The 132,393-nt window shown below is 57.3% G+C and overlaps 2 protein-coding genes across 6 annotated transcripts; one reads left to right on the top strand and one right to left on the bottom strand.

The window, feature by feature from the left end:
• The first annotated feature begins 20,712 nt into the window (after positions 1-20,712).
• TBATA (thymus, brain and testes associated) lies at positions 20,713-32,954 on the top strand. 4 transcript variants are annotated; one of them, XM_070057795.2, is made up of 9 exons: positions 20,713-20,827; positions 22,069-22,304; positions 23,832-23,987; positions 24,808-24,887; positions 26,036-26,203; positions 27,955-28,036; positions 28,768-28,915; positions 30,389-30,441; positions 31,416-32,954. In XM_070057795.2, the coding sequence occupies exons 1-9, from the start codon at positions 20,781-20,783 to the stop codon at positions 31,499-31,501; spliced, it is 1,056 nt and encodes a 351-aa protein (XP_069913896.1). In that variant the 5' UTR covers positions 20,713-20,780; the 3' UTR covers positions 31,502-32,954. The 4 variants fall into 4 exon arrangements, with proteins under 4 accessions (XP_069913896.1, XP_002718609.1, XP_089169528.1 ...); XM_002718563.5 differs by having other exon boundaries at positions 26,033-26,203; XM_089313402.1 differs by lacking the exon at positions 26,036-26,203.
• Positions 32,955-40,941: 7,987 nt separating this feature from the next.
• On the bottom strand, positions 40,942-115,453 carry ADAMTS14 (ADAM metallopeptidase with thrombospondin type 1 motif 14). 2 transcript variants are annotated; one of them, XM_089314114.1, is made up of 22 exons: positions 115,136-115,453; positions 113,221-113,642; positions 89,734-89,893; positions 84,883-85,055; positions 69,061-69,144; positions 68,295-68,442; positions 66,688-66,793; positions 65,079-65,222; positions 63,793-63,925; positions 61,451-61,564; positions 59,378-59,526; positions 57,513-57,688; positions 55,357-55,490; positions 54,971-55,094; positions 53,976-54,053; positions 52,101-52,264; positions 50,194-50,362; positions 49,623-49,755; positions 47,631-47,838; positions 45,061-45,190; positions 44,561-44,671; positions 40,942-42,851 (listed from the first exon to the last, which is right to left on the bottom strand). In XM_089314114.1, exons 1-22 carry the CDS (start codon positions 115,218-115,220, stop codon positions 42,379-42,381), a joined length of 3,618 nt encoding a protein of 1,205 aa, XP_089170240.1. In that variant the 5' UTR covers positions 115,221-115,453; the 3' UTR covers positions 40,942-42,378. The 2 variants fall into 2 exon arrangements, 1 of the variants encoding a protein (XP_089170240.1); XR_016221680.1 differs by lacking the exons at positions 40,942-42,851; positions 44,561-44,671; positions 45,061-45,190; positions 47,631-47,838 and having other exon boundaries at positions 49,624-49,755; positions 52,101-52,220.
• Between the last annotated feature and the right edge of the window lie 16,940 nt (positions 115,454-132,393).

The raw sequence follows: 132,393 nt of genomic DNA, 5'->3' as shown, positions 1-132,393 counted from the left end.
AAACCATCTTTCTGGTCACAGTTGCCCCTTGGAGCCCCGGAGAGAGCCGATCTGATCCAGAGCGACGCCCAGAGATGGGTCTCTAAGCAGGGATTGGAGATTTTAATAAAGAACTTGGTTTTTCCACTTAAGCAACAGGAAACTCATTTAGTGCAAACACCATGTCCTTCTCCCATCCTCTCCCTCAATAAATGGAGAGCGGAGACTACAGGTGTTGGGCAAAAAAGCTCTCTCCTCTGCAATGTAGGGAATCACCTAACATTCCCGGCCCAGATCTACCTTTCACCTTCAGACGAAAAAATTAAAAGTCAAATAAGTGTCCCATGACTCGCACATGTAGTCATGACACCAAGTTAGTGCAAGTGGAAGGCAGCATAATTATGTATAACTAATTGGGCCAGCGCCGCGGCTCACTAAGCTAATCCTCCACCTTGCGGCACCGGCACACCGGGTTCTAGTCCCGGTTGGGGCGCTGGATTCTGTCCCGGTTGCCCCTCTTCCAGGCCAGCCCTCTGCTGTGGCCAGGGAGTGCAGTGGAGGATGGCCCAAGTGCTTGGGCCCTGCACCCCATGGGAGACCAGGATAAGTACCTGGCTCCTGCCATCGGATCAGCACGGTGCGCCGGCCGGGGCGGCCATTGGAGGGTGAACCAATGGCAAAGGAAGACCTTTCTCTCTGTCTCTCACTGTCCACTCTGCCTGTCAAAAAAAAAAAAGAAAAAAAAAACCAACTAACTGATCAGCAACCTGCCCACCACTTTTTTTTTTTTTTTTTAATAGTTTTAGGGCCTGGCATTGTGGTGTAACATGTCAAGCCACTGCCTGCAACACCAGCATCTCTCACGGTGCCAATTCGTGTCCCAGCTGCTGCAGTTCGGTCCAGTTCTCGGTTGATGGCCTGGGAAAAGCAGTGGAAGATGGACCAAGTACTTGGATCCCTGCCACCTACGTTGGAGACTCGGATGAAGTCCTGGCTCCTGGCTTCAGCCTGGCTCAGCCCTAGCAGGTGCAGCCACTAAGGGAGTCAGTCAGAGGATGGAAACTCTCTCTCTCTCTTAGACTTCCCTCTCTGTAACTTTGACTTTCAAATAAATAAATAAGTCTTAAAAAGAAAAGTGAACCTTGGAACATTTCAATCAGAAACAATACAACAAGGAACCCCTTGCAGAGTTGTCATGAGGGTGAAATTAGGGTGTCAGGATCCTCGCCTTCTGCTTTTGGGGTGAGGTTTTTTGTTATCACAGCTGCCCTCCTCTGCACAGCCCATCAGCCTGTCCCAGTTCCTCTGCCCTTCCTCACCCCCACCCCCAGTCCCAGCCATCTCTATCATCCAGAGCCTCAGAGTCAGATACTGACACCCCTGGACCCTTCCCCCTCTTAATGCTGTCCCCAGGCAGAGGAGCAACCTCCGTTTATAGGAACAGAGTGTTCATTAGGACACTACTCATCAGAAGTTGCCCTGGGCTCCCCTCGCCCCACGCCCCACCTCTGCCTTGTATCTTCTTCGGATCCCAAATCTGTTTAGCTGCCACTTCCAGTCCCTCAGTGTGGAGCTGTGCACCCCCCGATGCTTGGAGGGTGGGTCATGTCTGATTCCTGCCCATGTGCACCCCGTACATGGACGGCATGCCATCTGTTCTCTCTTCCTAGATGCACAACCCTTTTCAACCCTACAGAGAACTGTAATAGGCATCTTTACACACAAGGCCCTATTTGCGTCTTGACTTGCAAAGATCAGGTGACTCACATCAGCCCCAACCTGTCAACAGGGGCCCCAAGGCCAGAGAAGGCGGTGTTCCTGCCAAAGACACCCAAGTGGGATGGGGTGGGGCTCCGTGTTGAAGCCAGGGCTTCACAGGGAGAGGCTCAGACGAGCTTGTTGATGAATTAGAATCAAAGGTAGACCCAGAGGGGCCTTCAGCTATTTTCCAAGTCGGCCCCAGAAAAGGAGGCTCACAGTAGGGCAAGACTCCTGGCAACACCCGGACTGTTGAGTGAGCCTGGGCTTGCAACTCCGTGAGTCCATGAGGCTGGCCGGGGAGACAGACAGACAGGCAGATGGGCAGACACTGACCCTGGACCGCACTGCCCCCGTGCCCACATTCCCTCGGACTGCAGAGTAACACCAGGAAGGACTGAGCCGGCTGGTGGGAGGCGGAGGTGGGGTGGCCTGGAGCCTCGATACCTCTGTGTTTTCCCAAGAGCAGCTTGGCATCTCCTGGGAGCCTGCCAGAAAAGCAGGTTCTCGGAGCCTCACAGCAGAGCTCCTGCGCCGGGATGTGCACGCGAACAAGCCCCCGGGGCGGGGTATGCGCAGGAGGGGGTTTGCAGGTCCTTCCTTCAATGCGCTTCTCTGCCTGCCCGGAAAGCACAACGTGCTATTAGATTGTGTGTGTTTGTCCGAGACGGTTTAAGGAAGCCGCTGAAGAAACTGTGGGGGGAGGGTGTTTGGGGGTCCCAGTGCTCCCCAGTTGTCCTTTGGTCCCATCGACAAAAGATTGGGAGGGACTGGAAATGCACCGGGGAGCCAGCTGAGCCAGCCAGCCGGAGAGGAGCTGGAATTCCTGCCGATGACAGAGGCTGGGAGGGGTGGGCCCTGTAGTGAAGAGGGCCTGAGGCTTCCCTAGCGGCTTCTTTTGTTCAGGCTGGGAGAATCTCATGGAATGCTTGCCTCTGCTGATGGTTAAAACAATTCATGCTGGCAAATATGGTTCTGACTAAAATAGCCAAGTCTGTGACGTCCCTCCGCCTGGTTGTGAGCATATACTCTGTATTCTAAAGAGCAGGGGCACACTCCCCCACACTTCCACCCCTGTTTCTTGAGCACCCAGGGGTCTTCTTAGGAAGCTCGCTTCAGGACAGGACTGTACACAGACAGTGCAGCCTTTGCACTTGACCCGTGGAGAAGCAGCCCATAGAAAAGCTCCCTGCAGGAAACCAGCAAGCAGTTGGTGGAGTCCTGAACACCCAGGGAGGGCCCGGAGACCAGCAGTCAGCTCCAGCAGCCGGCGGGGTGGCCACAGCACAGCCAGCTACAATGAGAAGGAGAGGCCGAGAGCCAGCCAGCCACGGGAGCACGCACCCCCAGCCCGGAGCAAGTGCACAGACACGGCCACGCCGGAATGAGAAGCGAGGGGCAGTGGGGCCACTGAGTTACGTTGATTGAGTGGGTTCCCTGGCCTTGCGCAGGCACCAGTCCAATCAAAACCAGAGTAACAAAACCCTCAGAGAACCAAGAGCAATTTCCCAAGGAAGCCCCACCTTTCTCAAAGAAGCTCTCCGTGGGCTGCACACTCACTCCTAGCGAAACATCAGAAACAGAGACTTTATCAGAAGACAAACTTCCTCTGGCACAAGGATGCCTGCTGTGACCTGCAGGGACACTGCAGGCAGGCAGAGGGGCCTTTACCCAAAAATCAATGCGTGGCTTTCAGCAAGTTCTTTCTCCAGGCCTTAAAATCTTTCATTTGCATATTGTAAGAAATGCATTTCCGCGATTGAAATAATTTGGGAAAAAATGGCACTGTGATTACACCGCATATTTTAGAGTGCAAGGCGCTCTGGACCAGCCTGGATTTTCCTCTAGATCTGCCATCATCGCACTTGCCTCCTCCTTCACCAGCGTCTACATGTGCTTTTCCGTCCTGCCAGCCAGACAGGCAGATGGGAGAGGCAGGCTCAGGCCCCGTGGTTACTGGTTCTCCACTGTGCGGCAACACAGTCCTTTAAACTTAAGCCCCTCTCTCTGCAGCGTACACACTTGAACAGCTCAGGGAAGTAAAATGAGAAGGCACTGCTTGTGGCAATGCACCGTGCCTGCCGGCGGCTCACACCTCATTCTGGTCTTCCTGCTCGCATTTCTGTTCCGCCATTTCAACTGAAGGTAGCAGATTTTGCTATTGCATTTCTGTCTTCTTCCATTTCAACTCATCCTATTTCTCTGTCTCAGCCCTGGAAGGTTTGTCAGGTGTGGTGTGGAGGAATTGAAGCAAGGCCAGTGCGCAGAGTCCTGTCTCCCCCCAAGGTATGTTAACCGTCTGAGCCTGGGCTTCCTCTGTCGTACAACAAGGGTTAATAGCATCTATCCTGTGACTGTTGGGACAATTGCCAGAGGTAGATACATGTACTCAACACATACGGGCCTGACCCACAGTGCACCCCGAGATCTGCTAGTCTACCCCACTCCATCTGCATCCAGGACGTGCTCAGATGAGATTCTAATCTGAGCTTGGATCGGTTCCGCCCGCCCAGCCCAGTTCTCACCTTATTGCTGAAGGTCTGGCTTCCATCCCCATCATGATCAGATCTGGACAAGTTGATTACTCCTGCCAACATGCCCCCGCCTCTTACAGCACCCCATGTCTCTCCAAAGCTTGTCTGAGAGCTACAGATCTACTGTGTTCCTGCACCATGCATTGCCGACAGATGGGCAACTCCCAAACCAACTGGATCCAACACAGCCCTGTTAATGACAGCAGTCTTGGGCCAGTGTTGCAGTACAATGGGTTAAACCACTGGCTGGGACACCAGGTTCCCATATGAGCTCTGGTCCACTCCTGGCTGCCCCACTTCCAATCCAGCTTCCTGCTAATGTGCCTGGCAAAGCAGTGGAAGATGACCCAAGTGCTTGGGTCCCTGCACCCCTGTGAGAGACCTGGGCAGTGTTCCTGGCTCATGGATTTGGCCTGGCCCAGCCCTAGCCATTGTGTCTATTTGGTGAATGAACCAGTGGATGGAAGATCTCTCTCTCTCTCTCTCTCCCCCCCCCCCTTCCTATCTCTGTAACTCTGCATTTCAAGTAAATAATTTTTTTTAAATAAAATAACTGTTTTTTCTAACTCCTTTGACTACCCTGGAATCAGATTCTTAGAAACTGTAAGGGAGTGAAACTGTGAGACCTTGTGAAGGTCTGATAAACTGACGGTAAACAGCTTAGCAAGAGAAAAACCATACAATTTATGACGTGCATATGCGCCAGTGTCCCATATGTCTGAGGTTTGAAGGAGGGCCAGATAATTGAAGGGATGACAGCATCCTACAGAAAGGAACAGGAACCTGGCCTTTGGGGATGACAGTGATGTTATGGGAGGGTGAGGGAGAGAAAGTACAGAGGAGAAGTCTCAGGTAATAAGCTGTCCCAGAGCGGCCCTTAGAAGCGCAGGGCCCAGCCAGTGACAAAGTCTGGGGTGTCCACCGCCAGCCTCTTGTCCTGCCACAGTGAGTGGCCCTGGCTGATGGGGTTCCCCAGGGAGGGGAGTTGTGATGACCCTGTGACATGACAGCTGACTTCCTCTTGGAAGCCTCTATCTTTAGACAGATAAGGGAGGCTCAAAGGAAGCTGCTTCCTTGCTTTGGGGTGAGAGAGCGGGGCAGCAGCAGGTCAGAGGAATTTTGGTTCTTTATTTTAAGGCCTCGGCACACCCAAGCGCCATGCTTGGGGCATTGGTTTCTGAGTCCCAACAGAACCCACCTGCACATGTAATTCTTCTTATAACGCCATATTGTACTCTAACTTTAACAGCAAATGTCAGGGCCGACATTGTGGCGTAGCTGGTAAAGCCTCCCCTTGCAGTGTCGGCATCCCATATGGGCGCCAGTTCGAGTCCCGACTGCTCCACTTCCAATCCAGCTCTCTGCTGTGGCCTGGGAAAGCAGTGGAAGATGGCCCAAGTCCTTGGACCCCTACACTCGCGTGGGAGACCCAGAAGAAGGCCCTGGCTCCTGGCTTCAGATTGGCCCATTGAGGCCGTTGCGGCCATCTGGGGATGGAAGACCTCTCTTTCTTTCTCTCTCTCTCTCTCTCTCACTCTTGCTCTCTCTGCTTCTGCCTCTTTCAAATAAATTTTTTTTTAAAAAAAAGCAAAGATCATAATACAATCATACATGAAGTGAGCAGATGCATCGACTTACAAGGCATCAGTGTGTGTTGAAGATCATGATTAGCTGAATGGTGGCACCACTTTTCCCCTTGTGTTAGACCTCTTTTAAAAAGATTTATTTATTTGAAAGGCAGAATGACAGAGAGAGAAGGAGAGACAGAGAGAGAAAGAGATCTTCCGTCTGCTGGTTCATTCCCTAAATGGCCGCAATGGTCAATGCCGGGCCAGGCTGAAACCAGGAGCCAGGAACTATGTCTGGGCTTCCCACATGGGTGGCAGGAACCCAAATACTTGGACAATCTTGCACTGGTTTCCTAGGCCTGTTAACAGGGAGCTGGATGGGAAGCAGAACAGCCAGAACTCAGACCAGGACTCTGATGGGATGATGGAATGATGGGCTGTCTTGCATCCAGCAGCTTAACCAGCTGTGCCACAGCGTCAGCCCGATTGTTCAACATTTTTAAATAAGGCCTGATAAAGGCAGTCATGTAACTATGTTCAATCATCATGAATGGGAAAGCTACAAGTGTAGACCAGGATAGAGCATTGCCACGGATGATATGATTCTCCCAACGCTGTGTGTTAGCAGCTGGTGAAGTTCCAAACGAGATAAAGGATAGCTTACAAGACACTTTCAACAGAGTAGGTGTGCTGCAGGAAGACTGTCTACCAAAACCGTGTCACATACACACACCCCTCCATGCCACACACACACTCCCATCTGTGCCTTGTTGACACAGATGGGAGCTGTGAAACCTGAGTCGCAGCTAAAGAGAGAGCCCATGGGGTCATCACAACCTCCTCCCACAGTTGCTCCTTGCCTGGCCCTGCAGAACGGGTTCCCAGGCTGACTCAGCTGGGTTGGGCTTGGGAAGGCTGCAGAAGCACCTGTACCCCAGTTCAGAGGTCAAGGGAGCCAGGGGTCGCCCATCCTCATGGCGCCACGACGGAAAGCCCGCAGGTCTGTGAAAACTGGGTAGAAGGAGTTTTCTCTAAAAGGTTTTTTTCAATAATCTAGGGGCAGAATTACTCTCGATGCTCAGGCAATTGGCCTAGGCAGTGGAATCAAGGTCAGGGTGAGCTGAGAGTGTAGGACAAGCAGGAGTTAACCAGGCAGAGAGAAAACCTGCATGTGCCAAGGCCAGTGGCGGGGGCAGGAAGGCCCACGTGGCCAGAGAGACAGTGGGGGAGAGGAGGTGGAGGCCAGCGCACGGACCAGTAAAAGCAGATGTGCAGGCCAGGGCGCCCCATGCACCTGCCTTCAGGGAGCAAGACTTGCCATTTGGGAATAGCGACCTCGGGCTCGTTCATTCGATTATTCCGTGCTGGTTGCGACAGCTTGGGCCTGGAATGGCTCACTGAGTAAAACAAAGGTCTCGTTCCTCACGCAACAGACATTGTGGTGGAAGTAGACAAAACAGCAGCATCAACGGGGAAAGAGCACGATGAGTTAGATGGTGCTGAGGGCTATGGAGAAGAGAGAACCTCCCGGAGCCCGGGAACAGGAAGCGGGGGCTTGGAGCCGTGTGCATGGATATTACCACTTTAACGGAAGGGTTTCTAGACCTCTCAACATTCCAAGGAAAGACAGAATCCAATGTTGTGCAAACTCTTTCAGCTTTAACGTTGTGATGTCCAGGAGCCCGCCTGAGTCAGGGATGTTTCCTGTTTTCTTTGCCAGGGCTGTGTTGATTGCTTGTTTGAAACGACGGGAACAGTTTCAGCACTCCAAGAAACAGCTCAGCCGAGGGCTTGTTGCTGCCCCACACATGCAACCTTCAGAGGTTACTAACGATGCCCTTTTAGCCTTTGAGGGAGAGCACTTCCCTTTTTCGTGTGCCCAAACTGCTTAGGACTTCCATTTAGGTGTGGCATTTGTTACAGGGATTAAGACACCACTTGCTACTCCAGTATGCCATATCGGAATACCTGGGTTCAAGTCCCAGCTCCACTCCTGAATCCAGCTTCCTGCTAATATGCACCCTGGGAGGCAACTGGTAATGGTTCAAGTACTTGGGTCCCTGCTACCCATATGGGAGACCCAGATTGAGTCCTGGGCCCCTGAGTTTGGGCTGCCCCCCACCTCTGTCCAGGTTGTTGCGGGCATTTGAAAAACAAGCCAGTGGTTGGGAGCTCTCCCCCTCTCTTTCCCTCTCATTCTCTCTCTCTCTCTGCTTATCAAATGAGTAAATAAATCAATTTAAAAAACACTTGCCATTTTCTTAGGGCAGACGGGAAGTCAGGGGCTGCTGCTTGCAAGGGGAACTACGCCCTCCCTGCAGAAATGATGCTCGGTGCTGCCTCCCACAAACGCCTTCCCCATCTCCTCTGGGTGCTGGGGCAGGTACCTCATGCAGGCCCTCCTTATTCTCTGCTAGCACCAGGAAATAGCAAGCCAACACAAGGACTGGACAAACAGGCACAGTGATCTCTTTGTCACAATCTGTGTAAGTGGTCTCGTGACCATGAAAAAAGGTCACAAAGGAAATATGACCAAGGGACTCCTAGGACTTTGGACAACTCATCAAAGTTTTGCTTGTCTGTTGATTTAATTGACCACACCACCTGCGCAGACAAGTCGCATATCAAAGGCAGAGGTGGGTGAATGCTCCCAGATCAAGCACAGTTGTCCAGCACCACCTAGATCCAGAACCAGCAGGACATCGCTGCTGCTACTGGGTTTAATTTTTTGTTTTGTTTTTGTTTTTTAATAAATGAAACTAAAGCTGGAATGCAGGCTTCAGGGTCTTGTAAGATACCGTATTTTGATCTTTGTCCAAAGAACAACTGCCATGGAGGGAATTTTCATCAAGGAGCCTAGCAGTACCACATTCGTGTTTGTTTGGAGCCAGCATTATTGCACAGCGGGTAAAACTTCCATCTGCAATGCCATAATCCCATATGGGTGCCAGTTTGACCCCCGGTTGCTACACTTCCAACCCAGCTCCCTGCTAATGCACCTAGAAAAGCAGCAGAAGATGGCCCAAGTCCTCAGGTCCCTGCACCCACATGGGAGACCCAGAACTCCTGGCTTCTGGCTTCAGCCTGGCCCAGTCCTGGCCACTGTGGCCATGTGGGGAGTGAACCAGCAGATGGAAAATCTCTCTCTGTGTGTCTCTTCCCTCTCTCTCTGTAACTCTGCCTTTCAAAGAAATAAATCTTTTTAAGAAAACTGAAAATTTTTTTAAAGATTAATTTCTTTAAAAGGGAGAATTACAGAGAGAGAGAGTGAGAGACATGCAGGGAGACACACACACACACTTAGGTTAATGCTTACTGATCTACCCTCAGTATTATGGGTTGAATGATGTCCTCTTATGTTGAACTCCAAACCTCCAGTACCTCGGAAAGTGCTCTTTCTGTGGGGTCGTAGCAGGTGTCATCAGTCAAGACAAGGCAGGGCTGGAGGAGACTGGGCCCCTGACCCGATATGACCGATGTCCTCACGGAAAGGGGAAAGTTGAACAGACGTGCCTGTACGACAAATGTCACATGAAGATGAAGGCAGAGAACAGGGTGATGACTTTGTAGGCCAAAGAACACCAGATTGCCAGCAAATCAGCAGCAGCAGGGGCAGACAGGGCTCAGACAAACCAGCCTTGCCAAGGCCTTGATCTCGGGCATCTGGATTCAGAACTGTGGGGCAATGCGTTTCTGTGGCTCAAGCCACCCCATGTGGTTACAACAGCCTGACTGTCAGACACACCTGTGTTCTCCAACGTGCCTTGCAGTGCATGAAAGTGTCCCTGGAAGCTCATGTGTTGGAAACTTGAGCCCTGGTGCCAGGATGTGGGACCTTACAGCGACGGTTAAACCAGGAGAGGTCTGCCTTTGTCCATGGGCCTGCGACATGGTCACGGGGTGGCCCCATTATTCCGGGTGGGTTCCTTACAAAAGAACGGGAGCAGCCTCCTCTTGTGTCTGTCGCTCACCATGGACTCTGTGGAATGATGCAGCAAGGATCCCTCCGCGGGTCCTGGCCCCTCCAGTCTGCTCTTCCCAGCCTCCCAAATAGTGAGCCAATACATTTCTGCTCATCATAAATCACCCGGTTTATTATAGCACCTCTAAGTGGACCAAGACATAGCCCCAAGCTTCAGTAGGGTGGCCAAGGAGGAGTGAGAAACAAGGTAACAGAGTCAGTCTCAGTGGCTTCCTGTCCTGCTCAGCATCCAAGTGGAAGAGCAGCGGCATAGGTGTGTGTTGGGGGGAGGCCTCCAGAGTGCTCCTGGGGCCACTGGCATGGCTTCCTGGTGGGCAAAGCTGCCTGCAGCTGGCCCTGCTGGGCTGCCCGGGGGAAACAGACTCTTTCATTTTGGGGTGCAAGCCGCTCCCTGCCACCTGCTGCCAGGAATCACAGGGGCCCTGCTGAGAAAACTGCTCACTGCATTTCAAATGCTCCCTCTTACTCTTACTCTCCGTTATCCATTAGATTCAACTGTTTAAATCACTTCCAGGGCCAGCATTGTGAGGAAGCAGGTGAAGCAGCCGCCTGCAGTGCCGGCATCCCATATGGGCGCTGGTTCAAGTCTTGGCTGATCCACTTGCCATCCAGCTCTCTGCCTTGGCCTGGGAAAGCAATAGAAGACGGCCCAAGTCCTTGGGCCCCTGGACTCACATCTGAGACCTGGAAGAAGCTCCTGGCTCCTGGCTTTGGATCAGCACAGCTCCAGTCTTTGCATCCATCTCGGGAGTGAGCCAGCAAATGGAAGACCTCTCTCGCCCTCTCTCTCTCTCGCTCTCTCTTTCTCTCTCTCTCTAAACCTCTGCCTCTGTGTAACTCTGCCTTTCAAATCAATCAATCAATCTTTTTTAAAAAAAAAAATCACTTCCAGTGTTTCCCAATCACACATCTAAACACCCTCCGTTATTTCATCACCTTAGAGGCAATTAAATTCATTTTATCTGCATTTTCTTACAAATTGCTTCAGTGCTCAGCTCACACCGGTCCTGGAAGACGAATTGTTTACAACAGCAGACCTATTCTTGACCGAGCTGCTCCCCGCAAGGTAAGCCAGCTTCGCTTAGCTGGGGACAGAAGGCCCTGTGGGGATTGCTCAATGTCGCAGCCTCACATCCACACAAACAAGTCAAAACCCAAGGCCGGCTGGCAGAGAATCAGCTATGGGACAAGCACAAACGAGGGTCAGCAGAGGCTCCCAGGCCTCGCCCCAGGCCGTGTGGAAATCACCTGCCCTGTGGGCACCTTGTAAATGATAGCCCACAGCAACAACCCCCTCCCGAGGCGTGCACCATGCGTGCACTATCTGTGACTTACAGCATGTCTGGAGGAGAAGACCGCAGAGGGAAGCCCTGTTAAAACATAGCTCTCCTTGAACTTGACCCACAGAACCCTTTGTGATCAGCACCCACCTCTCCACACCTCTGTCCCTGCCATTTCCGTCTCACCCTCGGACATCATACCCAGCCACACGTAGAGTGACCCAGAGAATGCACCAGCCAAGCTGAGACACTTCTAGATGGAGGACGTACTAAGTTTTCCAGACCAACAGCCATCTCCTGGACCGTGCCAAATAACCCAGGGCTTCTGGTCTCTCTAGCCACACAGAACTACTGAGAGGGCCCACAGCATGCCACGGGCTGTCCTGTGCCCAGTGTTTTGCAGAATCTCCTCCTCATCTTGATCCCCTCAGAGAGAATTCGCAGCCCACTCCTCTGTGGAACCTTCCCCAAGAACCCTGGGTGGGTGTGGGTTCTCTGCCCTTGTGCCTGCACGCTCCTGACACCTCTCACATTCTACCTTTGTTTCTCTGGCTCCCCATGAGGCCGACAACCACGTGAGGACAGGTATTACATCTTTTGATCCTTGTATCCTATAGTCGGTGTCATAGATACCTAACAAATAGGTATCTCATCAATGGTTTTGTGAATTTTACTCTTAACTTCAAGTGGCTCAAGGGTTGTCATGGCAAAGAAGGCCTAGATTAGATTTGTGTGGCCAGAAAGGGTAGAACAAGAATACCAACCAGAAATCTCAGAGAGATCTATTTCAACTAAATATTAACAACTTTCTGTCCAACGGACGGAACTACGTAGAAAACGAATGGTCAGCCTTGGGCAGTCGAGAGCTCCCTACCATCGGAGGTGATTAACTGAAAAATACTAGCAAGCATTTAGTGGGAATGAGGCAAGGACACAAGCACACAGCATGTGAATGATGTGGAGACACAGCTGGGATTCTGTGAATAATTGACTGATGGATTCATTCAGTGACGAGTGGGCACCAGGCTGTACCATGACTTTGAGTAGTTAACACCAAGCCAACATGCCCATGTCATCACCACACAGGTCAAGGTCCTATGTTCAGTGATAAACAAGATAAAGGTGGCCTCTAACCTTTTGGAGCTTACAGGATTGCAGAAGAGATACAAATAATTGCAAGAATTACTGGGCACTAAGAATGCAAGGGGCAAAGGATGCAGAGGGTCAGAAAACAGACATTTAAGTTGAAAAGGAATGAACACAGGAAGCTTGATTTGATCCGTGGGCCTAGACTTTCAGGGAGCCCAGACTGCTTCTTCTTACTCCGATGCCTGCTATTCCAGTCGAGTGACCTGGCTGAGCGCTGGCTTCGACCAGCCCATACATGTCAGCTCCCGGGCTCTGAGCCCTGCTCAGATGACAGGTAACCAGGTGACTTTGGTCATCCCAGGGCGATGGCTGGGTGAGCCATGGTGGGGGGGTCTATAGCTCACCCCCTATTTCCATCCTGTCTTCTCTGAAAGACCATTAGAACTTCTCTGCTAGTCACATAAACCTCAGGACAACAAAGACAGGCAATGCCTCGGCAGGTACACCCCAAGAGCCTGGCAGAGACTCAAACTCTCAGAATGGCCAGCCCTCATCAAAACACCCCATGATGCTGGCCAGAACCCAGAATTCCGTGTACAAAGCAGAAGACATAATAGCAAGTAAACCACGGGCCGTGTGGTCAGAGGATTTTCTCCCAAACACTGATGAGGAACAATATCAGAATACTGCAGCCATTCATGAAAGGTTTGCTTGATTTTGGTAGACAAAAACAATAGGAAACAAATCCCATTCATCAGGTCTTTACCACGGGCCAGGCCTGTGCTGGGCAATCATAGATGTACACCGAAGCTTAGAAATTGTCAAAATTTATCAGAGAAAAAGGGTCTCAGTATCTGCAGAGCTCATGCTTCCGTTGCATGAACACTCTCATAGGATCGAATAAACACCCATCAAAGCAAAGTGAGTTGAACGAGTTATGCTCTCGGAACTCCAAAGGCAGGAGTGAGTTCTCGGCACAGCAACACTTAGCAAGAGAGGAATCCAACTACCAGTCCACAGCACAGGCAAGGGCAAAATAAAAACAACGTAGAACAAAATGTTTTTATTGCTCCCATTATAAAGGGATACTTTTTCTAATATATAAATGTATATATCCAATGACTACCCAACAGAAAAACAGGTAAGAGATAGTTTAAAAGGTCACAGAAAATAGATACAAATAGTGCTTACACATATGAAAACACACTCAAAGGACTCACTGGAAAAATGCAGATTACAGCTACTCTAAGGTGACATCTATCTCCTATGAACGTGAGAAACTCGTATGGTGCAGCCATCATAGCCTTAAACATACAAAATGATGGAGGAGAGAGTGACTGACAGTCAATGACTTAAATATCCATCAATATCACAAACTATATAAAAAGAACACCAAGCTAAACCAAAAGACAAGAGGAGGATGACACGAAGAGGAACAGCAAATAAAAATTGGTTATTTGGAGAAAAAAAGCAGTAAAAATAATCCCAGCAGTACTGATTGAGAGAGAAAAAGAGAGAGGACAAGTCCAGTCCGATATGAGACACCGCTATAGTTCTAGAAACATCACAAATACGTAGCCTTCACTCGATACATTTGAAAATGTACATGATGTGGAAAAGTTCTTAGAAAAATGACTGAAAGTTAGAATTACCTGACAGATATGTTATAGCAGCTATGGTGAAATAGACATAAAGCTTCAATGAGCAATCAGAGCACAAATGAGATGAATGGGAAAAAACATTGTAAACAAAGAGCTGGTTCTTTGAAAAGATCAAGAAAATTGATCTTATTCCACCCCATAAGACTGATAAAGAAGAAAAGAGATAATGCAAATTAATAATATCAGGAACGGAACATGGAATATCAAAGGCATAATAAGAAAATATTACAACAACTTTATACAAATTAACCTAACAGTTTAGGAAAAATGGACCATCTTTTTCAAAAATACAAAAGGATATAAGTTACTCGATAAGAAATAGATCCTTCGAATAGTCCTATAACTATTAAAAAATATAATTTTTAATTTTAAAATTACCAATAAATAGGCGGGCGCCGCGGCTCACTAGGCTAATCCTCCGCCTTGCGGCGCCGGCACACCGGGTTCTAGTCCCGGTCGGGGCGCCGGATTCTGTCCCGGTTGCCCCTCTTCCAGGCCAGCTCTCTGCTGTGGCCAGGGAGTGCAGTGGAGGATGGCCTAAGTACTTAGGCCCTGCACCCCATGGGAGACCAGGAGAAGTACCTGGCTCCTGCCATCGGATCAGTGTGGTGCGCCAGCCGCAGCGCGCCGGCCGCGGTGGCCATTGGAGGGTGAACCAACGGCAAAGGAAGACCTTTCTGTCTCTCTCTCTCACTGTCCACTCTGCCTGTCAAAAAAAAAAAAATTGCCAATAAATAAATCTCCAGGTCCACATGGCTTCACTGGAGACATCCAGCAAGCATTTAGAGAAAAATGAACACAAATCTCGCCAAGAAAATGGAAAAGGAAAGAACACTTCTCAATTCATTTTATGAAGCTAATATTATTCTGATACCAAAACCAGACACAGCTGCTACAAAAAGGAAGTGACAGATCAATACCCCTCACGAAGAGTAATGCAGTAATCCTTAACAAAATACCAAACTGGGACTAGCGTTGCGGCACAGCAGGTTAAGCTATCACGTGGAACACCCACATCCCATAGCAAAGTGCTGGTTTGAGTCCCAGCTCCTCCACTTCTGCTCCAGCTCCACGCTATCACATCCTGGGAGGCAGCAGTTGATGGCTCAAGTGCTTGGGCCCACGCCACCCACAGAGGGTTTCAAGTGGAGTTCCAGGCTCCTGGCTCCAGCCTAGCCCTATCCTGGCTGTCGTCAGCATTTGGGGAGTGAACCAGTGAATGGAAGATCTCTATCTTCCTCCCCTCCCCTCCCCTCCCCCCCTCCCCTCTCCTTCCCTCCCCTCCCCTCTCCTTCCCTCCCCTCCCCTCCCCTCCCCTCCCCTCCCCTCCCTTCCCTTCCCTTCCCTTCCCTTCCCTTCCCTTCCCTTCCCTTCCCTTCTCTTCTCTTCTCTTCTCTCTCTCCCCCCCAACCCTGTCTCATGAGGGGAGAATATATTTGCCATGCAGAGAACTCAGGATTCCTCCGATCATGAATTTCCCCTTCTGTTTGATTAAATGAAGTAATGCATCTAAAGGGAAAAGTAATACCACCCAGGCAGTAATACTTTATATTGCTCCTCTCACAACTGGGGCATCCAGGCTTAGAACAGAACCAAGCTGTTCCCGGGTAGCAGACCTCTCTGCTCTTCCCCACGTTCCAGAGACGAGTCAGGAGGGCTTCTTCAGCTGCTCTTCTACAAACCAGAGTTGAAGACCTATCGTAAGGCACTCCCTTCCCAGCCCCCAGCTGCTGTCCACAGCAGACTCCGCCTTCAGTTCTGGATAACACAGCGGGGGCAGGTATGCATTTAGTGCAAGGTAAGACACTGATGGGGAAACCCACATGCCATTCGGGAGTGCTTGGGTTCAAGTCCCGGCTCTGTTCCACATTCCAGATTCCTGCTAATGCAGACCCTGGGAGGCAGCTGGTGATGGCCCAAGGAGTTTGATCCCTGTAGGAGACCTGAGTTGAGCTCCTGGCTCCTCGTGTTGGCCTGGCCCAGCCCTGGCTGTTGTGGCCTTTTGGGAAGCAACCCACCCCCAGATGGAAGATCTCTCTGTCTCTCCCTGCCTTTCAAATAAAATAAAAACTTGAAGAAGCAATTAAAGAACACAGGCACCCGGGTAGGGTGGGATGGGGTTTCCCTATCCTGTGTGTCAGCTGCACTGTGGAGAGTCCCCCTAGGGGAAGCAGCTGGCCCCGGGACAAGAAGCCTTCTCTTCTTTCAAGCGCAGTCTTGTTGAGCTTGACACTCCCCAGCGAGCCCAGAAGCATGCAAGAGGGAATGTTCAGGCTTGTTTCAAAGAGGTCGCCTCGTCCTTGGAGAGTCAGGCTGGGAAAGTCATAGGGTACCCGGGGCACACACTGACCCCTGTGAATGGAGAAGCCACTGGAACAAGGCCAAGATCAGAGGACCTTCGCTGGGCCACCACAGCGGTTTGCATTCAGCCCTCAGCTGGGAGGCCCAGAACTTGGCCTGGGCTTGGGTTTGGCCCCTGGCTTCCTGCCTTGCCAGGAGCTGAACCCAGTCTCAGAGCCTCGGGACACTGACCCATAGCAGGGGTGCTGACCACCCCCCCCCCCCAGTCTGAGGCTCAGCTAGTAGACACCGATTGCACTCCTAGAACAGCACCAAGTACTGCCACAGAGCTTTCATCGGTTACAGGGCCTCTGATGTCATCCCAGCCCTGTGGGCCGAGGACCAGCCTCACCCCCATTTAAGAGCTGCCCAAGTGGACCTCAGAGAAATAAAGTGAATTATCTGAGATAGCCCTCAGACTAGGACAAGTACCCCACTTTGTGATCCTACTCCATCGAGTTTGCAACAGCAATGTTGGTTTACCTGTTTAAGCATCTCTAAGGGGCCAGAAGTAGGTGAGGGTACCCAATGTTCAGGCTCAGAAGAGGTAATTTTTATTTATTTATTTATTTATTTATTTATTTATTTATTTTTTACAGGCAGAGTGGACAGTGAGAGAGAGAAAGGTCTTCCTTTGCCGTTGGTTCAGCCTCCAATGGCCGCTGCTGCAGGCGCGCTGCGGCCGGCGCACCGCGCTGATCCGAAGGCAGGAGCCAGGTGCTTATCCTGGTCTCCCATGGGGTGCAGGGCCCAAGCACGTGGCCCATCCTCCACTGCACTCCCTGGCCATAGCAGAGAGCTGGCCTGGAAGAGGGGCAACCAGGACAGAATCCGGCGCCCCAACCAGGACTAGAACCCGGTGTGCCGGCGCCGCTAGGTGGAGGATTGGCCTATTGAGCCATGGTGCCGGCTAGAAGAGGTAATTTTTATTTATTTGAGAGGCAGAGAGAGAGAGAGAGAGAGAATCTTCCATTCACTGGTTCACTTCCCAAATGGCCAGAACAGCCGGGACTGGGCCAAGCTGAAGCTAGGAGCCAGGAACTCCATTCAAGTCTCTCATGCAGGTGACAGGGGCCCAAGGACTTGGACCATCTTCCACTGCTTTCCCAGGTGCACTAGCAGGGAGCTGGATCAGAAATGGAGCAGCGGGGACTCAAACCAGTACCCATATGGGATGCCGACATCGTGGGTGGTGGCTTAACCCGCCGCACCTCAAAGCTGACCTCAGCTGTTTCTCTTTTCTAAAGCTTGTTTCTGAAATCCAGAATAACTATTTCAATCTGAATACCTTGCAGACTTTTTAAATCTTACTTTTAAAATTTATTTATTCACCTGAAGGACAGAATGACAGAGATAAGAAGAGATAGAGACAGAGAGAGATATTTTCCACCCACTGGTCCACAACTCTCCAGGTGCCCACAACAGCTGGGGCTAAACGAGGTAGAAGCCAAGAGCTGAGAACCCCACCCATGTCTCCCTCGTGGGTGGCAGGGGCCCAAAGATTTGGGTCATGGCTTGCTGCTTTCTCAGGCACATCAGAAAGGAGCCGGCTCAGAAGTGGAGAGGCTGGGACCCAAACTGGTGCTCCCATGTGCGCTGCTGGTACTGCAGGCAGCAGCTTAAGCCAGTGTTCCACAGTGCCAGCCCCCATAGGGGGTGATACCAGGAAGTGATCACGCTCGGTGCCAGGCATGATTCTGAACACCGTGATACGTATTCTTTCATCTAATATTCCCCATGACCCTGTGAAAAGAAGAGCAAGTATAATCTCCAGTTCAAAGATATGGGAACTGAGGCCCAGAGACATCAGGTGAGTTGTCTGAGGCCACACAGCGAGGAAGTAGAGCAGGGATTTGAACGAAGGATTCTTACGACTATTCTGCATCTCCAGCAGTCCAGGCAATTCACCAAGGTGACAGCTTCTAGAAGGTATCAGAGTCTGGCGAGAACTCCTTGCCTAATTGAAAACCCAGAGTCTTCGTGCCCTGCCGAGAGCCGCTCTGGGTCACAGGCGGCCGCCCCGTGTCTGGGAGCCAGCCTCTGAGGATTCACCCCCAGGCACAGGGTGCACAGAGGCAGATCTCTGTACACCAAGCAGGGCTCCAGCCTGAGCTACACCAGCGGCCAGCTCTCTCCATCTGCCTGCTGCTCGCCGCCAGAGGCCAGCCCCACACTCTCCTTCCCCTGCCTCGTTCCCACTGCAAGAGCTGCTGGGGAGCCAGAGCGGGGCCTTGGAGGGAGTCCTGCCTGCCCTCTGTGCAGGGGGTGAGGGAGAGGGGTGCTGGGGAACAGTTGTGCAGCTGTGGGGAGGAGTAACCTAGCAACCAGCAGGCTCAGCGTGGTCACAAAGCGGCCAGACTTGCCACAGAGCCCACGAGCCTTCCCCCTGTTTGCCCTCTTGCCCATTCCTGCTCTGGCAGCAGGTGCTCCTCACCCACAAGCCATAGCTGGCACCTTCCTTGGTGAGTCCAGGGGTCTCTCGGGAGGGAACAGAGGCCAGAGCCAGGTCAGGCCCCGGCAGAGGGCCCAGACAGGTGGCTATGGGAGGCGCAGTTCTGTGCTGGGAGCCTTTGGAGCCCCTGTGCCTGGCTGGCTGGTGGCCCAGGGACGGAGGCTGGGCGGGACAGGGGCAGACCACAGTGGATCCCATCTGTCCTGCGCTGGGGAAGGGGCAGGCCTGGCCTATTAGAGTGCTTGTCGACCTCTACACAGCAGCTGTGGGTTCTGACTCACGGCTGACTTATTAGATCATTCTGAGTGCCAGTGTGTCTCCCATGGAGCACGGGTGAGTACTGCTTCAGGATGCTATTTCAGCATCACGCTTACGTGCAGGTGCACACACACACACACACACGTGTGAACTGGGTTGTGATGGAAAACTGGATTTCTTCCATGGTCACAGTCAAAAGTATTTGAAAGTCCCGATTCTGTAAGGACCCTTTTCCTGTGGGCGGGTGGGTCTGGGGCTTGCAAATGCCCTGCCCGGAAGTTCGCAGCATCACACACCCTAGCACCCAGCCCTGTCCTACAGGCTGTCCCAGGCTTGCTGAGAAGGCAGCTCTGTTGATTGCTTTTAGAGGAAACATGAGAGGCCTGTAGGTCAGAGTGCCGGGGCTCCCGTCCCTGGCTGTGTCACTCAGCAGACATCTCCTCTTCCATGGTCTCAGACAAAGGGGACTCACCCCACCCCAACCTGACAGTGGCCGGCACTTGAAGGAGGGGCATCGTGAGCTCCCATGCAGGTTCTGGGACTCTGGGGGTTAATTCTCAGAATGCACCCATTTCCTATCCCAACCCCATCCCTAACGCTTTGGTTACGTAGATGTAGATGGACCACAATTCCTGATTTGTTTGGCTTTTTAAATTTTTATTTATTATATTTGAAAGGCAGAAAACCCATCCACTGGTTCATTCCCCTAAATTCCAATAATAGCAGGGATGAACCCAGCTGCAGCCAGAAACCAGGAACTCCATCTGGGTCTCCCACCTGGCAATCGGCAGGAAGCTGGACTCAGGAGCGGAGCGGTGGCTCGAGCTCAGCCGTGGGGCACGAGCAGCCCGAGCACACACACTGTTTCCAGTGCCTGCTCTGCAGTGCTTGGGTTTCACACCCGCCATCTCTCATCTTTTTAATTAATTTATTCAATTCTATGAACAGCCCTGGTGAACGCACCCCTAAGCCAACAACTAGAATGCTGCCACTCAGGTACCTCCCTACCCTCTTTGGCTGCCCTCTCCCCTGCCCCCCACCGAAAGATTTTGCACCCCCTTCCATTTTGTTGCTGTTATCACATATTTATGATTTTTTGTTTGCTTGCTTTTGAGCTTGTATTTTTATTTATTTTTTGAAGATTTACTTTGTTTATTTGAAAGGCAGAGTGACAGAGAGGAAGAGAAAAATCGGCCATCCACTGGTTCAAATGACTGCAACAGCCAGGACTGGGTCAGACTGAAGCCAGGCGCTCCATCCAGATCTCTCACATGGGTGGCAGGGGCCCAAATGCCCAAGTACTTGGGCCATCTTCCGCTGCCTTCCCAGGTGTATTAGCTGGATGGGAAACAGAGCAGCAGGGAACTTGAACTGGTGCTTTGGCATCAGAGGTAGCAGCTTAACCTGCTGCCCCACAACGCCGACCCCTGAAGTTTTATTTTCAAAAAGGGTCTGAGGCTCTTCAGTTCTCTGGAAATGGCCCTCCTTGACTTGACATGTGTTTACAGGATTCACCTGTGTCGCTGTGTTTCCATAGCAATAAAGAATCCCCCCTGTCTGAAGGCACCACAGCTTATGCACTTTTTCTTTTGCCAATGGACATTTGGTTTGTACCAGGTGTTTGCTGCATTTGTGCAACGTCAGTAGGAGTAGTCTTTAAAACACCCCCTATGTACATCGGCAAGCTTCTCTCACATCTGGGAGAGACGTTGCTGGCGGTACAGCGTGCAAATGTTCAGTTCCCAAGCTGCTGCCCTTTGTTCCCGCAAAGCGTCTGCTCCAGTTCATACGCGCCCCCATCAGTCCTCGAAACTTCCTGTTCTGCATCCTCAACGCTGGTGCCAGGGGCACTGGCCTGCACAGCGTCAGGAACTCTGCAATGGCTACGGAAGTGACGGCTCAGCTGGCTGAACACCCACTGCCGAGGTGAGGCCCTCGGAAGCTCCTCTGCCGACTGAGGGTGGCGGGTGGTGGGGAGGGGCAGAAGACCAGGGCGGCCTTGGGGGAGCTGGGTAGCCTGGGGCCCCGACACAGGCAGCTCTTCCTCGCCCTTCCCCGCCAGCCCAGGCCCGTGTTAGCTGAGGTTACGGCAGGGCCCCTCCAGGGCTGGGGAGAGCAGGGGTGGGCAGGCGGCAGGAGCTCAGCGCACAGGCACGCTGGGGTTTCTCTGCAAGGGATTTCCTCTGTTAGCTGGGGGCAGAGGGAGCCAACTGACTGCGATTTTCAGATTTTATTTCTTTAAGTCCCAGACTCTCTAGAGACGAATCGAGACTGGAACAGGAAACCCAGGGGCCGGGCCAGCGGAGTCCCCAGAGGGCCCAGGGGCAGCGAGCGCTGCTTAGCATATCCAGAGTCCATCTGTACTCCTGCAGAGGGACACCCTCCAGCCAGGGCCGCCAGCAGGGAGTGCAGACAGCCATCAGGCAGGTGCTCCCACCAGGCCCCGCCCGAGCAGCCCACTACAGCGTCCCTGCTGGGCCTGACTGGCCTCCTCCACGTCCTCCAGGGGCAATGTCCCAGGACAGGGGCAGGGTGTGTTGGGGAGGGTGGGGGGGGGGGACAGAATGCCAGAGACAAGCAGTCTCCAGCGAAGCCCAACGAGAGCTTGATGCTTCCCTGTGGCCTCTCCTGGGGGGACCTGGTGGGGGAAGGACCTGTCAGCCTTGGCTTTGGCTCTGGCTCTGGAGGCTGGGCATGGGGGTGCACAGCAGGGTGACGGCCCACAGCTGGCTTCTACAGGGCTGCCAACAGTTTGGCTTGGGGAAGCCCTCACTGGGGCCAGCCGCTTGCCCCCAGAGGCCCTATTTAAGGGGGTTTTGCTCCATCCCAGGTGTTCAGAGGGGAAGGTAGGTGTGGGCTTCTGTTTTTGCTTTTAGATTTGGTCTGTGGGAGCAACCAGGGGCCCCGGTTATTCCACCCGAGTTCCCGCTGTGGATCCCAGCTCCCTGTCCAGGAAGACTGAGGCTCGCAGGGGCTGGCGTGCTGCAGCCCCTCGGAAGGGGTTTGGGGAGGGCCCAGCTTTGGGCACCTTGGAGCTCGTGGTGAAATCCAGAAGTCGGATTTCAGGGTCGGCAGAATGGGCTGTGGAAGAAGCATGGAGCTCTGACCCAGGCGCGCACGGCAGCCAGCGGAAGCTCCACGCCCCTCTCTCAAACCCTCTCCTTCAGTCCAAAGGCTGAGCTGAAAGCCGAGAAGAAGCCAGGCCACAGGCCACGGAGCCAGGGGGACGGAGGGCCACAGAGAGAGCTGGTGATCCCAGGAGTCGTGGATTTTGAGCTGATCCCGGAGACGGTGACGACCCCCAAGCCCCAAACCCCTGGCTCCTACCGCTTTGGCCGCCTCAGCCACCACTCCTTCTTCTCCCGGCACCACCCTCACCCTCAGCACGTGACCCACATCCAAGGTAGGGACAGCCCGCCCTGGGGGCTGGATGGGGGCTGGGCGTGGGGGTTGGTCTGCGGACTGGGAAGGAATACGGGGCCCAGCCCCTCTTTCCAGGAGGAGGCCACTGAGTATGGGGCCTGGCCAAATCCCAGGGCAGCTCAGTGGCCGGGTGAGAACAGAAGCACGGGCTGCGAGGGCAGAGCACTGCCGCCCCATGGGAATTCCCTCACTGCCAGGTCCTGCCACCTTACACATCAGCTCTGCTCCGTCCTTGAACCCAGGCCACTCCATCTGCTGGACCACCCGGGGCCAGGCGGGGTGGGGTGGAACGGAGCGCCAGGGGTTTGGTATGAGTGTGAGCTGCCTCTAGAGGTGCTAGATCTGGGAGAGAGATAAGAGTGGGCTTCTAGAAGTTCGTGAATTCAAGGCATGAGTTGGGGCAGGCATTTAGCCTCCTGGGCAAGTTGCTGCCTCCTACGTCAAAGTGGCTGAGTTCGATTTCCAGTCCCAGCCCCTGATTCCAGCTTCCTCCAGTGCACACCCTGAGGGGCAGCAGTGACGGCCAAGTCTTCGGGTCCCTGTCTCCCACGTGGGGGACCTGCACTGAATTCTCAGCTCTCAGTTTCAGCCCGGCCCAACACCAGCTGTTGTAGGCATTTGGGGAGTGAGCCAGGGGATGGAAGTTCACTCTCTCTCAGTGCCTCTCAAATAAAAAAGTAAGTTTTAAAAAAAAGTTTGAGTTCATTTCGGCCCCCAAATTTTTTTCCTAAAATGCATATTATTAAAAAAAACTTGCATGAATTTGTTTAAAAATTTGCATCCAAAGAAACTCATACTTTTTTTTAAAAAAAAGGATTCACTCGAAAGGCAGAGAATCAGAGAGAAGGTGAAAGAGAAATACAGAGAGAGCATCCAGCTACTGATTCACTCCCCAGTGGCTGTTACAGCTAGGGCAGGGCCAGGCGTCATGACGCCAGAAGCCAGAAACGCCATCCAAATGGCCCACATGGACGGCAGGGGACCAAACATTTGAGCCATCATGCACTGCCCGTCCAGATGCATTAACAGGAAGCTGCATCAGAAGCGGAGCAGCCAGGACTGAAGCTGGTGCTCCAAAACCGGAAGCCAGCATAGCAAACGCCACAAAGCTGTCCCTTGAAAGCGTGCCTTTCATTCCATTTCCCGTGACCTTTTGGAAGTCCTGTGTACAGATGTGAGAGCCCCTTGAAGAGCAATGGCATTTCACCTGGTGTGCCTGGATGGGCTCAGGAGAGAAGCCCCGGGGCCTGGGCCCGCGGATCCCAAGATGAAGAGAAGAGCAGAGGCCACTGAGTGGGGAGGGGCCGACAGAGTACAGTCCTGAGTCCCGCAGGCAGGCAGCTCAGGAAGCACCGAGTCGCCTTGTCCTTGAGGGTGAACCATCAGGAATAACCTAACAGTCACCCAGACTCTGTGCCCTCACCTCTGGGCTGCCTGGCTCGCAGCCTTGCCCAGAGCTCCCGGGCGCCCCCACGCCTCCCATCCTACAGCCTGTAACCCTTTGCAGATCTAACCGGGAAGCCCGTCTGTGTCGTCAGGGACGAGTTCTCTATGGCACCCTTGCCTGAGTCCACACCCTTGTCTCGCTGTCTGATGGGGATGCCCACCATCTCCAGCCCCATCGGAGACCCCCAGTCCAACCGGAACCCTCAGCTTCCTTCTGGTGGGTACTGGGGCTCCACCATGGGACTCACCCCTCCTCCCCAGGCCTGGCCCACCTGGCAGGTGCTGGGAGCCCTGAGCAGGGAAAGGCCATTACGCAGCAGTGAGGTAGTTCCTCGGGCAGTTCAGCCCCACATGACTCCCCACCCCTGTCCCCGGGTCCCATTCCACAAAAACGTACCCCTGCTGGGACTGCAGGTGCATGGGGCAATAGCAAGCTAGAGTCGTGTGACTTATAGCTGGGCGGAAATGAGATTTGTGTGTTCAGCTAAGTCATGTGCTCAGGCGCTGGCCAATCCAACAGCCAGCCAGGGGCTGATGCGGCCTGCTGGAGGCCTTACCTCTCTGTCACGGGGCCAGAGAGATGCCAGGGAAGGGGCGGGGCAGCCCGTGCAGGGCAGAGAGACTGGAAGGCCAGCTCCAGGGCCCTTCACCAGCCTCTCCAGGGAGCAAGTCAATATCTTGATGACTCGTGTGGGCTTAGCACTTGGATCTCAGTCCTGACTTCAGGTATCCATGAGGGGCAAAGCTAGAGAAAGCCACCCGCACCTCGGCACAGGCAGCTGGGTGTGTGCCAGTGTCTCGCGGTGATGCCACCGGCAGGGCATCAGCTCAGTGCCTCGAGAAGGGAAGTCACATGATTCCCAATCCTTCCCCACCCAAGCGCACCCTTCCCCCTTTCCCTTGAAGACCCCAGCGGGCCAGGAAGGACAGGAGGCTGCCCTGCCCCAGGCCCTCCTGGCCCTCCCAGGCCTGGCATCCCAGGCAGGGGAGGCAGGGCCCCAGGTCCCTGTTGGCAGGATCTTGTCCCCTCCTCCCAGAGGCCTGGAAGAGGGAACTCAAGGAGCTGTCTTCCCGGGTGGCCACCTTCACCAAGGAGAATGAGCTGAAGACCCAAGAGGTAGGCACTCCTCAAGGGAGCCCCTCCCCTCGGGGAGAGAGGCAGGGCCCCTCCCTCCCTTTCTCGCCAAACTCCTCCCACGCCAGCTCCTTGCAAGGCCTGCTGTTGGCCCTGGGGAGGAGGGGGCCGACGAGTAGGAACACCTGGAGGAGGGTGACAGCGTGGGTGCAGAGCGGGGAGGGTGCCCGTGTAGGTGGAGGAACCCAGAAGGGTCCAGGGGAGACGTGACGCAGGCTGGCGAGGGGGGAGATATCCAACAGCTCAGGGGGGTGTCTGCAGGTGGACGAGCAGCCGCAAACACGGGGTGTCTGTGGGGCCCGGGGGTACAGACGGCAGCAGCCAGGGAGAAGGCAGCAGGGGGCTGGCTTTGCATACAGGGAGGAGCCACCTGTTTCTGATTCCCCGGCTTAGCCAAGAGTCTAATCTCATAAGGAGTGGAGAACCCCTCCAGGTTTTCACCCAGGATGGGGACTGGGCCTGGCCCACGTGGTCAAACAGTCAAGATAACTGGGAGGCTTGCAACTGGTGCAAGGACAGGTCTGGCCCTTTGCCGCGGAGTCTCTGCTCCTGGGCCTGGGCATTCAGTGGCGAGGCAGAGGCCGGGCTCCCAGGCCTGCTTGCAGCTCACTCACTGTGGCACTCTGCCACGCTGAGTCTCAATCTTCCTGTCTTTAAAATGGGGAGAAGGACACTGGCAGTCTTAACTGGAATCCCAAGAGCAGGAGGCTCCAAGCCTTGTGCTCAAAGGCCTGGCTTCTCAGGGCAGAGACAAGACACAGGGCTGAAGTAGGAAGACCTGGGGCTGCTGAGCTAGGCAGATGTGGGGCCTTGGCTCGGGGTGTGGTTTTAAATCTCTGATGGGCTGGGAGCTCCTGTATGGGAGCATCGTGGGGCAGCGTTCCAGGAGGAAGAGCCTGTTGGCAGTTGAAGCTGCTTCTAGTGGGCTTGCTACCGTGAGGGGGTGGGGAGGCCGGCCAGGGATGCCAAAGTAAGAGCTTAGCACGAGGTGGGGGAGGCCTGCGACACAGCTGTGGTGCTGGATTCGGGGATGCCCCGCACCTGAGACCCAACCTCCTCCTCACCCTCTGCCTTGCCCCCCCCCCCCTCCGCTTGCTGCCTGGAGTCTCTGTGCACTTGTGTCCCAGCAGAAGGAAGAGCCTCTGCGGGAGCAGGGGGCAAAGTACTCGGCCGAGACGGGTAGGCTCATCCCGGCTTCCGCCCAAGCTGTTGGCCGCCGCAGCTCCCGCCAGCGGAGCCACCGCGCGGGCAGAGATGGAGGAGTGCAAGGCTTCCTCCTGCAGGATCAGGATCTGCTGGTGAGCAGAGGCTAGAGCGGTTGCCACTCCCAGACTCCCAGCTCGTGGGGGATGGCTGCTCCTGGGGACTGCAAACCCCAGCCCACGTCGGGGTGACTCTTGCCCAGCTCTGGGCCTTAGTTCCGTGTTCCGTCCACACTGGGCGCTCGCACACATTACCATCAAAAGTCCTTCTGGCATTGCAGGCATTAATATAGGAAGCTGCAGGGATGGGCTGAGAAGCAGCAAGGTCAAGGTTCTGTCTCGGGTGCTCCCAAACCCTGCAGCCTGCAAGCCTAGCCCCAGCCAGGCCTCCTGCGCTCCTACAGGGGTTTGGCCTGTGCTTCGCACAGCACAGCACAGAGCCCGCCTCCTCCATGCTCAGGTGTCCCCACCCAGGTCTGAGACGAGCCCATGCCTCGCTCCCGCAGGCTGGAGCTATGGGGGGTGGTCCCTGTTAAAATGCGGATCCCTCCAGAGAAGGCAGCCCCTCGCCACCTCCCGGGGACCCATGCTTCAGGCGTTTGCGCTCTTTCCAGTGAGCAGAGCAGACAAGGGCGGGTCCTCCTTCTGCAGATGGGAGGCCCAGGCCCCCCAGGGAAAGAAGGGCACAGCCCGGCGGGACTCAGCGCTTTCTCCACCATAGCGCGACCTCGCCTCGCCAGGAATTAGGTTCTCAGGTCCCGTGGGGAGGGGGCACAGGGCAGGTAAGTTGGAGGTGGGGGCTGGAGAAGGGCCCGGGGCAGATCAGGGTGGGCCCCACAGCAGGGGAGAGGGGAGAGGAGGCGCCTGGGCGTGAGGGTGGGCACCAAGGGGGGCATAGGTCTGGGGAGACGCCAGGCCCAGTCCCAGTTCTGCCAAGGACGATGATCCCTGCCGGGGCTAGCCAGGCCCCTCTGCACCCCAGGGTGGGGGACTGACATCGAAGGCTGAGGGGACCCTGCCCCTCCCAGGACTCCAGGGGCTCCACCTCCCTCCATGGGCCCCGAGCCCCACCCGCCGAAGCCCCAGACACCCTAAGAAGGCTGGCCTAGGGAGCCCCCATAGCCCATCCGAGCCGGAACTGGACCTTTTCCTGATGCTACTTGGCTGGAGAGCACAGGGGAAGTTGAGCCCTGAAGTAGCAAAGACGCCACAGGAGGAAGAGGATGCGGCCAGGAGGGAATCCCACGCCGGGCATCTGGCAGCGGCAGCAGCCCACCCTGAGCCCCAGGCTGCCCAATGGGGCAGCCCCACCTCCCCACTAACAGCGCCAGACTCTGGGAGCTCCAGGGTGGGGAGGCCTGAGGGGGTCCTGAGATCCCCACAACAAGGACCCAGCCACATGGGACTCGGTGCGTGTCTGGGGGCAGTGGGGGGGTTGCTGGCCAGCTCTGACCACTTTCCCACTGAGGGACCCTGGGGGACAGCCAGCCCAAGCAGCCCCAGGGGCGGGGGCCCACCCATGTGGTGTCCGAGGCTTGGCTCCGCCACAAACTCCCTGCTAGGGGTCCCTGCTCAAAGCCAGATTCTTCCCTGTCCAGTGAGGGGTGCAGAATCCTCCCCCAGGACTGCTGTGAAACAAAGCCCTCTGTCCAGTGCAAAACCCCAGGCACAGGGGAGGAAGGGGCCCTGTGGGGGGAACCGGTTTAGCCAAGCCTATGACTATGGGAGCCCACTTCTGGAAGGGGGCCCCTTAGTGCCCCTGGAACCCATGTAGGCCTTTGCTCCTGGCTGGAGCACGCTATCCGGCCCCACTGACCAGGGCCTGTCCTCTGTCCTTCGGTCGGTAGGTCCTGGAGCTCCTTTGTCAGATCCTGCAGACAGACTCGCTGAGCGCCATCCAGTTCTGGCTACTCTACGCTCCCCCCAAGGGTGAGAACACAGCCATGAGGCCTCCTCTCTGCACAGAGGCTGCCAACATCCTGCCCTTGTTCCGCAACTCTGTGGGACTCACACACCACTCAGTTCCCAATCCAAAGCCTTCGGCCTGGGCCTCTCTTTTGGGGAGCCCCAAAGGAACCCTTTCCAGCAGGACAACATCCCTGCTTCCTCTTCCACGGTTCCTGTCCTGCTCCTTGGAGGGGACCCCTCCTCCATACTGGCCCCAAGCCCTGCCACCCAGGAGGGAGAAATCCAGAGATCATGCCTGGCAGACACAGCCCCTCTCACACCATAGTGGGAAATGCACAAATACACATGGGTGCTAACACACACCTGGATGCACACAAACACACAGGCAGGTGCACTTGGGGACAGTGAGTGGATTGAGTGGGAGGGGGAGGAGTGATGTGAGCCAGGAAGCTGATTGGAGAAGGCTTCTCAGACAGGAGAGTGGGGCAGGGGGCGGGGGCCGTCCCCAGCAGACTTCTCAGAGAGGGCCAGGGGGTGTGGTGGGCAGGATGGGGCAAAGAGCAAGGCACACGTGTGCATGTGCAACAGCAGGAATGTCAGGCGGGGGGCTCTGCACATGGGGCCCTCCCCACAGGGCCTGAGGCAGCATATGGGACGCTTAGAGAAAGCTGCCCTTGGCCTGGCTTGGGCAAGCGCCCACTTAGGGGCAGCAAGAAGGCTGCTGAGAACTCCGCCCGGGGCTCTGCTTTCAGAGAAAGACCTGGCTCTAGGACTCCTACAGACAGCGGTGGCTCAGCTCCTCCCTCAGCCTCTGGTCTCCATCCCAGCAGAAAAGCTCCTGCACCAGCTCCAAGAAGTCCAAGAACCACCACCACAAGAGAAGCCGCAGCCAGCTTCCAGGTGGGCCCGCACCTCTGCCTGCCCTTCTCTTCCCAGGACCACGCCCTCACCTGCAGTCACCTGTCTGCCCAGGCGAGGCCAGCAGGGCCCAGAGGAAGGAGCCCGGCATTGGCCCAGGGACCCTCCAATTCTACGCATGCTGTCCAGGGGCCCACACTGCCAGGGCAGACTCTGGCTGCCTGTGGTGGGGTGCCCAAGAGGGTCACCCATGTCAATTGGAACAAGACTGCTGCATAAACCCTATCAGAGAAGCCCCTGGCAGACGGGAAGACACAGGTAGAGAAGAAAAGCCACGTGAGGCTGGCTAAAGGACAGTCCCGCTAGCACCGTGTCCTAGGAGGCTGGAGGAGAAAGAGATGCATGGCTAACTGGGCAAGGGGAGCCTGCAAGGCAGCCGTAAGCGGAGACACGGAGTGCTCGCTGGTTGCCTGACGCCTGACCGCCGGGTGCTTTCCAGATTTCTGGTCCTTGTGACGACCCACGGGGGCTGTACCACCTCTGCCTTACAGAGGAGGAAGTTCAGGTTCAGGAATGATTGCCCGGAGTCTCCTGGCTGCTCACCAGGGGAGCCTGCCAGAAATTCAGGTTCCTGAGAGCCCAGCTCTGCAGGTGGCAGGGAAGGCAGGGGCTCTGTGTTGTCAGCAGTTATCCGGGACTTGGGGCAGCTTGCAGGGCACTGCACCGATGGATGGGATTTGAATAAGCAAATGTGGAGGTGGGAAAAGGCCATGCCAGGCAGTGGGACAAGGGTGGGGCAGACAGGAAGGCTCACACTCCAGGGAGTGTGAAGTCTGGGGTGGCTGGGGCAGTGGGCAGTGGGCAGGCTTGGTGAGAAGGGGCAGGTGGGAGTCAGGGAGGAGGGCTTAGGTTTGCTGAAGGCACAGGTCTTGCTCTGGCCTTGCACTTGCCTTTCTCTGCCGCCCTGAGTGACCAGAGGAGGAACGGCACAGAGAACAAAGCAGACATCCCTGTGACCTTGGGCAAGCCACAGTTTTACCATCTCTCAAAAGCCCCTTCCTAGAGGTGTAGGGAGGGAGGATGGCATCAGGGTGCGAAAGGGATTGGCAAAGTATAAAGCCTGGATCCGAGACCGGGGAGCACCGCCTATGCCAGTGGGGAGGGGGTGGGCGTGGTCTCCCGCACTATGTGTAGTGAGCGAGGGACTGGGGCACAGCTGGGGCTAGGGGTGCCTTGCAGCTCCAGGGGCAGGAGGTGCCTCGCTTCGCGGGGGGACAGCAGGCAGTGGAGTCTGTAGCCTGGGTCCTGCTGGGGGGATGCAGCAAGGCCACGTGGGTCTAGCCACAGTCAGTGGTGATCCGGTGGTCCAGGGGAGGACCTCTTGCCTCTGGCCAGAGCGGAAAGCTGTCTGCACCTGCACCACCGTCCTGGCCTCCCCACCTCCCGCCACGCAGTCCCTACGGCAGTGGCTTTCCAGCCTGACTCTCCTGGCCTCTGCTCTCTGTTTGGTTACAGTCAATCCCCGAAGAAAATGAAGACCCCACCTCTACCCAAAAGCGAAAAGCCAGGTAAGATTCCACACGGGGGCTCGTTCTGCGGGCTCACCAAAGCCCGCTCCGGCTTGATTCCCCAGCAGCTTGGCGATGGGCCCCTGCCCACAGAGGCTGCTCGTTCCACGTACTCACTCAGTCATCCAACAGTGGGCCCTGCGGTCCTGGGGGCAGGGTCCGAGGCCCTGCTGTCACCGAGCATATGTCCTAGTGAGGAGGCGCACAGACAACAGTAACAGCACCTGTGTGTGTGGCGGTGGGGTGGGAACGCTGTGTGCAAATCCCAGGGGAGTGGGTGGTAGATTCGAGAAGGACCAGTGGGCTGTGGGGACAGCTCCTGGAGCTGCGTGACAGGAAGGCTCCAGGCCCAGGCAGACCTGGGAAGGGCCTGCAAGCAGAGCTCCCACCCGCGTGATGTGTGGGCGGACAGCAAGCAGGCTGAGAGACAGGTGATAAGAGATGCAACAAGGCAGGCGTGCAGGGCCGGCCTGCAGGAGGGACCAGGTGTGTGGTCTCGTGCAGCAAGTGCCTGGGGGTTATCAGTGGGGGTGGGTACCCCCTCTGGCTGCTCTGTGAGCATGGGTGGGGTGGTGTGGGGCAAGAAGGGGTGAGGGGGACCAGAGAGGAGTCCACGGCAGCCTTCCCGGTGCTTCAGACCAGAGGCAGGGTGGGGCAGGAGGAGAGGGAGGAGGACAGGTGTCCTCGAGGGAGCTCGTTCTCCACCATCAGACGGTGAGGGGTTCTGAGTGCCCGGCCTGGAGGGGGCACTTCAGGGACGCTTGTTCCTGGATGCCGAAGCCAGGAGGACGATGAGGCTCAGCGGAGAGAATTGGCTCATCCCAGGTCCCCAGCAGAGCTGAGACTGGACACTGGGCTTGCCTCGGGCCTCCCAGCGGCTCTCCCACATGCCCTGGGGAAGGGGTCTACCAGGGCTCCTGGGCAGCTCTCGCCCTCCTCGTCCTCCCCTGCCTGCTGTCTCTCCCCTCCCCCAGAGTACATCGGGAAAGCGCAGGTCCTGCGGATGCCCTTGAGCCTGGACAAAGGCGAAAAACCATCAGAGGCAAAAGCAGGGAGCTGAGAAGTGCAGAGCCCAGCAAGGCACCTTGGCCCGCCTGGCACCAAGGCAGCTCCCAAGTCTGGGAGAACTTCGGCCCCAACCGCTTCAACAGCAGCTCCTAAACTCCTCGCAGAGTCTTCCAAATAAAAGTCTGTCTTCGCTTCGGGAGGACAGGCCCGCTCCCCCAACACTGAAAGCTCTGTGCTTGTGTTCAGCTGCACAGAACCAGTCCTCCCCAAGGGGCCGACCTGGTTCCAGAATGTTCCAAGAACCGCAGGGCAACTGGTTTAGCTGGGGTGGCCTGAGAAACAGGCCCTGCACCTCCCGCAGTCAAGACAGGGTTCTGGGGAGGCTAGGGCAGAAGTCAGGGAAGGGATGCACAGGGTGCCTTAGAGTGAACATGTTCCCAGTGCCCGAGTTTCTGCGGGCTGGGCACAGAGGCAGTGGCTTGGGTAACGGAGCTGTTTCACACACTGCATAAACAATGGCGTCTCCACAAAGCCCTACAAGGTAGAGGATCAGCCGCTCTGTGCACGTTTTGCTTTTTTTTCTTAACATCATAAAACTTCCACGCTAAGTGCACAGTGCAGCGGCATTCAGTGCGTTCACAGTGTTGCACGACCAGCACCGCCACCCTCTGCAGAGCTGAACCCGCACCATCAGGCAGTAGCTTCCTTGCATTATCTGGTCCATTTCTCAACGCTGCAATGAAATTCCTGCAGCTGGACAGGAGGCGCCAGGGTCCACCTCCAGTGATGCCCTTCCTGCACTGGCACAGGTCATCACATGGCGAGAGACAGGAACACACGTGGGTATAGTGTGTCTCTTCTGGCCTCTCTCCCTTTTCTTAAAAAAGCACCTGGATTCAATGGGGGAGCTCCATCCTAATGATCTGTAATCCTACTTGCCTCCCAAAGGCTGACCTCCAAACACCTTAGTTTAATGAATTAAGTTTCCTCTCTCTGAACACCAACACACGAACCCCAGACGACACACTGAAAATACGGCATCCCGCACCTGGCCCCCAAGGCTCGTGTCCCTTTCACAGTGCAAGACCCAGCAGTTCCTTCCCCAGCATCCCAGAGCCTCAACCCTTGCCAGCAGTCACCCGAAAGCCCAAAGTCTTGGGGTTGGCACTGTGGCACCAGTGGGTTAAAGCCCCCGCCTGCGGCACTGGCATCCCCTATGGACACCGGTTCAAGTTCCGGCTGCTCCACGTCCGATCCAGCTCCCTGCCTATGTGCCTGGGAAAGCAGCAGAGGATGGCCCAAGTGCTTAGGCCCCTGCACCCATGTGGGAGACCCAAAGGAAGCTCCTGACTCCTGGCTTCAGATCGGTGCAGCTCCTAACATTGCAACCATTTGGGGAGTGAACCAGCAGATGGAAGTCTGTCTGTCTGTCTCTTCTCCATCTGTCTCAACCTCTCTCTGTAAACCTGCCTTTTAAATAAATAAAATAAATTTTTTTAAAAAAAGGCCAACTCCTTGCCTTCCAACGAAGTCTCACGGCACGGAAGCAGGCAGCTAGGTCCTTCGCCCCGGTGTGACAGGGACGGCCTTGTCCACAGGCCCCTCATTCCCATCTCAGACTAGCTGCCCAGCCCCCAGTCCTCTAGCCCTCCCCAGAGTCTCTCGGGGTGCCCTGCTCACAGCATTCCAGCCCTTCTGCTCCTCCTCTACACTCTTCCAACCTCTGCCCACTCCCCAGTTCCAGGCGCAGCCACAGCAGCAGCCCTACTCCTCGACACCTGTAGGGGTCCACTCTCACCCGCGGATGAGAGACCCGCAGCTGGGTAACTTCTCATGGGAAGGGGGGTTTGTTTAGCTCACAGTTCAAGGCGTGGAGGGATGGCCTTGCTGACAGAGTCCCGGGCAGCACAGGACATGGCATGGCAATGTCCATTCACTGATGCACACTGGGATTGGTTCTGCTTTTTGGCGACTGTGAATAACGCTGCAATGTACAAAAGCAGTCAATATTTATATTGCAGCATAAATAATAATGAAGTAATCCACAGCACCCAGAGTACACTAAGGCCACAGAGACAGGACGTGGAGTCCTGGTTCCTGGTTCTCAGTCACCAGCAAGAGCCCTGTGTCTCCCCCTGTCTTCTGTTGCCGGAAGAAAATGCCCAAGGCTGGTGTATTATGAAGATAAAGGGCTCACCGAGCTCCCAGCTTTGGAAGCAGAGCGCGCACGATGGGGCAACCCCAAGTGTTCCGCCTGTGGTCAGGGCCTCCTGGCAAGATGGCTCACAGTGGCAGCAGGGTGAGTGGAAGAGACCCCACGGGAGACAGGAAGCCAGAGATGGGGAGGAGCCAGGCGAGCGCTTTCTAGAACAGCCTCCTCTTCAAGACCAGAGTTAACCCCTCCCCAGGCGCTGCCGCCAATGACCTGGCCACCTCCCACCAGGCCCTGCCTCGCCATGGTTCCAGCAGCTCTTGGCCACACTTTGGGGATGAGGCCACCAGCATGTAAACCCCATCCAGACACAGCCCCTGGTGCCTTCCTTCCAGCCATCCATCCCCTCACCCCAGCGTGAATTTTGCTGTGATCATTCAGCACCTGTGCTATTCCTGACTGCTGCCTTTTTTTTTTTTTTTTTTTTTTGGACAGGCAGAGTGGACAGTGAGAGAGAGAGACAGAGAGAAAGGTCTTCCTTTTGCCGTTGGTTCACCCTTCACCCTCCAATGGCCACCACGGCTGGCGCGCTGTGGCCGGCGTACCGCGCTGATCCGATGGCAGGAGCCAGGAGCCAGGTGCTTTTCCTGGTCTCCCATGGGGTGCAGGGCCCAAGCACCTGGGCCATCCTCCACTGCACTCCCTGGCCACAGCAGAGGGCTGGCCTGGAAGAGGGGCAACCGGGACAGAATCCGGCACCCCGACCAGGACTAGAACCTGGTGTGCCGGCACCGCTAGGTGGAGGATTAGCCTAGTGAGCCGCGGTGCTGGCCAACTGCTACTTTCAATTGACCTTTTCTCTGCCTTCAGGACACGTGGCTCTGTTGCCCCGTGATCATACCCATGACAACATGGCTGTGATGGGTTGTACATATAGATACATATACATGTGTTAAATATACACGTGTTGCAATTGAAGATGCTTCTCCATGTGCCACCTAAGCTCACTTACTGGACCATCAGGATAAGCTTAACGTGCCTTGGGAAACACTGATTAGCAATGATTGCCATTTGAAAAATGAGAACCCTGAACTTTATGTGCATGTCAAATATACATAACCTTCATTGGAGGGTGAACCAACGGCAAAAGGAAGACCTTTCTCTCTGTCTCTCTCTCTCACTGTCCACTCTGCCTGTCAAAAAATAAAAATAAAAAAAAATACATAACCTGGAATATTTGTACATTTGTGCCCAGCAGTATACTCCAGGTCATAGTTGTTTAAGCCACACAGGAATCTTTTTTTAAATTTTTTAGATTTATTTATTTATTTGAAAGGCAGAGAGTTGCAGAGAGACAGAGTTAGGCACACACACACAAACACACACACAAAGATCTTCCATCTGTTGTTTACTCCCCAGTTGGCTGCAATGGCCAGAGCTGGGCCAGTCTGAAGCCTGGAGCCAGAAGCTTCTTCCAGGTCTCCCATACAGGTGCAGGGGCCCAAGGACTTGGGCCATTTTCCACTTTTTCCCAGGTGCATTAGCAGGGAGCTGGATGGGAAGTGTAGCAGCCAGGACTCTAACCGGAGCCCATATGGGATGCTGGTACTGCAGGCAGTGGCTTTACCCACTATGCCACAGCACCAGCCCCCACACAAGAATCTTAAAGGTAGGTACCACTGTTAGGATAAGTTGACAGATAAGGCGCTGAACGCTGAAGTCATTTGTTCCAGATCATAAAGCAAAAAACGTGATTTAGGACTCAGGCTCTGGAAGTTACTTATTTTTTCTTAAAGATATACTTTATTTGAGAGGCAGAATTACATATGTAGGGAGGGAGAGACAGAGAGATCTTCCATTCGTTGGTTCACTCCCCAGATGGCCACAATGGCCAGAGCTGGACCAGGCCAAAGCCAGGAGCCAGGAGCTTCATTGGGGTCTCCCACATGGGTGGCAGGAGCCCAAGTACTTGGACCATCTTCCGCTGCTTTCCCCAGGCCATTAGTAGGGAGCTGGATTGGAAGTGGAGGAGCCCGGACACGAGCCAGTACTCATATGGGATGCCGATGTCACAGGCAGCTGCTGTACCCACTACACCACAGTGCCGGTCGTAAAACCTGGCAGTTTAAATGGGAAGAACCAGTGCAAGATACCAGTAGCATGATTCAGAAAAGTAGCCTACAGTTACACAGCTGACCGGCACCTCTCTCACCTGTGCTCGACAGGGGGTCCCGCAGTTCACCTCCACTGCAAATCGGCTTCATTTCTTCTGCATGCCAGGTGATTTTCTGCAGTCTGGCTTCCATTTCACTGCCATGGCTTTTTGCCATGTCAACTACACTCCTGACATCACTGTACAATATTTGCTAACTCCGCAGTGGTTCGTTCTTGGTCTCTTAATCCATACAACTACCTCTCCAACTCCTGGTACTGTCTTGTCTCAACTCTGAGTTTTTGTTCCAAAGAGTTCCAGTTATCTGTAAGTGCTTGAAGATGGCGTTCCTCTGAGTCAATCAACTAGAATTTTCCCCGAGCTCTCTGGAGGAGCAGACATCTCCGCTGGTATCGATTGCTGTGGATCAGCTCTGCTTTCTCCATTCAGCTAAGTTCTTGCTTACTCTCAGAGATCACTAACCTAGAGTGCTCATTGCTTAGCTTCTTTCCTCTGGCCAGCAGGAAGGGGACGATCAACAGTGCCTCTGGGAGCTTTCCCAGATCTGGCCATCTCTGGCAGGCTAGGGACAGGCCACTAAGAATTGGAGAGTTGGGCAGTTTGGGGGCCCACGCAGGAAGGTGGACAACTGTTCGGTTGCACAGACAGCACATCGGGGAAGGTCCTCCCCAAAACCCTGCCCCACACAGCTGTCCCTGGGCAATCCCCTCCTCTCCTGAGGCCTCAATCCAGGCCTGAGCTCACTAAGACCCCTGTGCAACACTTGTGTGAACCCAAGGACAGAATCCATGGTGGTTTCGCCTCGAACGAAAGCTGCCGTGGCCAAGCGTCAGCAGACTGAGTTCCTGGCTGGGAAGAGGCCGTGTGGCCAGGCTTCCCCTGCACCAGCGGCCTCTCGCCCCATGACTGAGCAAACCCTATCCCAGCCTAGAGGAGACCCACAGAGTGGAAGCAAGAGCATCAGGACGAAGGCTGGCTCTGTGTGCCAAGTGTCCCACATGTCCCACGTCCAGGACAGCTTGAGGCACACTGACGCTGCCTTGCTGTGTAACCGGCTTCCTGCACCTTCAGCTTTGAGAAAAAAGCAGTAAACTTTTTCTGTGGCCCCGAGTGCTCGGAGCAGCCATTCGGATCACTCTGAGGCCACCCTCCCAGGTTTCAGCCCTCACCTTGACGTTGAATAAACTCTGAATTTTCAAATGGCCTCATTTTACTTTGGTTGACATTGGATACTCTGTGATTCTAAGTTCCAGCTAGAAAATCATCTGGGGTAACCAGCAATAAAACTCACTAATAGGGCAGGTGTTTGGCTCAGCACTAAAGATGCCACTTGGGATACTCGCATTTCATATCAGCGTGCTGGGTTTCAGTCCCAGCTCCATCCCTGGTTGCAACTTCCTGCTCATGCACACCCTGGGAGGCAGCAGGTGGTGGCTCACATGCTTGGATCCTTGCCACCCACGTGGGAGACCCAGATGGAGCTCCAGGCTCCTGGCTTCCTCCTGGCCCAGCCCCAGCTGTTGCAGGTATTTGGGGAACTTTACCGGCAGATGGAAGAGCTCTACTTGTCTGCCTCTGTCTCTGCTGCTTTGCCTTTGAACTTGTTTTTCAACACTTCATTCATATTTGTTACATGCTTTCTGTGTCCTTGGTCCTACCCCTAGCATTGGACACACATTATTCCATGTAGTCCTTGTAACAATGAGACAGGATATTATTATTTTTCCCATTTTTAAGTACAGAAACTGATGCAGAGAGAGAACAATTAGTGTGATAGAGCTGATAAAGGGTGACCCACGCATGGAATCGACATAGCTTATTATGTCCCTAAGCGTCACGGAGGGGTCAAAAAGAAACCAAGGCACAGTGCCCCCTTCAGGCGCTTCCGGGGCCCAGGTCTGTGGCTTCCCCAGCTGCTCTCTTCTGGCGGCTTTTTCTCTCCAGAGCTTCCAGCTGCACACCTTGCAATCTGGTGTAGCAAGGGGTGCTCTGCAGCCTGGTTCCAGGCCCCCAAAGCCACCCGACTGGGAACTGTACATCCTGGTCTTAAAAGCAAGGTGGAGGCCAGCACCGCGGCTCACTAGGCTAATCTTCCACCTTGCAGCGCCGGCACACCGGGTTCTAGTCCCGGTCGGGGCGCTGGATTCTGTCCCGGTTGCCCCTCTTCCAGGCCAGCTCTCTGCTGTGGCCAGGGAGTGCAGTGGAGGATGGCCCAAGTGCTTGGGCCCCGCACCCCATGGGACACCAGGAGAAGCACCTGGCTCCTGCCTTCGGATCAGCGCGGTGCGCCGGCCGCAGCACGCCGGCCGCGGCGGCCATTAGAGGGTGAACCAACGGCAAAGGAAGACCTTTCTCTCTGTCTCTCTCTCTCTCTCTGTCCACTCTGCCTGTCAAAACAATTAAAAAAAAAAAAAAAAAGCAAGGTGGAGGAAGAGGAGAGGGGTGCTCCAGAGGTTTGCTCCTTTGTTCCTGGCACTGAAAGGGCCCAGCCCGACCGCCTCTGTTCCCACGGCCTCACAGCAGCTTTGCCCAGGTCAGGGGGACCGAGGCAGCGTGCTGTGGCCACAGATCAAACCCAGACCACCGGAAGATTTTTTGATCTCTGGAGCACATACCACTTGCTAACATTTAGAAATCAGTGTTTGATTCTTCTCTCCAAACATCAGGAGGCATAGAAACCCCTGATCCTTGCTCCACTTGGCCCAAGTCCCCCTTCCCATGACCCCCACCCCCCTGACCAGATGAGCCCTGAGTTTGCGGGCCCTGCTCTGGCGGTAACCTGCTGGCCGTGACCGCCAGGCTCCGGCTCACTCATCATCTGCTTGCTTTGCTCTCTAGCTCCCCCACCTGACCGTGCTGGTCTACTGCACAATGGCCTCTAGGCACTTAGCTGATATGAAATGCTTTTTATTTATTTATTTTTCTCTGAAAAGCAGAGCAATGGAAAGAGAAAGAGATCTTTCACCCACTGGTTCACTCTCCAAATGCCTACAGCAGCCAGGGCAGGCCCAGGCTGAAGCCAGGAGCCCGGAGCTTCACCCAGGTCTCCCACATGAGTGGCAAGGACCCAAGTACTTGAGAGTCACCATCTGATGCCCCCAAGAATGTGTATTAGCAGGAAGCTGGACCTGGAAGCAGGTCTTGAACCCAGGCACTCTGACGTGGGACACAGGTGCCACTTGCTGCTTTAGACACTCGTAACATTTCAGTTGCATTCTCTTATCTGTTTGTATGACGGCCCCCTCCTCCCACATGCGTCCCTTCTCTCCTAAGCTCACTCTTTGGAATGCGATTCCTCTGCTTACTTTGCAACCTCCGCTCTGATGAGCTACAAAGCACGACTCTGTAGGCCACAGGGCTTTGGCTGGTTGCTGCAATGCAGCACTGTTCTCTTGCAATGCCCTGCACCCTGGGCAACACAGGTAACCAGGACCACAGACAAGGCTGGGCCTCCCAAGCCCAAACTCAGAGTCAGGCAGCCTCGGGTGGCAGGAGTAGGAGACCCGGAGGGAGACTGGAGAAGGGGAGGAGCTCACAGGCTGAGGTCTGGGGACTCTGTTGCGTGGCCCACAGCTCATCTGTCCCCCAACAGGCCTGGGTCTGTTAAGCCTCACACACTCCAGGAATAACCCAGTGACAGGTGTCCCTCCTGGGAGGCGCTCTGGTCACTACAACACCTCGTGTTTCCTGGGCACACTGAATTCAAAGTGTTCTCACAGGTGAGGCAGGCCAATGCTTTCACCCCCACTTTTCAGATGAGCAGGTGGACTCTGGGACCCCCAGAACCTTAGAGCCCAAGGCTCCTTGGAGGTGTCTCGGCTCTGCCCTGAGGCTGGCCTGTGGAGAGGCTCCTTGAGGTTGGTTTCCCTATCCCTGGTCTTTGATCCAAGCCCTGCAGGCCTGCTTCCAGACGCTGTGCTGACGCCCCAGATGCTGAGAAAGGTCTCCAATATCAGAACATTTTAAATGGCCATCCCAGTGGGAGCAATGATCAGCAGCCACCATGCACAGGACCATGGAAAGAGCACCACAGATTCTTAGGGGAATCTGGGCTCAGTGGAGAATGGGTGCGGTGATGGATTGGCAATGTCTGTTATGGCACGGGAAGGGGTGCATCAACATGGATTTCCACGTGTGATCCCTGTCCCATGCAATGCACAGGACTGCTGTTAGAGGCGGGGTGGTAGGGCTCTTGGCGGGGAGGGCCTATTCTGCACTACACCCCTCCACAGCAAGAGCTGCCTGAGCCAAGTGGAAACACACCCAGGGCCCGTGATCCCCTCCGTGCAGGTCACACTCATTCAGGTCCCTGGCTGAAAGATCCTGAGCCCACTGCGGGGCGGGGCGGGGGGGGGGGTGCTGTGCTAGCATCACTCTAGGGCCCTCCCCCTGAGGTGTGACCCTTCGCAGTACTCGCACTCCTAGGCCAATGGCAGCTGCTTGCCCAGAGCTAGCTAGCTCTGGAGGGACTGGCGTCTGCAGGAAGATCTGCGTGGCAGGGGGCTGGGAGGGCCCTGGGCTGGCACGTGCAGTCCTGGGAGGCACCAGGAGTGGGGAGGGAAGGGCGAGCACTCCAGCCTGGGGGTGTCTCTGTGCTCTCGGGGGTCCACTGATGATGCACACACGCAAACAGGGTGCAGTGACATCTGACAGGGGTGCAGCAGGTTTAAAATTGCACAGCATGGCCAATGAGACTCACTGCACCCATTCCACCTCCCACCCCACCATGTCCTACCTGGCATCCAGGTGCTGCTTGGGTTCCCCCAGGTAGGGAGCCTGCACCGCCTTCTCAGGAAACCCCCATCTGAACAGCTCTCAACACCAGAGCGCTCTTCTCTCAGCGGGCCCCAAAGTGACCTCCCAGCACCTCCACCCTCTGGACCAAGTCCTGCTGGTGCCTGGCCCAGGACCCCACAGCCCCTCTATGGTGCAGCCTGAAAGGGATCCTGGGCCCCAGCTCTGTTCCTGTCCCGCGGCCCTGACTTGTTGCTCAGAGGACCTCCCAGGGCCAGTGGGGCCGAGCCAGGGAGGCTGAGGGTCAAGGCTCCATGGACGCCAACCATGTCCTGCCCCTCCCCCAGCCATCTTGTGACAATGCAGCCCAGGCCCTTAGCACTTCATGGTCCTCTTCGTCCAAAAGAAAGAGAAAGGAAAACACAGCACAACCTTTTGGGTTCAAAACAACACACCAAGGGCAAGGTTAATAAATACACGTTTACAGGTCTGGATGTCCAAGGCACAAGAGTTCCCACCTGCAGGTGGGCCAGGCCCGCGCCCACAGGCAGAAGCACGCACCCCGGCATCCTGGGTAGGGGCAGGGCAATGGGGAAGACAGCACCCGAGGAGGCCGCGGCACCCTCGGGCTCCAAGGGGATGCAGGCCAGGGGCCTGCCGCTCCTCTTCCTCCAGCTGGCTCAGAACAGCCGCTGCCCTGGGAAAGAAGCACCAACAAGCCTCCCCGGGCCCCTCTCTGAGTGCACACCCTGAGAGTGAAGCCCTAGGAGGCACCCTGAGAGCTAGAGGGTCTAAGGCTGCTGCTTGCCCCTCACAGGTGACACAGAGGGAGGCTGAGCCAGGCAGAGGCCCTGAGCCCCGTGGGTCAGTGTGACCTCCCCACCTGGCCCTGGGGCAGACACTGGCATCTGCCTTGGGCCCTCAGCCCTGGTGACCCTTGTCATCCCCAGGCCTGGCTCCAGAGTTGGAGCCAGCACTTGCCCCGCCCCTCAGAGCACCACACACCTGGGCCCCACTCAGGCCAGGCAGGAGTAGGCCCGGACTCCGGCGGAGGCTGCGTCTGGCAGGGAGCATCTTCCAAGGGGTCCAGCCTGAGACCTCCCATCTCCTCTGTGTCCAGTCCCTTTCGCCACCCAGAGTGATGACCGAAGTTCCCTTCCTGGTCCTGCCAGGGGCCAAGCACCAGCGTAGAACCCCACAGACAATGAGCACTTGGGGTCCAGGGGGTCCTGAGCCTCCTCGGCTGGGAGGCCAGCCTGTAACCTGGAGTCACCAGAAGAATGAGAGGCGACGTCTGTAGGGCAGGATGCGGCCACGGGTGCTCCCAGACTCCACTCCCGGCCTCAGCTTGTGGAGCTGCAAGGAGCCCTTGGCCTCCTACCCACACCAGCCTGGCAGCAGGGAAGGCCCCCTGCCCCCACCCTCAGCCTGCTCTGTGTACAGCCTCCCTGAACCCCCGCCCCTGCTTTGCCTTTCTGGGGCATCCACTGGGATCCCCACGAGTTCTGGAGAAGCAGGCAGCCCAGACGGCTCCCAGTGTGGGTTTCAGACTTGCCTGGACCAGGCTCTGGGTGGGGGGGCAGCAGCTGGCCCTCGGTGCAGGCCGGAGGGACACACGGGCCCCGGGAGGCCCAGCCCCTGCTGGGCCACTTCTGAGGTATCTCGGGTTGGAGCTTTCCCTGATCATCCTCTCGCTCCCACCCCTGTCACCAGCAAAGAGTGTCACGGCCCCACAGGAGAACAAGAAGGAAATAACTTAGAAGGAAGTCTGTGCTTGGCCCGCCCCATTGCATGTCCCCTGAGCTGGGGCGCTGGGGGTGCCGAGGGGCACAGCATGTAAACGTGACTGGCAGGCCAGGCCAGGCTGGGCTCATGTCACTGGGGAGGTGGTAGGAAGGCTGGTGCCTCCATGTGTCGGGTCCTCCCAGGGCTGTCCTGTAACCTCAGAGGCTGGCACAGGTGCCCGGGTCCAGCCCCAAGGCAGTGCCTGGGGAGTGGTAGAGAAAAGGTCCCCAAATTCTCCAGGGCTCAGTTTCGGGGAAGCAGGGCGATGTTGGGTGACTGCAGAGCTCGCATCCAGAGGTCCTGGGGGCTCTGTGGATGGACTGTGCTGATGGTCATCTGCTCCCACCGGTCCTCCGGTGGGCACCGCAGCACCTGGGGAGGGGCCGCCAGGAGTGGAGGAGGAGGGTGGTGAAGCCGGGCTGGGGTCTGGGCTGGGGTCACGGGCTGAGGCCTTCTTGGTGCAGGAGGCACAGCATAGGCGGTGGTAGCCGGGGATGGAGCAGTAGCGATCAAGCACTTGCATCTGGCAGAAGATGGACCGGTCCCCCACGCAGGGCTCTGTTGCACACAGCAAAAGGCCTGTCAGCAGCCACGCCTCCCTCTCACCCTTGCTGGGCTCACCAGAAAGCACTCCCCCCTCAAGCCGGGCAGAAGAAGGGCGGGGCCTCAGGAGCAGCAGTTCCCAACCTGGGAGCCTCAAAACCGGGCATCAGCACCACCCAGAGGTTTCCTGGGAAATGCACCCTCTCGGGCCGTGCAGAGGCAGAAGTTGGGGCAGCACTGCATTTCAACCATACCCTCCAGGTAATTTGTGCACAGAGGAAAGGTGAGAACCACGGCCCTACGCAGTGCATCCTCACACGCAGCTGCACCCTGGGATCCCAAGGGAGCTTCACAAATGGCCAGTGCCCACCCTTGGCCCAGAGCCCAGGCAGCCTGGAGCATGGTCTGCACATGGGGCTGCCGCAGGCCTCGCCTCTCCCAATCGATCGGAAGGACCTGACCCACTCCACCCAGAGTGGACGCCCGCGTGTGTGAGAAGCAGGTGAGATGCCTGCCCCCGGTCAGCACACGCGGGCAGCAGTATGCCCTCCACACAAGACTTGCGATCAAGACTTGCAGGGTTGGGCTCGAGGCCAGGCCCTCCCACTAAAAAAAGGTCTTGGACAAGTCACTGAAGAAACACCAGGCTAATGCTGACGCTTGCCGATGAATCGTAAGTTAGCGTTCATACAGTGCCTGGCACAGAGAAGGACTCGCCATGCTAACATCACCTACAAATGCTTCTGTGCGAAGTCCAGGTTGCTCTTTCCAGACTGAAAGAAAGGTAGAGCTCTGCTTTCCCTGAAGTGTTGAGAAGGAGGGAGGGAGGGAGGAGGGAAGTGTGTAGGTTGCTGGTTTAGAACAGATCAGAGATCGGAAGGCCATGGCCCCTAGAGGGCGCCAGAATTCTGGGTCCAGAACCACCTTCCTTTCCTTGTGGGAGGCAGAGGAGGCAGACCCAGCAACTGGCCGGCCTGAGGCTGGGCAGGCAGCAGGGAAGCAGCGAGGTCAGAGGGCCATGGGACCCTGTAGTTCTACAGATGAGGTCACAAAGCTCAGAGAGGCACAGCGATTGCAGCAGGTCACACAGCCGATGGCCTCCCCACCAGGGGTCAGGCTCTCGTCTTTCCATTGCTCACCTTCCCAGACCTCAGGAGGGTGGGAGAGGGAAGCAGAGGCAGGGCCTGGGAAGGGGGCCCGCACAGAGCCTGGCACCTAGCAGGTGCTCAGAAGTCTTCATCCAAGGCTGGGCAAGCGGAGAGCTGGGAGTGCCGGCTCTCACGCAGCAGGGACCCTGCCGCCCTCCCCACAGCCTGGGCCGCCTTGGAGCACACCCCTGCTTATCCAAGAATCGCAGAGTGAGCTACGGCTCAGAATTCCGAGCTCCAGGGGCCAGAGAATTCACGCTCTGCATTGCTATGACAGCGCACTCACAGGGGGCATCCGGGGTGTCACATTGTCACCAAACAGGGCGGTATCTCCAGATTAAACAAGGAAATGATTGCCCGTGGGTTCAGGTCAGACTCAGCCACCCAGTGAGTGCGGGCGGCATGCTGGCAGTGCTTCAGAGCTGCAGGCACGGGGCCGCGGACCAGCCCAGCATGGGCCCTCCTTCCCTGCCCCTCCGAGGACTCTGAGGCTCGGGGAGGCTGAGCCCACACAGACAGGTGCGAGCTGGGTCTGCCCTGCTGCTCCGCCCACTTGGGGAGCGGGGAGGTACGCACCTGCCAGTATTTTGTCCGTGGGAGGTCGGGGCCCAGAGGGCGGCACCCACGGCTCTTCTATGGTCACAGGCTCCCGGGTATCAGCCTTCACTGTGGCGTTCGGGAGAGTCCCTGCAAGTGGGGAGAGGCAGCTCTAGCCCGACTGGCCCTTGGCCTCCAAGGTCCATGCAGCCGCGGAAGAAGCCAGCTGTGTGATGAAGACAGCTGTGGCTGTGAACTTGTTTGTCCTTTGTCCCAACACTACACAGAGCGACAGGTGCTCACACAGCATCTGCAACGTTAGGGGCTCCGCGGGGCCTAGGGATGATGTGAAGCAGACAGGAAGGCACGTGCAGGTTGTTCGCAAACACAAGACCACACCATTCGTACAAAGGACTGGCATGCCCGCACCAGTCCCCTGAGGACACCTCGGGCTGGTTTTCTCTGGGATGTCTAAGGGGCCGGGAGGCAAGACTGGGCTGGGTGTTGGGGGGCGGGCTCCCGTCGCCCCACCTGCTCACCTCCACAGCGGGGCAGGCTGCAGATCTGCACGGTGTCCGGCTTGACCGCCTCGCACTGCCCGAGACTGTTGGCGCTGCTCCGGCACACCACCTGCCGCTGCTGGATGCCTTCTCCGCAGGTGACGGAGCACTGCCGGGGGCGGGGCAGGTGGAGGGAGGGACAGAGGACGGGCCGGTGAGCTCACGGCCCAGCCCACGCGAGGACAGACAGCACACAAAGGAGGGAGCCCCATCTTCTCTGCACCAGAGGGACACGCAGCAGCCCTGAGTAGCCCCACCAGGACCCCACACCTGGAGCCAAACACGGCAGCAAAGAGCCGCAGCTCCACGCGTTGGCTTGAGAGGGTCCTCCTGAGCCCCATTCGAGCTACTCTCCCTGCACCCACGGGTCCGCTCTGTGCCCGTGTTCTCGGGTGCCTCGGGGCTCAGGCCACAGGCCCCCATTGTCACGCACTGCATGGTGTGACCAGGGCAGGTCCCTTTCCTCGATGACACCCGGACAGGATGCAGTAGGCTGTGTTGTCACGTCACCGCGTTGCTGCTCGGTTTCTAATTCTGGAGACCAGACAGCTGGGGACAGGGTCTTGGGGGCCCTTCTAGTTTTGACACCCAAGGATCTTGTGACTCAGCGACCCCACACCAGCCCACAGGCCCTGTCCACAAGCATCTCCTTCCCCGAGAGGGGAAGGTGTGGGTGCCACCACACACACTGTCCCCTGGGCTGCCCCGTGTGTAGGCCCTGTTCACAGCCTGCATGGGGAAGACCCCGCAGAGCTCCTCTCCCGACAGCCCAAGCCAGACTGAGGGCCAGGGCCACACAGCCCGGAGAAACCAGTCAGCCCGCCGCCAGCAGCAGTGGCAGTGGCGACTGGCTTTGGGTGCCTTTTCCAGTCTCACGGGGGCCAACAGTTTCCACCAAGCCTCGCCTCTCATTTGTTTCATTCCTTTGAGGCTCAGCAATCTGTCTGTATCAGAACAGACGAAGCTACAGATTACAGAGAAGCGTCTAAAACCTGCAGGCGCTGCATGGGCATTTGGGGTCTTTGAAAGCTGCCATCACTGTGTGATATTCCAAACACACAGAAAGCACGGAGGGCTGCCCACGAAGGCCTGTTCAGACATGGCCAGCACGTTAACAACCCAACCTCGGCACACTGCCTGACACCGTGGTTCAGGGTTCTCAGCTTCTAGAGGGCAGCAGGTCACACTGTGGTATCCTTTTCCAATCCCCTGCAGAGGGACACCTAGGCTAGTGCCTGGTGGTTGCTACGACAACCGGCATGGCTGTGCTTGCTTCCTTGAGCAAATGAGGTTTTAAAAATCAGGATAAAATCTCCCTCACAAGGTTCATCATAATCACATAAGAAAATGTAAGTTGGTGGGATTAAGTACAGTCACATTACTGTACAACTATCACCACCACCTGTCTCCATAGCAACCACTACCACCGCCCATCTCCATAGCAACCATCGCCACCATCTGTCTCCATAGCGACCGCTGCCATCCGTCTCCATAGTGACCACCACCACCACCCATCTCCACAACTTTTTCTTCTTCCCAAACTGGAACTGCAATGCCATTAGACACCAACACCCTCCTGCCTCCCTCCCTGCCGGCCCCTGGCCACCACTGTTTTATTTTATGTCCCTGACTTGCGGAGGGGCCTCACATCTGTGAACTCCTGCACCACTTGTCTGGCTTCTTCCACTTAGCATGGTGTCTTCAGGGTTCACGTCAGGCAGGTGTTCAAGAGAAACCCAAGACCCAGGAAGGCTTCCCTGCGGCAGTCTCTGGGGCCTAAGCCGTGCACCTGCAGGGCTCCACGGCCTCACCACCCACCCCCTTTCCTACTCCAGCCCCCAGCAGAGGGGGCTTCTGCAGAGCTGCCACAGGGGTTTCTGAAGCCAATGAAAGCCTTCCGCTGCTCTTCAAGTTAACACAAACTCCTCACACAGCCCTGCAGTGCTGGCTCCCCGTCCATCCTTGCAACGCTGCCCTGCAGCCCCTGCCCCTTCATTAAACTCCCAGGCCACTGTCCATTTGGTTTCTGAAATGCTGTGACACTGTTCCAGCCAGCTGCGAGACCAGCTCACCCCGCAGGTCTCAGCTTCAGACACCTCCTCTGAGAAGCCCTCCCCCTTGACTAAGCCCCGCCTTGATCACATGACCCTGATTACTCCCCATAATCTGGAGCAGCGTCTGCGATTGGTTGCTTTTCTGTTAGGTCTCCCTTGCTGGGCTGGGAGCTCGCGGAGGACAGAGCTGCCTCGCACTTCTAGGACAAAGCCTCGCCATGTAGCTGGCGCTCAGCAAGTATTCTTGAACGCACAAATGTGCTTGAGCTTCCTCCCCTGGGACATGGGACATTAACACACCCTCCTAGCGCTGGGTGAAGCTTCAGGGACACAGCACAGAGCCACGGGAGCTCTGACTTCGTTCTGAGAAAAAACGGAGCAGGAAGCTCTGTGCCCTCAGGGAGTGCCACTGAATTTCTCAGACCGTTCCCCCACCCCCACCCCCCACAGCCCCAGCTGCTCCCCAACCCCTCCCACCTCCGGAGGACAACTCACCTGAGACCAGGCTCCTGTCCGCCACTGGGCAGGGCAGGGCACACGCAGGCAGGGCCGCCGGGCCTCAGGCCGCTCGCCGGGGCAGGCTTTGGCGGGCATGGCCTTGCGGGTGCTGTTGGAGACCACCAGCAGGCACTGCACCCCCCGAGTCTGCACCCCCAGCTTCCCGCAGCTCCGGCTGCAGGCGCCCCATGCCTCTGTCACCCACCTGGAAATGAACAGAAGGGGAGGTGGGATGGAGGGGATACTTCCTCCCAGGGCCGCCTCCCACCCCCAGAAGAGCTGCAGGCTGCAGTCAGAGTGGGCTTTGCCTGGCTATGGGCCTCACTTGGGGAGTCACTGTTCTCCCCAGCTGCCCCTCATCCGAAAGCAAGTGCAAAGCGTTCTACGTCCTGGCTCCCAGAGTGACCGTGGGTGGGCTCTCAGTGCCTCGCAGCCTCAGCTACCCCACCTTCATACTGGGGGTGTTTGCACGCTCCTTACATAGCTGAGGGCCTACCACACAGAGGCACTGCCCTGGGTGCTGGATTCAGCCTCGCACACAAGAGATCAAAGCCCGGCTTTGGTATTCAGCACTTCTCCTGTGGGCTCCCACGACCATCGCGATCACTGTGATCACCCACAGGGCCATGGCACTCAGTCTCCGTGGGCGGCCACAGAGCGCCCTGCAGCAGCACCGTGATGCACTGCTCATCTGGGGTCAGCCCAGAGCAGAACCACTCTGATGGGAATGGGGTGGGGCAGCCCCAGCTCCTCATCCCCCTAGGCTCCCGGGGACATCTTTGAATGAGCCGAGTTTCCAGCTAAGTCAACCTCTTCATTTAAAAATCAGGACATAATCCCAAGCCAGGGTGAGAATGACCTGCCAGGATCTCAGGCAGAACCAACCCTGTGTCTTCCATGATCAAACAGTTGTGCAGAAAGCAGGCTGGGTGACAGCAAAGGAACAGACAGAAGGGAAGCCGAGGGGGCTGCGATGATGCTGCTGTCCTACGCAGGACAGGGGCTGGGCACAGCGAGGCCGCAGCAGGCTCTCGCCCTGGCCCGGACCACATCTGGCCCTGGGGCTCCCCTGTCTGCAAGGGGAGGAGCTGCTCTTAGTCAGGGAGGCCCCGCCAGCACCGAGGTTCAACCAGTGAGGACCCCAGGGGAAGCAGGAGGACAGAGGCCCTCTGGGGTTCCACCCTCAACCCTGCCTGGGGGACCAGGGAAGCTGGGAGGGGCTTGTGGACACCACGGGGCTGTTCTGCGATGGCTCAGAGACCTGACCGTGAACCTCCTTCCATCACAGCTCTCTCCCCTCCTACACGTAACCCCAAGAACACGACCTTGTGCTTGAAAGTGCCTGTGTCCTCCGGCCAGGGAGGCCCACTCAGGGGCTACTAGATCATGGCCGAGTCCCTGGACTCCTGATGGCCAGGCAGAGGGGAGGCGCCTCTGGGAACCGGAGCCAGGAAGCACTGAAGTGCACTTCAGCTCCACAGGCCCTGCTGGGTCACTGAGGGGAGGTCTCCACACTGGCCCTCAGCCTCCCCGTCTGAGAAGGAACGGCTGGAGATGCACGCAGCAGAAGCGACGTCCTTCTCCTGGAAGTGGAAGCTACTGCTCCAGAGGCCCCAGGGAGAACGGACAGGCCAGGCAGCTGGCGCTGTCTCACGCTGGAGCACTCACGTGGGCTGGGAGCGCTCACGTGGTCTGGGAGTGCTCATGTGGGCTGGGAGCGCTCACGTGGTCTGGGAGTGCTCATGTGGGCTGGGAGCACTCAAGTGGGCTGGGAGTGCTCATGTGGGCTGGGAGCACTCAAGTGGGCTGGGAGTGCGCATGTGGGCTGGGAGCACTCAAGTGGGCTGGGAGTGCGCATGTGGGATGGGAGCACTCACGCAAGCAGGGAGCACTCACTGGGCTGGGAGCACTCACGTGAGCAGGGAGCACTCACATGGGCTGGGAGCACTCACATGGGCTGGGAGCACTCACTGGGCTGGGAGGACTCACGTGGGCTGGGAGCAGGGCCGCAGGTTGCAGCCCCGGCGGATGGGCTTGGGCCTCTTCCTGTGGTCGCACAGGTGTTGCTGCACCATGTGGTGGTCCTGTCTGCGGCGGCAGCCGTACTTGGTGAACTGGATACCTGTGGGGCGGACAGGCTGTGGTGGGCCTGGTGTGGCCAGCACCGCCCCCCCCCATCCCCCTGCCTGGGCCAAGGCCTCAGGACAGCACCCACTGCAGAGCCTGGAAGACAAACCTCACCCTCTTCTCTCCACCTCTGCACAGTCCCTGAGCACCTTCCTTTCTCAGCCCTGATAACCTGACATGGAAGTGGCCTGGGCGGCTGCTTCTCCCACATCCAGGGAGCTCTCAGAGGGCAGCTGCCCGGCCCGGACACTGCTCAAGCAGCCTCCTTAGCCCTGAGCCCCATCCCAAAGACCCTGCCCAGGATGCTCTTCCACACATCAGAAATCATGGGGACACCGAGGCAGGAGCAGGCACACACTGAATGGAGACAACACCAGCCCCCACCCTCCTCTCCTTCCCAGAGCCCCTGGGGTGCTGCCAGGAGAGCCAGTACCTCCTCCACAGGTCTTGGAGCAGGCGGACCAGCTCTTGAGCGCCCACTCGTAGGAGTGCGTCTCCTCCAGGAGCACATTATTGTTCCCTATCAGGGGCAGCAGGTCCTCATGAATGACGTACTTGTAGGCCAGGCTGCTGCGGGGGCCGCCCTCCGCGGCGGGTAGCACCTGAGAGCAGATGAGGGAATGAAAATGTGAGCAAGGCCAGCATGAGAAAGAGGGGTGTGAGGTTGGCGCAGAGCAGGCAACACTAGGAGGCGGCGGGCAGGGGCGCCAGGCGTGGCCTGGGGGCATCAGACTGATGGGCCTGTGGCTCAGCACCTGCAGGGTGCATGCCCACTCCAGAGCCCACAGCAGCCTGTGCGCCAGGGAAGGGCTTCCCACTCACAGACCCGGGCTCTGACGCGGGCAGCGCCGTGTGCATCCACGCACCCGCACCCGCACCACCCAACTCGAGAAGGTGGTCAGCAGGCAGAGTCTGGACACGAGGCCCTCACCGGACGCAATTTGCAGTATTTCTCCCACTCTGTGGGTGGTCTGCTCACTTCCTTGATGATGCCCTTGGATGCACACTTTCAATTTTGATGAGGTTCAGTTTTTTTTCCCTGTTTCTTATGCTTTTGGTGCCATAACTCAGAATCTAAGGTCACAAAGACTCATCCCTCTGTTTTCTTCCAGGACACCTGTGGCCTTCGCCCTGAGATTTAGGCCTTTGAACTAGTGTGAGTTCCTATTTCTGTCTGAAGTCCTGGGGGGATGGAGAGCCACCTTCATTCTCCTGCCCTTAGATCTCCAGTTGTCCCAGCACCTTTGTTTGTTTTCCCCTTGAATGGCCTTGATACCCTTGCTGAAAATCAGCAGGCCACAGACAAGAGGGCGACACATGTTGTATTAGATTAATAAGTACGCTGACAGTGATCGGCCAGAGAGCTCATTCCACAGATCCCGCCCAATGGGTGAGGGTGGCACTGGGAACAAAGTCTGCCCCAGGCCGTGCTGCCACCAGCTGGAACTGAGGGCAGGTGGACACAGCACCTCAGGGCCTGTCTGGGCTGCTGAGTTAACAATCCTTGCCCTACAAGGCCTGGCTGGAGACGGTTCCCATCCAGGATGGTGGCCCCACCTCCTCTCAGGAGACAGCACCAGGGAGTCAGCTGCATTAAGAACCTGAAGGGCCGGCGCCGCGGTGCACTAGGCTAATCCTCTGCCTAGCGGCGCTGGCACACCGGGTTCTAGTCCCGGTTGGGGCGCCGGATTCTGTTCCGGTTGCCCCTCTTCCAGGCCAGCTCTCTGCTGTGGCCAGAGAGTGCAGTGGAGGATGGCCCAGGTGCTTGGGCCCTGCACCCCATGGGAGACCAGGAAAAGCACCTGGCTCCTGGCTCCTGCCATCGGATCAGCGCGGTGCGCCGGCCACAGCGCGCTGGCCGCGGCGGCCATTGGAGGGTGAACCAACGGCAAAAGGAAGACCTTTCTCTCTGTCTCTCTCTCTCACTGTCCACTCTGCCTGTCAAAAAATAAAATAAAAAAATAAAATAAAATAAAAGAACCTGAAGAAGCCACTCCTGGACCCGTCGTGGACCCTGCCATGATGCCCACCAATGCTGGCTGGTGGCAGGATAACTGGGGAGCCAGCCCTGCCCCACACCCATCTCCAACCCCCTATGAAGGAGCACAGACTCCCTGCGTGTGGCCCCTGGGGGTTGCCAGCCAGGAGCCACCCCTGCTCCCTCAGCAGCTTTTAAGCACAAGGGAAGAGCAAAAGCCAGGCCTTACCAGGCTCCTGAGGACCTAGGGGTGGGCGCTCTGCACCAGGCCTGTGTCAACCCATTGTGGACACACTGAGTGAGGCATGGGGGGGGGCAGGAGTGGGAGGGTGGCAGAGGCCACCACCCACAGTGGGACGCACCAGCACGGCGATGGCTTCGGGCAGGGGCCCGCTGGTTTTGAGGCTTTCCTTGGCGTCTTCCACCGAGTGCTCCCACTCCAGGCCCAGCGCGATGAAGGTCCGGCTCGGGGCCGTCTTGCCCTTGGGGTTGAGGATGAAGTTTCCCGTGACCTGGCTCTTTACCGCTGGCCGGGGGTAGCAGGGAGAAGGTCACAGAGATTCCTGCTCCCCTCCAGGGTTCAGTGAGTGTGACGGTCAAGGCCTTCAGTGGGGCCCCTCGGGTAGACATCTAGTCAGGATATCTACCTGCCACCCCTCCCCACTGGGTCCTCCCCCGACAGGTCTGCGCACTGCCCCCACCCATACCCCCACCCACACACTGGCCCTGCCCAAACCCTCGTGCACTCACTCCTCCTACTCTCACTGCCTTCGCTTCCCTTCTTCTGCCCAGAGCTATGGCTCCACACAAGGCCACCCCCAGTACAGGAAGCCGTCCTCAATCACCCAGCCCGGCGGGCATCGTAAGCTGGTGGGGCCGGCCTCTGTCATATGTCGAGGTGATGTTGCAGCCCACCTGCCCCCACTTGCGGGGTCTGAACACAGACACTTGGGGGAGAATGTAGCCACACCTAACACGTGAGAAGCTGCCTGCTGCCCGCTGCCCATGCCTGCCAGGATCCTGCTCCCAACATTGTGCATGGCTTGGTAATTGAGAGAACCACAGGCCACGCAGCGCACCCCAGAGAAGGGTGCAGTTCCGTGAGTTTTTAGTGTCTTAAACCGTCACCAGAACACGTTCATCACCACAACAGAAACCCAGTACTCATCAGCAGTCCTGCCCACCTCCTCCCACAGCCCGGGGCCCAGCGCGTCTACTTCCTCTGCCTCTGCAGACTGGCCTTCTCTGGACATTTTCATGTCTTTGCCCATTCCGTGTCAGCAAAAACAAAACACACAAAACCACCCCTGACATGTTGCTCTTCATTTGCATCTGTGATTTACTTGGGGGTTCTAATTGTTACTCAGCCTTGCCTTCACTGTTGGCAAGGGTAGATATCTCAGTGACTGTGTCTGGGTCTCATAACAACGATTTAAAAGCCTATGTGGTAGACTGCACAAATGACTATGAATTCCTCCTATCCCTGCACGTGACTCTTCTCCCAGCTGGAGGTCATCTGTTTTCCTACCCCTTGAATCTGGACTTGGCCATGTGACTGGGTCCAATGGGACACTGGGAGACACACTGCAAGTAGAGACTGGAAAAGCATTTGCATGCTGGGGCTTGCCCTCTCTTGCCACTCCTGGGGACCAAGTGACCAACACCGTGTGACTAATCTCAGGGTACCCTGTTGGGGCAGGGTCTGTCACCCTTAAGAACCTCAGGTGGCAGCTGGTATCAACCACCTGATGTGAGTGAGGCCATCCTAGACTAACCAGCACTAAACAGACCCACAGCTGATGGCATCTACCTGAGTCCATCCAGGCAGAGCAGAAGAACCACCCAGCTGAGCCCAGCCCAAGCTGATGACACACACAACTGTGAGCTCATGAATAATGTTTGTTTGGAGCCACTAAGTTTTGGGGTAGAAATGCTTGTTAGGGAGCTGATTGATAAACTCTGAAAATGGTTTTCCTTTGAAAGCCATCTACACACCCAAGGAAGTATTCCTAGTGGTTGCTCTGGGAGAAGAAAAATGCCCTGGGAGGCGGAGATGGTAGGGGGACTCTTCTAGCCAGGGAGTGGGTTACCCATTCAACATCCACTTAGAAATACAGGAGCAGGGGGTCCTCTTCCCAACATTCAAGCTTCTGAACTTCTTCTGGCACTAGAATTCTCCCCCAAACCCGAGGGCACAGCTGGGGCCCGGCTGCCCCTTGCAGCACCCCGGCACTCACCGATGCCATGGGGGTTCTTCTCCAGCCCCTCAATCAGGATGTGCCTGGCGCCGGCTGGGATCTGTACTTGCTTGAGATCTGCTGCCACAAGAGAGACCCAGAAACACAGTGGGCGCCCTGAGCTGGTGGCCCCACAGCCCGGTACCCACATCTCCCACTGGGACCCAGGAACATCCCATCAGATCCCGGAACTCTCTGAACCTCTGCTTCCTCATCTGTAAAATGGCGGTGGGGCATTCTCAGGGAGCAAGGAGGATCACTTGGGGGCTTCAAGCACCCCATAAGGGGCCACTGCAGGAGTGGGAGGCACTCTAACTTCCTGCCTTCTCACCTCTCCTGTTCCACTCCTCTTTGCTCCTCTGACTGCCCCTCCCCGCTTGTGTCTCACACCTTCAGCCACAGGAGGGATTTAGATGACACAGGTCACGAAGCCCCTACATGGCCGTTCTGGGCTCTCCCAATCCAAGGCCTGGAAACAAGCCTGGCTCACAGTCACCAACCTTCCCCCCAGAAATGAAAGGCAAGGCCAAGCTGTAGCAGTCCCAAAGAAGAAGCAGATCCAGCTCACACTACAGTGTAAAGGGCTGGTATCTGGTCATTTTCCACGGCAAGTATGGGCAGACTGGAGGTGGAAGGGGAATCAAGGAACTCAGAGATGCCAGACGTTCATACAAGGGGGTGCCACAGGTTTAAAAAGCGAAAGGTGGGAAAGGAGAGAGGGACAGTGCAGCCTTGGCCACGCCTGCAGGCCTGTCTGACGCACAGCCCTGGGGCCAGAGAGATGGCTGAGCTCCCAGCACAACCCACTGCCAAGCAGGAAGACACTCCTGGGAGCTGCTGGGCCCCCAACTGGGCAGCAGCATGCCCGGGAGCTGGCGAGACCTAGTGCAGCTCCCCGCTCACCAGCCCCAGCGGCTCCGGAAGCTCTCCTGCTCCCACCCTGCGGCACAGTGCACAAGGAGGGAGGGGGCGGTCCCTGCCCCAGCCCCACTCACCTGCCTGCTTGGAGGCCTTGCCCAGCGTCCCCTTCACAGTCCTGCAATGGGAGTTGTCGCCACCACAGACTCCACACTTGTCATCCGCTTTCATGGACCCCACTTCCTTGTCACAGCCGACAGGCTGAAGCCAGAGGTAAGGTCAGAGAGAGGAGGCATCTCCCACCCCACCCCCCACCACTACTCCCCAGGCCAGCAGCCCCTGGCTCCCTTCCAGTCTGCAGACCCCAGCCACACATCCCCGGGCAGCGTTCAGAGGGAGACTGGGCACATGACCTGGAGAGTCTGAAACCTGCGTGGGGTGGGGGTGGGGGTGGAAGGCGATGCTTATCTTCCCAGGGAGAAGGAGGGGCCCGCAGTGGGTGGCAGCCCGTGGGGCCACCTACCACACACTCGCCACGAGCGCAGACGCTGTACGGGTCCCGGTAGCTGCAGCGAGTGCCATCGTGCACCACCTGGTTCATGAACACCACGTCCCCCGTGTCCTCTGACTGGCAGATCAGCTCACACTTCTGGGAGTCTGTGGGGAGACGGGCCATGCTGAGCCCCAGGTGCCTCAGAGAAAGCGGCTGGCCGGGGAAGACATCAGCACCAGGGCCCTCTGGGAGAGGTCTGGGGGCGGGGCAGCAGCTAAGACGTGGACATCCCTATCTCATGCAGGAGTCCTGGCTCCGCTTCCAGCTCTGGCTTCCTGCTGATGCACCACACCCTGGGAGGCAGCAGGCCGCAGCACAAGTACTGGCGACCCTGCCTCTCACATGGGCAATCCAGACTGGGTTCTGCGCTCCTAGCTGCAGCCTGGCCCAGCCCTGATTGTTGTGGAACTTTGGGGACATGAACCAGTGGATAAAAGATCTCTCTTTCTCTTTACCTGTCTTTCAAATAAATAAACACAAATAAAAATTATTTTAAAGAAATGAAATCCCTGCTGTCCACTTACAGATCAGCTGTATGACCTTGGGCAAATGACTTGACCAATCTAAGCTTCAGCTCCCCATTTTACAGTCCATAATCAGAAAAATGGCTCTTCAGTTATCGATTAAAATCAAGCAATAAAATAATAATAATAAGCTGTCAGTTAATGCTTACTACACACCACATATTTCTGAAACGCTTAACACACTCTGCTGTGCAATTTTGAACACTTTGCGTGAATTAACTCAATTAACCTCTCAATACCCGCAGGAGGTAGGGTCTCATATGGCAGAGGAGGGAACCAAGGATTGGAGAGGCTAAGGGACTTGCTCAAGGCCACACAGCCACATGGGAAGAGGTTCAGTTCAGCCCAGATTCTCACCCAAGCAGTGGGCTGGAGTCTGCTCTGAGCTCTGCAACTTTCCCAGGCACAAGTGTGTGAACATGTGTGAACGTGTGTGAGCACCACAGGCTGGTGCAGCAGGCGGAGCAGAGCAGTGAGCTGTGTGTGCATCTGAGTAGGGCGGGCCGGGGTGGGGGAGAGGTCCTTTATGGTGTGACGACAAAAAGTTCCCTCTCTGGGCTGTGGATGTCCTAAGAAGGAGGCTCCAGAGGACACATAAACACTCGCTGTGCTTCTCAGAAAAAGCGAGGTCGGGGGCTTAGCTGACTTCCTGGAATTTATCCGAAAGTCCTGGGAGAAGCTGGTGTCCAGCTGCCCATGGGCCTCGGGGCTCCTCCCCGCCTCGCGCTGTGGCTGCTGGCTTGGTTTCTCAACGGAGCTGGAAGGCTCCAGAGCAAGCCCTGGCCACAGCCCACACCTAAGGACCCTGCTGGGCTCCCAGGACACCTGGCGACTTCCTGCCTGCAGCACCCGGACGCACCAGCACCTCGCCCCATTCCCGCCAGCACCTGGGCCACCTCTCTAGAACCCAGCGGATTCTGACTGGGGCACCAGGGCAGGCAGGCGTCCGGCAGCCATGGAGCCGGGCGACGGTGTCAAGGGAGCAGCAAGCTCCCCGGAGTGGGAGGAAGACATTCCCCAGCACTGGCAGGCTTCCAAGGCCCCTCCAACATAAAGATCCGATGATTCCAACCATGAGCAGGGAGCCCAGGGGCCTGGGGCCACGCCTCACTCGGGGGAGGAAAGGTGGTTCTCAGGGCAGCTGTCTGGGGCTGCAGGCTGTGTGGTAGGGAGTGAGGGGCCATAGAGGGGCCGGGGAAAGGCTGGTGGGCGAGGGGAGGACTTGAACACTGGAAAACACTTTGTCGCTTTGTCCCCCCTTCCCTGGCTTCTCCAGCAGCCAACACCGCTGCCAGGCTCGGTGGCACCTTTGGGGAAGGACTCCACCCCAAGTCACTCTCCTGGCACCTGCCAGAAAACTCCTGTAAGTAGACACATCGGGGATGACCTTGATGGGGCTGTAGCCTCAGAGGTATGCCGGGCATAGACCTGCAAGCCAGCTGACTACAGTGCCCCTTTTGGCACCGCTACTGTCCCTCTAGCTAGATGGTAGGCTTCAAGGCTTGGAGGCCCTGCCAGGGAGCAGAGCCCATGGCCGTGGCAGACATCCAAGGACCGGGCGGGTGGAAGGTTGAGGGGAGACAGGCAGCGGGGTCTGCTCACCATCATCAGGCTCGTAGGGGAGCCAGCTGTGCCTGGCATTCTGGTGGACGTAGTAGGAGTTGCGTTTGGCGCACTGCTGGGCCCGGAAGTCCTCGTGGGGCCCTGGGCACTCCTGGCTGTTGCAGACCTGGTACTCGAACATGGGCCCAGAGCATGGGCGGCCTCCATAGGCTGGGCTGGGCAGGCACAGAGAGAGCCGGTGAAACTTGCTGGCTGGGAAGGCTGGGGAGGGCCAGGCTTCCCCACGACCACCGGGAGCAGCAGAAGCATCACAAAGGGCTCTGCTAACTCCTAAGCTAGAGTGACCGCAGTGCGCGGCTGCTGAGTGCAGAGCTTCGGGATCCCTCTTCCTCCCTGACTGCTCCAGCCTTCAGGCATAGATGCCACTGTGGGAGAGAGACAGACAGACAGACAGACCGGGGACTGACTACCCTCTCCAGCTGGCTGGAAGCCTCATCAGTCTTACTCAGCTCTGCACATTCCCTCGCCCGCTGCACACGGGGCCTAGGGTGCAGCAGGTGCTCCACGAATGACCCCTGCACTCATGCCCACGTCCCCTGCCACGTAATGTCGTAATCAGCTCAGTGCTAAAAGAAAGCTGCCTTTGCAATCAGAAGAGCTGGCTTCCAAGTCCTGACCAGGCAAGCTCGGTCAAGTCACTCAGCTTTGCTGGGTCTTAATTCCCCCCTTGAAAACAAGGGACAATTTTATAGTCCTCCTATTGTGTCTGTGAAGAATAAGAAAAGATACTTTAAAGCAATCTGTAAGCTCCTCTCAGATAAGTGAAGAGGATTCTGTTAGCTAAGGCCATGGATACAAAGTGTCCCTGTGCGAAAGGCTGGCACCCTGCTCACAGAACTTCCTGGAAAATTACATGGGCTTAGGCACCCGTGTGCTTGCTCCCCTAGCACAGAGGAAGTGCTCCATACGCTGCAGCAGCAATTTTAACAGCAGCGGTCATCTACCAAGTGCTGAATCTGCCAAGAGCACACCCAGCATATCATTTCAGCCTCAGAAAAGCAAGAGTCACTGTTGCAAAGCTCAATAAATGGTAGCTTTGATCCAGGGGATGACTGTCAGTCGTGATTGCACAGGGGCTCGTCAGGGTGGGTACCAGAGGGCCGTGCATCCCTCCAGCTGTGCTGTATCCCCAACAGGTGGAAGCCATGGGCAGTCAGTCCCTTCGGGTTCACATCTGTAAAAGCCAACGCTTCCGCAGGCAGTGAGCTGCCCAGCCCTGGAGGCAAGAGCAGGATGTGAAGGACCAACCCTGAGGATGCTGGAGTCACCGCAGCCCTGCGATCACACCACCTGGTGCCACAGAGGGTCGGGTGAGGCCCTCTCCCTGGGGAGGGTCCTGAGGCCACCTGATCCCCCACAGCAGCCTCCCCCAGACCCCGCTGCGCATGAGGCTGTCCTCAGCAAGCTGCATCAGCTTGGGAGAGGGGCAGGGGCCTTCGGGGCTCAGAAGTTCCAAAACTACAGAGTAGGGGAGGGGATGTTACAGAGAGGGTGAGAAGGGAGAAACAGACATTTGACATTTGGCGGGGTAGGGAGGACCGAGGTCATCACAGAGCGCTGTGGAACTGGAAGGATCGCGGCCCACCCCACCACTCAGGGGAAGCTTCTACACATGAGAACTTGAGAATCACTAATTTGGACACACTCACAGGGGTCAGACCCAATGGGCTATTAGCAAACACAGGCAGGAGTGCCGTGCCTGCAGCAATGTGGGACCAGCATTCATTAAAATGCACCTGCTACCCTTAGGTGGGTTGAGCAGAAGCCCTACTCTCCCACACCCTGTCTCCCCAGGCCCTCCTCCCTGGGCCCCTGCCCTTCCCACCCCAGCCAAGCACACTCACGGGGGGTTGTCGCAGCTCCGGCTGCGGGATCGCACCCCGCCCCCACATGACCGTGAACAGGACCCAAACTTGGTCCAGGAGCTCCAGCCTCCGTCCTGGCCGTAAGTCTGCTCGGGAGACTTCCAGACGCAGTGACCCTTGAAGCACCACTAGGGGGAGTAAAGGGCACGAGATCACCACGGGCCACTGCAGCGGAGCCCTCCATGGAGGGTGCAGAAGCGGCCATACGGTGCAGCTGGTGGGCACCACGGGAGAGCCCGGAGAACAAGACGCTAACAGCCTGAGCCTGGAATCCCACCTCTGCCGTGCGCCGAGCACCCTCAGCTGCACAGTGTGGGTGACGGCACCTGCCCATGGCATTTTATGTGACAAGGCTGGGGACAAAGCCCTCCAGAGATGCCAGATATGATCACCAGGGAGAACAAATCTGCAGTGACCTGTTTCGTCACCCTGGGAGAAACAAGGGCTGACAGGGAGAGAAGACACCGTCTCCCCACCCTGTCTACAGCTGACCTTGGCTTGTATTTGTACGGCGTTTCAGGGACCATCAGCAGGCAAGCCAGTTGCACAGGAGGTCCGTCCATGCAGCAGGCGTGTCCGGGTTTAAATCCCCACTTGGCCATTCCCAGCCCTGCGTGTGTGGCGGGGGTGGGGGTTCTGCTCCACCTTGCTGTGCACTCATCTGTTAAAACTATGCTAAGAACCCAAGGCAGCAACGCCTACAGAGACCCCAGCACAGGGCCAGGCGCTGGAAGGGCTCAGCTGCCGGGAACTCCCTCGCCTCTTCCTGGAGGCACCAAGCAGGAGCCAGCAGAGCTCCCGGGTCTTCCTCCAGAGACGCACTCGATGGTTCTCAACCCTGGGCTCACTCAGCTGCCGGGCTCAGCATCTCCAGAGGCAGCGACTTTGTGAGAAGCTGTGGGAAGGCATAATTCACATGCCTAGAAATCACTCGCTTCGAGTGTACGACCCCACACAGTTTCACAAATTCAGAGTTGTGCAACCATCACCACCGTCCATGGTCAGAGCATTCTCTCTCCCCTGAGGACGCCCTCTGCCTGGCCACAGCCCCTCCCTAGCCCAGGCTGGGGATTTTGAAAGCTCCCACAAGACAGCAGCAGGTAGCCAAAACCAAGAACCATGGATCAACTGTCCTGTGAAACTGTGACCGGGAGAGCTTGGAATGATGAAAATACCTGGGAAAACCGAGGTGAAGGAAACACCTGGAGCAGGTATAACCGGACTCTGCGAGGACAGCCTGCAGGTGTGGAGCCCACAGGGCCTGGGCAGAGCCGTGGGTTGCCCACGTGAAGCGACAAACCCGGGGGATGCTCAGCATGGCAGATGTGGAGGGGGAGAGCCTGGCGAGGGTACAGGACCCCAGGCAGGTCATGGGGTAGTGCGTTATGGCTGGACTCAAGCAGACACTGAGTCTCTTCCCACCCCGCATCTTCCCAGCACTCCCGGTCACTCTGACCTGGCCCAGCATCTCCAGAGTAGCCCTGGGAAGGGCAGGATGCTTGGCCAGGGCTCAGCAGGGCCAGAGAAGTTCAACCAAGGGCCCGAGGTCACCACACAGTGATCAAGGTCAAGGTCGGCATAGAGCAGAAGCAGCTTTCACACCCCCACTGAGCATTCCCAGACCTAGCCCCCAGGTCACCTGCCCAAAGGGGGCCTGACACTCACACAGGCATGAGGAGCAAATATGGCAGGAAACACGTGTATGTGAAGGAGGATCAGAGACAGCATGGAGTGGGCAGCAGGAGTCAGACCCTGGAGTCTTCCCTATCTTTCTTCTCCCTGTGTCCCCAACACATTTATTAACCTGTTGGGGCCCCGTTCTTCTCATCTGTAAAATGGGAGTAAACCCTCCTGCTGACAGGTCTGTGAGCTCACAGTGTACTCAGCCAACTGTAGAGGCTGAGGGCTGTGGTGTGCGAGAGAACCCGGGTGTTCCCGGGAGACCCCTCACACGTCAGTGGGAACACTGAGTGCCTCCCCCACTGCCCCCCACATGGCAGGGCATGCTGGACGACCCACGCCCCAGGAAGGCCACTCCTGCCACCCACCTACCTTTCCCGGTGCGCAGTCGGTCCCATCCAGTGGGGGCCCCTTCTTGGTCTTGCAGAAGTAGGGGTTGTCGGGGTGGCTGCACCACAGCTGCCTGCAGGGCTCAAAGGTCCTGAACTGCGTGGCAAGGGGACAGGGTCACTGGGCTGGACTGGAGGGGACAGGGTCACCAGGCTGGACTGGAGGGGACAGGGTCACCGGGCTGGACTGGAGGGGCAGGGTCACTGGGCTGGACTGGAGGGGACAGGGTCACTGGGCTGGACTGGAGGGGCAGGGTCTCCAGGCTTGACTGGAGGGGACAGGGTCACCGGGCTGGACTGGAGGGTCAGGGTCTCCAGGCTGGACTGGAGGGGACAGGGTCACTGGGCTGGACTGGAGGGGACAGGGTCACCAGGCTGGACTGGAGGGGACAGGGTCACCGGGCTGGACTGGAGGGGCAGGGTCTCCAGGCTGGACTGGAGGGGACAGGGTCTCCGGGCTGGACTGGAGGGGACAGGGTCACCAGGCTGGACTGGAGGGGACAGGGTCACCGGGCTGGACAGGAGGGGTAGGGTCACCAGGCTGGACTGGAGGGGACAGGGTCTCCGGGCTGGACTGGAGGGGACAGGGTCACCGGGCTGGACTGGAGGGGACAGGGTCTCCAGGCTGGACTGGAGGGGACAGGGTCACCGGGCTGGACTGGAGGGGACAGGGTCACCAGGCTGGACTGGAGGGGCAGGGTCACCAGGCTGGACTGGAGGGGACAGGGTCACTGGGCTGGACTGGAGGGGACAGGGTCACTGGGCTGGACTGGAGGGGACAGGGTCACCAGGCTGGACTGGAGGGGACAGGGTCACCGGGCTGGACTGGAGGGGCAGGGTCTCCAGGCTGGACTGGAGGGGACAGGGTCACTGGGCTGGACTGGAGGGGACAGGGTCACCAGGCTGGACTGGAGGGGACAGGGTCACCAGGCTGGACTGGAGGGGCAGGGTCTCCAGGCTGGACTGGAGGGGCAGGGGCACTGGGCTGGACTGGAGGGGACAGGGTCACCAGGCTGGACTGGAGGGGACAGGGTCACCAGGCTGGACTGGAGGGGGCAGGGTCTCCAGGCTGGACTGGAGGGGCAGGGGCACTGGGCTGGACTGGAGGGGACAGGGTCACCAGGCTGGACTGGAGGGGACAGGGTCACTGGGCTGGACAGGAGGGGCAGGGTCTCCAGGCTGGACAGGAGGGGCAGAGGCACTGGGCTGGACTGGAGGGCCAGGGTCACTGGGCTGGACTGGCTCCGTTGTGGCCCTGCATCTACAGGCTAAGGGCCTCGATGGAGCTGGGTGGGGAGGGTGTACTGGAACCCAGGATGCAAAAAAGGCAGAACCCCACATATCCTCAGGCTGTACCCCAACTGCCAGAGGCCTCCAGGGACCCCTGTCTCCTGACTGAGAAGGGGCCCAGCCCAGCCCACACATTTCCCTGACCCACGAAGCCCCTGTCCTCTCCCTGGGCCTCCTTCCTCGCCCTTGCAGAAACCACTGTCACTGGGCTAGGACTTCTCTAGGGTTTGGGCTCCAGGAAGGACTGGGCCCTGTGCACATGGGTGCACAGCAGAGCCCAGACAAGGATGGCACTCCCAGCCCCTGTGACCTGGATGCCCACAGGCCAGAGGTTGGCAGCAGCGTTCTCCCAGACTGTCCAGGAATGCCTGGTCCCCTCACTATTCTCTCCCATCACTCCCTGCCTCCAGCAGCCCCAAAGACAGTCTCTGGTTATGCACATCCTATGCCCTGTTCCTCCACCCCAAAGCAGGGCTTTGTTGGAGCACGGGCCCCAGTGCAGCCTGGACAGGGGAAGGGGCCACATACAGGGGCCTCTCGTGGTAGCAGCAGGCCCTCCTGCTCTGAGGAGGATGGGAAGAGAGCTGTTCTCTCCTCCCAGAGCCTGTCCCTGCCCTGGCCTCGGCCTGGGCCATCCGCAGCTGTCAGGATCTCTCCTGGGCAGCTGGAGCTGATCTGGAAGGGGGGACAGGGCTATGCTCCCTGTCTCTACGTCCTCAGGGGCATGGACAGCGTACAGGCACAAGAGGCAGGGATCAGCCAAGCCCTTTGGGTCGAGCAGCATCCTTCACAGAGAAGCTGCCAGGCAGCCAGCCCGGCCAGGACCCCCTTCCCACCTTTCCCAAGGCCACTGCACACACCTATCCCCCACAGATGAACTTGGCAGGCCCTGTTCACCTGGCATCCCCCATGGTGGCGGGCTCTAAGTGGGTCTGCAGGCCCATCCCCAGACCCACTTGCTGGCTGGGTGGGCGGGCATCCTGTGAACGAACAGCCTGGCATGCCTGGCTGGGCAGAGGCTGGGTGGGTACTCACCGCCAAGCACGTCTGGTACCCACTGCCGAATTCGAAGCGGCACTGCTCGTCCATTGGGTAGTTAATCCCAGGCAGCTCCGGGGGCTGGGGCCAGGTGGGTTCAAAGGGGTCGTCGAGGAGGCAGTCGTAGGAGCTGCCAGCACAGACCAGGGAGGTGAGGCAGGCCAAGGGCAGGAAGCCCCAGACTCCCCTGCCTGGGGGCTGGACATTTGAATGGGCACAGAGGGCCAGCAGGAATCTGAACTCTGTGCCCTGTACTTGGAGCTGTCTCTTCCTGTGCTTGCTTCCACCAGTGAGAGCAGGCAGGGGTGGGGGCAGTGGGACTGGGGTTAGGTACTCTGCAGATAGCTGGCTGGGGGTCTGCTTTGCCCACAATTCAGGGATACACTATGATCAAGGTTAAGAGTTGGCTTGTATGTTTGTGGCATAACAAGTAAAGCTGCTGCCTGTGATGTCGGCATTCTATGTGGGTGCTGGTTCAAGTCCTGGCTGCACCACGTCTGGTCCAGCTCCCTACTAATGGCCTGCAAAAGCAGTGGAAAACAGCCCAAGTGCATGGGCCCCTGCCACTTACATGGGAGACCTGGCTCCTAGCTTCAGCCTGGCACTGTACCAGCAGTTGCAGCCATCTGGGGAGTGAACCAGCAGATGGAAGCTCTCTTTCTCTCTGTCTCTTCCTCTCTCTGTAACTCTGACTTTCAAGATGAATAAATAAATCTTAAATAATAATAATGATAAGAGTTGACTTATGGACAGTGTGAAGCTCCTTCTGCACTGGGGGAAGAAGGGAAGTCCACCTACCAGGCAGGACACCCGCAGGCGCCCTGGCCAGCTGCTGCACAGGGTTGGTCTGCCTCCACCTGCCCCATGCAAATCCACTCTGACCCCCATTCTTGGGCCTTGGGTTCCAGAGTCAAACACTCATCATATAGTTATCCCTGGAGACACAGGAGCTGACCAGCCAAGCCAAGAATCGAGTGTGTGTGGCTTGAGCCAAGACTGGGGTTAAGGGAAGGGACGGGAAGCGAGCACCCTCCTGCCCCTTCTCTGTGGCCCTGGGGGACAGGGATACCCCAGCCCCCATGCTGTGGCTCCTGGCCTTCAGCAAGTGCTCAGTGAATCCATTCCCCCAGCAGATTCTAAGTCAGCACCAGGGCGTCTGTGCTCTTACTGAGTACCTGGGCCTGCTTATGAACACGAGGCCTACCCCCTTGGGGGCACCTGGGGGGCAGAAGAGTCAGGTGAAGCGGGGCTGCGGGTGGCAAGGGCACATGCGGGGGACCTACGGGAGGTAGCGGCTCAGCTCCAGCTTGCTGCAGCGGGACCAGTGGAAGCGGTGGAAGGAGGCCTGCACCAGCGGGGCCATGACACTGCCCAGGCTGGTCTCATCTGCGCAGTCATTCCCCTGCCCGTCATGCTCCATGCCGAGCCTGGAGGGCGGGGGGAACAGAGGGAGCCCTGAGTCACACTTAGAAGGCTGCCCCTGGGACACAGGCAGGTGGGCCCCGGATGGGAGACCCTGCCCTGATAGGGAATCCAGGGTGTGCCTCCTGGGCCAGTTTCCCCACCCTTCTCCCTGCAAGGCCATGGGGCGGAAGCAGCCCCCAGTGAGGTCAGGTTCATTCCATTTGCAAGGCTTTGTCCCACTGTTCTCTCCTCCCGGACATCTGCCCCCTCCTCAAACCCCATCCACGTCTTCACAGCTTCCAAGGCCAGTCTGAGCCTTGCTCATGCTCCAAGACCCCAGCTTTCCCTGGGCTGGCCAGAGCAGACACCTGCCCCAGCATTAACAACACGTGACACACACTGTCTCCTAGACCAATGGGAGCAAGGGGCGGGTCTCCCTCAACTCGATTCAGCCTCATGCATTGAGCCCCTCTGAAGCCTCTCAAGACCCCATGGGACTAGCGCTAAGCTAGCTCTTCATGGTGGCACCTGCCATGACGGCTAGCACCTAACAGTTCTCTCCTCACCAGTAGCATTGAATGCCAAAGTCCAGCACTTCTACTTCTTAAATACTCCCACTAGACAGACTCGGGGACCCTGAGCTCAGCCATATCTCTCCAAGGTCAGGGATCTCGGCCTTTATAGGAAGACAAATGCCTGGCTCCAGAGTACTTGGAACCATGGCTTCCCGGGCAGGAAGGGACCCCAGAGGTTTCCCTGGTGTTGGCCTGCATGTTGCAGATGGGGAAACAGACCCCAGGAGAGGAGCACAGCTGGGATAGAATCCTACAGGGCCGATGGCATCCCTTAGCCTGGCCTCTGTGGGCAGACAAGGCTGGGGGCATGGCCGTGGTCTGTCACCGGACAGTGGCCCATCTAGGTTCCCATCTAGCACGTGGCTTCTCAGGGGCTCCTCTGTCCAGTTCTGCACTGAAGCCCCACCCTGGGCCACAGTGGGTGCTCAGGAAACATGACTGAATGAATGGGCAAATGTGCTGTAAACAGAATCCAAACCCGAGGATGCCAGTCCCTGCCTGGCCCTGGTGCGCCTGCTTAGGATGGGCTCGGGTCAGCCCTCCAGTGAGTGCCAAGTGCTGGAATGGGCTGGGCCTTGAGGTGTGGATGGGATGGAGGGAAGCCAGGGAAGGAGACCACCCAGAGGGCAGGCCCCGCCCTACGGCAGGGACAGTGTCACTGACCCACCCTTCTGCTCTCCGTGGTTCAGGGCAGAGCCCTAACTGTCACAGGCCTCTTGGCACCACCCCCCAACACTTCAGGGCAGGGTCTCCCGCCAGGTACTGTTCTCCCAGCTCGGTTGTTATCTCCCAGGACAATGGGACTGGAGGCTGGACCTGGACACAGCCTCCCCCTCATAGACCTCGCCAGAGCTCATAGCACAGCCCATAGCACAGAGCTGCCAGTCCTGCCCACCTTCCTGGCACCACTTACACGTGGCCAGTCTCGTGGGCCACCACGAAGGCGGAGGAGAAGCCATCCTCATGGCTGAGAGCACAGCTTCTCAGGGGGTGGCACATGCCGGTGACAGGTGCATACCCTGGTGGGGAGAGGAAGAGAGTGCGGAAGGAGAAGTCATGGGCAGGTGAGGTGGTCCCGGTCTGGTCAGCGCGGGGGGCCGTGGGGGAAGAAGGCTCCCTAAGCCCCACCCACAGCCCAGCAAACCCAGGGCCCAGCTGCCCTTGCATGAGGCTTGGTGGCCTCCCTCCTGGCTCCAGGCTTTCCCAGCCTCCCCCTGAACAAGGCAGTAAGATTTCTAGGCAGGACCCGAGGCTGTGCACTCGACCTCCATGCTGCCTCCCCTAGTCCTGCAGTCAGTCAGTCATCAATCACGTTGGGAGGGCTTTCTACATGTTTGGGATGGGGGGTCAGGAGTGGCCCTGTCTTAGACACTGGGGTAGGGGGACAGAGGAGAATCAGACCCACCCCCAACGTGGCCCACAGCCGCTACAGGAGATCCAACTTAGCAGACAGACGGGTGATGAGCATAGGGGGTGTGGGCCTCGAGGGCCAGAGTTCAGGGAGCAATGTAGGGTACAGGGGTGATCTGGAGGAGGGGGACAGGAATGGCTTCAGCTGAGGGGGTGGAGAGGGACCTAGAAACAACTGATGGGGGCAGCAGATTGGGCTGGAGGACAGGACTCGCGGGAGGTGGGGACACAGGTGAGGTGCAGGCGAGCCACATGGGAACGGGCAGGACAGCCAGGCTGGACCAGAGCAGCAAGGGCAGCAGCCACTGTGTGCACAGCGCAGCAGGGTGCAAGGCCTGGGTGCTGAGGGGCCCAGGCACAGGCTGGGAACGTTGCTGGGCTGGGGAAGACCCCTGAGGCGGAAGTGACAATGGAGGGGACTAATCATCCGGCCTTAATGCTGACTGAAGGGGGAAGTGGGCTTTTAGTCCACAGCCGGTGGAGAAGTGCCATGAGCGGCTGCAGTGGGAAGGCGGTCTCGCGGCCTCTGTTGTTCTAGAGGTCTGGGATCTGCTCTAAGTGTGGTGCAATTACACGCAGGAGCCTGTGTGAGTGTGTGTGTGTGTGTGTGTGGACAGTGTGTCTCTTGTGTCTATAGTACTGTCCTTTTCACACACGTTTCTGGCTGCATGTGTGCATCTGTGCGTGCAGTGTCTGGGTATATGTGCATGTCTGTACTTTCACGGCAGTGTGTGTCTGTGTGTGCACAAAAACCATACCTGGGATTTCAGCGCCCTTTGGGTAGGCAGGGCTGGCTGACTCGTTTCCAGCATTCCACCAGAAACAAGTAGGAAGCCTCAAGCAGTCAGTTCTGGGGCAGTAGGTACAGGATCCAGGGTGTGCCCACTCATAGCCCTCTGCAGGCTCCATGGAGACAGGAGGCACCAAGTCGGGCCCTTTTCTTGCCCTGTTCCCCACAAAACTATTCCGAAGCTTGCTTACTTGTCACAGATCTGGTCCTCCCTGTGTCCCTGGAGAGAGCTCATCCATTTCCAGGCCCTGCCCTGAGCCTCTGCCTCGACCCCACCAGCTGCACACACCTGGCCACGGCAAATACAGTACCTTGCATACCTGAGGGCCCAAAGTTCTGCCGGGTGAGGAAGATCATGTGGTCGTGGTGCTCAGCATGGCCGGGGTCCTGGCGCTGCTGGGAGTGAGCCCAGCGACACACCTGCTCCAGGCTACGTGCAGGGTTCCCACGCTCGATCAGGCTCAGGGACTGCGGGAGCAGCAGAGCAGCTGGGTCAGAGCCCGGGACGCAGCAGGCCTCTCTCCTCCCAATACAGGTAGAAGGGAACACCGAGGCCGGGGGGCTACAGGGTCCGCCCACTCAGCAGCTGCTGGCACGTCTCCCTCCCCCATGCCAGGGCATGTGTCATTGGAAAAACCTGATGCACGATGACCTCACAGGGTAGGTGCTGCTCCGAGCGTTTCCCCCATACTTCCCATTCCCTGTCTTACAGAATCTCTACTTGGAGGAAGGTCAGTTGTCGCCTGCCTCCCCCCAGAGGAGAATGAGTGGCAGGTCTAAGACTGCAGAGCCCAGGCGCGAGGGCTGGACCACAGCAGGCTGTGTCTCTGCAGCCGCCCATCCAGGAGCCCCAGTCTTCTCATCCGTCCCTCAAGGAGAGGGGTCTCTGAGCACAAGGATGCAAGCTCTCAGCTTCTCCCTGAGGCCGTGCTCACTGCCTCCAAACACCTATACCACTGCGGCCAGGGTCTCTTGGCCTCAGGGTCGTGATCCTGGATGCTGGTCCCTCCAGGTCACCCCATGACTGCTCCCATACTCTGGCCCCACAGCCCATCCCCCTCCAACCATGACAAGCCAGGTGCGTACCTGTCGGTAGCCGACCATGACCAGGCGGACAAGAGCGATGTTCACGTGGGTCCCCAGTGACTCATCGTGGTAAATCTCGTCCACCTACGAGGAGCCGAGAGCGCGGTGTGAGAGCCAGCTACACGCCGGGTCCTGTGCCAGGCACCCAACATACCCCAGTTGCACCTTCACCATGACCTTCTCTTAGCCCTGCTGCTGAGGTGGAAGAGAGGCGCGAGGCCATGTAGCGAACCAGCTACAGAGCTGGGATTCAAATCCTGGGCTGCAGCTCAGTCCCAACCTCAGGTCTTTCCACAAAGCTGGAGTATGGGGCAGCCTGATCCCAGAGCCAGCAAGACAGAGGCTCATCTTTGCACATTTCTGAAGAGCACCCTCCAGAAATGTCCCCCGGCCCAGGGACCCCCGCGAACGCTGCTTGCCCTAACATCTGTGTGCCTTTCCACATGCCACAGGCCTGGGGAGGCAGCACCAGGCTTCTCTGCAGGGCAAATGGCTTGGACCAGCAGCATCAACATCACTGGGAGCCTGTTGGAGATGCAGAGTCTTGCGCCCCACCCCAGGCCTCCTGCAGCACCAGAACCTCGTTTGTGCCAGATCCCAGGTGCTTCCCAGGCACAGCCAGCGTGAGGGGCATTGCTCCCTCAGGGCTGGGGTCTGTGGGCAGAGCCTCACACAGCTCATGCAGATCCACTCTCCTGTGGGCCAGGAAGCCTCCGAGCAGTGGCCAAGGCCTCGTGTCCACCTTCAGGCCAGGGAGCTGCTCCCTACTGAGGATGCCCTGGTCCCCTGCACTGTCCCACTACACACTCCAGCTTTTTTTATTCTAAATAACTTTTCCCCTCTAAGTATAAAACATTTCACCATAAAACAAAATTGAGGGGCCAGTGCTGTGGCTCCGCAGGTTAAAGCCCCAGCCTGCAGTACTGGCATCCCATATGGGCACAGTTCGAGTCCTGGCTGTTCCACTTCCGATCCAGCTCCCTGCTAATGCACCTGCAAAAGCAGCGGAAGATGACCCAAGTGGTTGGGCCCCTGAACCCACGTGGGAGACCCAGAAGAAGCTCCTAGCTCCTGGCTTTGGCCTGGCATAGGCCTGTCTGTCACAGCCATTTGGGGAGTGAACCAGCAGATGCAAGATCTCTCTCTGTGTCTCTCCTTCTCTCCCTGTAACTCTTTCAATAAATAAATAAATCTTTTTTAAAAATTGAAAAATACAAAAAACATGAACGCTATTAGCCAGATTTAGAATACTCACAACTAACACGCTCCCTGCCAAGTGTACACGTGTGAATCCCATCTTACAAAACCATGATCGTACTGGAGACACTGTTCTGATTTTGTCTGTGCTATGAGGCAGGACTCTGTGTAATGTTAAAGATTTATTTTATTTATTTGAAAGGCCGAGATACAGAGAGAGGGAGAGATGGGGGAGGGGAAGAGATCTGGTTCACTCCCCTAAATGGCCACAACAGCTAGGGCTGAGCCAGCCCAAAGCCAGGAACCTGGAACTCCATCAGGGTCTCCCATTTGGGTGGCAAATACCTAGGCCATCTTCCACTGCTTACCCAGGCACTTCAGCAGGGAGCTGGATCATAAATGGGGCAGCCGGGATTCAAAGCAGTGCCCGTATGGGATGCCAACATCACAGGCAACGGCTTAACTGACTGTGCCACAACTCTGTATTTAAAAGTGTGCTAACACCTGCATGTGAGGGGCTGTCACTCATGTAACCAATCCCCTAATTGAACCTAAGACACTCAGAGAAAAGAGATTTTGCCCAAGAGGAACAATGCACCCAGCTCAGGGGGTCCATGATAGGACACAGTTGTGGGTCAGCACCCGCTGGGAGTCCTGAGTTCAAATTCCAGCTCTGCTTCTTATAAGCACAGAATTGGGTGGCCTGGGGCACAGCAGGGAACCCCTCAGGGCCTCTGTCTTTTTCCGCAGATTTAGAATCATGATGGCCGGCACGGTGCTGGCGTGTGTAAATGACTGGGAACCACGAGTGAGCCACAGAGTACAGGGGCCCAGAGGCGCTGCCAGCGGTCAGCACTGCCGAGTGGAAGCCAATCCCTGGCTCCTGGCCGCTGCCTTCCCGGGAGCTGGCACGGAGCCTCACGCGTGCGCCTGTTCAGCCACCAATTCTTTTCCACTCCTAGGCAAAGGAACCAACCTACAACCCACAAAGGGACTGCTGTCCATCAAGCAAGGAGGAGCAGCGCTTCCCAGCACACGTGTGTGAGCATTCCACGGGGTGGGGGGCCAGCAGGGGACTGGACACCTGCTCCCGTGCCCATGTAGCCCTCTGGGCCAGCCAAGGACAGAGCCAGGCTGTGGGCAAGGAGCCTCACGGTCAGCAGAAGCTGCAAGCACCCAGAGCCCCAGCCCCAGCCCCCTCATCTCGGGGCCCAGAACTGGCAGCTGCCCCAGTGCACGAACGCGCAAGCTTAGCAGCAGCCAGAGACAGACTTCCGGCCCAGGCCTCCCAGGCGCCCACGGCGGCATCCAGCTGAGCGGTGAAGACCAAAGCCCACGCCCACCCCCTGCCACAAGGAATGATGGAATGACGGAGAGGCCAATAGGGTAGGGCTTCCTTCCTGCCCTCCTGCCCTCTCTGGCGGGAGCCAGGACAGCTTGGGAGCAAAGAGCTCCAATGCACAGCAGCTGTGTCCTTCTGACCTGCACGCCCCAGACTTATCCTGGGAGGGACAGACGGTGGGGGCGGGGTCCCGCCAGCCACTGAGGCTTCTCTACTGATGCATCTGCAATAGCGCCACTCTGAAGCCGCCCGACTTCCCATCCCACCAGCACTGCAACACGCCTTCTTTCCACACCGGGGTGCGGTCTTTGGGGAACTCCCTGGTGTGCTTCGTGAGTAGACCAAGCAGGGATCACAGGCAAGACACACTGTACACAGCCATGTCTGTGCAACACACACACGGGGAGTCCAGCCATCACCCCAGGGCAGCAGACGGGAGGAGGCTCCAGGACCTTTGGGCGGGGGGAGCATGTGCAGGGCCGCTGGGAGTCTGCAAGTATCCCAGGGCCACTGCCCTCTAGGTGTCCATCTCACAGTAACTCCGGAACAGCTGCCCCACCCAGCCAATCCACTCCTCAGCCCCCCAGTGACCCTCACTCCAACAGCTGCCACCTGCAGCTTAGACGGCGGGGGGTGGGGTGGCTATGTCTGAGTAGGAGGTAGAACCGACTGTTCAATGCCAGCGGGAGGTTGGATGGGGTCCCCAAATGCCCTGCCACTCTTGGAGGCGTCAGGTCACGAGAGAGGAGACATGATGAGGGGTGCTCAGGTTCTGTACAAAGCGCCCAGAGGCTGAGGGTGCAGCAGTTAAGGGGCTACTTAGCCAGGAAGTGGGCTCTCACTGACACCTGCTGGGGCCCGGGTCTCAGAATTCCCGCCTGCACAAGTCTGAGAAACAACGGTGCTGTTCAGAAGCAGCCCGGTTTCCGGTATTTGGGGAAAATGCACCCAGGCCTCAGTGCCTCATCAAGCCGGCTATTTCTTCCCAGCCAGGGCTCACACAGCTCCAGCAGTGCAGAGCGCTCAGCTTCTGGGAAGTTCTCTGGGCCCAGAGTCCCATCGGGCCTCCCCATCCACCCCCTCCGCTGGCTTCACGTCTCCCCACTGAAGTTTCGCTGAGCACACCTGCCCCTTCCTGGGCACAGATGGTGGCCAGTCTCCCAGGGCTTCTCCCTGAGCACACTTCAGGCAGAGAGAGTCTGACAGATCGCTCGCCCGGGAATGCCCACTGCGTTGGTGGAAGACACTGAATTAACACCATCAAGCACCAAGATAAGAAGTTGCCAACCTGGAATCCTGTACCCAGCAAAACTTTTTTTTTTTTAAGATTTATTCATTTATTTGAAAGGCAAAGTTAAAGAAACAGAGATCTTCCATCAACTGGTTCTTTCCCCCAAACAGCCACAACAGCCAGGGCTGGGCCAGGCTGAAGGCAGGAGCCAGGAGCTTCATCTGGGTCTCCCACATGGGATCAGGAGCCCAACCACTTGGGGCCATCTTCTGCTGCTTTCCCAGGCCATCAGCAGGGAGCTGGATCAGAAGTGGAGCAGCTGGGACTCAAACCGGCACCCATATGGGATGCCAGTGCTGCAGGTAGCAGCTTAACCCACTGAGCCACAGTGCGGCTCCAGCAAAACTGTTGAAGAACCATGATGAAATGAAGACAGTAGCAGGGAACCATGCTGTGGCTCCGTGGGTTAAGCCACCACTTCAGACACTTGCTTCCCATACAGGACTGCTGGCTGGAGTCCCAGCTGCTTTGCCGCCAACACAGCTTCTGCTAAAGCACCCGCAATCGGCACGTAAGCCCCTGCCACACACGTGGGAGACCAAGATGGCGCCTGGCTTCGGCCTGGCCCAGCCCCAACCATTGAGACCACTTAGGGAGTGAACCAGCAGTTGGAAGAACTCTCAATATCTCTCACTCTTTCTCACTCTTTCTCTCCCTCTCTGAATTTCAAATAAGTAAATAAATTTGTTTTAAGAAGGAACAAAGACAGCATCAGAAAAACAAAAACTGATAGAATTACACAGGCCCCCATTGCAGAGTCTCCAGGAAAAGGACCCCAGAAACAAAGCCCAACAAGGTGGCCGGCGCCACAGCTCACTAGGCTAATCCTCCACCTGTGGCGCCGGTACCCTGGGTTCTAGTCCCGGTTGGGGCACCCGTTCTGTCCCGGTTGCTCCTCTTCCAGTCCAGTTCTCTACTGTGGCCCGGGAGGGCAGTGGAGGATGGCTCAGTCCTTGGGCCCTGCACCCGCATGGGAGACCAGGAGGAAGCACCTGGCTCCTGGCCATTTTGGGGGTGAATCAACGGAAAAGGAAGATCTTTTTCTCTGTCCTCACTAACTCTGCCTGTAAAAAAAAAAAAAAAAAAAAAAGCCCAACAAGGTGCAAGAACGAATACTGCTGAGGCTTGGATTCAGCAATGAGCAATGCGAGGCGGCCTGCTCTTTCTTACTAGCAAAAGGCATATTATGAATAAAGTACTTATCTTCGGCTCCCTTTCCCTGCCACTAAAAAAAAAAAAAAAAAAAAAAAAAAAAAAAAGTGAGGTTGGCTCCACCATTCCGGGCCCCTGGTGCAGCCCTGGCACACTCGCCTGCCCACAGCCTGCCAGGCCAGCCGCAGGGAGGTGCTAGCTCTGACTCCGCTAGAGCTGCCTCATGCTTCGCACGGGCCAAGGAGGTGGCTGGACGGCTGCAGCTGAAGAGGCCGCCTGGCACACGGAGTCACGGTCAGGGGTGTGGCTCCCAGGGAGACCCTCCTGGAACACGTAGAGGCTCCCTGCCTGGCTCCAGCCTGGCTGCGCACCCAGGGCCTGGCTCTGTCAGCCCCGGCCCCCATGACTGCCTTCCAAATGCCAGCAATGAGGTCAGGGCCTGCTCAGGGCAGATCAGGAACTGCTTCCTGTGCTGGGCACAAGGCAGGATGGCCACAGACATGCCCACGCCCACGCCCACACCCAGAACTGTGTGTGTCTGCTTTGCTTGCTTCCCACCTCTGAGCATGCTCAAGGCCCCCCGCTGCCCCTGGTTAGAGTCTGACATCACAGGCTGGCCTGAGAGAGCTGGAGTGTGTACCAGATACACAAGCAAAGACCAGGACTCTGACCAGGAGGAGCCAGACAGCGGAGGGAGAAGAGAAGAGAGCTCCAGGGTCGGAGGATGAGCTGAGCACCTACCACGTGCTAGGCACTGTGCTGAGACAACTTCACAACCACCTTCTAAAGAGAGTGATTTTCCCATCTGAGGTTCAGAGAGGTGAAGCACTTGCCCAAGGCCACCCCACTGGGAAGTGGGAAGGACAGGATTTGAACACAGCTCTCTGTGACTTTAAGGCCCCTCTTCTTACCACTGCAGCAGCCGCCCAGAACCCATTTCCAGGGCAGAGTGGCCAGGGTGGGCTGACTATGGCCTAGGGGAGGTGATGAGGAGAGCTCATGGCTCAGAGCAGGAAGCTGATCCTTCCCCTGGACGCACAGCAAGCAGGCAGGACTGAGCGCCGGAGGCCTGGCTGTGAAGGTAGCCCTGCCCGTGGCCTGGCCGCTCCATCAGCTGTGCTCTTCCACCCAGATCGCCTATCCTGACGCAGGAGAACGAGGCCCCCAGGCTCAGGTGGGGGCCTGGAAAGAACCCTGCCTCAAATCACGGCAGTTACTGAGTGCTTAAGTCACACTGAGATGCGCAGAGGTGAGCAGGGCGCAGGGGAGGGGAGATCAGGGCGGCCAGGAAGCTGTCCGTGCCTGGAGCCAGAATGCGGGGTGGCCTGCAGAGGGCAAAGGCTGTCCAGCGCAGAGGCAGGCCAGGGAGGGAGAGGACTGCCCAGGGGGGCAGCAGGCAAGGAGGCGCCCCAGCGGGGAGGGGCAGGGCAGGCGCTGCTCCCAGCGCCGGGGCCAGGGTCACTGGGCTTCTCAGCCGGCTTCACGACACCCCCTCTGTTGTCCACGTCCATGCTGTCCTGTGACTCACAGAAAGGCCTCCTTGGTCCTCAGTGTGGGAGGATGTGGGATTCCCCTCCCAGTGAACAGCAATGTGGTCAGCCAGGGGCACTGGCGGGAAGCCTTTCTCTGATCTGCCATCGCCACACGTGGCCAGGCCCTCCCAGGTCTCCTGGTCAGCCCCAGTGGTGTGGGAGCTGGGCACCACTTTCCTGCCCAAACAGAGAGTCAGACCCAGCTCCAGCCTGGGGCTGGAGAGGGGAGCCAGGCCCCCAGGGAGCCTGTGGGAAAGTAGCAGGACCTGCCTCTCTGTGGCAGGATGTAGGGTCTAGGGCCAAGCCAGGACGTGGCTCTCTGTGACAGAGGGGGCAGGGGAGCTGGGCAGAGAACGGCCTCAGGCCACCCCAAGCTCCCTCCCTACTAGGGCGCATTCCCCACCCCACCCCACCTCAGGAGCTCCACAGCAGGAAGTCCACCTCCTGCCCAGCAGCCGGGCTGGAAGCAGGGCCCTGGGTGGGAAGTCCACCTGCGCTGGAACAGAAGTGGGCACACAACCTCCACCGAAGAGCTGGCACAGCCCAAGCTGTCACCTGCATCACGGAACCCTCCCAGCCAGCTGCCCGCGCGGCAGAACTCTCCCTTTGATCGTTTTCATTACGGGCTGAGCCTCCCTGATCTGAAAACCGAAACAGCTCCAAAATCTGCAACTCTAAACACTGACAGGAACCACGGGTGGGAAATTCTACACGCAACTGTCCTTCCTCGAGCCTTAGGACACAATAACGATGCAGAGTCTCAGGCCCTCACACCAAGCCCTGGATCTGCAGCCCCGGCCCTTCTCACAACACACACGCCGTCTTTCCCCAAGTCCACGGCGCCCTCTCTGTTCACATGTGCAGTAGCTCCTGGTGGCTTCATGGAGACAGCTCCAGCCCTCATCACTTCAAGCAAGGAACGACTCGAGGAAGAAACTCAAGTCCCAGCCAGCCCTGGAAGGCACCAGCATCGGGGCCTGCAGGGTGGTGCCCGGGCCTGGGCAGACACATGGAGAGAGCGGGGCCCTCGGGTGGCACCATCTATGCTCCTGGTGACACGGGGGACACAGCACCCGCTGTGTGCTCACCAGTGACTGGGAGTGACCCAGAGGTGAGGAGGCTGTGGGAACCCCTTCTTCCTTGTGCGGTCATATCTATACACACGAGCAACTTGATAAAAGCCCAAGTCTAAAAGAGGCTAAAAGGGGTGGGGCGCAGTGGCACACTGGGTTAAGCCTGTGACGCCAGTATCCCATATGTGATCCATCTCCCTGGTAATGTGCCTGGAAAAGCAGTGGAAGACGGCCCAAGTACTCGGGCTCCTGGCTTCAGCCTGGCCCAGCCCAGCCATTGCAGCCATTTGGGGAGTGAACCAGCAGATGGAGGCTTGCTCTCTCTCTCTCTCTCTCTCTCTCTCTCTCTGTTTCTAACTCTGTCTTTCAAATAAGTAGATCAATTTTTAAAAAAGAAATAAAAGAGGCTAAGAGTACTCTTCTAATAAATATGAAAATGCTAAGCAATGAAGCATTACATCAGAATGTATTTGGAAGGACTTTTTTCTTTAAGTGCATATATTACTGGGGCTCTGCCTCCTGGTGGGGTCTTAGGTATGATGAGACTGCCTTCTCTGGTCCTCAGGGGATGACCACACAGTCACCAGGGCTGGGCCTGCTTCCCCTCCCCAAGGGGCCACACTCCCTCATGAGGCACAGCACAGGCTCAGCCTCCAAGGTCACCCTGAGATCCCGGAGGCTGAGGCCACGCTCAGGGCAGCAGAAGGATGGTGCTGAGCCTCAGATCTGTTTCCCAGTTGCCCTAGTTCATGACCATGGCCCTGGTGTGGGCTACAAGTGCACACTTTCCTTTTGAAGGTGTGGCTGCCTCTAGGGCAGGCCGGCGGGGGCCTGGGAGGTTCTCCTGGCATCCGCCTGCTCAGCTCACCTCACCACCAGGCTGTTTGGGCAGGGTGGCTCCAGCGGGCACAGGGACGGACCCACCCAGCCCAACAGAGTCTCTTTCACGAGGCCACAACGCTCAGCATTTATCCCCACGGCCTGTTTGAAAAACGGAGCGGTGCTCCTGTCGTGGGCCGGCCTAGCTGTGCGGAAACAGGGGCAGGGCGGGGGCCTGGAGAGACCCCCGCTGCTTGTGCTGCATGAGCTCAGCCCGAGCTGGCTCTGCTCCCGTGAGGGGGGCGCATGCACGCCCTGCAGAGCATGGGGTCGCGGAGGGCAGGCAAGTGTCAGGCATGGACAGCAGGGCTGGCATCCAGCACGGGCTCCATCCACAGCATCTGTGGATTTAAAACTTCCGCTTGCCTCTCTGGGAGCTGAAAAGATCACCCTAGGAACAGGTTTCCGGGGGTCTCACCTCCAGTCCACCGAGTGAGGTGCTGGATATAACATGCTTTGTGCACCGTAAGGCTCCCTCCACCCGCAGGGACCTCGTCATGACCGCGTCTCGGGGGCCAGGAACCGCAGCCTCTGTCCTTCTGTGATCAGTACCTTCCCTGCCCAGTGGCCTTGCTTTGAAAATATAAATACCTGTGCGTGGCACCTCCAGCTGACGCCCTCCATTTGGGCTTGCCAGTGGGCCCCTGTGCACAGTGACACCGATCACCCTCTGTGGGGCTGTCCTGGGCACCCGAAGCTGTTCTGTACCATCCCTGACCTCTGCCCTCCTGAAGCCAGCAGCACGCTGCCCCTCCAGCTGTGACAGCCAAAAACTAACCCCAGACATGGCCAAATGTCACAGTTAAGAATCACCGCCTGGGGCTGGCATTGCGGCACATCAGGCTAAGCCACCACCCATGGTGCCAGGGTCCTATATCGGTGCCAGTTTGAGTCCCTGCTGCTCTACTTCTGATCCAGTTCCCTTCTAATATGCCTGGGGAAGCAGCAGCAGATGGCCCAACTGCTTGGGCCCCTGCACCCACATGGAAAATCCAGATGGGGTTTCTGGCTCCTGGCTTCTGTTGCAGCCATTTGGGGAGTAAACTAGCAGATGCAAGACTTCTCTCTCTGTGTCCCCTGAAGCCCCCAACATGGTGCCCTGCCTTTCAAATAAATAATAACTCTTTTTTTTTAAATCACTACCCTTGGGGCCAGCACTGTGGTGTAGCTGGTTAAGCCGCTATCCGCAGTGCCAGCATTCCATATGGGAGCCTGTTCGTGTCTCAGCTGCTCCACTTCCAATCCAGCTCCCTGCTAATATGCCTGGGAAAGCAGTGGAAGAGGGTCCAGGTACTTGGGCCCCTGCAACCACATGTGAGACTTGGAAGAAGCTCCTGGCTTTGGCCTGGCCCAGTCCTGGCTGTTGCAGCCATTTGGGGACTGAACCAGCAGGTGGAAGACCTCTCTCTCTCTCTGTCTCTCTGTCTCTTCCTCCTCCATAATTCTGCCTTTCAAATTAATAAATCTTTTTAAAAATCGCTGTCTTCAAGCAAACACATTTTTGCTTTTAGTAAGAGCAGTGGAAGGTTCTGGGGGACAGATGAGAAAAAGACCAAGAGGAGGAGCCGTGATCTTGGGGCAGGCGGACAGGCTGCCTCGCAGCTCTCTCAGGAGTAAGAGGGCAGGCAGCGCCGTCCGCTCATCTGGGAAGCCGTCTGTGCGGTGCTCTCGGCAGCCTTCATGATGGCTCTCACACACATCCGGCGCTGACGGCCCCACCCTCCCATGCACCCCAAACCTCCCGGGGCCAAGAAGGGGTGCTGAGCTAGTCCCTCTGCACAGGCCTCGGGATGGGCAGGTTGGAGCTGGGAGGACGCGACTGTTGGCACAGGCGGCCACCAGTGTTGCCCCAGCAGCTGGGCAGGAGAGCATGGGGAGCAGAGGGGGCCAGGTCGGCTGCCAAGAGGGGTCCCCAAGAAAACACAGAGCGGAAGCTTCTGGCTGCAGACTGTGTTCTTCCCCCTCCCTCTGTTCCAACTCTAGGCCCTAATAGGACCCCAGTATCTCCATGTCCACGGGGGTCCTCATCCCCAGGCAAGGAGAGGGCCCCAGCTGGCGGAGCCAGGCCCAGCAGCAAGGTGCCCAGGGAGAAGTCCCGGGAGCCTGACTCCACCCGAGCCTATCTCAGAGAGAGGCTCTCCCGGACAGGGGCTGTGCTCCTCCCAGCTCCCTCCCCACAGCCCAGGGTCTGCAGCCTCCTGCCTGCCCAGCCTGCCTGGTCCCAGGCTCTGCCACCGCAGCCGGGGAGGAGAAACAAGATCAGAATCCTTCAGATCCAGATTCGAATGCTGAGGGGCAGGGCCGACCTGAGCCGGTCCCTCGGCCCCTGGGCTGCAGAGGTTAAGAGGATCTGGCCATCCAAAGTTGCGTGGTAAAGATTGTGTAAGCCATGTGCAGGGTGCTCAGTTCTGCAGCTGGCGTAAGACCACACTGTAAAGACAAGCAGTGGTGGACAGTCCCTCCCTCCGGGGCCTCTCCACTGGGCCCATCGCAGCCCTAGCCAGCCCCTATCTCCATCCTCTCCTCCCCGCAATGCAGCTGGGATCCACCATGGAGCTGCTCCTCAGGCATGGAGCTGCTGCCTCACGCACCTCCCTGCCACAGCTAAAGTCCCAGGAGCTCACAGCAAAGCCTCTGCCACCCGCACCCTCCTTCCTGCCTCCACAGCCCTGCTGCCATCACCACGCTCAGCCTGCACCCGCCCTGCCCAGCCCTCCTCTCCTCAAGGCTGGCTCAGCTCTGCCTGCCTCTAGAAAGCCTTTCTCTCCTTCTGAGCTCTTTCTGCTCCATCCCCCATGTTCCCTCTTCAATCCAGGGCACCAGGGTTGGTTTTGCAGCCAGATCAAAGCTTCTTACAACAGTCTGCCTGTGACGCTCGGTACATAGCAGGTGCTCACTAGGTGCTGAAAAGAATGATCCCCCTCAAGTTGTAAGGGACTCACGGGTACCCCAGTCCTGGGATTTGAAGAAGCCTCAAGGAAAGGGACATGGTAGAGATGGGTAAACTGAGGCACAGGGAAACACAAGTCCATCCAGGGAGGGATGAGGGTGGGGCCTTGCACCTGTCTGCAGCTGCAGGAGTATCCATAGCTTGTCCCTGGGTGGATGGGAAAGAAGGCGGGAGGCAGCACAACACAGCTGCCCCGACACCCTCAGAGCCAGTGCGGGGGCCTCATCTCATCATTCTCGGAGGTTCATCAGCGGCCTCCAGCCCCTCCTCCCTGGGTTAGCACAGCGGAGCCATCTGTCCTAGGAACCAGATATCTTCCCCTGATCCTGCCCTGGCCCGAGAAATGAGAGGGCTTCCGTTTTCAGTGGCTCTGGGAACCCCCATGGGGGTCCATGCTCCAAGCATCGCAGGGAAGTCAAAGCGCCCACACGATAGGCAGGAAGCTGCTGCCCCTCGGGGAGGGAGAGGGTGTCCGAGGCCCAGCAGCTCACCTGCAAGGGCAGGGCCTGCAGTTTTGTAAGGCAGCCACTCCGGAAGCCGAGCCCCTCTCTCCCCTATACTACAGGACAAGGCAGCCAGGAGCTGAAGCCAGCCCCGCACAGCCTCCCGCAGCCTCTCCTCCTCCCCCGCCTGCTGGAGGCTGTGAAGAGAGCAAGGGAGAACACAGAGCAGCTCCCTGGGGAAGGCCTCAGGCAGGGTTTTCCCTGGAAACTCCTGATTCCAGCCCACCCTGGCCAGATGGAAGCCCAGCAGTCACCGCCAGCCTCCACAGCCCGGCTCTGTGCAAGGGCATTGAGGACACGCAGACCTCTCACGGGGCCCCTGGGAGACTTAAGTAAATGAAGCCCCGTTTATGGAGTCTGGCTCTCACGCTCCTCCAGTGATGCCCTTGGCCATTGTCCTGGGCACCCAGCAGTGGGCACTCCAAGGGCAGAGGCTGCCTTTTCTTCTCTGTGTCCTGTGTGTGGTGGCCCTTCCTTCTGGGTGCCTGCCTGCTGGGAACAGCCCCTGCCTCACCTCACCCCCACGCACCAGGCAGGCCCAGGCCAACCTGGAAGTCACACCAGTGACTCCAGGGGAGCCCCCAGGAGCCACTCTTCCACAGGAGGGAAGAAAGGGTCCCGGTATTCTTTGGTCCTAAGAGAAGGAAGTGTGAGGACCTGGGGTGCCCGTTTCCCACCAAGCACAGGCCAGCAGGGCCGGGGGGAGGGGCATCCCGATGGGCCTGAGGCTGTCCTGTCCTGCAGCTCTTGCACTCTCCCAGAATCTCCTGACACCTCGGCCACTACGAGTCATCCAAAAAGCTGAGCAAGAGGATTTGTTCAACAGGGGTAGCCCTGGGTTTCTCTGAAAGACCAGAGCAGCACACAAGCTCTGTGGTCTTTCTCGGCTACTCATCCTCGACCACTCCCCACCCTGGATGCCGTCTCACACCCGGGCTCCCAGCCAGAACCCAGAAAAGGGAGCAGCAGGTGGCAAGGGAGGGGGGAATGCAGTCCTTGCCCCCCGCCACCCCTTGGCTCTGCTCAGGGCTGTTCTAGGATCGGCACAATCCCCTGGGCATCCTTTCCCTTCCCCTTTCTGGCCCCTGCTCCTGCTCCCCACTTGCTGGCCCCAGGGGCCCACCCTGGCTCTGGCTAACAGGATTCCTCCTCCGCTGTGTGGTCTGGGGCTGGGCCTGCGAGTTACAGAATCTGGTTGGGTGGTCAAGCGTTCCAGGGGTGGGGGGGTGTGTGCTCCACTCCAGCATTCTCTCCTCCCCCATCAGCTCCAGGAGGCAGCAACCACACACCAGGCTAACGGGCCAGGACAGCAAGAACCCACACAAGGAGGCCCCGGGCCAGACTTCCCAGGGAGCCTGTGGCGCCGAGCCTCGCTCCCGCCTGTGGCAGGTGCTGGCAGTGTGGGTAGGAATCTGCCCTCTGCTCCTTTCCAAGGGCTCTGTCACAGACACCATTCTCTCCCATGCTTGCCCACCACCCACAGGCTTTGGACACTGCACCGTGCACCGTCGGGGCCGCAGCCCATCCGGGAAGTCGCCGTCACAGACTCAAGCACACATTGCTTTACCCAGGACACCAAGCCAGCTGATGGCACCAATGCAGGGACGGAGTGCTCACCCTGCCAGCACCGTGCTGACTTCACACTTATCTAACCTTCACGACAAACCAAATGGCAGCGGCTCCCCCCAGCGGTTAAACTTTGCAGCAGAGACAAGCTGGGGTGTCCATCCACCTCAGAATGGTTTCCCGGGGGCCATATCCCTCCCTACATTTGGAAAACTCTTTCCCTGACATGGTGATTGGCCAAAGGACAGTCACGTGACCACATCAGACCAATCAGAGTCTTGCCCCAGGAATTTTGTCTGGGAACTGGTGGGAAGGCTTCTTCTGCCTCTGACCACAGAGCTATGAGGATAGGAGTTGGCCTCGTGTTGCTGGTGGTCAGGCTCTGCCTTGCAGAGAACTTGGTCAGAATTCGGGTGTTTTGTTTTTCTCTCTCTCTCTGCCTTTCAAATTAAAAAAGGAAATCTTAGAAGCAGGAAGAAGAGACTTTTCTAAAGAGCCCTGAACAACGCAGGTCCCACAGGTCCCCCCGCGAAGCTCACGCAGCCCCGTCCCGGCAGCCACAGCACCTGAGGTGCAGGCCCAGCCATGTTAGCCATCATCAGATCAGCTGCTCCCAGCAGTGCCCAGAAGTGCATCACCACCGACTGCTGAGCTTCAGGACGGGGCCCTGCTCTGCACCTGGCCCTCTGGTAACGCCCCCCAGAGCCCCACATGCCACTCTACCGGGGCGGCAGGGGAAACCCAGGGGGATCAGTAACATGCCCAAGGTCACGAAGGCAGGAAGGGGCAGAGTCTCTTCAAGGCTCGCACACTGCTCCTAGACGGAGGGTAAGCTGGCTCTGTCCCTGCCCGGGCCCCAGGAAGTCATCCTGTGGCTGGTACAGAATGCCGCTAACCAATTTCTTCATCCTCTCCCAACAGGCCCGAGGTGCCTAGCTGTGTCGGTGTGGGACCCGAGCCCCTGGCTTCGGAGACGGGTGCCACTCAAGCTCTATGGAGGCGCCAGTTTCCCTCTGGCCTCCTTCTCTCGCATCCCAGGTGAAGGTTCATGATGAGCCATTAGCCTGGCCACCGGCACAGACTCAAGCTGACGGGCACCTGCCCTGCTGCCTTGTGTGGATGTGGCATTACCCAGCAGCCCTGCGTGCTGCGTGGGGTCTGAACCCAGCACATCACCTGCCTTCTCCTGGGGGCCTGCTCACCTTGCCAGCGTCTGGCCCAGGCCTGTGCTGGTCCCACCACGCCCCACTCCACCAGATCGGTCCCATCCTTCCCAGAGCCACCTGCCCAGGCGTCTGCCCAGAAGACAAAGGGGGAGGGTCCTGCCATCCATTGCTTTCTCGCGTCTTCCCTTCCTGACCTCCCCTCTGCCGCTTCACTGTGAGGGGCTTCCCTGCAGGCCGGATGTGGCACACAGCTGTGTTTTCATAGGTTTTCTTTGATTCCAACACTTAAAAAATTCAGAGTTTTGGCCGGCGCCGTGACTCACTAGGCTAATCCACCGCCTTGCGGCGCTGGCACACCGGGTTCTAGTCCCGGTCGGGGCGCAGGATTCTGTCCCAGTTGCCCCTCTTCCAGGCCAGCTCTCTGCTGTGGCCAGGGAGTACAGTGGAGGATGGCCCAAGTGCTTGGGCCCTGCACCCCATGGGAGACCAGGAGAAGCACCTGGCTCCTGGCTCCTGCCTTCGGATCAGCGTGGTGCGCCGGCCGCAGCGCGCTGGCCGCGGCGGCCATTGGAGGATGAACCAACGGCAAAGGAAGACCTTTCTCTCTGTCTCTCTCTCTCACTGTCCACTCTGCCTGTCAAAAAAAAAAAAAATTCAGAGTTTTCATAGGACTTAAAATCTTGAACCCTTTTTTGAGAAACTTCATTTCTAATTTTTCTTGGGAAACTGGCCTTTCCATGTCTCTGCAGGCACAGCCACCAGCAACACCAGCATGTTGGGCCAGGCAAGGGCTCTCTGCTTCACCCCAGTCTCAAATCTGCACCTGGTCCTATTCCCCTTGCCTGTCTGGTCTCTGGGAACAGCCAAGGCCTAGGCCGGGGCTCTGGGAACCCCTGCAGAGACCGCCAGCTTCGCCAGCCTGGGACTGGGCATCCACCTCCAGGTGCCAAGTCTCAGGGAAGAGACCCCAGGCCAGGCCTGAGCCAGACTCTGAATGTGTCCACACACGGAAGCTACCGTGCACAGGCTATGTCCCCGATGGCCAGTGGCCAGCTCAGCATAGGCACGCACACACAGGTCACTGCAGGGCTCAGCCAGCCAAGGCCTCCCTGCTAAACACCAGGCCCAAGAGTCCACCCGGCCCACCCAGCCCTGGCCACAGGGCACTCACGATGTTCATGAGGGTGAGGACGTAGTTCTGCACATGCTCCCTGCCATGGAAGCGCACCACCGAGTCGTCTACCGCCAGCAGCACCTCGATGCTGTAGCCACCAGGCCTGGCGTGCCGCCGCTTCCGCTCTCCCACCGGGCCCAGCAGGTTGGGAAGGTCACCCAGGCCGAAAGCTGGAACAGAACAGGAAGAGGACGAGGAGAGACCCATGTGAGAGGCCGCCACTGCGCCACAACCCGCCACGCACACCCCGCCCTGCCTCCAGGAGCCACACCAGACCAGCACAGGGGCTCCACGCTCTTCCTAGCAGGAGGCCATGGCTGAGCCTTTGATGCAATGAGTAGTGGAGGAGTGAAGAGCGGCCCAGATGAGGGACCTGGGTTCCAGGGACCACTCACCCCGTCTCCCTGTGTGTCCCGACCTCTATCTCCTCGCCTGTACAATGGGCAGGAAGAATCCCTGATCTCTTCCCTGCCCCCGGCCCCGCAAGGATGCATTAGAATCAAAAGTGGTGGTGGCAGAGGTGTCTTCATAAAGAAAGAAAAGCACAGGGGGACGGGACCCACGCAAGGCGTCTTGGGGACCCACCCGCACCTCTCGGACCCCCCCAGGCACTGCCCGCTGCCCAGCCTTCACTGTCTCAGCTTCGCCCACCGGGGAAAAGTGACACGTTTCCTTATTGTGCTAGCACGTACTGACTGGCATTGCATAATCCAGGTGCTGTCAAACCTTTTTCACTAAATTTCAAGGTGGTGACATGGTTCTGAGTCACCCGGTCTGTGTCGCGACTCTTAATGGTGCTGTTGGAACACAATAGCAACCGCGGACGTACACTCATGCGTTGACAGCGTGTGTGTCTGCGCTCCAATAGGACAGCGTTTCAAAATTCAGGCAGCAGGCTGCTTGTAGCCAGCGGGCCATGGTTTTCCCGTCTCCTGATCCAACCTAATCCTGACGGTAACTCTGCCCACCATACAGGTGAGCAGACTGAGGTTCAAAGACGTCACACACGCAGCACACCCGGGTCTGTCTGAATGAAAAGCCCATGCTTTGTGGGGGGCTTTTGAAAGAGCAGTCGGGACATCACTGAGGATGCCCACGTCTCCCATCAGCATGCCTGAGTTAGTCCTGGCTCCACCCCCAGGTCCAGCTCCGGCTGATGTGCGCCCTGGGAAGCAGCAGGGGATGGCTCAACTAGCTGGGTCCCTGCCACCCATGTGGGAGACCCACATGGAGCTCCTCAATCCTGGATGTGGCCTGGTTCAGCCCCAAATGTTGTGGGCATTTGGGGAATGAACAGAAAATGGGAGATTTCATCTCATCTCTCCTCCCTGCCTCCATCTGGTGTGTGTGTGTGTATGCACATGTATCTGACTTTCAAATAATAAAACAATACGCCCATGGTATGAGACATCGCCAAACGCAAGACCACTTATAAAGGTAGCACCTTACACTACTGTCAGTCATTTCCAGCTTAAATCATTGTCAGTCATTTCCACTTAAACTGTTGTCAGTCATTTCCACCTTAACTCATTGTCAGTCACTTCCACCTTAAACTGCTGTCAGTCATTTCCACCTTAACTCATTGTCAGTCATTTCCACCTTAAACTGTTGTCAGTCATTTCCAGCGCAGCCCCACTGAAGACTGGCAGTGGAGTGAGGGTACTCAGGAAGCGGGGAAAGCTCAGGGAGAGGATGGGGGGCAGGGGTCCCTCAAGAAGGCTGCAGAGCCTTTGCCACCATCCACCCTTGTGCCGCTGATTCCTAAGAGTGGTCACTGATCCACTGTTAGCCAGGACCCCCCGGACAGAGGCGTCAGGGCCGAGGACATGAAGCCGCTGCCACCACCCCACCAGCCTGAATCAGGGGTGAACCCACCCCTAGGAGATGGATGGGCCATGGGTGATAAAGGGAGCCCCCTCACCCCAGAGCCCGCCAACTACACAGCAATGTCCAGGGCGCTCATGGGACCAACTAGAGAAGACGTCCCCAGCACTCCAGCTGGGGGAGGCGGGTGGGGAACACCTTAGCTGGAGCTGATGGGGAGCAGGAGGCGCCCTGCTCCGGCACGGGGGTACAGAGGGAAGCCCCTGGGCGCCCTGCTCCGGCACGGGGGTACAGAGGGAAGCCCCTGGGCGCCCTGCTCCGGCACGGGGGTACAGAGGGAAGCCCCTGGGCGCCCTGCTCCGGCATGGGGGTACAGAGGGAAGCCCCTGGCAGCTCCCGTGTGGGTGCAAACTCAGGCACAAGCCTGTCTGCTGGGGTTCTAGCCACACTGGGGTGGGAAGGAACAGGAGCCTCTGCAGAGACCCCAGCTCTGCGTCCAGGCTGCCCGTCCACATGGTACCGGGGCAGTCTGAGGACAGAGCGACAGGCAGCCACAGGGCTTGGCGGCCGTTTCTTTTCATTTCCTCTTTGGCTGGCGGTGTGTGGTGCGGAGGAAAAAGTACCGGACTCCAGGGCTGGAAGAATGAACGCGTGGCCGACGGCCTGGGGGGACGTGTGAAGGGCGGCTGGCCCCTGGGAGACCACAGCCTGGCGGGTTTGGCTCCCACTCAGCCCTGAGGCCAGCACCTCTCTGTGCAACAGCATCTGTGTTCTGGCATCAACACCCAAGGGTGAGCACAGCCCACAGGTTCCTGGGAGAAAGGAGGAAGGGCCGTCCAGAGGGGCTGAGCAGCGCCTGGGGGTTTACGTGCTGCAGGTGCAGTGCTGAACCTCAGTCTTCACAGACCCCCTGCCAGGTGGAGCCCAGGGCGGGAGGGCAGGAAGTCCCTCACAGCCACAGCTGGGCTAGAGAGCTGATCTGATGGAGCCCCTGAGCCTTCCAGAAGGCCAGGCACCCCACACCAGGGAGAGGGGCCACAGGAGCGACACAGAGGCAACGCGGTGTCTTGTGCCTTCCAGCCCATGTGGAGGAAAGGGAGAGCCCAGAGCATCCCAGCATCTGAGGGCCCACGGCAGGGGACACCTGCACAGGGCCAGCAGGTGCCCAGGCTGAGGGAGAGTCCTCAGAAGCCTCTTGCTGGCTGCCGGGCAGGCTCAGAGGCTCTCCCGATGTGCAGGGAAGCAGGCCCAAGGGCTGGGCTAACGCGCTCATCTCGAGGGTGCATGTTAAGCAGAGACAGGCACGGCCCGAGAGGTGCCACTGCAGGCCCACAGACAACAGAGCACAGGGTTACAGCACCAGGCCTGGCCCTGGCCCCGCTCACTGGCCCCTGGGAGTTTCCACCACATTGTTCCCCTGGGCCTGAACTCAGCTACCAGCCCCTGACCATGGGCCAGGAGAGGCTGCTGGCTCCCAGGTCACGGCCACGGAGCTGGACTCTCCCAGGGTTATGCTCAAGAAGGAGATGTAGGCCTTTTGATTCCGAACTAGCCTCAGATGCACAGAGCCCCCAGGAGACTCTGCTGCTCTTCCCAGCAGTGGCAGAGGGAACAGTGCCCCCCCACCCCCCAGCACAGCCTGAGATCCTCAGCCCCAGGGCCTGCAGACGCCTCCGCCGGTCTCCAGTGAGGGGCACTGGAAAGAAGCTGCGGCTTCAAAGTCGCACTGGGGCAGGGACAGCTGGTTTCCAGGCATTCCGTCACACTAGGCCCACCCCATAGAGCCCTGGCGTGAGGGTGTGGCCCACTCACCACCCAGTTCCGTCCAGGGCCTCGTCATCTCCTCCTCGCCAAAGGGGCTTCATGAGAAAACTCTGAAGTCGGCCCTGGGCCCAGGACCCACACCCATCACATCCACCGTTGCACCTGTTCAGTCACATGTGCTGAGCACCACCTCTCTCTGCAGAGCAGGGGCGCCCCTGCCCTCGGGGTCTCCCACCCTAGCACGTCTGCGGTCACCCAGGGACAACACCGAGATGAGTGCTGCCACTCACCAAGCAGCCACGCACGTGTGTGCCAGGCTGCATTCTGGGATTTGCACACACACTGCCACTGACATACACACACGACGGCTACAGCACTGATCACCCCCATTTGACTGACCAGGAAACCGAGGCTCAGGAACGTTAAGGAACTTGCCTGGGGTCACACGGCAGACACAGCCAGAAGCAGGACTTTAACATGGTGTGTCGAGGGCTGGCGTTGTGGCGCAGCAGGGTAAGCCGCTGCCTGTGACACCAGCATCCCATGTGAGCACGGGTTAGCATCCCAGCCACTATACTTCCACTCCAGCTCTCTGCTAACGTGCCAGGAAAGGCAGAGGCAGATGGCCCAAGTGCTTGATCCCTGTCACTCATCTGGGAGACTCAGATGGAGTTCCTGGCTCCTGGCTTCAGCCTGGCCTAGCCCTGGCCATTGCAGTCATGTAGGGAGTGAACCAGCAGATGGAAGATTTCTCTCTCCCTCCCTCTCTCCCTCTCTCCCTCTCTCTTTTGAATAAATAAATACTCTTTAAAATAAAATTCCATACAAGGCTCTATTAGACACAAAGCTGACCCTGATGCCCTGACACCAAGCAGCCTCCCTCCCAGTTCCCTGAGAACAAACTTCCTGGGGATCCCACAGGACTCGGGAAAGAACACGGCTTTTCCACCCTGGCCCTAGCTCAGAAATAGCCTGGAGGAGCAGTGCTGAGCACCCCCAACACACACACACACACACACACACAGCCAGCTCTGGAGTCCAGAGGCCGAGACCACAATACACGTGGCTACTGGGTCCCCAACTCCAGCTGCTTGTAGCAGCTCCTCAAACCCAACAGGGTTTCTCTGCTGGTGAAGCAGGTGTATACACGGCCCAGTTCCGCTTTACGAGAAGACTGAGACCAGGCACTGGGAGCTTGAGGCCAGAGGTCACCCGGGGGTGTGCAGAGAGACAGCGCTCCGGGCCCTGCCCACAGCCTACCTTCATTGTGCAGGTCCCCGTGAGGCTCTGCCCACGGCCGCCGCACGGCTTCCCGGCGGTACACCACGTGCGTCCTCCCGCCGGCCTCTTCCTCCTCCTGCCGCCCCCGCTCCAGAGGCTCGATGAAGTAGTCGGTGCTGTCAGTGCGGATGAGGCCAGCCTGGCAGGGACACAGCGAGCCGGAGAGGAGAGAAGAGAGGTATGAATGCACTACACGGGTGAGCATTGAGAATACAATCAGGCGTGGCTGTATATGTGAGCAGGCTGCTTCTCCAGGGCCTCGGGGGCTCTGTGGAGGCCCTGGCTGGCGGTGTGTGGGGGGGGGGGGGCACTGGGGGAGTGCTGCTGAGCCTAGGGAGCCCACCCACATTGGAGGCCAAGCAGATCCACTTTCCCTGTGCTGTGCACCTGTGGATTTCTGGCTAAAGCTGCATGTTAACAAGGACTTCCAGTGCTTGAAATGGGGACAGGTGTGGAAGCCACTGCCACCAGGGACATGCACACACCCCAAGGCAGTGCGTTCCAAGCCCAGGCACAGTACGTGGCTCTGGCCCTACTCACAGCAGAGGGGGACGTCCCGGCTGCAAAGGTTAATGATCCCTGGGGGGTGCTGCCCCCCACCCTGACCCGAGGTGCTGTTATTTCAGATTTCGAGCACGTGAGCAGGCACGGGGGTGGTCAGCCACTGCTCGCTGGGGAGAGATGAGCCAGTGCAGAGCACCGGGAGCGCATGTTCTGTTTTCAATCTAATTTTTACTTGCATCAAAATGTTTCCTTAAAAAGAAATCAGGTGTTGGCCTTAGAAATAAAAACACAAAAGCACAAGCTGATCCAAGCCCAGTTATTAGTTACTGATGAAGGCAGTAGTAAACAAGCCGTTAAAACACATAAGCCAGGGTGAGAGCATTGGCGTGCTATGGGTTAAGCCGCCGGTTGCAATTCCTGCATCTCATATCAGAGTGTCGGCTCAAGTCCCAGCTACTTCCTGCTTCTCATCCAGCCCCCATCAATGCGCTGGGGAAGCAGTGAAGATGGTCCAAGTGCTTGGGCTTCAGCTACCCATATGGGAGACCTGGATGGAGTTTCTGACTCCTGGCTTTGGCCTGGCCCAGACCTGACTGTTGTAAGCATTTGCACGGTGAACCAGCAGATGGAAGATTTCTCTCTCTCTCTCTCTCTCTCTCTCTCTCTCTTCTCTATCACTCTGACTTCAAATAAATCAATAAATCTTAAAATAGCATATAACTGGGGGCCAGCACTGTGGCATAATGGGTAAAGTCACAGTCTGCAGTGCCGGCATCTCATATGGGTTCTGGTACAAGTCCCGGCTGCTCCACTTCCGATCCAGCTCCCTGTTAATGTGCCTGGAAAAACAGTAAAATATGGCCCAAGTGTTTGGGCCCAGGCCACCCATGTGGAAGACCCAGAAGAAGCTCCTGGCTTCAGATTGACCCAGCTCCATCCACTGAGGCTACCTGGGGAGCAAACCAGTGGATAGAAGATCTGTCTCTCCCTCTCTAACTCTTTCAAAAAAATAAATAAATCTCAAGAAATGCATAACTAGATATGAATTAATCTACACATGTCTGTGTACAAGCACATATACCTCATTGCTATAAAGTAGTAAGATCTGCTCACCTAGATTGCATGGAAAATAGTAAGATTTAAAAAAGAGATATTTGCTGGGTTTGTTCACCTATTCAACAAATACCTACTGAGTGACACCAGGCCCTGGGGGTCAGGCTGGGGACACAGAGCAGCAAGCACAGCCACTCCTGGAGAAGCCAGCGGCACCTTCCACCACCACCCCCCAACATGGGGCCGCTCCTCTTCCAAAGCTGCAGCATAGCGCATCTCCGTTCCGCCCACGTGCCCACCCGCTTTGTTCTGTGGGTGCACCCGAGAAAGCCCCTCTCGGGCCCACTGAGCACCCACAGCAGGAGCGGCCCCGTTCATGCCCCTCCACATCCTTCCAGCAAACTGGGCAGAGCATTCGGCCCAGAGCCAAGGCTGCTTTCTGGGCCTCATAAACAGACCTGAAGCAGAGGCCGAGAAAGGCGAGGAGGAAACTACAGCGCCATCGTTAACAGGTCTGCGGCCTCCACAGCCAACGCCTCACCCGGTGACGCTGGGGGGCGTGCAAGAGTCCTGGAGCGCACATAAAATGTCAGCACCGAGCCGACCCTGGGCACAGGTCCATGCATTCAGAGCCCTCTGACTGCACCTGCCATGCACCCCGCACAGGAAGCACAGGTAAACAAAGCCCGGATCACCATGGCCAACCCGGTCCGAGGCTCCATACATCAGCCACATCCCCAGTTCAGGAAGCTCCGAGTTCTGCGGGGATGCCTCCCTCCAGTGACAGAGTCCCCCCTGCAGGTGTAACGCACCAGGGCGAGCATGGGTCTAGGAGTTAAGACACTCACATCCCATCTCACAGCACTGGGTCCCAGTCCCGCCTCCAGCTTCCTGCCGATGCCACTCCTGGGAGGCAGCAGTGACGGCTCAGGTGCTATCCACACCAAGACCTGCACTGAGTTCTTGGCCCCTGGCCTTGGCCCAGCCCAGCCTTAGCCATGGTGAACATATAGAGAATTTCTGTGTCTGCTCTCTCTCTCTCTCAAATAAATGAAAACACATAAATAAACATCATTGAAACATATATGTAACATATTCTGCATAGGGACACTCCTAAATTTTATTGTATAGAACACAATCCCCTTCCTCTCACCCCTTACAGGGATTCCTGTTCTTTTTTATTAAAGATTTATTTTATCTGAAAAGCAGAGTTACAGAGCACCTAAAAGGAAACCTGTTGAAGTGAAATGGACACTATGAGAAACAGTGACTTGATCAGCCCTTGTCCTGATTGTCGAGGAACAACTTAATACTTTATTCTTTTTAGTATTTTTTTTTGTTCTACTTAATACCATTGGTTGAATTCTTTAATTAACACAATTTTTAGGTGTTTAAATTGAACTGAAAAGTGATCCCTGTTAAATGTAAGAGTGGGAATAAGAGAGGGAGGAGATGCACAGTTCGGCACATGCTCAATCGGACTTACCCCTAATGGTAGAGTTAGAAACATGCCAGGGGGCCTGCTCCTATTTCTTAGCTTTTTATACTGACTATTCTAGTAATTAAAAGTGATGTATGGCCGGCGCTGCGACTCACTAGGCTAATCCTCCGCCTTGCGGCACCAGCACACCGGGTTCTAGTCCCAGTCGGGGCACCAGATTCTTTCCCGGTTGCCCCTCTTCCAGGCTAGCTCTCTGCTGTGGCCAGGGAGTGCAGTGGAGGATGGCCCAAGTGCTTGGGCCCTGCACCCCATGGGAGACCAGGATAAGTACCTGGCTCCTGCCATCGGATCAGCGCGGTGCGTGGGCCACAGCACGCCGGCCGCAGCGGCCATTGGAGGGTGAACCGATGGCAAAAGAAGACCTTTCTCTCTGTCTCTCTCTCTCTCACTGTCCACTCTGCCTGTCAAAAAAAAAAAAAAAAAAAAAGTGATGTATGGCCGGCGCTGCGACTCACTAGACTAATCCTCCGCCTGCAGCGTCGGCACCCCGGGTTCTAGTCCCGGTCGGGGCGCTGGATTCTGTCCTGATTGCTCCTCTTCCTGTCCAGCTCTCTGCTGTGGCCCTAGAAGGCAGTGAAGGATGGCCCAAGTGCTTGGGCCCTGTACCCGCATGGGAGACCAGGAGGAAGCACCTGGCTCCTGGCTTCAGATCGCACAGCGCACCGGCCACAGTGTGCCAGCTGTAGCAGCCAATGGCGTGGTGAACCAACGTAAGGAAGACCTTTCTCTCTGTCTCTCTCTCTAACTCTGCCTGTCAAAAAATAAATAAATAAATAAATAAATATAAATTAAAAAAAAGAAATGTGCCAGGGGATTCCAATTCAATCCCATCAAGGTGGCATGTGCCAATGCCATCTCAAAGTGATCAGTTTCAGTTCAGAATTGATCATAATGATAGGATTAAGTGTCAAAGGGATCACATAAACAAGACTAGTGTCTGCTAATACTAACTGACAGAATTAAAAAGGAGAGAACAATCCAACATGGCAAGTGGGATACACAGCAGACTCAGAATGGCAGATGTCCTAAACAGCATTCTGGCCTCAGAATAAGTCCTTAAGGCATTCGGATGTGGCTAAAAAGCCCATGAGAGTATTTTAGGTATGGAAAGCCAAGACACTCTGGCAAAAAAAAAAAAAAAAAAAAAAAAAAAAAAAAAACCACCACCACCACCACCACCACCACCACCACCACCTAAATCAAAGATCTCTGTGAGTGAGATCCTAGCAGAAAGAACGGGCCATCAAAGAAAGAGGTACCTTTCTCTGAAGGGAGGAGAGAACTTCCACTTTGACTACGGCCTTGTCTAAATAAGATCGGAGTTGGCGAACTCAAGAGGCTTCAATAGCCTTGGCAGCTCATGACAAGAGCCTAGGGTGATTACTGACATCATAAGTAAGAGTGTCAATTGCTAAATCAACAACAGGAGTCACTGTGCACTGACTCCCCATGTAGGATCTCTGTCCTTAATGTGTTGTACTATGTGAATTAACGGTATAACCAGTACTCAAACAGTACTTCATACTTTGTGTGTCTGTGTGGGTGCAAACTGTTGAAATCTTTACTTAGTATATACTAAATTGATCTTCTGTATATAAAGATAATTGAAAATGAATCTTGATGAACAATGGGATGGTAGAGGGAGTGGGAGATGGGATGGTTGTGGGTAGGAGGCTGGTTATGGGGGGGAAAAGCTGCTATAATCCAAACGTACTTTGGAAATTTATATTTATTAAATAAAAGTTAAAAAAAAAAAAGCAAAGCAGAGTTACAGAGAGACAGGGAGACACAGAAAGAGCTTCCATCCACTAGTTCACTTCTCAAACAACCACAACAGCCAGGACCAGGCAAGGCTGAAGCCAGGAGGCTGGAACTCCCGGGTAGGTGGCGGGGGCATAAGCTTGGGCCGTCCTCCACTACCTTCCCAGGTACATTAGCAGGGAGCTGGATGAGAACTGAAGCAGCTGGGACTCGAACTGGCGCCCAAATAGGATGTCAGTGTTACAGGCAGTGGGTTAACCTACTACACTACAGCACCGGCCTTAATCTTCTATTACTACTACTATTAACAACACATTACTAGTGCCACTTCTATTCACATATATTTTCTTATAATTTTCATTTTAGCAGCCCTATAAGGTAGGCCCATTTCACAGATTAGAAAGTAAGAGGTTCAGAAAGGTTAAGTAACTTCCCAGAGTTACCCAGCCAGTAAGGCTCAGCACTAGAACAGGTGCCCAGTTCTGAAACCTGGCTCAGCCCTGTTACCTGGGCCTGCTTCTGCTGTGGGAGCAACCAGGAGCAACCCTGGGGCCCTGGTCTGCTCTGACAGATGCTGCTGACTTCCCACCTCTACACAAAACCCTCCTCCCTCCATGGACGTGAGAACAGACCTCCTGGCCCTTGGTCCTCAGGGTTCGCAGCCCCACACAAGCCTTCCTGCTCCTCTGCAAAGAGGAAGCCGCAGGCTCCTGGGCCTGCTCTGCCCTGCGCAGATGGCTCCCCAGGAGGCACTGAGGATTCTGCCTTTGCCACCGCAGCTAACTGCTCAGGACAAGAGCTGGCCCAAGCCCTGGAACTCGCAACCTGGGACACCATTTTGTAAAACCGTTCAGGACTGTGGGTCCCATCAGCCCCCCAGGGATTCAGGGCCAACCCTGCCCTCCGAGATAGTCTTTGTCCCATTTTGTGCATTTTGCCCCAGCCTTGACAGGCCGGTCTTGTCCCAGGCTCCCCTGGGCCTTGGCGACAGTCCTCCTGGACACAGGATGGAAAGGCAAGCTTGACCTTCAGAGCAGGAGGGGGCTCAGGCCCAGTCCCATCCTCTCCAGCCTTGGTTTTCCCACCTGCACGACGAGAGGCTCGGCCCGAGTTCTCGTGAACCTATGCCCTGGCCAGGAAACCAGGCAGCACGCAGGGCAGGACGACGGGCAGGCAGGGAGAACTTCCTGGCTCTCGGTCTCCTCTCATCTCTCAATTTACAAGATGTTTATATTTCTGAAAAGTGGTGGCTAATTTTAAAGCACTAAAAAAAATCAAATTTCTGCATTAAAAATAATCAAGGAAAAGGGAGAAAATAAATCCTAGTAGGCTGCAAAATAAATAGCAGCCCTATTTATTCCCACCCGTGCTGTATTCTGTGTAAATGGCACAGAAGTCGGAAGTCTAGACTAGCGGGTTCTTCACGTAGCACGAATCCAGCACAGAGCTGCCGAAGGCGTCCAGCGGAGCCTTCAGCCAACCCTCCAGGGCAAACCCTCAGCCTCAGCCTCACGCTGAACTCCCTTCGGTGTGGCTGCTTCCCAGACGCCTCTCCTGGGGGGGGGTGTGGCTGGCTGCGGAGGGGGAGGGCCGTTTGAATCGTCCAGTGGGGCATCTTCTGCTGCCTCTTTATCCAGAGACCTCCAGCCTTGCTGAGGTTTTCCAGATTCAGGGGAAGTCCAGGCATCATTTCTGAAGAAGGCACGGCCACATGGCAACTGGGGGTGGGCGGTGAGTCCTGGCTGAGACGTCTGTAACTGGACAAGTTCAGCTGGTCACCAGTAGGTAGCCGTCTACCAGCGGGATGGGGTCTCTCAAATATTTTTTGCAAATAACTGAAGCCAAATTATTTTGAAATTTGTATGTATGGGTGCATGTGTGCATATATAAGTGTTTGTTCTAAAATTGCATGTATGTCATGTAAACTCGGGCGTGAGGGTACATGAAGCCAACAATAAACAGAGCTCCAGGGCAGCCACAGGAGGCCTGGGGTGGGGAAAGCCAAGCTGGGACATGGGCAGGGCTCCTGCTAGGCCAGATCAGGTACAAAGACAACAAGCAGAGACCGAGCCTGGGGGCCTGACAGGTGCAAGTGGCCTGGCTCCGGAAGGACAGGTGCAGGCCCTCTGGGGAAGGGGGATCCTGAGACCCCCTGCCACCCCCTGCACTTCCAACCTTCACTAAAGACCCAGGAGCAAGGACTACATCAAGACAGCAGCTCCAGTGCAGCCAGCTGAGGGGTGAGCCAGGCCTCCTCTTTCTCCTTCCAAGGCCAGCCTATCTGGAACACGGCAGGCCACCACTCAGCCACCTCCCAGGGAGCGTGCATTCTTGGGCCTGAACTGGTCCTAGAAATTCTGTTACCAGGGTTTCACTGTCACGGGAACCCATGGCCAGCTGGGCTGGGTCAGGTTCTAGGCTCCCAGCAAGTCCAGCTTGCTGCTCCACTGAAGGAGACAAAAGCAACCCCACAAGTAGAGGTGAGTGAGGATGAGAAATGGCTCCCAGCAGATTGCAAGGGGGTGCCTGGCTTGCTCCATTCCAGCAGCCACCAAATACCTGCACTACTCCCAGCCACCCTCACCAAACCGTAGCACCTGCTCCAGCTACTGTTAAACTCCATGGGTCGGTGCCACAGCTCAATAGGCTAATCCTCCGCCTGCAGCACCAGCACCCCGGGTTCTAGTCCCAATTGGGGCACCAGATTCTGTCCTGGTTGCCCCTCTTCCAGGCCAGCTCTCTGCTATGGCCCAGGAGTGCAGTGGAGGATGGCCCAAGTCCTTGGGCCCTGCACCCCATGGGAGACCAGAAGTACCTGGCTCCTGCCTTCGGATCAGCGCAGTGCGCCGGCCGCAGCAGCCATTGGAGGGTGAACCAACAGCAAAAGGAAGACCTTTCTCTCTGTCTCTCTCTCTCACTGCCCACTCTGCCTGTCAAAAAAAGAAAAAAAAAAAAAAAACCTCCATGAAGACCTCCAGGCGTGACCCACTGCTTCACCCTCCCTCCAAGTCCCCACTTCCCTTCTCACCACCTTGGTCTAGATACACAATAATTCTCACAAGCATCCCTAACCTGCTCAGCTCCTTCTCCTGTCCTGCTCCCCTAGGGAAGTGTCTCTGCCCAGCTAAACCCGCCCGCCTGTGCGCTGTGCACTGAAGGAGATGACACACACATAGGTGCCCACTGCTCTCTGGTGAAACTGACGACCACAGATCTCCTATGATTGCACCACTGGCCGGGGTCTCTGCTGCACCCCAGGGGCCCGTGTGCTCCACCTCTCCCAAATGGCTCAGGTTTCCACCTCTACCCCACCCCCACCATCCTGCTGGGGACAGCCCCCATGCAGGGTCCCTCACCCCTCCACCCTGTGCTAAGGGCTGCCTCCTCGAGCACCCGGCTCCTGCAGTTGAGGACCTCTTCCCAGCACCAGCACGCACCCCTCCTCCCAACTAGACCCTTCCCTTCCCGCCAGCAGGCAGGGGCACTAGAGTAGCTCCCATCTTCGGAACTCCCTGTCTGACACCTGCCCCCGTCTCGGCTTCCCCTCTGCAGTGGTGAAAGGGTCATGTGTGCTCACTGTCTGTGCCCCACCGCCCTTCCTCCCCCTGCCCCACACAGTCTTCGAGAGCCACCACTTCCTGGAAACTGGGAACCTGTGACCATCATGCAGCCAAAGCCGGCTGTCCCCGGTCTCCTCTGACCACACCCCCACCCCAGGCATTTCCCCAGCCTTTAAGGATCAGGCACTTGCTAATAACTCCCAGGTCACATCTGCCGTCTGCCTGCGCAACAGCCTCCCAGACAGACCTGGGCCTCCACTGGGAATCTCAAACCCTCAAGCCGGGCTCTGCGCTCCTGTCCCAGATTCGCTCCTTTCCTGTCTTTCCCATCTTAGCACACAGCACTACCTTCTTCCCAGCTCACTAGCCAGAAACAGAGGTGGGATGGGCTTTAGGGACCTGGGTCTCTTCAAGTCCCCTGAGCACTCTCTGGGACAGGGCAAAGTCAGCTGGGCAGAGAGCAGCACCCTCTGTAACCCGCGGAATCCCGACCCCGGGTTCAGCCCAGCACAGACCCCACCCCCTGGGACCGTGCCTCCTGCCGGCCCTCTCCCAGGTGGCCAGGATCTCCTCCTCCTTGGATTTGTTCTTTGGCCTGAATGAAGCACTTACTGTGTGCTAGGCTTATGGGGGTGGTGCAGAGGGTAGAATATGAGCCTCTGCTCTCCTGGGAAGGGACTTGTGTCTGCAATGTGTAAGGAACTCCGACAACGCGATCACTAAGACGCCCCGACTTTAAAATGAGCAAAGGCTCTGAAGAGACACTTCTCCAAGGAAGACACACCTGCAGCCAAAGCACTCGTGAAAACAGGATGGGGGCTCCTCGGGGCGCTCTGCACCAAAGCAGAAGCTGCGGCTGCCACACATCCAGCTTTAGCTTCCCAGAGTCTCCCTTGGCCAAAAACGCACTAAGTTGTCTCCAAGCCAGAAGCCTTCGACAATGACAAGACAGAGCCACCAGACACACACACCCGACAGAAATGGGAAGATGGGGTCAGCTATGGAGCCACTTTCTGACTGCTACAGGGACCTACGCAAGCAGCACAAACTAGAACAGAGCAGAACCTGTCCCCTGCAGGCACAGTCACCCCACAGGGATGGAGACACCAGTAATCAGCCAGCCAGTGTGACACTGAACGCTTCAAAACCAACACACAACTGATGCCAAGTAAAAGTGCTGCCTACCCTTAGAAGACAGCAATACTGAAGAAATGAAGTCCATTCTAAACCTTAAAAACAAGACGCTCGGGGGCTGGCATTGTGACACAATGCATTAAGCTGCCTGTAATACCCGCCTCCCACATGGATGCTGGCTGCTCCACTTCCGATCCAGTTCCTTGCTAATGCGCCGGGAAAGCAAGAGGAAGGTGGCCCAAATGCCTGGGCCCCTGCAACCACAGGAGAGACCCAGATAGAGTTGCAGGCCCCTGCTTCAGCCTGGCCTAGCCCCGGCCATGGCAGCCATCTGGGAAGTGAACTGGAGGGTGAAAGCTCTTTCTGTCCCTCTCTCTCTCTCTCTCTCCCTCTCTCTCTGTAACTCTGCCTTTCAAATAAATAAATAAGTTTTTAAAAAGAAAAAGGTTTTCAGCATCATTAGTCTTCAGGGTAATGCAAATCAGAACCACAAGGAAATACTCGTTCACACCCCCTAGGAAGGCTTGAACCATGAACCCCAGTGGCAACAGGTCTGGCAAGGAAACTGGAACCCTCATGTGTTACAACTGGAGAGAGGGGGCCGGCGCCGCGGCTCACTAGGCTAATCCTCCGCCTAGCGGCGCCGGCACACCGGGTTCTAGTCCCGGTCGGGGCGCCGGATTCTGTCCCGGTTGCCCCTCTTCCAGGCCAGCCCTCTGCTGTGGCCAGGGAGTGCAGTGGAGGATGGCCCAGGTGCTTGGGCCCTGCACCCCATGGGAGACCAGGAAAAGCACCTGGCTCCTGGCTCCTGCCATCGGATCAGCGCGGTGCGCCGGCCACAGCGCGCTGGCCGCGGCGGCCATTGGAGGGTGAACCAACGGCAAAAGGAAGACCTTTCTCTCTGTCTCTCTCTCTCACTGTCCACTCTGCCTGTCAAAAAAAAAAAAAAAAAATATATACAACTGGAGAGAGGGAAATAGGGCAGCCTCTTGCAAAATGGCCTGGCAGCTCCTCAAATAAACAGTTACCGTGGCATTCAGAAATTCCACTCCTAAGTATAGACCCAGGGAAACAAAAGCTCGTGGACAGAAACTTACAGAAGCACTAATCATAGTAGCTCGGGTGGAAATAACCCGAATGCCCAGCCGTGGATAAACAATGGTATATGAACAAAATATGGCCCATCCATTCCACAGAACATCATGTAGCCATCAAAAGGAATGAAATTCTGACATGTGCTTCAAGAAGGCTGGACCTAGAAAACACTAGACCCAGTGAAGGAAGCCACCCAAAGAGACCACATGTGGTAAAAATGCATTTCTGTGAAACACAGAACAGAGACATCGACAGGTGGGAGGCCAGTGGTTGCCAGGGCCTGGAGTAACGAGGGCGTAGGAGGTAGCAATGAAAGGGCACGTGTTTCGGTCCCAATGAAATGTCCCAAGATTGATGGTGGTGAAGGTTGCTCGTATCTGTGAACATAACAAACATCCTATGAACTGCACACTTTGCATGAGCGAACTCCATCTCCACGGAGCGGTTCACGCAGAAGATGGGGGGAGGGAATGCACACTCAAATGGCACACGCGGCACAGAGCGGCCGCCGGCCTCAGAGGCAGGAGTCAGCGTGGCTCAGACGGAAGCCTGTGGACACGAGGATGCCATCTAACTCACACCCGACGTGGGAGCCCAGCCCCGGGAGCCCTGCTCGAGGCTGGGGCAGCCAGGGCAAATCTGACAGCTGATCAGGAGCGAGCTACCGTCTAGGGCTGGGCAGAAGAAGGAGCCTGCAGTGAGCCCACTGTGCCTGGCCCCACACTGGCCACGTGGCAACCCAGAGGCGGCTCAAGGCGCAGACACGACCCCAGCAAGCCAGCGCCTCCACCGGCTCAGCTCCTGGGGACAGGGCCTCTGTGGGCCCCACACCCTGGGATGGGCTGGGTGAGAGGCTACCGAGGTCTTGCTGGGCCCCACCTATTTGTAGCAAGAATCCTTCTCAGAGGAAAAACAATATGGTGGGTGTGCAAGGTAACAGCAGAGACCCTAGACCCAGCTCTGCCACTCCCAGACCACGTGATCCTGGACGGGGACGGGACACCTCCCACTCCTGTACTTGCGAATTACAGCAGTGCCTGTCCGGGGGGTTGCCCTGAGAAAGTGGCATCCACAGGGCACCTAGAGTTCTCCAAACTTGCAGCAAGGACTGTGTAACTGCATTTGCTGTCATGCTTGTCATGATCATCAGACAGTGCCTGGGCACCACAGAGTCACAGGAGGGTGCTCTGCACCGGGCTACATCGTGGCTGGGCTTGGACACGCTCAGATCCACTCCCCACCCCCGGCCCCATAAAGGGGAAGAATGCTCCAAGGAAGAGACACCAAGGGTTAAGCATCTTTAAAAAAAAAAAAAAGATTTATTTATTTACTTTAAAGTCAGAGTTACACAGAGAGAGGAGAGGCAGAGACAGAGAGAGAGAGGTCTTCCATCCAATGGTTCACTCCCCAGATGGCCGCAACAGCCGGAGCTGTGCCGATCCGAAGTCAGGAGCCAGGAGCTTCCTCCAGGTCTCCCACGCAGGTGCAGGGGCCCAAGGACCTAGATTATCCTCCACCTCTTTCCCAGGCCATAGCAGAGAGCTGGATTGGAAGAGGAGCAGCCAGGACTAGAACCGGTGCCCACATGGGATGCCGGTGCTTTAGGCCAGGGCATTAACCCACTGTGCCACAGCGCTGGCCCCATAAGCATCTTAAGGGGACAAGCACTTGCCAAGGAAAAGAGCCTGGCTGAAGGAGGTTTTCAAGGAGAAAAAGGAAACGTGGAGAAAACAGGTTGGAGGGATGTAGCCTACTATTGGGAAGGTGTCTCCTCCTCTTCACGCCTGCAGGTATCTTTCTAACTTTTCTGATCTCCTGATCCGAGAAGCAAGCCCCTTCCGCACAGGACGTGCGCCCTCTGCGAGGGACAGGCAGAATGCACCACTGCCCTCCCCTACGACGAAGCTCTCTACAAGGAACACAACCCCGCCCTCCAAACTTCCCTGTAGTCACAGGAGCTGCACTGGGGAAGGAGACAGCAGTGCCCCTCCCCTTTCAAGCCTCAGTCACAGCACCTGAGGCGCACGGAGTGAGGTCAGCAACAAGGAACGCCCCTCCTGGGGCCAGGCCCCGAGGGAAGTAGGGGCCATCTCCTCGCCTGCCCACCTCGGCCCCTGTAACTGACCCCAAGTACACGGCGGACTCTGCAGGAGGCCAAGCAATGGTTCCCACTCCACAATGCTCGTTAAAGTCACTGGGGAATTTGCAAAACGACCGCCACCCACGCCACAGCCCAGGCCACAGGGCCAAATCTCAGTGGGTGAAGCTTGGACATCAGCGTCTTGGAGCTGTCCAGGCGATTCTGATGCACAGCCCAGGCTGAGAACACTCATGTCAATGCCAGAGGCTCCCAAGCCAGGGGGCGGCACTCAAAGGAATGTGTAAGTGGTCACCGCGTCTCACAAAGAGGGCAGCAGCCGCAGAGCGATTCCTCAGAATGGATGAAGGGAGAGGAAGCGAGTGGACAATAGCGATGGCCCAGAACAGGGGCAGCGGGGGGAGCCCAGAACAGGGGCAGCGGGAGGAGCCCAGAGAGGCTGGCTTGGCGCACGCCCTGTGCATTATGAGCATCTCCCCAGGCTGAGCAGACCCGAGGGCCATCTGGACATAGGTGCTTATCAGAGCCTAACCCCCCACCCCCACAAGGTGCAACACCTCCCAAAATTGCCCCAAGAGGAAGGCAGTGGGTGGGGGTGGCAGAGGAGGGTCGGGAGACGGCAGGGGCCCAAAATCTGCAGGGGAGCCAATCGCAAGTTAGTGACGTCACAGCTACCCAAGCCGGGGAGTCCCCAGGGCAGAGGAGGTCAGTCATCAGGAATACCTCTATGCCAATGTCATTGATGAGGATGGTGATGATGACGAAGGTGACAAGGAACTCTGTCCTCTGAGAACAGGTCATCGTAAGCTTGGTAAATGGGACTGAAGGAGGAGTGGTCACTTTGCATTTCTACCCTCACCCCACGTCCCCAGCGGCAGGGTCCCTGCATAGAGGCAGGGCAGCATTCATGTCTGAAGTGCTCAGAGACTCTGCTGCCACAGACCCTGCCCTGGTGCCTGGCCGCCGGCAGGGCAGACCATGCCAGACTGGTAGCCACCCCCAGTTTCCATTCTACAGGGCTCAGGAGTCACGTCGCCTGAGGCTTTGCTTACCCCCACCAGCCCCCACCCCCCACCATCACCACCACAGCCCACCCTGCTCAGGCCAGGCGCTCTGCCTGGCCCCCTGCTTGGCCCTGAGCCCTGGCAGTGGCTGTGGCTCCGGGAAGAGGAGACAGGAAGCAGCCCTCAAGCGCCAGGAGGCAGCATGGCTGCCAGGCCCTGGCTGAGGACCAGCTCCCTGCTTCCAGACCCTGCAGTCTGCATCCTATGGCTCAGATGCAAGCCAGCGGGCGGTGGCACAGCACCAGGGATGGGAGCAGCCGGTGCCTCCCCAGCCAGGCCTCCTCTCCAACCCAGCCCTACAGCAGCCTGCCCCAGGATGGGGGCGACTGGGCCCTGAACCAGGCCTCCCCCGGGTGAAATCACACATGTAAATGTTTATCACTGCATCTGACACACACCCAGGTCTGCAGTGAGCAAGAGAGGGCCTTGGTGGTGTCTAGGGCAGAGGCTTCAATGGGGAGCGATGAAGCCCGAGACACCTGGGTCCCTGCACCAGCAGCTCTGCTCCACAAGCGTCGCCCTGACAACACCTGACTCAGGGTATCGCTGGTCTCCCTGGCAGGGCTTGAGAGAGATAAAAGAAACCTGCTACCCAGAAAGCACCGGCAGACGTGGCACATGACTGTCCCCAGCCGTGTGCAGGAGCCGGCCCCACAGCACGGGTTCCAGATGTCCGAGAACTCTGATACACGACTGTCAGCAATGAAGCCAGCAGTTCCCCGCCCACTGTGCGTGCTCACGGAAGTCCCTGTAGTTTACTTCTCTTCAACCTTTGCCTGCAAGAGCCCTCAGGTGTCAACCCATTCATCCACGGCCAAGCAGGCTCCGTCCTAGGTGCCGGCAATGCGGCCAAACCTCCCGCTCCACAGGGAGTCAACAGAAGTGCGTGAATAAGCAGAACTGGGTGACGCCGAGTGGAAACCGCCACAGCAGAAAGGAGGCAGAGGACAGAGAACCGGAGGTGCAGATTTTAAATGAGGTCACGGGGAGGCAGTTACCACGAAGGTGATGTCTGAGCAGGAGCCGGAGGGAGCTGGGGCCGGTGCTGTGGCACAGTGGGATAAGCCATGGCCTGCCACACTGGCCTCGCGTATCCAAGTTCAAGTTCAAGTCCCAGCTGCTCCACTTCCAATCCAGTTCCCTGCTAAAGCACCGGAGGGAGCAGTGGAAGGTGGCCCAAGTGCCTGGGCCCCTGCACCCACCTGGGAGCCCCAGATGGAGCTCCAGGCTCCTGGCGTCATCCTGGCAGCTGCTGCAGCCATCTGGGGAGTGAATCAGTAGATGGAAGATGTCTCTCTTTCGCTCTCTCTCTCTCTATTTCTGTCACTCTGTCATTTAAATAAATAAATAAATCTTGGAGAGAGAGTGACAGTTTAAGGGAGCTGAGGGCAGGCCTGGCAATACCCAGGGAGGAGGGTCCCCTGCAGAAAGACAGGAAGGAGACAGGGACAGTGAGTCACCCAGAACCTGGCCGCCTCCCCCACAGAGGACTGTGACTCAGGGCAGGACCCGGACGCTGATGGTGGCTGAGACTGCAGGGGGACAAGGAGGCCCTCAGCGCCATCCCCGGGGCCATCCCTCTCATTGTGCCCAGCTGGTTTCCCTGTCAGAGGCACCAGCAACAAAACCCCCAGGAGAGCCACACAGGGCCTGTTCAGCACCGAGAACCACGCGTGCTTCCTTGTGGCCTCCACACCTTGTCTACCGTGAGCCCCACTGGCCATGTCCTTCCAGCCCACTTAGTGTCACCCAGCCCCTGCTGCCTCCCAGTGGCTCCCGGCAGGGTGTCTATCCCTGTCCAGATCTGTCTGTCTCTCTTCCAGACGGGCACAGACACTGCTCCCTGTCCCACTACCCCTTTGGAACGAAATCACGTTAAACAAGCATGTTGTGGGCCAGGAAGAATGTTTGCAAAGGTGGCTGCAACTGCTCCTCCCGGTCCTGTGCACGAGCTCTTTGCACACCTGACCTCAGAGGTGGGGTGCAGGGTGGGCACTGGGCCTGGCAGCTAAGATACCCAAGTCCCACACTGGACTGCCCGGTTCCACACCACCTCCGCTCCTGGCTCCAAGGTCCTGCTAATGCTCACACACCCTGGGAGGAACAGTACTGGCTCAGGTAATGGGGCCATGCTATGTGGGAGACCTGGATTGAGTTCCAGGCTCCTGGTTTTGGCCTCAGACCAGCCCTGGCCATTGCAAGCATTGGGAGAGTGAAGCAGTCAGTGAGTCAGCTCTCTTTCTCTCTCTCTGTGTGTGTGTGTGTGTGTTTGTATGTGTGTGTATGTATATGTCCCTCTGTCTCTGAAATAAACAGACTTTACAAAGATGCAGAATCCATTTCCCCACTCTTGGAAAATCCCGCCAGGCTTGTGGCTCTCTGTCCAGCAGAACACACGGGAGTGGGACACACAGCCTCCCCAGCTCAGCCCTGAGAGTTCTCCCCACAGCCACCCTCCCCCTGAGAGGAGCACTACCTGAGCCCCCCTGGAAAGAGCCAGTCTCACCTACTGCAGCAAGGAGGCCTCCCAGCCAACAGCCAGCTCCACACAGGGTGCGTGAGGGAGGCCGGCTTGAAGGCTCCAGCCAGCCCAGCCCCCTGCTGACTGCACCCAGGAGCAGCCCCCCTCAGCCGACTTACAGAGCGGCAGGAAGAACACCATGACTAACAGACATCACACAGCTCCCCGACACTGCCCAAGTGCCCATCCACCCCAAGAACGTAGCCAGAGTCCAGGTACCCCCACCACAACTGCTGCCTTGGCCCGTGGTCCCCAGGCCCCCTTCCACGGTCACTCTGGTTGGGGGTGGGGGCATGAGAAGCGGCTCCCTTCCTCTCCAGAGTCCATCTCTTATTCACATGCCGCGAACACAAATTCTAACAAGAGGTGCGGTGCTTCTCCGGGAGCAACCGTGTCACACAGCAGCCAAGCCCGGAGACAGCCGCCTGCAGGGAGCCACTGCACGAGCAAACGTCGGGAGGGCTCCAGGCTCCCCACCTGACCCCCCTGCAGGGAGCTCTGTCACAGCAGCGTGGGCAGGGCTTGGCCTTGGATTCGTGTCAGATTACGCTGATGATCTGCAGGGCACTGCAACACAAGGATCTCTAACTGCGCGCAATACATACATCACTTTTAATTCCCAGACTAGTCAGTGTAAAATGGTAAGAAATAGGAGCAGGCCTTTGGTCCAAGAGTTAAGACACCAGTTAAGAAACCTACGTCCCATAATGGAGTGCCTGGGTTTGACTCTCAACTCCAGCTAATGTGCACCCTGAGAGGCAGCAGTGCGGCTCAAGTACTTGGGTCCCTGCCATCCAAGAGGGAGACCTGGATTGAGTTCCTGGCTCCTGGCTTCAATCTGGCCCAGCCCTGACTATTGTGGGCATTTAGGGAATGAACCAGTAGATGGGTTGCATTCTCTCTCTCTGTCTCTGTCTCTTCTGCCTCTTAAATAAATTTTAAATCGGCCGGCGCCACAGCTAACTAGGCTAATCCTCCGCCTGCGGTGCCGGCACTCTGAGTTCTAGTCCTGGTCGGGGCGCCGGATTCTGTCCCGGTTGCACCTCTTCCAGTCCAGCTCTCTGCTGTGGCCAGGGAGGGCAGTAGAGGATGGCCCAAGTGCTTGGGCCCTGCACCTGCATGGGAGACCAGGAGGAAGCACCTGGCTCCTGGTTTCGGATCAGCGCGGTGCGCCGGCTGTAGCAGCCATTTGGGGGGTGAACCAACGGCAAAGGAAGACCTTTCTCTCTGTCTCTCTCTCTCACTAACTCTACCCATCAAATAAATAAATAAATAAATTTTAAATCAAACATGTTACTACTGGGGCCGGTGCTGTGGCACAGAGGGTAAAAGCTCTGCCTGCAGTGCCAGCATCCCATATGAGCACTGGTTTGAGTCCCGGCTGTTCCTCTTCTGATCCAGCTCTCTGCTATGGCCTGGGAAAGCAGTAGAAGATGGCCCAAGTGCTTGGGCTCCTGCACCCACATGGGAGACCTGGAAGAAACTCTAGGCCCCTGGCTTCAGATCAGCCTAGCTCCAGCCATTGAGGCCATTTGGGGAGTGAACCAGTAGAGGGAAGATTCTCTCTCTCTCTCTGCATCTGCCTCTCTGTAACTCTGCCTTTCAAATAAAATAAATAAATCTTTAAAAAAAAAAGAAATATATTACTATTACTAAACACTGAAATAATCCCCATGTTGAAGGTCCCCACAAACCAGATCTCATTGTACCCTCCCATAGACAGCTGCTCGCTCCCCTCCTTAGAGACCAGGGTGCACGGCTGGCGGGCAACAGCGTGACCACAGCCTGCACCCCTGCCTGGGCTGTGTCTCTCCGAGAACTGCTAGCTGCGCTGTCCCGGGGCCTTTCTGGAACAGCTCTGTTGGGACAGTCCACACACCACACAGCTCACCCGCTGAACACGCACAGCTCAGCAGTTTCTAGGACATGCATGCATCATACAACTGCCACCACCTCAGTGAGCTCTAGAACATCCTCAGCACCCCGCAAAGAACCCCTTACCCCGCGGTCAGTGCCCCACTCCCTCTGCAGTCCTACTGTTTTAAAGGGTTTATTTATTTTTGCAAAAATGAAAGAGAGATCTCCCATCCTGTATTTCACCCTCTGGCTGCAATGGCAGGGGCCAGGCCACGCTGAAGCCAGGAGCCTGGAGCTTCCTCTGGGTCTCCCACGTAGATGCAGGGCCCCCAGATATTTGTGCCATCCTCCACTGCTTTCCCAGGGCATTAGCAGGGAGCTGGATCAGAAGTGGAGCAGCCAGGACTTGAACCAGCACCCATGTGGGATGCTGGTGTCCCAGCGGCTGCTTAACTCGCTGCACCACAGCTCTGGCCCCTGCCATTGCCACCTTAAAGATGTAGGGCTGCAGGGCTGAGGCTAGAGAGTGTCCGTGAGTGTTCCCTGCCTCCTCCCCACGCCATCTGCCTGGGTCTACTCCATGTAACCCGTCACAAATGCAGGACCTCCAAGTAGAAAATGGAACCAGATGTGCTAAGTCCTACACGTGCGGCTGCTTCCACGCCAGGCCCTGACTCCCAGAGGCACTGCAGGCAAAGGGGGAAGCCCCAAGCAGCCAAGCACAGGGCACCGAGGCCCAGGACCCAGGGAGACCAACAGGGAAGCTGCCCTCAGGAGGCTGGTGGCCCGGGATCCAGAGGGACACAGTGAAGGCACAACCCCATGAGAAGTGGGGACCCCTCTCTGCCAACCCCTCCCTCACCCTGCAACCCCTCGAGGACCCACAAAGAGCCAGCCCTCACCCCAGGCTCCCAGGTTCCTCCCAGAGCATCCGCAGCTATGGCACATGGCCCATCAGGTCGTTGCTGTTCCCCGGGCACAACGTCTGGGAGCCTCAGTCCCGATAGCATCCCTGGCCAGCTGCTCCCAACCCCACAGGGAACTGCAGGGAGGACCGGGCCTCCCCCATCAGGACTGCCTGGGTCAGTGTTCTCCCAGAACTTTCTTCCACACTTACATTTGAACGGGCTGCAGCCAATGCCACCTCTACCATGTGGCCCACCTAGATGTTCCAACCAAAAGCAAAGGGTCCTTCAGCTGCTGCCTCTCGCAGGACGGTAATCGGTCTGCCTTTATGTCAGGCTCCCTGCCTCTCCATCCCTGGATCCCTGTCTATGGCGCCCCCCAGCTACGCCACAGTGGTCCTCCAGAGGAGTGGGTGGGAGGCAGTATAAGCAGCTCTGGGCATGAGTGCACTGCCAGGCACAGAACCCTCCCATGTCTGTCCCAGGCTCCCACAGGTGAGCAGTCCCAGACAACAGCAAGAGAAGAGGAAGGGGTGACGGCCGCTGCCACCACTGAGGCTTCCACCTGCAAATGAGGCTTAAGCCACCAGTCCAGGCCCCACACTTCACAGCTGAGCAGCAAACACGCCAGACAGCTGCAAGTCTCTGCCCACTCGGGGGTGTTCGTGCAGACTGGGGACCACCACGTCGTGCATCTGGCTGTGAAAGGCTAGCCCGGGACTGGCCACGCTCTTCCCTGAAGCTGCAGCCCAGCCCAGGCCTGGCACGGAGCAGGCCCAGGGACCAGCCGGGGAGAGAGGGGGTCAGCTTCTGGTTTACAGACTCCTCCAGCCAGGCCTGCACTGAGCTCATCCACAGCAGGCCACAGGGGCCCGGAGAGGGAGGGCGCTGTCTCAGAGGCACACAGCCAGGTCACCGAACCCAGCCCAGCCTCTTCCAGAAACAGGCTGCCCTGTCCCTGCTCCATGCCCCTGCCAACCCTGCCCTCCCTTCCAGGTCAGACCAAGGCCATCTGCCCCGCGTGCCCTCTGGGATCCCCCCTCCAGCCCCCTGTGGCTCGGCGCACCCTCCCCTGCCTGACCCACACCCACTTGCTGAAGCTCTTCCCTTCGCCCACCCTCTGGCCCCAGCAAACTCCTACTCAACTCTCAAGGCCCAGTTCCAATGTCACCTCTGACACCCAAGAGGACAATTGCTCCCTTTTACTGAGCACCCACTCCACTGGGTCCTAGAGAACCAATAATGAAAGTTAAAGCTGTCAGTGGGGCCCCTACTCGGCACCCAAGTTCCTCAAGGACAGGGCTGATGCCCTACAAAGCAGGGGTGAGGACCAGCACTGTGCACACCTCCTTGGACTGCGGGGCAGCAGAGGGGCTCTGCAGACCACCAAGGCCCAGCTCACAGGAGCCGCCTCCCTCCCACTCAGTTTTCTCATCTATAAAATGGGTGGTGTGAACGAATGCACTGGACAGGACGCCTCCCACACCTGGGCCACGGGCAGCGCTCACTGCCCTTGCTGCCATCTGTGTTTCTCTCATTTGCTTCTGCTCTCCCCGTGGACTTTGCCCGGGGCCAGCACCCAGTACTTGCTCTGGAAAGACGGAGCATCTGAGACATGAGAGGAATGAGGTTAAGATCCAGGGGCCACGGGAAGGGGCAGAGTTAAGTCTTATCAGGCACACTGCACTGTGGCCCCTGAGTGCAAGCTGAGCTGAGCTGGGTCACTGTGAATCTGCCCCTTGCTCTCCAGGGCACAGGCAGCTCTGCGTGCGTGGGCTGGGAGTGAGGGCTCAGCCCCAGGACCTGTGGGGAGGCACCCAGATGCCAGACTTCAGGGCTGGCCTCTGTAGGCGGCTAGGGCATACCAAAGGCCTGGGCAAAGCCTCAGCCCAGAGAGGACAGGAGCCCCCAGGAGCCCATCCATGGCGGCCTCTGGGCCTGACGCACTACTGCAAACGTCAGAGACCCAGGCCCCCTCTGACAGGGAGTAGCGGCTGCAGGCCCATTTTGGGGGTGCTTGCCTGAGGCCACCAAGCTAATGAACATATCCACCCAGAGGGCTCCAAACATCAGAAATGGCATCTGGGCAATCTCATTCCCAGGCCCAGCCAGCAGCCCACCTCCACCAGACACCAGCCGCAAGCCCAGTGCACAAGCTGTCACTGCACACACCGGGCCGTACAGCTTCCGGGCTGCATCGGGGTCCTGTGCGGCCTGGGTCCCTGCAGCACCGAGCAGCCAGCCATCACCTGCCAGCGGGGTTAACAAGGTGGGTGGGGGGTGACCTACTGGGGGCTATGGACACCTTTCACCCCTGAGGTTCGGAGCGTGTGTTGCCCACCTCCCTGTCCACATCTCACTGCAGGGGAGCCGTCAGACAAGGGCGGCCCGAGCCCTGTCACCCAGGGGCCGCGGTCTTCCTGTGTGACAACTTCAGAGAGAAGCCCCGTGTGAGCCAGCCGAGCTGCCGGCCCCCACCAGCGCCTCCTGTCTCTCGCTGCGTGGACACTCCGTGAGTCACCTGCACCTTCACTGCAGCTCTGATCGAGGGCTCCCCCTGCTCAAGCTTACAACCTGGTCTCAAACACTGCTCAGCAGAACCCCTGCTTGCCCACCTGCAAATTTCCATAAAGGACGCAGCCCTTGGGTTTCTCCCCCAACAGGCAGATTCTGCACCCCAGCAGGTGCTCAGTGATTCTAGCACCCGCGCAGCTTTGAGCCCAGCCACTGCCCAGACCAGGCCTCTTAGTGAGGGCCCAAAAGCCTCCAAGGAGGTACAAACTGGTTCTGCAGAAGGCAAAAGAAAACGAGCTCTTTTATATACAAAGTGCCCGCACTCACACACGCATGCACACACGTGCGCACACACACCCGCATACACGGGATCTGAGACACTCAGTGTATCTCAGGTGTGAGATACATAGGGAGGCAGAGATCGTGGGGAAACGGTCTGGAGTGGCTCCCAAAGGGATGATCATGAAAACAAGGCTGACAGGCACTGGCCTAGACACAAACAGCAGACCCGGGCTGGGAACTGTCTTGTAGGGATGGGGAGATGGGGACGAATGCTCCCCTTGAACCACCCTCTCTCAACGGTCAGAAGGGCGGAAGGACAAGTGAATGCCTTCTTGGAACCCATCAGCTCACACCTGATGTCCCCAGCTAAGTAGAGACCCGGAAAGAGCCGCCCACCAGCGTCTCAGGCTGCCACACCCGCTCACGAGGGGCTCACATGCCAAGGAGGGAGCCACACAGGGAGTGAAGGCTGGCAGCAGTGGATAGTGAGAGAGAGAGAGAGAGAGAGAGAGAGAGAGCAGCCCACTGTGTGGCCCACATCGTGGCACAGTGGGCCAAGCCGCCAGCTGTGCAGTCAGCATCCTGTCTGGAAGCACCAGCTGCTGTGCTTCCGATCCAGCTCCCTGCAAAAGCACCTGGGAAAGCAGTGAGGATGGTCCGAGTGCTTGGGCCCCTGCACCCACGTGGGCGACCCAGATGGACTTCCGGGCTCCTGGCTTTGACCTGCACCAGCACCAGCCTCAGCCATTGTGACCCTCTGGGGAGTTAATCAGTGGACAGGAAACCTCTCTCTCTCTCTCCTCTCTCTCCTCTCTCTCTCTCTTTCTCTGACCGATAAATAAATAAATCAAAAGGAAGAAAGCCAGCCAGCCGGCAGCCCAGCCAGCCACTGTGGTTTCTGGTTTGTAACATGGAGCCAGCTAGCAGGGGCACTGCGCTGTGTGGGAAGAGGAGAGGGTGCTAAAAAGCCTGTGCAGCTGGGACCAGCAGGCTGGCTCTGGGCAGAGAAGAGCAAGGACGTAACACAACAGCAGCAGCAATAACCACATTGGTGACACGACTGAGCCTCGGCCATGCGGCAGTCATGGGCCAGCCCCCATTACATCATTCACATCGGCGAGACAGCCACACGAAGGCAGGGACCAGGTCTGCCCCAGGCACTACAGATCCCTAGCGCCTGGAACAGTAACTACGTGCAGCATGAGGGAGCCCTCCTCTTATGCACAAGGGGAAGAGCCCCGGAGAGGTCAACTCGCCCACATCCCCACGGCTAGTGGGAGGCACAGCCGCCATTCAAAGCCCAGCAGCCGCCAGAGCCCGCCTCCTCCCCCTCCCCCAGTGGTGTTGGGGCCCAAAGCCAAGCAGCCTGAAGTCCAAGCAGGCCCATGGAGGGTGAAGGGTTGCCCCACCCCCGCCAGACAGAACGCAGCCCTGGTGGCCAGCAGACACATGCGCACTCTCTCTCGGAGGCAGCACTGCCCCTGACTTGGGCCACACTGTACCACATGCCCATAGGAATCCCAAACACAGCAGAGGCAAGGAGGGAACCGTGTGAGCCGGGACTGGGTGGGGCAGTTCACAGCTGAACAAGAGAAAAAGTCGTGTCTCATCCCTTACCAATCCATCACAGTTGCTGATGGCAACAGCTGCCCCAGGCATGCCGGTGACACCGCCAGTGTATACACAGTCCTGGTGCAAAGGCTGCCGGAACAGCTCCCGAAAATCCTCCTGCCACTCCACCGAGGCTCCTGGCACCACCAGCCTCCGATTGGGCCGCAGGTGCAAGTGCAGCTGTTCCCCGAAGACAGTCACGTTGAAGTAGAGGAAATAGCGCCCGGCCCCGGTGGTCCGCAGGGGGCTGCGAGGCACCCGCAGGTGACCGGAGTGTGATGGTGGTGGGAGTGGACCGTCCATGTCCATACTCCCCACAGAGGCTGCCGCTGGGCCGGACACCACATGGGAGAGAAAGTGGCCCTGGGAATCCGTGCTGCAGGGCACGGTCACGCCGAAGTCGCTGAGCTTCCCAGAGAGGCGCAGCTCTGTTGAAGGTAAACAGAGTCAGCTCAGTGCAGCCCGCACAGGGACGGGGGCAGCCCCAAGCCCAGAGGACAGCCCTGGGCATTGTCTTAGAAGGACCCCTTAGCCCAGGCTCATTTTTCTACCCGTGGATTCCCCAGTGACTGCCTTTCCACCCATAGATGAATGGTGTTCAGATATGTGGAGAAAAAAATGGCTCCCTGTAGCCCCCAAGCCCTTTTAAAACTTATTAGAAGAAAACAAATGGTGCCAAGCAGAGACTCGTTACTCTAGCAACAAGGCTTCTGATCCTGGGCATCACCCAGAAACGGTCTGAAATTCCACGAAAGCCCCGGTAGCCAGGAGAGAGAGAAGGCCAGGTCTGCCCAAGCCGCCCCAAGGTGCTGAAGTCACCAGCCCGGCCTGGGGCACAGCCCTCCTCGCCAAGCTCCCAAGAATGCAGCTGGTAAAACAAACACACCTAGAAACCCAGGGGATCTCAGGCACGCGACAGGGAGAGGGGCGGGGCGGGAGGGAACGGCCACTCTATTTTTCCAAGGTTAGAAAGAAAACTTTTTCAAGCGCTATAGTGGCCGCTGAGACTTCTGAAAAGCCCAGCCCCAAGCTGGCTAAATATAGATCTTCAAAAATAAAGAGACCCAGGGGGTGACCTGCCCACTTGGGCTGAGTGAAGTGTGAGGTCACGGCCCCATGCTCCAGGCCACAGGCCAGCGCCCCATCCTCACACTGCTCTCCCTGAGCCCAGCCAGGCCAGGGCAGGAATGACAGCTCCCTGGCTTCCAAGCCTGGTGATTCATGGATACGCGTTCGGGAGGAATTTTCATTTCCACACAACCCCATCTCTTGCCTCCGGCTGATAAAACATAGAGAATGAAGTGCTCTGAAAATCCCCTCGGCTCAGCGGGGCTACAGGAGTGCTGATCCCCCACTAGCTCTGCCCCCCCACCATTTTGGCAAAGGACCCCCAAGACTGCTGCAAGAAGGGTCCCACTTTGGCACAGGAACAGGACTGACAGACCAGTGGGCACCCTGCCCAGAGCCCCTGGAGGGCACCCAGCTGCGCGGCGAGGGTGGCGGGTCTCAGAACCCTCTGCTGGCCCGAGGGAAGGGCGCGTGGGTCTGCAGGCGCGCCAGTGCCCGTATTTTCCCGGCAATCACCTGCTAGCCTGCCTCTGTGTGGGACAGGCGGACACTCACCAACATCAGTTGGAGACAGAGCAGTTAGCGGGGGGGAAAAAAAGACACACAGAAGAATAGACGAGACAGATACCAGTCCCTAAAAAGAGACTCGGTGTTCCTCAAATTCTGTCCTGCAGAGAAACCTCGGGGTTGTGCGGATCGCACACGGAGAAGAGAAGAACTCAGCTCTGTCCCGAGTGTGCGCCCTGTCTCGCACCCTTCCGACCGCTGCTCGGCTGGCTCGCGCACCCTCAGGCTGTTCTGATCGCGGGCACCCCAGACCCCTAGCGCCCCTGTGCGCCCGCCCCGCACGCACCTGGGGTCCCGCTGCCCGCGGCGGCGGCACAGAGCGCGCAGTGCAAGGGCAGCAGGCAGGACAGCAGCGCGCCGAACCGAGCCATGTGGCCGTGCGGGGACGCGGGCCCGGCAGGCGCCGAGCCCAGAGCCCCAAGCCGCGGGCTGTGGGCAAAGCTGGGGCGCGCCCCGGGCTGCCTGAGAGCCGCTGAAGGCCTCCGCGTCCTGCCCGCTCGCTCCCGGACCCCCGCGCGGCGCCGCCGCCTGGACCGTTGGCTCCGGGTGCCCCAGGCTGCCGGCGGGAGAGTGGAGCCAGCTGCCGGCCGGTCGCGGTCCGCCTGCGCCGAGAGGCTCCGGGCCGCGGCGGGAGCCTACAAGGGCGGCGGGGCGGGCCGGGGGTGGGCACACCGGGCGGGGCGGGGCCGGGGCGGGGGGCGCCGCGCACCCGGAGGCGGGGCGCGAGGCTGGGGCGAGCGAGCGTGCGTCCGGGATCGGAAGTGCCACGCGGAGCCCGAGCAGGGGCTCCTGCGCACGGGGGCGGTTGTCACCGCAGACGCCTGGGCTCTTCAGGCTCATGGCCCAAACTGGCTTCCCAAAGCCGCGGCGCCCCGTCTCAGCCGCAGGGCCCGCTTGCTACCTACCGTTCCAGAGCCCCGTTTGGGGGCCGAGGGACGGTGAGCCCCCAGGAGCAAGCCTCTCATTCTTTCTCTCGTGAAATCTTGATGCTGCCACCAACCATCCACCCCTTCGATCTACCCATTCCACAGACTGCGGCTCCCTGGGCCCCAGGGCACACAGGCTGGCCTGTGTCCTAGCCTAGAGCAGAGCTGCGCCGGGCCAGGAGCACGCACTCAGGCCTTCACAGACAGCCCTGATTCAAATCCCAGCCTGTGTGTCTGCCAAACGGGGGTTACCTGGAGCACAGAACAGAAGCTCAGTAAATGACAGCAGCCCTCCCCTTCCTCCCCTGGCACCAAGGTGGGAAGCAGCAGGAGCCTGAGAGAGGAGGGCCAGCGCTCATGTGGCCATGGTGTGGAAAACAGTTCAGCACTCAGGGCCACCCGCTCAACAGAAAACCGATGCTTTTGCTTTTCTCGGACAATTTGCAAACAAACTGTATTCCAGAACTCCGGAGGTGGGGATTGGAGATAGGAGGTTTGGGTTTGTTTTTTTTTTCCTGGAAATTGGCATAAAGACTCCTTGGAGTGGTGCAGAGGCCCCGTGGGGCCAGCACGCTCATGCAGCAGGTCACGGAGCCAGAGGCTGGGTGCCAGGCAGCACCGAGATGCCCGCTTATTTGGAAATGGCACAGCCGGACGGCTCCACGTTAAGCTGGGAAGAACAGAGTTCCTCTTCCTCCTCCTCCTTCTGCCCCTTTAACACCTGAGGACTCCAGAGCTGGTGGGGTTCTGTGTGTGTATGTGTATGTGTGTGTGTGTATGTGAGAGAGAGAGAGAGAGAGAGTGAGAGGTGTGTGTGTGTGTGTGAGAGAGAGAGAGAGAGAGAGGGAGAGGTGTGTGTGTGTGTGAGAGAGAGAGAGAGGTTGTGGGGGGGAGGAGAGAGAGAGAGAGAAGGAAAGGTTATGTGGGGGGAGAGAGGGAGAGAGAGAGGGAGAGATGTGTATGTGTGTGTGTGAGAGAGAGAGAGGTTGTGTGTGTGTGCGTGTGTGTGTGAGAGAGAGAGAGAGAGAAAGGTTATGTGGGGGGGAGGGAGAGGGAGGGAGAGAGAGAGGAAGAGAGGTGTGTGTGTGTGGGAGAGAGAGGGAGAGGTTGTGTGTGTGTGAGAGAGGTTGTGTGTGTGCGTGTGTGTGGGAGAGAGAGAGAGGTTGTGTGTGTGCATGTGTGTGTGTGAGAGAGAGAGAGAGGGAGAGAGGTTGTGTGAGTGTGTGTGTGAGGGGGGAGAGGTGTGTGTGTGAGAGAGAGAGAGAGGGAGAGAGAGAAGGAGAGAGAGAGGGAGATTGTGTGTGTGAGAGAGAGGGGGGAGAAGTGTGTGTATGAGAGAGAGAGATAGGGAGAGAGAAAGAGAGAGGGAGATATGTGTGTGTGTGTGTGAGGGGGGAGGTGTGTGTGTGTGAGAGAGAGAGAGGAAGAGAGAGAGAGACAGGGAGAGGTTGTATGTGTGTGTGAGAGAGAGGGAGAGGTGTGTGTGTGTGTGTGTGAGGGGGGAGGTGTGTGTGTGTGAGAGAGAGAGAGGAAGAGAGAGAGAGACAGGGAGAGGTTGTATGTGTGTGAGAGAGAGAGGGAGAGGTTGTGTGTGAGAGAGAGAGAGAGAGAGAGAGAGGGAGAGGTGTGTGTGTGAGAGAGAGAGAGAGAGGGAGAGGTTGTGTATGTGTGTGTGTGTGAGAGAGAGAGAGAGACAGACAGAGAGAGAGAGAGAGAGAGGGAGGGAGAGACACTGACTGACTGTAGGAGAGGCTGGGACATGTCCAGGCTGGAGTCATTTGATTCTAGCCCTTCCCTTCTCAAGGTCTCGGTTCTCCAAGCTGTCAGGTGGGGACAGGTGGCCCACTGCTTCAGGCCATCACAGAGGAACTCCTCTAGAAAACTCAAGGGCCCCAGCTCCACTCTACCCCCTTCTTCCTGCCTCAAGAGGGCCAGATGGCAGCTGGGACCCCAGAGCCTGACTCAGGAGCCGAGAGCCCGGGCCTTCCCTGGAACAGCCTTGGCAAACAGCAGGCAGAACCTCATCCTGTTTCTCTGCCCCACCCCCTTCCCAGGGGCCACAATGGCTGCTTTTGTTGGCAAGTGTTGGGTGCCTGATCTCCCTCCCACTGAGCAGGGACTCATTAGGACGTGGGGCATAACTCAGAGTCTGGGACAAAAGTGGGGAGAGAGCGGGGTGGCCCCACTCCTGGGGCTGAACAGGGCCAAAGCAAAGAAACGGCAGGCGTTGGCTGGGGATACCCCTGGGAAGCGAGGTCTGGGTTTCCCTGCCTCCTGCTCTTGGGCTGTGCATGGAACACAACAGCTTGGTTGTCTCTGGCGGCAGTCTCCCAACACCTGCCCAGCACCCCTTCTTTCAGTCCCAGGCCCAGGGCAGGAGGATGTAAGAAGCAGGTGCTGCTGGGAGCCAGCACCCAGTTGGAAGATGTGGCGCCTGCATGAGAAAGCCCAGAAACCAGGGGAGATGGGGAGGACAGTGCCGAGGCTGGACAAGCAGCATCACCTGTCCTCATTGGGGGACTTCCAGGACAGAGGCGGCTGTGGGGAAGGGTTTGCGGGAGACAGAGACGGGAGCTGAGGCATCCATGGGACAGGCGGTGAGGAAGGTGCTCCTGGCCCAGGCATAGCCATGAGGACTGTGGACCTGAGTGGGTGTCCCAGGCAGGAGATGGGCAGGCCGCACTGGGTAGCGAGGCGACCCCGGAAGAGCCCTCGTCCAGGCAGGCAGGGGAGAAGGATGGTGCTGAGAGGAGGCTGTGTCAAGAGCTTGAGGAGTGGGGAATGAGCTGCCCGGGGCTCCGGCAACCCCAGGGCTTCACCTGAGGAAGCAGCTGGTCCCAGCCTCCAGCTGTGCTCCTCTGAACACAGGCCAGGATCCAAGACTTGGAGCTACAGGGGCTCTGAGACAATCTCCAATCCAGTGCCCAAGCCCCATTTTACAGTTAGATAAACTGAGGTCTGGAGAGGAAGGGGGACACGCCTCTGGTCACGCTGCCACTTAGGAGGAAAGCCAAATCTCCTGACCTCACACCCGAGAGCACTGCACTCTCGTCTGTAGAAACACCAGGTCCCTGCAAGGTGAAGATGCAGCGGCTCAGGTTAAGAACAAATGTCCCCAGCTCGGGGGGAGAGACACGATGCGTCCCTCCCAAGGAAGCAGGCGTGTACAGCTGAGACAGGTGTCTGCAGCAGAAGCCGGGGTGACGGGGGGAGGAGCGCAGGGCTGCCCCGGCCCAGGCACAGGTGGCTCTCGTTTGCTGAGTACCAGTGGCAGAGGGTCCTCATCCCAGAGCCCTGGTGTGAGCAGTGACGAGTGGGCTCGGAAATACCCAGGAGGACAGAGAAGCCACCACCGTCCACCCTACCCAGCCTGCTAGGCGGCGAGACAGCCAGGCTACCCTAGCCACCTCCCACCTGCCACACCCACCGCCTGCAAGTCCAATGGAGTCAGGACCAAAGGGTCTTCCACGCACAGCTACTTCTTGCCCCCTCAGACGCACGCCTGCCCAACCCCACCACCAGCACCCTCTCCAGACACTGCCACGGTCATGTCCTGATGGTTCTCCCCACTACTGTCTGGCCACAGCAGCTCTTCCGCAGTTGCATCCAGAAAAGGCATTTGAGACACACCTCACACACGCAGCACTCTTTACTATCAAACTTCCAGAGGCTCTGTCACCCTTGGGATGGAGACTCCCGGCCACCCATCCTCCGGCCTCCGCATCCTTCCTAGCTCCTCGCAGGCTTTGTGCCTCAGGGTCTTTGCACAGGCTCTCTCCTCTGCCCTGAAGACTCTGTCCTTCCTCTTCACCCAGGCAATCCTGCTATCTTCAGATGCTCTCCTATCAGTAGTTGCTTCCTGAAGTGCCCCCAGCCTCCCCACGGGGTCAGACGCCCCTGCTGTTGGGCCAGCTCCCCCCAGCCTCCCCACGGGGTCAGACGCTCCTGCTGTTGGCCCAGGTCCGATCTCCTTCACAGCAGCTCTCATGGTTGACTTCCACCTGCTTCTGTGTGAGCCACAAATCAACACCTGCTTCTCTCCAGGGAGCAGACACCGCGGACCACACGTCCTCACCGCATCCCCAGTGCCTGTCTTATATTGGGCACACAGGAGACCCCCAGTAAGGATTACGTTAATTCTCAGATGAAGGGAGTGAGAGAAAGAATGGCTCCTGGAGAACCTGGGGAGTTCAGCGCTTCCCCGAGCAGCCGTTCAGGGAACGCTGCAGACACGCTTGGAAGTTCTGAGTTCACCATCAGCGAGACAGGCACAGCCTCCAGCAGAGGGCAGGAATGGGGGGACGGGCTGCTCCTCTGCTCCCCCCAGCCTTGGAATAACACCTCCACAGCTAGCACTCGCCGGCCAGGCACTCGACACGTGTGCCTCAATTCCCACAGCAGCCATGCAAAGTCAACATCCTCATCCCCAAGGGTGGGCGAGGCCAAGGCTCTGCCCCAGTGATGACAGCTGGTGAATTTCAGAGCCATGTTCAACCCCGAGATGGATTCCAGCTCACAGGCTCCCTCCGGCCCCTTCGAAATCACACAGTTCATTGTGTGTCCCTTTTGTGTGCAAAAATGATAACATATTCAGACACACACCACCCTCCCACTCTACAGATGGGCAAATTGAGGCCCAGAGAGCATAGGTGGCTTCATGAGGCCACACGGTTTGATCATTCAGGGGCGGGATAATACCCCAAGTCTCCTGGTGGTCTGAGACCACCAAAGATACTGGTTCCTTCCACCAGGACCTCGACTCCTTTGCCCATTCAGGGTTGGTTCCCACCTCAACCCAAAGGAAGAGGAGGAAGAGTCTGGAAGACTTCCTCCAGCCACCTGTGAGCTGCAGCCCTATAAGTCAGTGGCTCTCAAATCCAAGTGTCGCCGGCAAGCCCGCATCAGCACCACCTGGGAGTTTGTAGGAATGCACATTCCCAGGCCCCTTCCCAGACCTTCTAAAGAAAAAACTCTGGAGGTGGGGCCCAGCACTGTGTGTGTGTGCATTAAAGATTTTATTTATCTGAAAGGTGGAGTGACAGAGAGAGAGAGGGAGATCTTCCATCCGCTAGTTTGCTGCCCCAAATGACTGCAGTGGCCCCGGCTGGGCAAGGTTGAAGCCAGGAGCCTGGAACTCCATCGAGGTCTCCCATGTGGGTGCAGGGGCCCAAGCACTTGGGCCATCTTCCATTGCGCCAGCAGCATTAGAAGGGAGCTGCATCAGAAGTGGAGTAGCTGGGCCTCGAACCAGGGCTCGGATAGGGGATACTGGTGCCTCAAGCAACAGCTGTGCAACAACGCCCCAGCAATCTGTGCCGTGACACTTCGCCAGGGGATTCTGATACGTGCGCAAACTTAAGAGCCTGTGTTCTAAGCAAAAGCCTTGAAAACAGGGACAAATTAGAGAACAAACTCACGCACTGAGGCCCCGCGACCTGTACCTAATTAAGGGCCGCGCTGGCCACGTCCCGTGCACAGTCTCCAAAGCCCAGCCGGCTGTATCTGAACTCCAGGAGCCGGGCAGAGCTCCAGGAGCGAGCGAATGAGCCGGGAGAGGCCGTGCCGGGGCCTTCCTCCGCATCACCCCTCTCCTCGTCCCCCAGCGCTCCCTCTGCACAGTTCTTGGCAAGTGTCTGATGACTGTATCTAGGCGACCCGGATGGGTTAAGTTAACCACAGTGATTTGTCACGCATTACAGAGCAGCCGATACCCCCGAGGCCAGCTGCACCATGAGCTCAGTGAGCAACAGCGCTGTCTGTGCCTGCGTGTGGACGTGGGGTGGGGGCCGCGGGCAGAGGCGGGAGGGGAAGGCAGGCCAGCTGTCCTTCCGGAACTCAGGTTCTGACGCCTTCTTGCCTGTAACTGCAGCTTTATGGCTGCCACATCAGCGTCCTCCTGAGCAAAGTCCAGGGAGGCCCCTGGTACTGGCCCTCTAGATTCAAGGGAGGCAAACAGGAAAGCAGAGCCTGTACCCATTTCTCGGAGTCCTGGGGGGTGAGCGAGGGACTCGGGGGGAGCCTGTCCCTCACAAGCCTTTGTCCCAACCCTGGTGTCCTCTTCAGCACCACGTGTGGCGTCCTGCAGCCACAAGGGGCCAGACCACCACACTGTCCCTTCCTCCAGATCAGTCAGAGTCCTCTGGGTGGCAGGTAACAAAACACAACAACAAAATAAACACGCCTCAATTTCTTATCTCATTTTATCAAAAGGAATTCTGGAAAAAGTGCAATTCTGGGTCTGGTTACTTTGGCAGCCCAACAGAATCTCCAGCACCCTGGCTCCTCCCTCCTTCCACTCTGCCAGGCCTGGTGGTTAGCTTCCTTCTCAGGCTGAGCCCCTCGTAGTAACAAAATGGCTGCATTTTCTTCAGGCCATGGAAGATGGCCCGAGTGCTTGGGCCCCTGCACCTACATGGGAGACCCGAATGGAGTTCCAGGCTCCTGGCTTCAACCTTGCCCAGCCGGGGCCACTGCAGTCATTTGGGGGAACAAACAAGCAGATGGAAGATCTCTCTCTCTCTCTCTCTCTCTCTCTGTCACTCCACCGTTGACACACATTCACCAAATGCAGTAGTGACCAGAGGCAATGCAAGAGGAAGTTCTTTCTTACCTCCCCCCCCCTTTTTTTTTTCAGCCAGAGTTACAGAGAGAGAGAGAGAGAGAGAGAGATCTTCCATCCACTGGTTCACTTCCAGATGGCCACAATGGCCAGCACGGGGCCAGGCCGAAACCAGGAGCTTCTTCTAGGTCTCCCACGTGGGTGGCAGGGGCCCAAGCATTTAGCCCATCTTCTGCTGTTTTCCCAGGCCATTAGCAGGGAGCTGGTTCAGAAGTAGAACATCCAGGACTTGAACCAGTGCTCACTTGGGATGCTGGCACTGTAGCCAGCGGCTCTACCTGCTGCGCCACAATGCTGGCCCCTCTCCCCATCTTTTAAAAGATTTCATTATGCTGATGCTCAAACAAGCACAGAAGACAGAAGAGTACGAAGCCCACCCCCCAAGTACTCATCACCCAGTTTCCATCACTGACCACAGGGCCAGCCTTGTGTCATTTCTTCCCTTTCCCCGACATACCCGGGTTGTTTTAAAACTAATCCCAGAAGCACTTCACACAGCAGACTCCTAGAATGACATTTGCTGTAAATAACACTCTGACCTCAGAATCAACCCTTAAGGCTTCCTGGTCTGGCTGGAAGACCTGCGAGAGCATTTCAGGCATGGAAAGCCAAGACTCTGTGGCAAAAAAATATGCTACACGGAGGATCTCTGTGAGACCTCAGTGGAAAGAAAGGGTCATCAAAGAAGGATGTACTCTTCTCTGAAGGGAGGAGAGAACACCCACTTTGCTTACAGCTGTGTCCAAATACCGATGGAGTCTATTATGTCACAAAAGGCTTCCATAGCCTTGGTAGTCCATGGCAAGAGCCTCGGGTGATCACTGACGTCATAAATTAGAGTGTTAATTGTTAAAGGAACAACGGAAGTCACTGTGCACTTCCTCCCCACGTAGGACCTCTGTCTCTAATGAGTTGTACTATGAGAATCGACTGCAAATTTTGTTCCCAAACTGTGCTCTATATGGTGTGTGTGTGCATGGGTGCAAACTGTTGAAATCTATGCTAATCCTGGAGTTGGTCCTCTGTATATAAAATCAAACTAAAAATGAGCCATAATGAAGAAGGAGATGGGAGAGGGAGATGGAGGTGGGATGGGAGTTGGGTGGGGGGAGGGTGAGTATGGGGGAAAGAACCTAAAGTTGTATCCATGAAAAAATGCATTCATTAAATAAAAACTAAAAAAAAAAAAAAAAAAAAAAAATCCCAGACTGCACCTCCCATTTAGGATCAGTAACTAGCAGATACAGACTCTTCTTCAAAAGCAACATCAAAACAACATCCATGACAAAAACCACAATGTCTATGTCACACTTAACAAATGTTATTCACAAGGACCCCTTCAAGTCACACAAGCCAGCCCGGCAGGTCTCCCCAGCTGCCCCACCACATCTATCTTATCTCATTTTGCATCAGGATCCAAACCAAGTCTACACAGGGCATGGGGATGCTGTGTCTCACGCAGTGGGTGAACTCCCCCTGGAGCCAGCCCCAGCCCCTGCCTGCTGTGTAAGGGAACTGCACGGGAACCCAGCCACCTCCACTGTTTATGTGTGCTGGGGTTCACCTTATGCTATGGAGACAGCACAGCTGCAAAGCCCAAAGTGTTGACCACGTGGCCTCTGCAGAAGACATTTTCCAGCCCCTGATCTAAAGCACCCCTTCCCATTTATTACCCCAGGGTTTTTTGCTTGCTTGTTTGGTTTTGGTTGGTGTTTTGGCTAGACAAACCAGGACATCTGTCCTATAGAATTTCCCATACTCCTGTGCCTCGTTCCAAGGACAAGGTGAACCTCAGAGGGCCCTGGAAGCAAAGTCTGCTCTTACGTGTCAGGGTCAGCCCATCTGACGAGGGGTGAGATTCCTCTCAGGACGCAGGAGGCTGCCCACGGGAAGATGAACCAAGCTGGGCTCCCATGGGAGGGGAGGAAAGGGAGGGAACAGTTACAGGGAGGGAAACCAAGGGTGATTCCAGCCTCCCCAAGGAACACTGGGCTGGCCGAGCCTCCCTTGGCTCTACACACTCAGGGCCCTCCAGCCCAGGACACTTCCTGTCTCACCTTCCAAGTCAGGTTCTGTGGTGGAATGAGAAGGCCACGCCAAGATGGCCGCTGGCAAGCGAGTGTCAGTTACTCAGGAGTGGCTTCAGAAACCCCCCTGGGAAACCCCCTGGGAAACCACCTGGCAACAGGCTGTGATTGGATGGCTTTGGAAACCACATGGCAACGGAGCCTGCCTGGCAACAGGCTGTGATTGCATGGCTTCAGATACTGCCTAGCAACAGACTGTGATTGGTTAGGGATTAAACTGCCCCTTGACCAGATTGGCTACCTTGGCTATTTAAGCGTCTGCACCAACTGAAATAAAGGAGTCTGTGGGCTGCTCGCCTCTGGCCCGCTTTCACCCGACTCGCGGGGTCTGTGTGGTGACTCCCGCCTCTTGCCCCCACCACGCTCCTCCTCTCAGAACGAATCCACAGCAACAGGGTTCCACATGTGACAACACAAACTCCAGCTCTGTGCTGGACATCACAGGTGCACAGGTGGCCAGGGCAGCCACTCCATGGGAGGGGATGGCTATTCCAGGGTGGGGTGACATGCGGGGACAGGACACAGTGCTGGAGGAGAAATGCTTCCTGGAGGAAGTGTATTGCAGCAGAGACCTGAGGATGATCAGGGGACAGCTGATAAGAGGGAGAGGTCTCAGCACGGAGAGCCACGGGGCTCGTGGAAGAAACCAAAAGGAGGCCAGGGGCCAAGGGGCTGCAGGGGGTGGTGCGGTCAGAGCCTGAAAGACCCCATTCGGAGCCCTGGCCCATTTGGGGAGCTCTCAGCAGTCACTAGAGGGTTCCTTGAGGGCAAAAGTGGTGTGGAGATTTGGAAAGCTTGTGAGATGTAAAACGTCTTCTCAGGGCAGACTTTGGCATAGCAGATGCCTCGCCACTCAGGATGCCAGCATCCAGGCTAGAGTACCTGGTCTGAGTCTACCTGCTCCCTTCCAACCTTGGGAGGCCACACCCTGGGAGTACTTGGGCCCCTGCCACCCATGTGGGAGCCCTGGATGGAGCTCCAGGCTCCTAGTTTCCCACCTGGCCCAGCCAAGGCCATTGCAGGCATTTGGGGAGTGAACCAGCAGATGGAAAATCAATCTCTCTCTCTCTCTCTCTCTCTCTCTCTCTCTCTCTCTCTCTAATAAAATGAAAATGAATGCAAAAGTAAATAAAATGTTAAACCTCACTTGCGCTGAGGCACTGCAGTCAACCAGGGCTGTGTGTGGCTGTGCTGAGAGCTAACAGGGGTGAAGCTGTTAAGACAGAGTGGGAGGACTGGGGCCGGCACTGTGGCATAATGGGTTAAAGCCCCAGCCTAAAGCGTCGACATCCCATATGGGCACCAGTTCGAGTCCCAACTGCTCCTTTTCCAATCCAGTTCTCTGCTATGGCCTGGGAAAGCAGTAGAAGATGGCCCAAGTCCTTGGGCCCCTGTACCCACGTGGGAGACCCAGAAGAAGCTCCTGGCTTCAGATTGGCTCAGCTCTGGCTGTTGCGGCCATTTGGGGAGTGAACCAGCGGAATGGAAGACCACTCTCTCTCTGGCTCTACCTCTCTCTGTAACTCTTTCAAATAAATATAATATATATTTAAAAAAAAAAAAGTGAGAGGGGCCGGCACTGGCGTAGTGGGTAAAGCTGCTGTCTGTGATGCCAGCATCCCATATGGATGCCAGATCAAGTCCCAGCTGCTCCACTTCCTATCCAGCTCCCTGCTAATGGCCTGGGGAGAGCAGTGGAGGAAGGCCCAAGTGTTTGGGCCCCTGCCACCCCTGTGGGAGACTCAGAAGAAGCTCCTAGCTCCAGGCTTCAGCCCGGGCCAGCCCCAGCCATTACAGCCATTTGGGGAGTGAACCAGCAAATTCTCTCTTTATCTCTCTCTCTCTCTGTCTCTCTCTCTGTAATTCTTTCAAAATAATAAATCTTTAAAAAAAAAAACAAAGAGTAGGAAGTGTGCCTATAACAGTGTCCTGCCTTCTTAAAAGACAGCAAATATGTATTAAAGTCCATGTCTTAATTTTGCAGCTGTATATGTAATTTCTATTTTAGTATTTATATAACACTATGCATTTCATTATGTAATATATAAAATCATATACTACCATATAGTAATATATTAGTAATTGAATATAAAGCATATGCTATCATTAGGTGTACACATATAAGTTATATATCAACATAAAATATAACAACACATAATTTGATGCATGCTACATTTCGCCAATCCATAGGAAATGGCTGTGCCGAGGCCTGTCTTTGGAAAAACTAGAACTAGAATATTCTGTGCTGCATATTTTCAGGGCAGTGGGGAAGCAGCCCTGAAATAGCACCTCGGGGGTGGTTTCCTGTCTGTCCAAGCCAGTTTTGCACCAAGAGGCACCCTGGGCCATGACCCCCTGTGGAAAACGAGCACAGGAATACACACGCCCTGCTGGGAGGGGCACGAGGACAGCAGCCTGGCCCATGTCCAGAGGCTCGGTAAGACCCAGGGCCCAGGGAGGGCTGCAGTGCCAGTGCTGCCCTCTCTCAGGCCTGAGTGGCTGGGAGGACCCCACCAAACACAGGCCAGCCAGGTGGGCACCTGCCCTCTTCCGCACTGGGGGAGGCAGCGATGGCCACATGCAGCCCTGGGGACTCACTTTCACAAGCCTGACCTCAGATGGCCAGAAGTCGAAAGCTGCCATCTGTGTGTCCTCTAAAGGGACAATTGTTTTGCCTTGGGGGCCAGCACCATGGTTCACTTGGTTAATCCTCCGCCTGCGGCGCCGGTATCCCATATGGGCGCCGGGTTCTAGTCCCAGTTGCTCCTCTTCCAATCCAGCTAGCTCTCTGCTGTGGCCTGGGAGGGCAGTGGAGGATGGCCCAGGTGCTTGGGTTCCTGCACCTGCGTGGGAGACCAGGAGGAAGCACCTGGCTCCTGGCTTAGGATCGGCGCAGCGCTGTCCGTGGCAGCCATTTGGGGGGTGAACCAAAGGAAGGAAGACCTTTCTCTCTCTGTATCTCTCTCACTGTCTGTAACTCTACATGTCTAATAAAAAAAATTAAATTAAAAAAAAAGGGACAGACGCCTTTACTTGCTAGCCACGGACACTGATTGAGCACCTGCTGTATGCTGTATGACTGGCACTGGGGAACATGCCACTCAGACCCCAGCAGACAGTCTGCTCCCACTCTCTACCCACCAGTCCAGTTCAGATGCCTTGAACGTCCACCTGCCCATGATGCACCAAGCGGCAATGATGGCGTGGCGTGTGACGTCCACCATTCGCTGGGAGTCAGGGGGCCGTGGCCAACCAGCTGGCTGCTGTCGGCAGCCCCTCCAAGCCCTGCATCACAGCTGTGAGTGGGCAGATGAACTAGCCTCTGCGGCCTCGGAGCCCTGAGGGGCCGTGAGTCAGCCCCCAGGCCTCGCCCAGCCTGGGATTCCTCCCCCCACCCCCCGCCTCCCGCGTCTACCTGGCCAGCTAGGAGAATACCTCCCAGTCCTTGCTCGGCGGCCCCTTCCTCCCTCAAACTGTGGTGGGCACAGACGCAGCTACTGTCTCGCGCCAGCGAGCAAGCGCTCGGTGCTCCCGCTTCCGCCCTGCGTCCGTTCCTCGGCCACGAGCTTCCGATGCTGCCAGTGCTATCACTCACAGGCTGACGATGGCAGCCAGAAGGTCTCCTTTGCTTCCTGTGCAGCACAGAGCAGGGCTCCATGGGCATCTGGGGAATCAATGGACGAGTGCACGAGGGAACTCTGGGCGGTTCCTGAAGCCTGGCACAGCGCCAGGAGACCCCTGACACTTCTCGTCACAGCGTTCCCTATGCTTTCTCTCAGATGGGTCCCTCCTGCCCTGACACTCAGCCCAGAGCCAATGTCCACTAAATGTGTGTTGCACTGGACGTGCTGAGATGTGAACCCTCCCCCAGCTCTCCAGCGAACAAGCTCTCCAGGGGGACAAAGGATTCCTCTAAGACTCTGAATGGTCATGAAGTGCATGTGGACTAGGGGTTAGGTCAGGGTACGCCGCCTACACTGGCTCTAGTGTGGGGACCTCCTAGCCAGGCTCTGGGAGGCGGGGCAGTACTGGCACAGAATACCCGGCCCGCCCGGTCAGTGTTCCCGAGAGAATCATCCCCACCATGGTCGAGGGACCCAGGCTTAAGCAGAAAGGCCCCCAGGGAGAGACCCCATCCCACCACACGGTAACAGGCAGAGCGATACACTGGTGGAGCCAAGCGTGGGCCACACTGGCTACTAGGAGGCAGCTCACCCTCCCCCCAAAGGGCTGGCCATGCCCCTGGTACAGGGAGAACATCTTTCCCAGGGACACACCGTCAGGTAAAATCAATTTTGCTGTTTTTATTCAAGCAATCCACACCCAGTAGGTATGGTTCCCCACTGTACAGACAAGACAGACCGAAGTTTGGGGAAGTTAAATAACTAGTTCAAGGTCACACAGCTAGTAAGTGGCACAGCTGGGATGGCAGTCAGCTCATCAGACACCAAAATCCACCCTCCCTGTGCTCTGGTGGGGTCTGCAAACAGGCAGGTTGTCAGTTCTCGCCACACTGTGAGCTGCGAGGCCTGCCACAGAGCCAGGACGGGGCTGGCCCAGAGCCCAGGCTCAGGAGGGACACTAGGTGCAGAGGAAGTCCTGTGCTCGGGGCAGAAATGGCCCTGCAGCCAGAGCAGGATGTAAGACAGGGTGTCATGGGCCTTCGAGGTCAAGCCTCGGGAAGTAAGTGGGACTCAACAGCCATCTTCTCACCCAGCAGCTGACTGTAACAGCCCACGTGGCCACCGTGAGTCACCACCCACCACAGGCACGGCTGTGCTTTTTATAACCCCGAGCAGCTGAGCCCGGCCGGTCCTCCAGCCGCCCCACATCCACAGCCCTGCAGACCCCGGGGGATGGTTCTGGGCAGGATCTCCGGGCCAGTTGGCCAAGTCCGCGCTGGGAAGCTGCGAGGTGGTGGGGTGGGAACCAGGACAGAAGTTCCTCCCCAGAGCCCCTGACTCAGGCACCAGATGACTCCCCAGGAGCAGGGCAGCCGAGCGGAGGCCTTGGGTGGAGCATGACAGCCACAGAAGACAAGGTTACGGAGAGAGCAAAGTGCACGGAGAATGACAGTACAGTGAGGCGCAAATCTGGAGGGAGCTGATCAGACTCCAGATTGCACGTTACAAGACCCAAAACCAGCACCTTGGGCTGTCACTTCCCAGAACCCACCCCCACGGGGCAAGAGGACGCCTCCTCCCACTTGGAAGCAATGACCTCACTGAATTTTCCAAACAGGTCCACACACCCCAGCCCCAGGACCAAGAGAGCAGCTGAGATCTCTCTCTCTCTCTCTCTCTCTCTCTCTCTCTCTCTCTCTCTCGGCCACCACTGCAAATGACCTAAGCTAACCATTAACTACGTAAGGTTTGAGCGCCTGGGAGGCAGGGGACGAGACATTTACAGGGGGCCACTGTTTTGTAGGCAGCTCCTGCAGGAGACCCCAAAAGACCAGACCAGACATCAAAATGGAGTCACTCACGCCAAAGTTCCGTATCATCAAAGACACCCCTCCAACACCAGAAACCACGAGAAATAACGTTCCCCAACTCCCCCAACAGGCCAGCCTTGATCAGCCTGGCGGTGCAGTATCCTCTGCCTTGCATTCTTGTGCTACTTAATCCTCAAAAACGAACCTCAAATTACCTGATGTGAACCCACCAGATGTTCTATTGTTCTGCCTTCCTGCTCCGGCCTTACATGGAAAGCAACATTGAAATGACTGATTCAGGGGCCACAGTGGTGTAGCAGGTGAAGCCACCGCCTGCAACACCAGCGTCCATACGAGCGCTGATTCAGGTCACAGTCACAGCTGCTCCATTTTTTTTTTTTTGACAGGCAGAGTGGACAGTGAGAGAGACAGAGAGAAAGGTCTTCCTTTGCCGTTGGTTCACCATCCAATGGCCGCCGCGGCCGGCGCGCTGCAGCTGGCGCACAGCGCTGATCCGATGGCAGGATCGGAAGGTGCTGATCCGATGGCAGGATCGGAAGGTGCTTATCCTGGTCTCCCATGGGGTGCAGGGTCCAAGTAGTTGGGCCACCCTCCACTGCACTCCCTGGCCACAGCAGAGAGCTGGCCTGGAAGAGGGGCAACCAGGACAGAATCTGGCACCTGGACCAGGACTAGAACCCGGTGTGCCGGCGCCGCAGGGTGGAGGATTAGCCTAGTGAGCCGCAGCGCCGGCCTGCTCCGTTTCTGATCCAGCTCCCAGCTAATGGCCTGGGAAAGCAGTGAAGGATGGCCCCAGTGCTTGGGATCCTGCACCCACGTGGGAGACCAGAAGAAGCTCCTGACCTTTGGCTTCAGACTGGCCCAGCTCCTGCCATTGCAGCCATTTGGGAAGTGAGCCAGTAGATGGAGGACCTTTCTCTCTGTGTCTCTCTCTGCAGCTCTGCCTTTCAAATAAATAAAACTTTTTAAAAGTAAGCAGAAAAAATAGAATAAGGGACACAGACTATATGAGGTGACAACAGCTGAGATTTTTCTAGAATATTGAACACCACTCTCAGCTGCTCTGCATCCCACACTCACCCTGCGGCCGCCAAGGAGCTGACCCCAGGCACATTCCCCCAGCAGGTGGAGGTGTTGGACAGGGGGCTGGGTATGGCTGAGACAGGGGTGCTAAGCATGCACACAGGTTGAGAGGAGGGAAGGAGACCAGAGGGGGAGACCCGCCTCTCCCACTCCCTAGCGCCCCCTGTCTGTACCCTCCTCCTGCTGCTGCCCCCGTCTACCCTGGCACATGCTCACATGGTCGTGTCCAGCTCACAGATGACCAGGGAGGGTGTGAACATGATAAGCCTTCACCACTCTGCTTCCTTCCTGGTGGATACACATGGGTTCCTTCCCAGCGGACACACACAGGTTCCTATGTCCCTGTGGCACCCACACCCAATGTGAAAACCGCCTGCCGCAGGGCGTCTCACAGCACCTGCCCCTGGTACTCACCCACTGGTGAGCCCCGGGATCCAGGTCTCCTGAGAAAGTGGCCAAGGATGAGATTGCTGGCGTCCGCCATGATGGCTGGGTAAGGCTGGACACGAGCCCCATGCCATGGGCCGGCATGAGGGCAGCTGTGCTGGGCCACGTTCCATGGCTGCCAGCTTCATGGCCCATAACATGTGCTGTTGCCCACACAGCTTCACACGCACTTGGCAGAGTGGGGCTTGTACAGGGGAGTGGGCACAAAGGTGAAGCCCGCAGGGCTGGGGGAGAGGTCTGGATGAGCACAGGTCAGGAGGAGGGAGAAGCCATAGAGACCAAGACACGGGCGGGGACAGCGAGAGCCCCCACAGCGCCACCCAGACGCCTGGCCTGGAGTCGCAAGGAGCCACAAAGGTGCCTGTGGTGAGCTCACCTCTCTGGACGGGAAGGCAGGGAGGGGTTCAGGAGTCTCCCTGCAATGTGGGTGACTGCTCTGAACCTCCTTTGTAGAGGAAGGCACCCGGGACGTCCCTAACTCTTCCAACCCAGAGGAGTGACGCTTCCCCCCATGACCAAAGACTACCTTCTCCCCACCCTAAGTTCTGCCAGCACCTTGGGAAAGCTGATGAGTGCAACAAAGCCGTCCCAGGGGCCATGGCCCCCGCCCCCACCCCGCGATCTCCCCTCTCTATCAGTGCCCCACTCCCCTTCCCCTCCGGCTCCCATGGCTGCACCTGACCACAGCACTTAACCAAACTTTCCTGGCTGCTCAGAAATTACAGGAGGCAGTCATAGCCCGGCAAGCAAGTGGACAGCTGGACACCATGCACAGGGAGCCCCATACTTACCCGCCTAAGGAGGCCCCACTCACCACCCCAGCCCCACCTGGAGCCCAGCCACACTGGGCTCCTCACTGCCCACCTCCGATCTCCTCCAGGCGCTGTCACACGTGTCTCCAAAGGTGTGTTTGTTATTTACTTTTAA

This window comes from Oryctolagus cuniculus, chromosome 15, assembly GCF_051225735.1.
Source record: "Oryctolagus cuniculus isolate XC-2025 breed Fujian yellow rabbit chromosome 15, ASM5122573v1, whole genome shotgun sequence".
NCBI classification, from domain to species: Eukaryota; Metazoa; Chordata; class Mammalia; order Lagomorpha; family Leporidae; genus Oryctolagus; species Oryctolagus cuniculus.
Note: the sequence above shows the minus strand (reverse complement) of the source record. Positions and strands in the feature narration are given on the sequence as shown.

Bases quoted from the DNA above. Each gene is read 5' to 3' on its own strand.
- ADAMTS14 (XM_089314114.1), bottom strand. From the start codon at position 115,220: ATGGCTCGGTTCGGCGCGCTGCTGTCCTGCCTGCTGCCCTTGCACTGC. The intron at 113,643-115,135 runs GTGCGTGCGGGG...TACCTTCAACAG, and splicing joins CGCGGGCAGCGGGACCCCAG to AGCTGCGCCTCTCTGGGAAG. The intron at 68,443-69,060 runs GTACGCACCTGG...CTGCTCCCGCAG, and splicing joins TCATGGTCGGCTACCGACAG to TCCCTGAGCCTGATCGAGCG.
- TBATA (XM_002718563.5), top strand. From the start codon at position 20,781: ATGGCTACGGAAGTGACGGCTCAGCTGGCTGAACACCCACTGCCGAG. The intron at 24,888-26,032 runs GTAGGCACTCCT...CTTGTGTCCCAG, and splicing joins ATGAGCTGAAGACCCAAGAG to CAGAAGGAAGAGCCTCTGCG. The intron at 28,916-30,388 runs GTGGGCCCGCAC...GTTTGGTTACAG, and splicing joins AAGCCGCAGCCAGCTTCCAG to TCAATCCCCGAAGAAAATGA.